Source organism: Nannobrachium achirus (assembly GCF_963921795.1).
Source record: "Nannobrachium achirus genome assembly, chromosome: 11".
NCBI lineage: Eukaryota > Metazoa > Chordata > Actinopteri > Myctophiformes > Myctophidae > Nannobrachium > Nannobrachium achirus.
In genome coordinates, this window is record NC_137820.1 from 51,647,423 (window position 1) to 51,791,601 (window position 144,179).

The 144,179-nt window shown below is 42.5% G+C and overlaps 5 protein-coding genes across 5 annotated transcripts in view; 2 read left to right on the top strand and 3 right to left on the bottom strand.

Annotated features, from left to right (window-relative positions):
• Window positions 1-13,875: 13,875 nt before the first annotated feature.
• Window positions 13,876-15,741, top strand: LOC308293491 (gamma-crystallin M2-like; the record flags this gene model as incomplete). Its single annotated transcript, XM_080736043.1, has 3 exons — window positions 13,876-13,908; window positions 14,733-14,975; window positions 15,460-15,741. 3 exons carry the CDS (start codon window positions 13,876-13,878, stop codon window positions 15,739-15,741), a joined length of 558 nt encoding a protein of 185 aa, XP_080592169.1.
• A 4,377-nt stretch (window positions 15,742-20,118) lies between these two features.
• LOC308294427 (cadherin EGF LAG seven-pass G-type receptor 1-like) lies at window positions 20,119-97,107 on the bottom strand (the record flags this gene model as incomplete). Its single annotated transcript, XM_080737160.1, has 36 exons — window positions 20,119-20,444; window positions 22,146-22,373; window positions 22,863-22,997; window positions 37,404-37,507; window positions 38,797-38,918; window positions 39,762-39,887; window positions 40,331-40,457; window positions 40,999-41,078; window positions 41,193-41,305; window positions 41,685-41,859; window positions 43,824-44,024; window positions 44,191-44,317; window positions 44,772-44,939; window positions 45,379-45,595; window positions 46,272-46,421; window positions 46,936-47,119; window positions 48,840-49,049; window positions 50,536-50,630; window positions 50,955-51,056; window positions 51,735-51,918; window positions 52,648-52,768; window positions 55,333-55,474; window positions 56,246-56,420; window positions 56,772-56,885; window positions 57,943-58,056; window positions 58,151-58,222; window positions 58,745-58,911; window positions 60,448-60,573; window positions 60,817-60,980; window positions 62,279-62,436; window positions 70,563-70,651; window positions 73,037-73,152; window positions 77,433-77,655; window positions 80,561-81,247; window positions 93,750-96,682; window positions 97,097-97,107. The coding sequence occupies 36 exons, from the start codon at window positions 97,105-97,107 to the stop codon at window positions 20,119-20,121; spliced, it is 8,586 nt and encodes a 2,861-aa protein (XP_080593286.1).
• A 1,642-nt stretch (window positions 97,108-98,749) lies between these two features.
• gtse1 (G-2 and S-phase expressed 1) lies at window positions 98,750-107,398 on the bottom strand (the record flags this gene model as incomplete). The annotated part of the gene is made up of 11 exons (XM_080737161.1): window positions 98,750-98,845; window positions 99,285-99,425; window positions 101,010-101,153; window positions 102,035-102,176; window positions 102,611-102,790; window positions 103,486-103,555; window positions 103,792-104,214; window positions 104,427-104,577; window positions 105,185-105,749; window positions 106,840-106,897; window positions 107,383-107,398. 11 exons carry the CDS (start codon window positions 107,396-107,398, stop codon window positions 98,750-98,752), a joined length of 1,986 nt encoding a protein of 661 aa, XP_080593287.1.
• A 3,078-nt stretch (window positions 107,399-110,476) lies between these two features.
• On the top strand, window positions 110,477-139,664 carry nup160 (nucleoporin 160; the record flags this gene model as incomplete). The annotated part of the gene is made up of 34 exons (XM_080736485.1): window positions 110,477-110,567; window positions 112,456-112,564; window positions 112,982-113,192; window positions 114,086-114,308; window positions 114,857-115,056; window positions 123,407-123,640; window positions 124,261-124,358; window positions 124,474-124,558; window positions 124,948-125,016; window positions 125,342-125,425; window positions 125,542-125,712; window positions 125,951-126,050; window positions 127,423-127,588; window positions 128,656-128,789; window positions 129,110-129,270; window positions 129,523-129,659; window positions 129,774-129,844; window positions 130,324-130,486; window positions 131,127-131,196; window positions 131,490-131,588; window positions 132,187-132,306; window positions 132,579-132,674; window positions 133,145-133,239; window positions 133,663-133,759; window positions 134,737-134,842; window positions 135,811-135,971; window positions 136,448-136,508; window positions 136,594-136,704; window positions 136,938-137,061; window positions 137,370-137,471; window positions 137,611-137,752; window positions 138,720-138,845; window positions 139,010-139,105; window positions 139,382-139,664. 34 exons carry the CDS (start codon window positions 110,477-110,479, stop codon window positions 139,463-139,465), a joined length of 4,197 nt encoding a protein of 1,398 aa, XP_080592611.1. The 3' UTR covers window positions 139,466-139,664.
• Window positions 139,665-141,977: 2,313 nt separating this feature from the next.
• The window catches only part of frs2a (fibroblast growth factor receptor substrate 2a), an 11,086-nt gene continuing 8,884 nt past the window's right edge, over window positions 141,978-144,179 (bottom strand). Inside the window, exon 7 of the mRNA XM_080737328.1 lies at window positions 141,978-144,095. Coding sequence (XP_080593454.1) covers window positions 142,917-144,095 — 1,179 coding nt within the window. The 3' untranslated portion in view covers window positions 141,978-142,916. The remainder of the gene's footprint in view (window positions 144,096-144,179) is intronic.

Below are 144,179 nucleotides of genomic sequence, written 5' to 3' on the forward strand. Positions count from 1 at the left end.
CCCACAGGCAACTACACAATCCATACATTTTACAAGTTAGCGTACAGTTCTCACCAACAAGGGGAGTATGAACATAACATTGGCAAATAACAACTTAGCATTAGCAAGCTGGGATCTTTTGGCAATGTGTGCCCTGGCAGAAAAAAGGTTGAGAAAAGGTTGACACTAGTAACTAGTGTTGTTGCTGCTCTTATACCACCATTATTATTATTATTATGAGAAATGCACTCCTTAAAGTTGAAACAGAATAAGTTAAGAACCAATTAACCAGTCTGCTTAAAGTATGCATCTGTAGCAGCTAGTTGACAGTGCAGAGAGACATAATTGCCTTCCTTTGATCCATTAACAAGGGGCCGTTACTACTTATTGGCATCAGCTGCCAGCTGGACACAGAGTCTGACACAATCACCTCCCCTCTGCAGGGCTGTGTCTGTCTCATTTCTCCAAAAGCCCTTGAATATGATTGAAAAGGATTAAGGATTACTGTGATTATGGTAAGCTTACGTTTCATATCGCACTCACCTTACCTGTAACTTTCACTACTCCCCGAAAATATTTTTTGGGATTTTTTTTTCCTTTTTTCGGCCCCCCAGCCCTCTGGCCTAGCGGCCCACCGGGCATATGCCCGATATGCCAGATGCCCAGTCCGCCCCTGAACACAACACAGATTCTCTGTGGGTTTCAGGTCAGGCCAGTTGGCTGGTCAGTTAAGGCCAGTAATACCATGGTCACTACACCACTTACTAGTAGTTTTGGCTAGTGGGCAAGTGCCATGAGCTCAAATCAACCTGATCAGCCAAGTTCATTGGCAGGTAACGCCCTTCAGTGTCAGCCCGGTGGGCGACTGGGCGTGGCTCCCTCTGGGTGTCTCTGCCTCCTCTCCGCCTCTCTCCTGTACAACACAACTTTAATAAAGAGCGGTTGGAGACCGAAACGCCACACAATATACCTGTATATACATATATATACATATATGTGTGTGTGTGTGTGTGTGTGTGTGTGTGTGTGTGTGTGTGTGTGTGTGTGTGTGTGTGTGTGTGTGTGTGTACACACGGTATATGTATGCATGTGTATGTTTATATGTATACATGAATTATGTGTATATGTATGTATGTATGTATTTGTGTGTGCTGGATAGATTTACTAATGAAACAATGTACCGGTATATAACTAAATACCAAAAAACCTAAAAGGCCAGTTTCTAGCACTTTCTCTTTTGCAAATTCAAGTGACCTGTCTTCTATTTTCTCTCCAGTTTTTGTTTTTGTAAACTCAAGTGTTTTGTTGTTTAATATTTAAAAAAATTAAATTTGTTTTTGTTTGTATCATTTTGTCTCGTTCTGTTGTCTGTTTTTGTTTAGTGTGTGTGTGTGTGCGTGTGTGTGTGTGTGCGTGTGTGTGTGTGTGTGTGTGTGTGTGTGTGTGTGTGTGTGTGTGTGTGTGTGTGTTTTTGTTTAGTGTGTGTGTGTGTGTGTGTGTGTGTGTGTGTGTGTGTGTGTGTGTGTGTGTGTGTGTGTGTGTGTGTGTGTATTTATTTGTGTTGTTAGTATGTTTGTTTTGTTTGTATTATACTTTCTATAGTGTGAAGTTTATTTACTAGGGGTGTAACGATACATTTTAATAGTGATTCGATACATCTCACGATACATGGTTGATGATACGATACATGGACGATATTGGTTCATTCATGGAGATACGATACGATTCGATTCCATGATTTAAAATCGATATAGTAACTATTTAGCAAAGAAATTAAATCTGTGTGAAAGGTGTGGATACTATCTGGATAGTGCTTATTTTATTTTTTTTATTTTTTTTTCATTAATATTTTTATTGGAAGTTTAGGCACATTCACATTTGTAAATATAAAACAAGCTTATACAGCAGTATGGAGAGCCAATCTATTCTGAATATAAGATACCATTCTTCTGGCCTACTTCCATATGATTTTTTTAACTTTTTTTTAAACAACAAATACACATATTTATATAAAGAAACAAAATACAAAGAGTAAAATGTAAAAACAAAAACAAAGCGAAAGATAGTGCTTATTTTTATATCTATCTATAAATGCGAGAAGTCTCTGCGTGTCTGTGTGTGTTTCTGTCTGTAATCCGCGTATCTCGAGAACCGTTCGTCCTACCGGCTTCAGATTCGGCACGCGTGTTCCCCGCTGCGGCACGGAGTGCAGTGCCGGGCCTCGACCCGACCCGACGCACGGTTTTCCCTAACCGGCGCGAAACGTTCGGAATCTCCTTATGCGGGGCTGATTGTTGACATCAGGCTGTTCCGGAGGAAATCGGCGCAAGCGCTGACTCATTGTGACATCACATCATAAAAGGCTCTGAGATCACGTACGCAACATGAGTCAACAAAAAATGCCATTACGTATTCTGATGTTCCTATGGGCATAAAAGGACACAGGCAAACATATGGTCAAAACGGCTCTTATGACAACAGGTATAATGGGGTTTGCATTAAAGGGTGGGGCATTCATTCCCTATTTCAAATTCGCCACGCGCGTTCCCCGCCGCAGCAGGTAGTGCAGTGCCCGGCCTCGACCTGATCCGATACACGATTTTCTGGAACCAGCACGACAGGTTCGGATTCTGATTCTTTTCCGGAACCGGCACTGTGTCTGCATAGATCTCCATTTATGGGCATAAAATGGATGCAGACAGACAGATACGGATATCTCCATATATGAGCATAAATGGACACAGGCAAACAGATGGTCAAAGATCTCCATATATGGGCATAAAATGGACGCAAAAAGATAGATACAGATATCTCCATATATGGGCATAAATGGACACAGGCAAACAGATGGTCAAAACGGGTCCTATGACAACAGGTATAATGGGGTTTGCATTAAAGAGGAGGCACAGACAGATACAGAGATCTCCATAATGGGCATAAAGGGACACAGACAAACAGATACAGAGATCTCCATATATGGGCATGAAATGGATGCAGACAGACAGATACAGATATCTCCATATATGAGCATAAATGGACACAGGCAAACAGATGGTCAATACAGGTCCTACAGAGATCTCCATACTGTATATGGGCATAAAATGGACGCAGACAGACAGATAACTCCATATATGGGCATAAATGGACACAGGCAAACATATGGTCAAAACGGGTCCTACAGAGATCTCCATACTGTATATGGACATAAAATGGACGTAGACAGACAGATATCCCCATATATGGGCATAAATGGACACATGCAAACAGATGGTCCAAACAGATCCTATGACAACAGGTATAATGGGGTTTGCATTAAAGGGCGGGCATTCATCCCCTATTTACATTGTTCCCGAGTTGGCCAATGCGCCGACTAGACGCTCGAAGCTTCTAGTGGATATAAATAAGTAAACACAGTGATTATCTGGCAAACACATGGACATTGTATATTGACAAACCTGCACCTTGACATGAGAGATTACACACATTTATCGATAGACCAGTGTAACTATATGGAATGGAAAAGTAATTAAACCCCTCCTTTTCATTATTTCTTCTTAAAAATGCTAAATACAATGCACAAGTAGGTAGTATCGATACAATACGATACTTGCTCTTTGGACTGTATACTACAGTACTCTTTTTCTTTTCCTTATTTCTCTGTAACTTGTAACCTTAACTGCTGTGCTGCCTCTGGGCAACTGAATTTCCCCTGTGGGATAAACTATCTATCTATCTATCTATCTATCTATCTATCTATCTATCTACAATCAATTCTTTGCACTGCCGATTCGATACGATACAAAATAAAACGATACGATTAGATTTTAGCTGTTTTCATTTCGATATACTTCGATTTTTTAAGTTAAAAACGATATTTCGATACAGTTACTATATTGTTACACCCCTATTATTTACACATTTAAAGGGTAGGCAGACTAGGCACAATAAGCTTAGGCTTCAGCCTTACTCCTTTTGGTCGGATTTTTTTTCTTCTTTTTTTCAATAACTATACTGTATTGTTTTAATTTACCACAAGACCAAATAAACTACTACTACTTCTACTACTACTACTACTACTACTACTACTACTACTACTACATGAAGATAGCTAATGTGTCTTATGACCCATGAGCATAGATCGATAAAGTATATTGTAATTCTCAAGTAGTGTCACTCAAAGACACATTTATTTTATTTGTATTTACTTTACTGAGATTTAGTACATAAAAGTCATTTTATTTATAGTGAAACAGTAAAACAACAACAAAACACTGCTCACTCACTGCCAGTGGGGTGGGGGGGCTTCAGCTTGACAGAAAAAGCAACATTCTTACTGCATCTTCAAGATAATAGAAACACTTAAATGCAGCATTCGGCACGGTCACGATTCCATCGACGTTGTCATACTTTGCGTTGCAGTTGCAACTGTTGAGGATTTTGAGAAATGTATCTATTGTGCACCCTTCTGTACCTTTATACAGAGTAAGAACAAAAGTATCATCAGCCAGATTGATTTTTTTTTTTAAATTGAAGATGACCTGGATTTCTTTCAGATACTGACATTGACGCAGTAAGTCCAGTGTCAATTGAGGTAACATCGCCATGCCTTTGGTAGAACGATATGCTGCATCCATCAATGTCTCATCAATCTCATTTTCTTCAGTGAGCAACTTCAATATGTTCCTGGTGTCTTGGCAGAGCTTAAGTACATCTAGTGCACATAGTGTATCTGATGGGTTTAAGCCTTTTCCTTTCTTAACCAGAACCTCATCCATGGTCCTGCTTACATTCCTGATCTTCACACTGTTCTGCATTATCTCCTGGAACAATTTCAACAGAACGATACGTTTATGCTTTGGAAATCTTTCCAAATGATTCCATATGTTCGAAAGTGCTTTCTGCTCTTCTTCCTGTTGGGTCAGAGATGCTGCTCTCGAGACAATTACGAGTTTAGTCTTATCTTCTGAGGGTTTTATTTCATGAAGCTTGTATGCAACAACAATGCCTTTAGGGATTACAATAGGTACACACTTTTCAGAAGTACCTTTCATGGTGCGTATCTCTTTCTCGAATAGGCCTACTGTCCCCTCGACAGTCCCCGTTGTTTTTTCAAGGATGTTGTTATTGTCTCCAGAAGTTACAATTCTACATACAACTACAGCCAGACATTCCTTATTTGTCATTTTCTGCAGTTTCAAAGTCATAGAATCAGTGAACACTAGATCACTGAGCGTTTCCAGATAGTTGTCTATATTGGTGATAGACTGAACTTCGAATGGGCAAAACTGTCCCTCAAATCCTCTAGAGATTCCCCCCGCCACTGAGACTGTGAAGATTTCGCCACTGGCACCGACTTTCACAGTGACGGATGCAGTATCAGTACACTTTAGCCTCCCCGTCTTGGTTTCTGTTCTTTCTGCCTGTTCTACCCCTCTGACAAACACATTTCTCTCGAGATTGTAATCAATCTCCTTGTACGTCGTACCACATTCAGTGAATGGGTGAGGACGTTTTATAATTACGAGTCGACCAATATTCAACCCTTCAGTAGCCGAGGACGCAGCGATCAGATTGGTAGCAGTGAACCCCTCAAGATAGTGCACAATTTCTCTGGTGCACTTGGAAAAGTACATGGAGGGCGGTTCTCGTCTTGGAGCAGCTTGTCTTGGAGCAGTTACTTCTGGAGAAGAGACGATATATTGCCTGAGTTTTTCTTCAGAGCAAAGCCATTTCAGATTACGCAACACTGATACAGCGTCGTCAAGCTGTGAGTACTTGTTCATTTTAGACTTATTCATAGTCAGTGTTCGACCATCACGTTTCGGCTCACACTCGCAAGTCATGACCATGTTGAAAATAGTGTCCACATCATTGTCAGCTAGGTCAGGTGGCAGTTCAAGACTAAAAGTTGGAGTTTCAGTACTAAAGTTTAAACATGATACTGAGAAAGTGTCCAGAAGGCGACATGCTGATCCAGACGTCCATTGGCTCAGTGTGTTCAGTGTTTCCTGAGGTAACGTCACCATGAGGTCAATAGAACTACACGCTGCTTCCACGAGCAATGAAACGTCAATTTCGCTTATGCCGGGTATGAGCATTTTCAACATTTCCTCTGCTTCTTGGCAACGAGATGGTTGTTGCTCACCATTTACCTTAAGGTAATAATACTCCTTTAAAAGATGGGCCAGATCCTCGGCCTCCGGAATGTTCATGATTATCTTAAGGAACAATTTCAACAGACTAGTACGATAATCTTCTGGAAGTTCTTTAAAATTAGACCACATTTCCGAAAGTTCTTTTTTCTGCTCTTCCTGCTTCTCAATTTCAGGATTCTGCTTTATAGCCGCAGCTGAGCAAGAAGAGCCAAGCTGTAGGACTAGTTTCTTATCCACAAGTTTTATTGCTGTTAAGTTGTAGGCAATGACTGTGCCTACAGGGATTCCATACGTGGCCTCCTGTGTGCTACCAACAGCAACCGTGGTTTGAAAAGGCAGTACTGCAAATGTTACTTCCCCTTTTCGATCTTTGAATGCAAAGACCTCATCATTTTCTCCGGTGGTGATAATTCTCATGCTAATGACAGCGAGAGTATCCCCGTGTTTCATTTTGTCCTGCAGATGCTTATGTGCTTGTTCACTCAACGGAAGATTGGCCATTTGATCGTTTAGATCAGATATGGTTTCAGCATTCAAGGTGGCAAGCTTTCCTACAACTCTTGAAGACATTGTCCCTCCCACTGTGATACTGTACATTCCATTAGATAATGTGACATCCATGTGGCAGTGTTTATGTTGCTTGGACGGCAGTAACTTCACTGCCACATTACCTATTTTTGCCACTGGTACAACGTGACAAAAGGAATTATTGTCTTCTGTGATGTTACAGTCAGTGACCGGAGAGAGTTGGGAACGTCTTGACATCACCACGACTTGACCAAGAGCAAGGTTGTGAGTGGCACTGGATGCAGGCAATAGGGGTTTAGAGCAGGCAGTGTCTGGAACATTAGAGGCTTTAATATTGCCGACAATTGCTTTCGTGAACTTTTCGTACAATGGCATGCTTTTCTTCTTTCTTCCAGTCGGCTCAAAGATGCTGGTTTCAAGAGTTGGTCACAAGTTTAGACTAACTTCTGAGGGTTTTATTTCATGAAGCTTTTAATCAACAGGCTTATCACACTGTCACACTCATGACACGCGCATATACCATGACTCGGCCATAACCATATAAGGAGTAACCATATAAGGCCAAAACCATATTAGCAGTAACCATATAAGGCCATAACCATATAGGGGTTCCCTTTTTGATGACATTTGATGACATGAGATATTCGTAGGAGTCACCTCTAGTTCAAGGTCTTCTTGGTCTACGCCGCAACCAGGAGTTGTTGACAACCGTTGCTCTGGCAACGGTTGGCAGGTCCAGTGTCCGTTGTCCGTCAGCCCATATATGGAGATTAAGGTGATGATCCAGTCATCTCTGCCAGACCCATTGATAGAGAGAGTTACGACACTTACGCCGACACCCATTGTAAGCGTGGAAAGCATAGCGGAAAGCTAGCTTAAAATAATAAAAGTTTAATCAAGACAATAAACACATTTACATTCAATCATATTCCTCGAATCCTCACAATACATTTTAACAGCTAGTCACCATCATTATTACCATGAATTCCCCAGAATATACCTTCAAAATGAATGCAATTTGTACTGCAGCATCCATGAACTCAATAAAGTACAATTCAGTCTGTAATTGTACTGTAGCATCACACAATATCATCATTAATGGAAAAGGCACATTATGTTTTCATACTTTACCATACTATGCATTTTTGAAAAGTCATGAACATTTGTGCAAGTCTTTGAATTTATTTTGACCTGATTCTATAAATGTCTTCTAAACCTTTCTAAGTTATTTTTAAACGCATGTTTCTACGTCAGTGGTTCTCAGAAATTTTCATGTGAAGGACCCCTAGAATTATGTATGTAGCCGCAGACCCCCATCTCAAAATATTATGTATGAGGGACCCCCCAGAAGCAAATATTTGAAATATTAAAAAAGATATATTCAAAGATTTGCAAAATGTTCATGATTTTAAAAAAATAGCAGATCTACTAGCTCACAGTGCCTGAGCTTGTTTATCTGCTATTCAATAGCTAAAGTATTATTCCAGGTCTTAATTAGTTAAATCAGTGACAAAATATTTTCAGAAGGGGATCCATACATTATTTTGGGTTTGCTTGACATGAAATAGTTTGAGAAACATTGGAGCACTCCCTCTTCCATCTGATGTGCGCACGGTTTGAGTCATTTGCGAGATAATAGTAATAGTGAATATAGTGCAGCAGCGGTCCAGACATGTACAGTAATAACAGTTAAGACAGCAACATCAACTTTAACGTTTAAAGGAACAGCTCAATGCCATCCAGGTAAAGCAACAAAAAGCTTTCTGAATAACAACTCAGACGTGCACTTCAGTTGGAGCGTTTCGCTGTTTCTACATATCTGTTCGACACCCAACTCTAACCCTTACCCTAACCTCCGTGGGGTGAGAGTCGCTAACCCTCCCGACGCTCCTTTGTCGAAATGACGGTCGTTCGAAAGAGCGAGATTTCCCACACTTCAGTGTCAGGTGTTCCCTTGGATTCTTAAAATGTAATTTCATTTGTGAAATTCCAGGCCTAAGAATGTCTGGAATTGAAAGTTAGCATTCAATTTGATCTGAATGAGTGAGCATGTCGCAGACAGACAATAGTGCGCGGGCCGAGTACACTCGTCTTTGGTATATTTAGCTGGCGGTATGCCTTCTGTGCCTGTGATCTGATTTTTAAGAGTATAGTTTCAGGGAAAAACACAAGAACACAATGCTGCAAGCAGTTTCTCACATTTAGCCAGACTGAAAATGTGTCCTTTGCTTTTTTCTGTCAATAGATACACTACCAGTCAAAAGTTTGGACACATCTTCCAGACCTGCAAACCCTGGGATTTTTTATTTATTATTATTATTATTATTTTTTTAGTACACATGTAAGCGCCCACAGGACCCGCAGCGTCTGCGTCCCACGTTGCAGATTTTGCGGTTTTCCTGCACGAAATGCGCACAGCGTATATTTTGGGGGGTCCCCACACACGTTTTTGGGTGGGACCTTTACAGTTACATTAAAGAAATTTCACACCAGAAATGTAGCACATCAGAGTTAGTTAATAATGGACTAGCAAAACAGTCTACCACCAATGACTTTTGCATGACTGATTTGCATGAAGTTGAAAGTATTCAACTCATGTACTGTAGGTTTCTATTCCATTCAGACTATAGTTCTGGGGAAACTTTATTATTATTCTCTGTTTCTAAATAAAAGTAAATAAAAGTTTGACGCCCTACTCCTCCCACAGTTTTCGCGCCACACACTCGTGCCATACTGTATGTCAAATCGACCGGCTCCATCAGGTGTGCTTGAATTTATTTTTCTGTAGATAAAGGTTGTATAGTTGAATTGATATTAATTCATTAGTACATTCATTTCCCCCACTGACTTTAATAAAAATTAAACTTTTCCCAATTATGGAGATGACTGTCATCATGAGACCAGAGCAGTATAATCAGAGAGTGGTGTCACCGCGGGGTCAGAAACAGCGCTGGTCACGTGGTTCATTGTCACTTTACACCTCATAGACTTCAATGCATTTTGTAAACTTCCGGTTCGCCGTTTTCACTATACGCCAATAGATGTGTGCGTAGAAGACCTGGCCCCATGAAGTGAACGGGAGTGACGCAACTCTCCATTCTAGGGCTCTGCATGAGACCATATATGTCCATATATGGGCATTCCCCCCGAAAACGTTAATATTAAGTCCATATATGTATATGGATATATTTTAATAAAGGATAAAATAAATAAAATGTCCATATACAGTATTGGCATTCCCAGATGATGCCCTGTTAGGACCTGTTTGGGTTTATAGATGCCCTGTTGGGGTACCCCCTTATACTCATATATGGGGATCCCCAGGCATCTGGATGAACTTTGTTCACTATAAAAGCAGGCTCTGGTCCCACATAGCTCAAATCAGCTCAGTAATGCATTTCAATGCACAAGATTCAACACCTACTGGTAAACAAACATAGCCTCCAAAATAATCATTTGAACCACACGGCAACCACACTTGCAATTTCACAAATTGCTAATTTTCAAGTTGATATAACTGCACTCTATCAAACTAAGTTAACATAGTCAAATATAAAGCAGTCTAACAGTGTTGTGTGACTTTGAAAGAATATACAATATCTGATCATATTATTCAACCCATAAATCTGTTATGAAGAAACCCACAACCATTATATTCAGAGTCATTATTTACTGAAATGTTGTACATTTTAATTTATTTACATCTAGCTACAGTGTACAAAACAACTCAACAATGTACATTCAGTGAAAACACGAGGGATGTTGTACATATTAATAAAATGAATGGAAAACAAATACACTGCAAATATTGTACATATTTATATTATAAATACATTGAATAGAAAACAAATACACTGCAAGCACAGGGAAGTACTTCTTGTAGTATGTACATATAAACAATAAAATACAAAAATAAAAAATAAATGCTGGTAAACATGGATTAACACTGCCTGCCAGAGTGCTCAGTGCTTAATTGACTTAGTCCATGAGGATAGCTGTGGAGGCACTGGCTCTGGACCGTTTTTCCTCATAGGTTGCAGACTTTGCCTTTCTGAGCAGCGCATCGGTGAACACCTCCAAGTGACAGACAGACCCCTTCGCAGCCAAGCTCAACTTCCTTGTTAACAAGGCACTCAACATGTCAGTACTCAGGCTGGCCCTTTATTGTTTTTGTTTTTTGTAAAAAGATTCTTTCACAGTCAACATGACCATGCATGGCTCTTGAAAGGTTGGAGAAGATATCCTTAGCTCCCCTCTTCAGCAGGCCTATGGCCCTCCAGGCCTCATCAGTACGCTTGGTCAGGATGCCCTCTTCAAAGCTTGTTGTCTGATACACCCTGAACTCGTCTTCCACTTGATTCATAGTGACCTCTCCAGGTAGAATTGAAGGAAAACGGCTGAGAAAATACTTGAGCGAGTGGAATTTTACAGAGTTTCGGCCACAACAGCATGCATAAGGAGCTCATCCCCAAATGGAAATTTTGAAACCATGTAATCAGCTGCAGATGTGAAATACTTGCGCACATCTCTGAAAAATGGCTTCAGCTCTAGAGTATCCTCTTTGGATGAAGGTCTGGGTGTCATGGCCTATTGAGAGTTCTTCATCAGGCAGCTGATTCTCCCTGCAATGGCACAGTGTTGGTTTGACTCCCATGCAAGATCTCACTATTTCCATAGATAATGCATTGGTAACTTCAGTTCCTACTATACATCAAAACATGTGTCTCGGCCGGGAATGGGGTGCTATTACTTTTTTTCCCGATCTGTGTTACCATGGCGACGTAATTCGCAAAAAACGACGCCCAAAAACCCCATAGACTTTGAATGGTGGAAATTTCGGCACGTAATAACTGCCACACGATTTATGCCACCTCCGCAATATATACATCAAAATGTTGCGGTTTGGCCCGGGAATGGTGAGCTATTACTTTTCTTTCCGATCCGTGTTACCATGGCGACAAAAAAAAAACGCCCAAAAACCCCATTGACTTTGAATGGGGGACTCCCAGAAACTTTGGCGCCACATAACTATGCCATACTTTTGCCTAGCAACGTGATTTAAACTTTAAAATGCACACACAACTTTGGTCTTCTTCCGGCCAATAGGGATGAGCTGTAATTGATTAAGCCCCCCGCCCCTATCTTCCTATTGGCTGAGTTTAAATAGCTATATCTCCAGTTTGCTGCATGGTACCGACTCGAAACTCGCTGTGTGTACTTACATGGCCAATAGGAATTATCTGTAATTGCTTATGCCCCGCCCCCTCTGCCTTCCTATTGGCTGGGCTTTAAACAGCCATGTCTCCACTTCCCAACACGTTACTGGTCTCAAAGTCGGTGGGTGGGTGGCTAATGTTAAAGCTAATGATAAAAATGCTAATGTTAGTTATTAATGTTAATAATGATGTTAATGTTAATGCAAAAATGCTAATGGTAACACCAACTGCTATGCAAGGTTTGCACACACTTAGTGAGCTGCAGGCACACTTAAAATTTTGTAGAAATCTTCTTTACTGGTACTTTGTCTTGTATCGCTGCACATACTGTACCGTATGTCCAAGAATATAGATGATGATTGCTGGCACCCTGAAAAGAACTATATCAATTAATACAAACATGAAGGGTGCATGGATTTAATTGACCTGTTTTTGGACAATTTATGTTTGTTATTAAATGTGTTTCTGTAAAGAACAATCTATTATGATCCCAGTGTCATTCATCTCTCAGAACAATCAATCAATGGCATTAGCCTATACCAAATTAACACAGAATCACACCCAAAAGGATAAGGAATTTAATACCTTAAAAATGGGAAAGAATGCTCATTTAGTCTTCTCAGCAAAAGTAATAATAAGACTAGGTATTTAGGAACAACATATACCGTACAGTATGAACCCAGATATTATCAAGAACACCATGGGAATTCAACAGGAAATGAAATGCACACTGTATTTTTATTTTAGACGTTCAAAATCTGATTTCTTTATCTCTACTCATAGAAGCAATACATAAACACACAATTGTTTTAGAATGAAGAAACTTGGATACTGAAATAAGTATTTTTTAGGGGAGAAAACTACATGAGACATATTCATTTTGATCAAGGTGGCCAAAGTTAACACAATATAAACTTTGACAACAGTCCATGATCAACATCACTGTCTCTGATCACAACCTGTGGATGGTGATGGTGACAATCGGCAGATTAATTAGAAGAAAATCTGCTGTCATGTAGATATGATCAGGGAACATGGTAACAAGAAAGACAGAATATTTACACAAGATATCAGAGGCCACTTCATCCCAACTAAACTGCCCTTTCAAGTTACCTATATACAGGCCTATTTCTCAATTAAAATAATAACTATAAGAAATTACATTACAGGATTAATGCTTTCATTTCTTTTTTCAGCAAAGTGGTTGTCTAAGTAAAATGGCTTATTATTCCTTATTGTGAAGCAGTGAGCATGCTCTTATGTTGGTCTGCTGTTATACAGTATTGCATTACAGAATGTATTGACTTTATGCAGTCAACAGCAAACCGAAGATTATGTGATGTCATGCGATATTTGAACTGCGTACATCGTGTACTATCATTGAGATCGTGTACTACATAAGATAATCCTATATGGGCGACCCTACTATATTCTCAGGGTGACCCCTGTCAACCTCAAGCAATTAGGATAGTACATTCTGTGTCAAATAAACGATGTCCAGATTTTTTATCACTGCCCGTGCCAAAACAATATACCTGTCATACTGTCATGAAATAAAAGAATTGTGACCTTGAAAATGGGATATGGTCCATTCTCTCTTAGTGGTCTGCATCAGAAGAGAAGGTTTGAGGCCCGATCTTGTGACAGACCAGAGTCTGTTTTTATGAAACCCTGAAAGAACTCCAAAACACAAGATGAACAAACTGTGTAGACCAAAGGCTTTTTGTTCTGTTATTTATATTATCAGAAGCACCCATTTGGAGTTCTTTAGAGGGACCCAGTCCCTGGAAATGTGAACAAACCCCAAACACACTGCTACTGTACTGTACTATGGGCTTTTATGACACGTTGCTGGCTCAGGTTGTTTGGACAATGGTCTTTTGGGAGGTCAGGTTCTATAAAGAGGGAAGCCCTCCACCAGGTAGAGTGTCAGTGTACTGTACCATCACCAGAAGCAGCAACAGAAGCACCTGCCTTACAAGCAGAACTCAGACAAAATGACCTCCAGTGGCATGAACATGATGAGCAAGGTAAGTCAAAGTTCACCTATGGATTGGAAAAATAACAGGGGTCTTCAACGTTTTCAGGCCAAGGACCCCTTAGTTGAGAGAGATAGATGAAGCAGGGACCCCTACAACCTGTACATAGATTCCATATAGTTTGATTGTTTGACAGCACAATCATCAGTGTATTTTGGATTCATGTTAATGTGTGTTTTCAGATATTTAACCACTTGAACCGTCAATACTTAATAAACTTGACCTTTCACTCTGTACTTAGTCTGCTCTTTTTCCCCCCTACACCAAAGCTCTTTGCCAAAAATAGCTGATCTACGCCTCACAGCACGAGGCGTTGTGAGCTTGTAGATCTGTTATTTTTGGCTAAAGTTCTCAGAATATGGACACTAGAGTTCAAGTGGTTAATATAAAAAGGAGAAAAAAATGTTCTACCACTCAAAGATTTGGAGGACCCCCTGTAGTAACTCTGAGGACCCCCTATAGGGTCCCGGACCCCCTGTTGAAGACCTCTGCTTTATAATATGGATAAATAGCAACCAGTTCATAAAAGGCCAATTATTTAACTTAATTGTGTTTATTATGAATTTCAAGAGTGTGACATTGAAGGCCTGTCCATACTTTGACCGAAACCGAACTTTTCGGTCAAAAGGTCCGGTTCGACCACAAAATTAAGTCACTCAAGACTTCTGAAAAGCATTACACCGAATGAGAGTCGGAAATTATCACTGAACATTTCGGAGATACTATGGACAGTCCTTAAGAGTAATTTAGTTAATACTGTACATTAAATAAGTTGGACAGTTCTTGAGGCTAAATCATTTTAATCTTGATTTCAGATTGTCTTCTACGAGGAGAAGAACTTCCAGGGTCGTTCCTATGAGTGCATGAGCGACTGCGCTGACATGTCCTCCTACCTGAGCAGGTGCCACTCCTGCAGGGTGGAGAGGGGTTGCTTCATGGTGTACGACCGCACCAACTACATGGGCAACCAGTACTTCATGAGGAGGGGAGAGTACGCCGACTACATGAGCATGATGGGCATGAGCGATCACATCAGGTCCTGCCGCATGATCCCCATGGTAAGATCAACAGTAAAACACTGCATTTCTGTCTATTATCAAATGCAGCAGTGATAACTAGTAAGACGCCTCAGGGCCACATGCGACCTCGCCCTAAAGGGCCATCTGGCCAGTGATGTATATCGGACCAGTTACCCATATATGGAGACCCCTGGTACCCATATATGGAGATCCATGTATGGAGATATGCTGTGAGAGCCCACAGCCGCACAGATATGGGCTGTCTTGGCCATATATCGATTCTGTTAGTGTGGTATGTGGTCGATGAGGCCTCCATATATGGGCATTCTCATATGAAGTCCTGTTAGATATGGGCTTAATATTGATGACATCAGTGAACTCCATATATGGGCATAAAAGTGATTCTGTTAGTGTGACATCACAGTGAAGCCAGAGCGTGATGTCAGAGCGAACCATAGAACCACAGACTATAATCTGTGACCTACGGTTGCAATAAATTAAACATCCAAATTTGAAATCACAGTACAGGGGCAACTACAGGATGAGGATCTACGAGAGGGAGAACTTCGGAGGCCAGATGTACGAGATGATGGATGACTGTGAGAACATCATGGACCGTTACCGCATGAACAACTGCATGTCCTGCAACGTGATGGACGGCCACTGGCTGATGTATGAGCAGCCCAACTACAGGGGCAGGATGATGTACATGAGGCCTGGAGAGTACAGGAACTTCATGAACATGGGCATGAGCAGTGGCATGAGGTTCATGAGCATGAGGCGCATCATGGATTCCTGCTATTAAATGATTTATACACTGATGGAAATGTATTTAAATTAAATGAATAAAGTATAATTTTTTGTATATACCGTATGGGGACATTTGTTATTTCTTATATTTATTGGATGCTATTTTATGCTATTACAGACTTAAAAAAATACATATTTTGTTTCTCATATACACTATGGGTAACTGCATATCCTACTACCACATCATACAACACAACACAACGCAAATAAACACAGTAATCATCATAGACACCACAACCTTGCAGTCTATTAAAAATATTATCTTTTTAGCTTATTATCAATATCCAAAGGGAGCTATATCCTGTTAGATATCCCTAATCTTTTCACTTCTCTTTAGCTCATTTGATTTGTTGCGACTGAAGGCCCACATCAAGATTGTATGAGCATTCTTGAACAACAGTATTCCCTTCATAACTAGTTTCGCTTTATTTCATTATTTTAACTCACTGGGGTAATTAATAAACATAAACATCAGAAAGCAGGTCTTATAATAAATATGTGGTTTATTTTCTGCATTTCTGTGTATTTTACTAGTGTCAATTATAATTGTTCCATTTGAGAGTTCTGTTTCAGCCTTTCTTCTATAATAAACGTTGACTTGACATACTGGAAAAAAAACAATGACAACTCCACTTTTCTTTACATAAATCCAAAAGTATTTTATTTTACAAATGCAAAGTCAGATTTCCAGTCTTTCCAGTGTCTTTTCACAAAAATAAATACAAATATTTTACATTAATAAATCCAGTGTCTAGGACACAAAAAACATATTTGCCATTTATAAACCCTGAAATACAGAATGGAGAGAATGATGAAGACGGTTCATGGCCAAAAACAACAATTTAATTATAAAACAAAAATTACATCATTTACATGTGAAATGTTTTATTGTTCACCTAAAGCATGGGTGAATAATGAATAGGAAGGTGGATTAATACTTGTAGGTACGGGGGTGTTGATATTTGAAAGGTATCTCAGTGAATACTGTATTTCTTCCCCCTGGCAATAATACTGAATTGTCTGGAGTTTCCTTGTTACAAATGCTAAATTGATCGAAGTATATAACATGAAGGTTTTAGACCTTGTGGATGGCATTGTCCAATGATTGATAACAATCAAAAGGAACACAATAGTTACCTTTCTTTGGGTACAATCAAGTAAAAGCAAACATAAAAAAGGATTAAGCCACATGACATTTGTGTTACATAATACACGTACACAAATGACACGTTTTGACAGATTACTAAAGTCAGCATTTGAAGCTCTAAATTTCAGTGCATTTTCTCAGCTGCCTTTTGATTTACACGTACAGCAGTGACAACTCCTTTCATTTTATCAAAGTAGAAGCAAAAATGGAGATAAAACACAACTCTGGATCTTCTACAATTAGCCTCATAATCGTATATGGCTTTGTCTGTTTGAATGGGCAGTAGGCCTGCATACTGTACCTACTGCACTTTGATTGTTTCAGACCTCGGAACAAATGACTTTTCACTACACTTAACCACTTTCACCCTGGAGTTCCTGTTCGGGGGGAAGGTGATTAAAGAACACATTTTAATCGCGCTTAGTTTTGCACCACAGAACCTTTCTCACTGGGTGAGTTTCAGGCATACTGATCATACCGGTGCACCACTGGGTGAGTTTCAGGCATACTGATCATACCAGTGCACCAACCAACAGACAACAAACCTCAGTGCACGCAATGCAAGAAGCCAATCAGAGCGCTTATTTGCTTGGCCCATTGGATGGGAAATTTTCAATTAGAAAACTCACTTGTATACCAAAATGCGTTTTAATTTAAATAGAATTGCTTCTCAGGTCAAATATTTATATGCGTTTAAAAATGTGTGTGTGTGTGTGTGTGTGTGTGTGTGTGTGTGTGTGTGTGAGTGTGTGTGTGTGTGTGTGTGTGTGTGTGTGTGTGTGTGTGTGTGATTTTGTTTTTAGTTTTTTCTCAAAACAGCTCACAACTCATCTCAATGTATTGTGAGTTTGTGCTGTAGGTCAGTTAATTTAACTATTCTTCATATGATATGACAATGTATATGCGCTGTAGGGCTAAAGTGGTTAATAATTACAATATTATTGAACCACGTATACTAAGACACTGGATAAGTCATAATCATGGGAGTACAGTGTCAGCCATTGTAAAAACCCATCTCAAGCATTTATCCCACATTTACAGTATCCTGCATTAATAACACATTAAGAAGGTAATAATAAAAAATGATATTAAAACATTATCCTGGGGGGCGCCCGCTGGCCTAGCGGTCCAGGCGCATACCACATAGGCTCTGATGCATGACGTCGTGTTGCAGGTTCGAGTCCTGATCCCGACGACCTTTGCTGCATGTCATTCCCCGTCTCTCAGCCGGTTTCCTGTCTACCTACTGTACTTTCTATAAAGGCAGAAAGGCCAAAAAGATATATATCGTCGTTGTCGGGTGAAAACCTTGTATGTCCAAAACTGTTCATTTTGCATTTTGCATTTTAAAAATAAATTAAACTAGTGAAAACAGCCGATCTACAAGCACACAATGTGTGCTTGTAGATCTGCTGTTTTCACTATACTTTTGGGCCTTGTCTGATGAAGCAGGGCTTTGCTTTGCGAAAGAACGTACGTACACATTTGAAACTTGGAGATACAAGCTTTACACCCAACAACGACGGTATATATATAAAAAAAAAATAACATTATCCTGTCAACAGTTACCTTATCATTCTTTGTAAATTCTGCCAAAAAGAGAAAACCTGATTTATCCAAATAACTTTAACTAAGCATTATACAGCAAACATGTGGTAAAAAAACAGAACTTCTACATTGGCTGAATCTGTAAGTCCAAAAGTGACCTCACTAACAGCAAGCAGAAAAAAACAACTGTACAGTCCTTTAAAATGTAAAACAAACTATAATTCAAATGACTTTGCTGACAATCTCCACCGCTTACTCCATACTACTTACAGTATAAAAATGATTTCTCTCCTATACACACACACGTAACCAACATACAACATTATCTACAGGCTCCTTGCTAAGGCAATTGTGTGTGAAAAGACATGTATAGCACGTGTTTTAGCCTATCAACAGCTTGGGTACTTGGTCACATTCAGTCATGGCACATTGTTTCATTAGAAAATAAAAGTCTTTATGACAAAATAGAAGTTCTGTATTTTGTACATGACAGGCCATCCCCGATCCCCACACGAGGAACCTTGCACGTGAAATTCATTGACCACTTGAACCCTGCCAACCTTGATCTGGGGGCTAACGTTTAGTGAAAATGCTCAATGTTCATCATTCTAATAAACCACCAATGTTGAGCAAATACAGTACAGTGGGTGGTCCATTATGTTGCTGTGTCTAATCTCTGACAGGGATTTGCTGAACTTTTATTCACCCTGTTGTTTATAGTCACATCTGTTCCCTTTTTAAGTTATTTCACAAAAATACACAATATACAATCCATTGGTAGTTGGTGAGCCAGAGGCATTTCAGAGTCAACCCATGTTTGAGCCACAGAGGCCATGCAGGTACATTTCCACAGGCACAGTAGCGCTTCTCTGCTTGATTGAGACGTTGTTGTAGCCGTCCTTCCCGGTCAGATAGATGTTTCATTGCTGCCACTTTTGTTTAAAGAAAAATGTTTTTGTAAGTACAATACATTCCTGAATGAAAGGAATGGTATATCATATAATATCATATCTTCCCAAAGCACGTGATTTTGCTACACACCTTTTCACCATGTTATAGAAAGAACACAACTAATATTATAAATGATCGCAAGTAGCAAATATGTAAATATGCAAGAAAATTCCATACATTTATCAAAACAATATATGTAGCAAAATGTACATACATTATGTTGTTGGAAAAGATAAATATGTAAATATTAAAATGTGTGTAATATATTTGAACATACATGCATAGATAGGTATATAGCATGGGTCTTCAACAGGGGGTCTGGGACCCCTAAGGGTCACTGCAGGGGGTCCTCCAAATCTATGTGTGATAGCATTTTTTTTTTTATATCAACCACTTGAACCCTAGCGTCCATATTCAGAGAACATTAGCCAAAAATAGCAGATCTACAAGCTCACAACGCCATAGATCGCCTATTTTTGGCAAAGAGGTTTGGTGTAGAAGGGAATAGAGCAGGAAGTATTGACGGTTCAAGTGGTTATTTATCAGATAACACAAATTGACATGAATCCAAAATACATTGATGATTGTGCTGTCAAACAATGAAACTATATGGAATCTATGAACAGGTTGTGGGGGTCCCTGCTTCATCTCTCTCTCTACTAAGGGGGCCATGGCCTGAAAACGTTGAAGACCCCTGGTATATACAGTAGTATATCGATAGCCCACTTACTCTGAATCTGATTGGTTGGCTTCCTCCGTGCCATTGACCATTGTTGTGGTGAGCATGGCAGTTACCATGGTAGAGACTCCATTGTGCTGATGTCGCGGTGACAGAGGTGGACGAGGGGTCACTGGAGAGCGAGGTGGGAGTTTGATAAGAACCCCGTTCCCCCCGGTGGCTGGATGCAGGCCTCGATTGGTGGGAGAGGACGGGACAGGTGTCCGCGGAGAAATGGTCGGGGAGTTGTAGTCACTAAGTTTCTCCCGAAGGCGATTCTTCATGTTTTTGTCGGCCAGAGGAGGGGGGTAGGTGATCTTGTTTTTCAGAATCCCTGACAAAGTATAGTACGGTTGTCACTTCTTAGTCAATTAATCTACTGATCAGTCAGTTTGGTCAGTTTGGTCCATGCACATCTCTTGTAAACTCATGTAACCCTTTAATTCTACCAGTCTCTGTAGTGGCGTTTCCATAAAGCCACTTTTTGCGCATTAACGGCTTATTCGCAAAATGTTTTTATGGAAACACTTCAAAATGCGAATAAACTTTTATTATCCGCAAAAAAAATTATCCGCTTGGAGGAGGTGGATTTTGAGCCTTTATCGAATAAACTAAATGCGCATTTGTGAATGGAAACGGGTCAGACAATACAAGCGAATAGATTATGACGTTCTGGGTCCATATCGTCCTCCAATTTAACACTTTCCCCTGCCTCTTAACGTTCATTAGCCCACAAAACAAACCGGTTGTTTGTTACACACGGAGTGACACGGACCGTGTGTAAATTCCTCCCGTTTTCACCTCCCGGAGTCAAAGCCATCCGTGGCTAACCCTTCCTCATCACACGCCAAAAGTGGCCGATCTACAAGCCCAATGCCCACAGCAGCTCGCATCCGCGTCTCCGCGCCGCAGATCGGCCACCTTGCAGAGAACACTGAAACTTTCAGGATGAGCACTGCAGCAACGCGACCGCGGTTTTCCCGGTGAACCTGAGTGCAACGGTGGGGGCGCGGGAATGTGGGGAACACACACCACTGACTATTACCAATGATGGAGAGGTTATATAGCTTTATGTATTGAGAGGAACTCTTGCCAATTTCGTAAAGTTATTTGGGGCCATGATGATTGATAACCCCTTCTTCCCACTACACAGTGCTCAGGTTCGGTCTGAAAAAATCAGCCCGATCAACTCATGCGACATCGCTAATTCGAATGACACCCGCAAATTGAAACATGCTAAATTCGCTTTGTCTTAATGCGTATTTGTGATAATTCGCTTCCCTAATTCGAATACGTTTTATGGAAACATGGCTTATGTCAGTAGCCAGTAGCCATTGTGAAATGAACATTAGAATCACATCAAAATCAACCTGAAAAGGCTGGCGCCGCGTCTGTATGACTATATGCCGTAAACACAGTCAGAGTTACACAGAGAAAGACTGACATTTTATCCAAACCTTCTTTGTATGTTGGTTCAAAACAATTAAATAAAACAATTCAAATCACTATCGCAAAGCACAGAAATACTCACTCACCAAGTTAAATGCTAACATTCAGCAACTATTAGGAACCAGATTAGAGTGCTGACATTGTGGTTGAGTCATGTGTTTAATTTGATGAGGGATGTTCCCCCAACATCTGATGTTCAGCTCAACAATAAAAGGTCTCCATGTGAAACACTGCTGAAAGTATTCTTACTAATTATTTTCTTTTGTACACAGGTTTTTAAGATCTTTTTGATGACAGTTGAAAAAATATGAGACTAAATTCAAATCCCACGGGGTCTACACTATAGTTTACAAGATTAACAAGGTTAACTTCATAGTACTAAATTAATGAAGCACATTTAAAGGAGACGTTCAGACCAAAACAAGACCCCACCTGAATGTTTATGTTTTCATAAATGTTCCTACCTGGTAGGAACATTTATGAAAACATGCAATTTGAGGGGGGTATATGTTTTGGTCTGGATGTCCCTAAGAAACAATTAAAACAATGTTAAATAAGACTGTATACACAGCATGTGCTCTCTCACCTCTTCTTGGTTGGTTGCTGTCAGGTGAGCTGGTGGGGGCGCTGTCTTTCCCTCCGCCCTCGTTCTCGGACGGAGACTCGGCCTTCAGTTTGTTGTCTGGGTGGAGCTCCACCTTGACCTTGGTCTCCACGCGTAGCATCCCCACCTCGCCAGGCTCCTCGTCGTTCTCGCTGGCTGTCGGAGGCTCCACCGGCCAGTAAGGCTTCACAGGGTTGGCTACTGTGTCCACTACAGTACGGGTTGCAGAGTAAGACCACAAGAATTACAAATGTATTAGTGGTAGTGCAAACGAATGGATTACTTGTCTGTTTTATTGAGGGTTAATAATAATAATAACAATAATAACTCCTTTGTGGTTCTGTACATTTGCACATGTGCATTTATCCATCCTAGATGTCGAGATACCAGTGTGTAATTGTAAAACAATCTACTATAGGACAGTGGTTTTCAGGGTTCCTTGAGGGGGTTCCAAATGGACCCTTACAGGTCTGTGACTCTGACAGTGTATAAATGGAACCAAATGGACCCAGACTGCCTCTCTATCATCTGCTCTCTACCCAAAACCCTCTCATTTAGGTTATTTTCTTTATATTAATGTGTAATGTGTTTTCTGTATACACAATATGGTGTGCATTTAACACCACACTGCTACAACCAAATTGACGATTTGGGATGAATAAAGTCTTAAAGTCATGTTTGTGTGTTTGGCTGTCTTACCAAGAGGAGTGCTATGCAGGGGCTGTGTTTCATTGTTCCACTTGTGTTTCCGTCTCCTTCTCTCATCTTCGCTGTCTGATGAACCATAGGAGCTGCTGTGCTCATCCAGCGACAGCTCACTGTCAGAGTCCGACTCTGTGGCAATAAAAAGTCAAGAGACATTAACTACTGTATATAAACCCTAGCATCTCTATTCTGGGGTGAAGACATTTAGTGTAGAGGGGAAAAAGGAATGAGGCTAGTAATATACCCCTTTGGGACTCTAGTCAAATGGGTTTAAGTCAGGGATGTCAAACATACGGCCTGCGGGCCGAATCCGGCCCGCGAGATGATTCAATCCGGCCCCAGGCTTGTAGAGCATACATTTCTGAGCAAAGTAAGTCTCTAGCCCATTCCTGTCAAGAGTTATGATTGTTTTAAGAATGAACCTAACTAACCAGCTGGCAGTGATTGAGTTGATTGATTGGAATGTTAAGTGACCAGCTCTCTCTCTCTCTGAAGATGACAGCATTGCTAGGAATGGGGTGGGGGGTCTGGCTATGAATAATACCTTAACATACCTACAATATTCGAACTGTACTCAAAGATTACACATATTAGACATGGAAATTAATGTGTATAATAATAATAAAATGTAAAAGTTTTATTATTCAGATATTGCCTGAATATGCCATTATTGTTCTTTACTTTTATTCTTTTTATTATAAAATACAATAAGAAATAATTATTGTCCTGCATCAATAATATATTTTTTTAGCCATTTACAAATTATAGCAGAGACTATCAGGAATTGAATTATTCTATTATCAAATGGTTTATTCTTATTGGCACTTCTTAAAGGAGTAGTTCACCCCCAAAATGCCATGGAGCCAATGGAGACTCATTCCTAAAACAGAAATTTGATTACAATAAATGCATGCCTATTGATTCCGGACCCAAATGCATTTGTGTCCCCATCTGGAATCAATGGGGGGAAGTGTACTATTATCACATTTTTGTCTTAGTAATGCGACAAATACAATAAAAATATATTATTGAACTCAAGTCTCCATGGTGTGAGTAATCAAAGAAAAAAAAAGTCATTTTGGGGATGAACTACTCCTTTAAACAAATAGTATCTCTCGTACCTAACTGCAACTGTAATACCAATAATGAAAGTAGCTATTTTACTTAATAATGAACACAATTTGTAAAATGATATACTGCTATACTGCTAGCTATAGCAGTGGCTGAGACGACAGGAAGAAAAACAGAGCGAACATGTGCGCGAATGTGCATGCCATCCGATCCGCGACTGTTTCGGCCCTCATCAAGTCGCCTTTCATCCAATGCGGCCCTCACCCCAAAATGAGTTCGACACCCCTGGTTTAAGTGGTTAAACATTTCTCTGTATTGGCTCTTAAAGCCAATGAATGAATACACCATGGGAGAAATCTATGAGAGTTGAATTACTGCAACCATTTCTGTATTTTATCTCAACAAACTGTGTTTACCTAATTGTGTGAGTATGATTCTGTTTTAACCAAAACACAAGGGCTGTATAACATCCAGGAGATGTTATACTCACTCTGCTCCAGGAGTGAGCAGAGTGAGTGAGCAGATGCACTGAGCAGTGGTTACAATCTAGCAAAAATCTTGTTAATCCTCAATATTTCTACACTCAATCTTTCACTTGTGGATTGTGAGTGTCTTCTAAAGACTTATAAAGTAAAACTTTTTACTAAAAGTGGAAATAGAGGAAGAAATCTGGGTTGAGACAGATCTTCAGGTAAAATCTGTGTCAGGCCTAGGCCTAGGCCCTGGCCAACAGGCTAGTAGAAGCCATCCACTACCAGGAACCAGGAGGCTAGCAGCAGGCAGCCACCTCCAGGCACCATCAGGCTAGCAGCAGCCCGGATCCATCAGGCCAGCAGGAGCCTGGAACCACCAGGCCAGCAGTAGCCCGGAATCACCAGGGATACAGTGGGGCTCGCCTTTAGCCCGTGATCTGTCTACACCAGGATCCACCAGGCCAGCAGAAGCCCAGAACCACCAGGCCAGCAGAAGCCCAGAACCACCAGGGAGACAGTGGGGCTTGTCTTTAGCCTGTGATCTGTCCACACCACCAGGGAGACAGTGGGGCTCGCCTTTAGCCCGTGATCTGTCTATACAAACATCATCCTGTGTTTGGTGAGTGTTATCTGTGTTGGTGTGAGGTAGCATAAAGTACTGTGTCTTTGTGTTAACAAAGCTGCTGTTGTGGAAACATGGCCATGAAACTTCTTCAGAAGGATATGGAGGAGTTAAAGGAGTCACTGAATATGATGTCTGCTGAGATGGCAACTTTGACGAAGCAAAATTCTATTATAACGGATATGCTGTCAGAAATCAAGCAGTTGAAACTGAAGAATATGGAACAAGAGAAGAATATCATTCAATTGGAAAACAGAGTGTCTGATCTGGAACAGTACTCAAGAATGAATGATGTCATAATCTCCGGTCTTGTTATTCGACCAAAGACCTATCTCAGTGCTGTGAAAGGTACAGCATCTGAGGAAGGTACGGATGAGGAGACCACGGAGAAGCAGGTTACTGCTTTTCTTAAGAGTAAGGACATTGCTCTTGATAATGACAATATTGAGGCTTGCCATACCCTGCCAGTCCGGGAGGGGAAAGGCAAGCCTATAACACCTGCCATTATCATTCGTTTTGTTAACTCATTGAATGCCCTTTTCAAGATGGCTGCCAAGTACCAGGATGCCACATTCCTAAATTTGTAGTGCACGGATCAATTTTTAGTGCACGGATCGTGCACCATATATGCACCATATGTGTAGTACTTTTTAACAGCTTTCAAACAAAAATATCCGCTTGGAAATCCGTTCAGGCATTCATGAGATAGAAGCCTTCAAAGTCAGACAAAACAAACACTGCCACCTTCCTAAATTTCTAGTGCACGGATACATTTTTAGTGCACGGATCGTGCACGCCCATGCCTAGATCATGCACCATATGTGTAGTACTTTTTAACAGCTTTCAAACAAAAAAATCCGCTTGGAAATCCGTTCAGGCATTCATGAGATACAAGCCTTCAAAGTCAGACAAAACAGCCATTTTTGACATTTTGAAAGATGTGTTTGTTATGGGGCTAAACATGCAATTTCGCAATTGCGATCATGCCTAATACATTTGAGGCATTTTTAGAAAATTTTTTATAAAAAAAAATTTTGAAAAAAAAAAAAAAAAAAAAAAAAATGATTCTTTTTTCAAAATGGCTTCCAACTCGGGAAAAAAAAAGGTTGCTTTCTAAACCAATTTGTCACATCTTTAATAGATGTATACTTAGTGGGATGTTTCCAGATCTATGGAAAGTATCTAAAAAAAATTGAAAAAAAAAAAAAAAAAAAAAAAAAAAAAAAAAAATTCAAAATGGCTTCCAACTCGGGAAACTCGGGCTCTGGCAGCCTGGGACTACTGTAATAACTCGTGAAACTCGTGCCTTGGCAGTCAATGAGTTAATAGAAAACACAAAATCAATCTTCTTAAACAAGGAAAGAAACTGAAAGGCTCTAATGTGTACATTAATGAGCACCTCACTAAGAAAAATGCTGACATCTCCTGGCAGGCGAGGCAACTCAAGAAACAGGGCAAAATCAAATCCACTTGGAATGTTAACTGCAAGGTTTTCATCAAACAAGTTGGTGCACCAGAGAACTCTAGGGGTCTGTGTATTAAGAGCATGGACCAACTAGACAAGTTTAAATAAAGCTGTATGTTTGTATTTCTGAAGGTTAGGGTGTTTTAGTATGTATCTTTTGTAATTTTTTATTTTTTCCAATGAACAAAACTACATCTGTGTCATTAAGTTTGCCTAAGAAGGGATTGATTTTAGCTCATTTAAATATATGCAGTCTCAAGTATAAAGTTCATGAGATCGCAAATATCTGTTCCTCTAATAATATTCATGTTTTAGCACTGTCAGAGACACACCTGGATACAGTTTTTGATGATTCTGACCTAGCTGTTCAAGGTTACAGGCTCTATAGAAGGGACAGGGACAAATATGGTGGTGGTGTTGCTTTTTATGTGCAGGAACATATTCCAGTTTTGGTAAGAAATGACATTACATGTAGTGACATTGAAGTTATTTGGCTAGAGATTCACCTTCCATACTGCAAGCCCATTTTAATCGGGTGTTGTTATAGGCCTCCCAGTTCTAATGTTAAATATTTGGAAAAAATATGTGAAAATCTTGATATAGTGTCAGATGAAAGTAAGGATATTTTTCTTCTTGGCGATCTGAATATTGACTGGTTTTCAATAAATTGTCCATTACGTAACAAGTTAATTTCTATGGCTGACGCCTGTAATCTTGTCCAGGTTGTGAATCAACCCACACGTATTTCTACATCCATTGGTGGTATGAATAGGTCAACATGTATTGATCATATTTTTACTAATATTCATGAGCTGTGTTCACAAGCAGTCTCAGTTGCAGTGGGATTTAGCGACCACAATTTGATTGCTTTAACAAGAAAAACTAAGATGCCGAAGTCTGGGGTCAGGATTGTTTACCGGAGGTCATATAAAAGATTTAATGCTGATTTGTTTGTTAAGGGAGTTCAAGATTTAAAGTGGTCTGATCTATGTCAGGAAAATGATCCAAACATTGCTTTGAATATCTTCATGGATAGATTTGTGAAGCTTGTTGATCAGCATGCTCCACTCAGAAAGAGGTCTGTGAAGGGGAGTAGTGCATCATGGATTGATGACGAGCTTAGAGCTTTAATGCAGCAGAGGGATAGAGCTAAGGTAGCTGCACATAATTCAGGGAGCCTTTTAGACCGACAGTTTTATTGTAAGCTGAGAAATAAAGTTACCAAATTAAATTATATTAAAAAGAAAGGATATTTTAAACAAAAAATCTGTAATTCTGTAAATGACAGTAAAAACATTATGGAAAACTTTGAATGAAATAATGTGTAAGAAGTCACACACTTCTCAAATGTATGTTGAATGTGCGGGTCAATTCATAACTAAGCCATATGAGGTAGCAAATTATTTTAACAACTTTTTTATTAATAAGGTTGAAGGTCTGAGATCTAATATGCAGTCAAATGATGTTGATTTAACATGCAATATAATTAACACTATAATGAGAGATAAAAAATGTTGTTTTACATTTGATAGAGTTGATCAAGACACTGTGGAGAAGATGTTACATTCTCTTGCAGATGACACATCCCCTGGTGTTGACAACTTAGATGCAAAAGTGTTTAAGATTGCAGCAAGGTTGCTTTCTAAACCAATTTGTCACATCTTTAATAGATGTATACTTAGTGGGATGTTTCCAGATCTATGGAAAGTATCTAAAATCATACCCTTACCTAAAGATAGCAAGACTGGTTTCACTGGATCCAACTGTAGACCTATTAGTATACTACCTGTGCTTAGTAAAATGCTTGAAAAAATTGTTTTTAAACAAATGTTTAGTTATTTTAATAGTAATGGATTACTTACAAATGCACAGCATGCATATAGACCAGGGCACTCTACCAGCACTGCATTAGTGCACATGACAGACAATGGTTAAAATCTATGGACGACAGCTTACTGGTTGGGGCTGTGCTCCTGGATTTTACTGCTGCGTTTGATGTCATTGATTACAGTATTCTCATTGCTAAGCTCAAATGTTATGGTTTTTCACCCTTATCACTAGAGTGGATTGAGAGCTACCTCTATGGCAGAACACAAAGAGTATTTTTTAATGGGAGTTTTTCTTCCAGTGGGAACATATCGTGTGGCGTTCTGCAGGGGAGTTGTTTAGGTCCACTGTTATTTTCAATTTTTATAAATGATTTACCTTATGTTGTTAAAAATGCAGATTTAATTATGTATGCTGATGACTCAACATTGTTTTGTGCATCACCAACTTCACTTGTGCTGAGAGAGAATCTGCAGGTTGAGTTGAATAACATTACCAAATGGGTTAAAATGAACAAACTAGTGTTAAATATTGCTAAAACTAAAACCATCGTATTTGGGAGTCGGTATGCTCTTGCTAATGCCACTGCACTTGATTTACTTGTAGATGGAATATCAGTTGAGCAGGTAATGATGTGGCAATAAATATAATTATAATTTCCTTTGTTAGGGAGACTTACATAGTGTAAACGTTCCCGCAACTTCTGTTGACCTTAGGCACACACACACACAAACACCCTGACCCTACCTGCTGTGAAACTGTCTTTCAGTTGCCCTGCTATCTGATTAGGCCATGACTTTGTGTATTATGATATAACCTTTGATCTCCAGTGCCCTTTGAGGTTACCTCTCCCCCTCCCTCTCCCCCTCATCCCCCCTCTCTGACACACACACACACACACACACACACACACACACACACACACACACACACACACACACACACACACACACACACACACACACACACACACACACACACACACACACACACACACACCACCTCCTCCCTACCCCCCATTCTCCCCCCCATCTCTCTTCTCTCTCTCCCTCTGTCTCTCTCCAAACTGTATCTATATCTATGTAAGGAATATACTCTATGCCTTATTATGAGTTCCATCATATACCATTCTGTAATGTATTGTTTCTATATGATGATTGACAAGGAATCAATATACTGTATGTATATACTGTCTGACAATTGCCAACTAATGTATGCCAAACCTGTCTGTATGTTCCCTCCCACTATCTGTCCTCCTGGAGGGAGGAGCTCACCTATGCATGCAATATATACGATGTGTTAACTGACATGCGGGGCCTTATCCTCTGCTAACAGTCATGGACTGTTGGCAGACAGTGAGCCCGGACACATATGCTTTCTCTCATTGACTTGGTCAATGAGACAGAGTATCTATTTGACTGTGTTCGTGATCAATAAATTACACCAGAAACCAGACCCAGTTGTTCTTATTCAAGCATCTCTCAGCACCGTGTTGGCCTCCGAAGCGTACAATATGTACGCTCTCCAAAACCAGCCCTATCAGATGGTGTCAGAAGAGTGGGATCCAGTGTATCGTCCTCCTGGGAGGAGGGGAACGCGCCACGCTTTAACCACGGACGTACTCTTCTCCCGGACCGAAACGCCTGGATTTCAACGAACTCAGGGCAACGCTAGAAACGGTGAGATGTTTTTATTTCCATACTCTAAATAGAAAAATCCTGACAATTAAGAGCAATTAAGACCGTGAAAGGAATTAATAGAAACGGAGTTAAAATAGACCATATTTAGCCAAGCTGTCTTTGTAGTTTTCGCCCATGTATTTCTGAGAGAGTCATTTGTGCATTTGCCTGTGTGGGGAGTTAGGAGAGAGGTCATTAGATTTGATTTGTCATTAGATTTGGAGAGATTTGTCATTAGATTTGGAGAGATTTGAGAGATTTGGAGATTTGTCATTAGATTTGGAGAGATTTGAGAGATTTGGAGATTTGTCATTAGATTTGGAGAGATTTGTCATTAGATTTGAGAGATTTGGAGAGATTTGTCATTAGATTTGGTTCATTAGATTTGTCATTAGATTTGGAGAGAGGAGTCACATTTTTAAGACGTTTTAAATGTGTCATTTGGAGTCATTTGGGTTACTGTACACCTAAGTACAGGTCAGGTCTGTAAGGAAAGATGGGCGAAAATAAAAGTCAGTGTAAGATACATATATAATTTGCTAAACTATTTAAAATAATAAGATATCACAAAAAAGATAGTTGTCCGATTCAGTTTAACTCAGGATTTGATCTCATATTTTCTAAATTGTCAGGACAGTTTGCAAGCCAGATAATAATTGTTTAGCTTAGGCTAACCAATAAGATGTTATGCACAAGCAAATTGTTTCTGATTAAGTTGTGAAAAACTATGATAAAGTTAAATGAATCAGTACAGCTCAAGCCAAGTAATAGTTTTAAAATAGTTTGGTTGTGAAAGTCAAGGGTTTCACCTGAGAATATCAGGTTAAACCAAATAGGAATCAAATTTAGGGAAAATTTAGGAATACGATATGAAGTAAAGTATGGAAATAAACTAGGGTTGACTTTCTGGTGTAAAATAAAAAGATAAATGTATTCTGTTTTCCAAATTCTGAAACAAGTTCCTGGAAATTACTAGGTTGATTATTTAAGGGGTAAAATAATAATAATAATATGATATTACGAAAAGTCCATATTTAGCCAGCCTGTCTTTTGAATTTCATTTACCATAAAGTGTGGGTTAAGGGTTTTTGCACACCAAAGTACAGGTCAGGTGGTTAGAGTTTTTTGTACACTCGAGTGCAGGTTTGGTATTTATACACCATAAAGTATAGGGGTTTTTGCACACCAAAGTACAGGTCAGGGGGTACAGGTCAGGTGGTTAGAGTTTTTGTACACTCGAGTGCAGGTCAGGTTTTCACACACCAGGAAAGATGGGAAATGGAAAAAGTTCACCTCTTGTCCTATTGGACAGAGATGATTGGAATCAGGTTATGACTGACATGGAGGCTAAATATGGACACAAATCTTTAAAACGGTTTTTCAGAGTGGTCGAAAATGGGTTTCCCTGAAAAAGGTTCATGACCTAAGGCCTAACCAAACAGGGCACAGGTCATTGTTCTGTACTGACTAAAGTTAAGAATGCCCATATTAAGAAAATGGAACAAATAGAATTAATGGTTGAGTTGGCTCAAATATTGAAGAATCAAATTAAGTACTTGAGTAATATACTTAGTTATTTTACTCAACTGTATAGACAATTCCCAAACCCTTTAGCCCAAACTAGTAGTAATGAAAGTAGCAGATCTACAAGCTCACAACAGAAGTTGACCAGTCAGATCAACAAATGGCATCTCTCCTCTAAGATTTCAAGTGTATTTACGTTTCACACTGTATTCAAATGTTGTTCTCTGTTTGAATGGCCACCTGCTGTGGTTGCCAGGCCAAAAGGGCCTGCTCAGGTTTTTGAAGCATGGGTAGGTGCCAACACTAATTATAATAGTCTTTGTTAACCCAGAGACAGCCTAGAGACGAGCATTGAGCCTATCTAGTCCTTACTTGCATGGTTATTTCTCAACTTACATAGGATCCAGGGTTTGTCTTATTTTAAACTGTAAGATGTACACACATATGTTTTTAAAGGTTTAGATTTATATGCTCGAGACACATTTACACTGTACACATGTATATGTCAAGAATATCCATTTGCATTGCCTTGTTTAGATTTGAAATACAACTTGGGTTTGGAATTAAGTCACAATTAAGGCCGGCCTTCTTTTCTCAGTAGAACTGGTTTGATCAGATTACCATTTTGACTGAAGTCTGAACTGATTGTCATTGGAGCAGCTTTAAGGTCTTTTCTTTGTTCACTTGTGTGTTCTGTTTTGTATAGCACTGCTGTAAAACAAGTTAAAAGAGAAAATGTATTTTTTCTCTAACATTTACATAGTATTATTGAATACACTGTTTGGGGATTGTGTTAAGCTTAAGCATATGCGCAATGCTTGCTTGCCATCGTCCTCAGACATGTAATTAACATAGTTTTGTTTTCATAAATATGCATAATTGTTGAATGCACTGTTTGAGGATTTGTGAGGGCCAATGTGCACAATTGGCGTATCATTATCCTCAAGCATGCATTCAAGCAATGTAGTTTTGTTTTATAGATAATGAATGTAAATGTATTTATAAAAAAAAAAAAAAAAAAAAAAGGGGGAGATTTATAGATAATGACTTATGAAAATATATGTCAATATGAAGAAATGATAAGAACATATGCAAGTAACCTGGTGTCTATTTTTATTAATTCCTCTGCAGGCGCCTGTACTGTGCGAGATTTCGGAGCCTCCTACACCCCTTGCATGCAAGACCACGCCCGGGATACCGCTCAACTCACAGAAATGCTTCAACACCCCCAAGTGCTTGTCCCAGCTGGCGACTACAACAGACAATAAGCCTTATCTGCATCTCAAGCTAAAGCAGCAGAAGCCCCGCTGTGCCTTGATTAAGGGCCCACCAAAAGCAGCCCTCCCCTCAACTACCTGCATGTGTTGCAGACAAAAAGGGGGGCTGGGAGCAGTGACAGAGGCCACACGGAACCGCAGAGACTTTGCTGGAGTGAGACAAACACTGACATTTTCAGCTCTATGAACATTGAAGAACACTGACATTTTCAGCTCTATGAACATTGAAGAGCACTGACAATGCAACTATATGAACATAGTTGGTACAGATGTCAATCAGTTGTCCCAAAACGATTGGCCAGTGTGGTTGCTTATGACTTGTTGGGAGAAGACTACAGGCCTACAGGGCGGCAACAGCGCTCACCCTGCAGACCATGGCGCGGTGTGACACGCATGGGGTGATGAGGAGAGTTCCGGGATCTGCACAGATGGCGTCCTCCAGACGAATTCAACAAGCAGGTTGTATAATGCATTCAAACACGCACTGTACCTCATGAGATATGACACATATGAAAAGAAAGAAAACTGCAAACTTGTTACATTTTGTTAACAACTCGGTCTAAGTTAATTTTGCATCATGGAGAACATTTCAGTTCAGTCCAACACAGCCAAGGATCATTATGCGTTATGAGTCAGCTTGTAGCTATTTAAACTATACTTTGAAACGTGAACACATAATTAGAGGCTGAACTCACTTAATATTAAGGCCCCCACCCTTGCAGTACTAACTTTTAGATTAAGGGCCCTCTCTAAAAACACATACTGTAGTGTAAACTAATGCACAAAGCAATCATTCACTGAAGTGAATCAAAGTATGATGATGCTATGTTTTGTGTGGAATTTAAAGCCATACTGTGTAAGTTGCCCAACTAGTGGTCATTAGCCCTATAGCAAACCGCGGTCGCGTCCGCGTCTTTCGTCCGTTTTTCGTACCTTCAGACCCCCGCGTCTGCCTCCACCTCGCTGAGATCTATCTTTTAAGGGGTCCCTTGTTCCTGTGCGTTCAGTAATTCCAGAGATACGGACTCCTTCACCCTGCCTGGTAGGCGAAATTACCTAGAGAAGGGATGGTACAAACGGGCGACAACAAATATGGCTGCCATAGCGACCCCACTTCAAGATGCGCTGTGATTGGCCGGCAGTTGTATAACCCTCGCTGTGATTGGCCGGTAGTGTGATGACGCAATTTTGGCGCGAGATCCGGTCCACGGCAAGGATCTCAGTTTACATATAGAGAAGGCTTTACAGGCTGAAATTCACGGCGCGGATCTTCTAAAACTTTTGTGATTTAATAGTTAGGAGAATTTTAAGATTTGTTTTATAAAAAAAGTTACATAGTACAACTTTAAGAAATTATTATGGTATATACATTATAAGCTAGAATTACATTTATTGTCGTGATTGTTTTAATTAAGCAATTTTAATTGTTTTAATTAACAAAAGGAAGGATTATGATGTGGCAATAAATATAATTATAATTTCCTTTGTTAGGGAGACTTACATAGTGTAAACGTTCCCGCAACTTCTGTTGACCTTAGGCACACACACACACAAACACCCTGACCCTACCTGCTGTGAAACTGTCTTTCAGTTGCCCTGCTATCTGATTAGGCCATGACTTTGTGTATTATGATATAACCTTTGATCTCCAGTGCCCTTTGAGGTTACCTCTCCCCCTCCCTCTCCCCCTCATCCCCCCTCTCTGACACACACACACACACACACACACACACACACACACACACACACACACACACACACACACACACACACACACACACACACACACACACACACACACCACCTCCTCCCTACCCCCCATTCTCCCCCCCATCTCTCTTCTCTCTCTCCCTCTGTCTCTCTCCAAACTGTATCTATATCTATGTAAGGAATATACTCTATGCCTTATTATGAGTTCCATCATATACCATTCTGTAATGTATTGTTTCTATATGATGATTGACAAGGAATCAATATACTGTATGTATATACTGTCTGACAATTGCCAACTAATGTATGCCAAACCTGTCTGTATGTTCCCTCCCACTATCTGTCCTCCTGGAGGGAGGAGCTCACCTATGCATGCAATATATACGATGTGTTAACTGACATGCGGGGCCTTATCCTCTGCTAACAGTCATGGACTGTTGGCAGACAGTGAGCCCGGACACATATGCTTTCTCTCATTGACTTGGTCAATGAGACAGAGTATCTATTTGACTGTGTTCGTGATCAATAAATTACACCAGAAACCAGACCCAGTTGTTCTTATTCAAGCATCTCTCAGCACCGTGTTGGCCTCCGAAGCGTACAATATGTACGCTCTCCAAAACCAGCCCTATCAGTAACTCGGGTCAAATTACTGGGTGTGAAATTAGATGATTTATTATCTTGGTCTGATCAGATTGATCATATTGTTGCAAAGATGGGTAGGGGCATTGCAGTTTCTAGAAAATGCTCAGCTTATGTTCCATCTTCTGTCATGAGTGAAGTTGTTCGGTCACTTGTTTTATCACACCTGGACTATTGCCCTGTTATTTGGTCTAATGCTGCTGAGAAACACATGAAGAAACTTCAAATCGCTCAGAATAGAGCAGCTCGATTGGTTCTAAATTGTTCTTTCCGTACCAATGTATGTGAGATGCATAAGCAATTATCATGGTTAACCGTAGAGGTGAAATTAAAATATAGCCTTTTGATGTTCATGCATAATGCTATGTGGAACAACACACCACACTTCTTTCATGAACAGATATTATTTTCAGGTTTCTGTCATGAACATTATACCCGTCAAGTGAGCTCAGGTCATCTGGTTGTGCCAAGTCACAACCAGAATAGTATGCTGAGAACTGTTCTTCACAGAGCTTTTTCAGCTTGGAATATGCTCCCTATAGATTTAAGACATACCAGAAGCAGATTTTCTTTTAAAAGGTTACTCAAACATAAATTGACGAGTCCTTCATAGATGTTTGTGTTCTCTACTTTTGTACCTTATTTTTATTTATGTATTTCGTGTAAACACTGTATTTGTGATTATTGGTTATTGTTCTCTGTTTTTTATGCAGAGAGATGTCACTGTTTTTGCTATTAACTCGATTTGTGTCTATTTTAGATAGCAACATTTTTACTATTGTCTGTTTTTACTGTATGAATTATTGTGTGGACCCCAGGAAGACTAGCGACCACTTGTGGAAGCTAATGGGGATCCTAATAAAGAATAAAGAATAAAGAATAAAGCCCACAGCGCCCACTTGTAAAATTAAGGAATACTAGCCCTTACCCGTTCAAAGATATGAGCTCCAAAATGATGTGCAGTGTGTGGGTTATGGGATGTGCACTGTGCATACAGTATATGAGGGATGGAAAGTAACTTTAACTGGTGCTTGCATGATAATATGTAGGAGCATCAATGTAAGAAATACCCGTTTCGTTTAATGGCTAATGGTGATGCAATTTCAGATCAATTGCTCCAGCCACTGAGGATAAACGCTGTTTCAGACAGACACTCACTCAGACATTCGCAAAATTATAGTATAGATAATGTTTTTTGGTGGTTGTTAATTTAAAGTAGCCTGAATTGGCCACTAGGTGTCACTGTTGTGCTGTCTATTTCTCTGAGAATTCAGCAATGATGCTGTTGCAATGATGCCCTTACAGGACAGTGTAGTTACTGTGTGTGTGTGTGTGTGTGTGTGTGTGTGTGTGTGTGTGTGTGTGTGTGTGTGTGTGTGTGTGTGTGTGTGTGTGTGTGTGTGTGCGTGCGTGCGTGCGTGCGTGCGTGCGTGCGTGCGTGCGTGCGTGCGTGCGTGCGTGCGTGCGTGCGTGCGTGCGTGCGTGCGTGCGTGCGTGCGTGCGTGCGTGCGTGCGTGCGCGCGCGCGCGCGCGCGCGTGTGCCAGTGCCAAATGTGTCATTAACACTGTCAGTAGGCTAAGGTAAACACTCCACCCTAAATTGCTCATACCAGGCGCTACACCAGGCTGCTTTACACGTTTTGACCAACCAGTAAGACTCCCTAAATCGGGAGTTAAGCGACCGTCAGGTTTAGAAGGCAATGGTAGCCAATCAGGGACAGATCCATGTTAATGACATGACTTTAGAGATACTTTGTATCGCTTTGCGTGATTTTAGAGCAAAATCTGTAGAAGCAGGGTCCAAAAATGTGTTTTGCAAAAATCGGCCTGATGAGGGCGCTAGATGGGACAGATGCATGTTGATGACATGAGTCTAGACATACTGTGTACCGATTTGCGTGATTTTAGGGCAAGATTTGTAGGAGCAGTGTCCAAAAATGTGTTTTGCAACAATCGGCCATATGGTGGCGCTACAAGAGGGCCATGTGAGGAATGGGGGGTGGAGGTAGTGGATTGGCAGCCAAGGAGTGTGTGTGCAAATTTTGGCATGGATCGGGGCAAAGGTGGCTAGAGATATGAGATATGAGAAGGGCAAAAGTGTGACGTGTGACTGACAGCCGGAGGAGGTTTTGATAGTAACTGCGACTCGCAATAACTCTTAAAACAGTATGTTGTACAATTACAATTACGGTTAGGGTTAGGGTTAGGGTTGATCACAAATGACAATTTGCATATCTTTCCTCACCTTCTCGCTTGGAACGCTTGCGCATAAAGGAAGAATGGCCTTCTCCATGGTAACTCTTTTTCAGCGAGCCAGAGGAGGTGGTGCGCTTCTGTCCAGAGTCCTCACTTTGAACAGGATAAGTCACAGGTTACAGCACTGCATGTTCTGGTCAGGAATACTCAGTGGGTAGTAGGGAGGAAAATTACATGTTATGATTATTGTGGCAAAATTAATAGTGATTAACGATATTATCGCCATAATCAAAATATGCTTAAAACTTAAAATGGCACTTTTTGAACCCCCAGCATCCCTATTCTGGAGGGAATGTTTGCCAAAAATAGCCGATCTACAAGCTCACAATGCATAGCAACACGTTGATGAGCTTGTAGATCTTCTATTTTTGGCAAATCTATTTGTGTAGAGTGAAATAGGAGCAAAATATTAAGCCCATATTTGGCAATGCCCATATATGGACGCTCCATATGGCCAAGACAGAATTCATTTGCAAATCAAGACTGCTGACTATCATCACCTGGATCTCCATATATGAAGATCACAACACTGACCTCATCAAACCCTGGATATCCATACATAGAAACGACTGGATCATCACCAATATCTCCATTTATGGAGCTGGTCAATACCTTTACATCTGACCTCACAGACTCCATATATGGATATAGCTGACCTGTTCTGACATCACAGTGATAACTCGACGAGCTCAGCAGAAGGGTATACTGTACATGCCAAAGCAGCCATGTGCACGCGCCCATGTGCATGAACCCATGTGCACAATGTCGCTTCTCGCCCTTAGGGCGTCTTACAGGTTATTATTATTGTTGTTGTTGTTGCTGCTGTTGTTATTTTGTGAAAACATATTTAAGTCACACAGAATTTATCCAGGCATCATCGCTTTCCTACAGAAGAAAAGGTGAATCTTAATGGAATACGGTAAATGATTCAGTGCCTCACAAGGATACCATGTGTTGTTTTATTTGTTAAGGGCCTGTGTATTTTTGACTCAAACAAGGGTAACCTAAGCAACACAGCATGACTTTAATATAACTGAATACTGTGGAATTACAGATCAAACACTTTGACAGAATGTAGTAGGTAGGGGCTTGTTTCTGCCCTTATTTACTTTGTGTTTACTTGGAATTGTAGGCATTACATTTAGTTTGACTTGGTTCCACAGATTAAAACAATTAAAATAGCCGAACTACAACGCCTCGACTGTGAGGCGTTGTGAGCTTGTAGATCGGCTATTTTCACATTTCCCGCCCCCATTTTGGGAACCACTGCCCTAGACGGTCGCTGTTCATCAGCATGTAATAGTCAACGTTCTTGGGTAAATACTAATGACACAAGAAATGTATCAAAATTAAGTACAAATTCCAATTGGCGTTAACATTACCGTGCTTGGCTACTGCTCCTGCCTGATCTTGTAGTGGTGTCTAGTGAGGCTGTCGACTCTCCTATGGTAGTGCGATACAGACCGTCATCTTCAGTGAATGAGTGCTTGCCATTCAATGAACGCTGGGGAGAAAAGGAAGAGCACATTTATCCATATACAGCAGCTTTCAGAAAAACGTTTAGGTTAAAAATACAAATAAAAAAGTACAGATCCGTCCGTGTGTCTGTGAACAGCTAATACCTGCATGGCACCATTGGACCGATTGGACTTTGCACACACACTCCCATATGGTCAACATCCACATTTAAATCACGTATTGAGGGGCATCTCCACAATGCAAAGACAAAAATGACTTCACTTAAGGGCTTTGCACACAGGTCTGTACATTTTTTCCGTTTGCTGCATGGTTAAAATGCATTGGATTTGGTGTGCAATGTAGTGCGGAATCCTCACTGTGTATCCGAAAAGGAGTCATAAAAGGAGTCATTAGTTTTTACGCACAAATCAAACTGGGTTCGATCTGGAAAAAAACGCAATGCCGCAGCCACTTGTCACTTAGACATTTGTCACACAAATGCGACAAATGTCAATTTGAACGAGCTAAATTTAGGAAAACAAATGTTTACATATATAAGCCGCACCTGACTATAAGCCGCAGGTGTCCCTCCTGCTTCCCGCTAGAGCGCCCCTGGTGGCCGTTAGCTGTATAAATCTATATATAAATCCTTGTTAAAGACCATTGTCAAACAAACTAACAGGCCGTTAGCTGTGAAAATCTTCATATAAGCCGCACCGTTGTATAAACCGCAGGGTTCAAAACATGGGAAAAAAGCCACGGCTTATAGTCCGGCAATTACGGTACACATGATCTCAGGAGTCATGACAATGAGTGTCAATGAGTGTGAAACATTGTCCAATAAGATTACGTTTGCATTACAGTGGTCCTCATCATCTCTCCAACTCACAGTTAACAAAGTAGCACGGGTGGTGGTGGATTCTTCTGCTATGGTTTTCTTCCCTGTGAATACGTCCTTCAGGTTGGTCCTTACCTCTGTATTGAAAATACAGTGGAAGAGGAAAATGCAAACACCCTGGAGGTAAGGAAAGAGATGGTAAGGTTGTGCCTGTTAATATTAGGACGTCAGGAATGTTTATGTCTAATTCTATTGTAATTCTAAATGAAGACAGCTGTCAACACTGCTCAAATATAAAACAGCTGAAATTTTTAGTTTATTAGGTAATGACGGCTTAAGTGCTTAAATATGTGAAAACACAAATTGACATGAATCCAAAATACACTGATGATTGTGCTGTCAAACGATGAAACTACATGGAATCAATTAACAGGTTGTGGGGGTCCCTGCTTCATCTCTCTCTCAACTAAGGGGTCCGTGGCCTGAAAAAGTTGAAGACCCCTGATTTATATTGTATATGTGTCAAAGAAAAAGTAATTATAAAATTAATTATAATAATAAGACGTTACTGCGAAGAAAACGTCTAAAAAGCTCTCGGAGTTTTCCGGTTTATTGAGCACCTGTAGGCAGCTGAAGATGGCAAAGAGGTAGTGGAAGGAGATGACGTCGCTGTTGACCGCCATGATCCCCAGCAGCCAGGTGGCGCTAAGGAGCAGCAGGAGCAAGAAGGCCAATCGCAGAGCCGAGCTGAAGGAGGAGACGAGAGGAGAGACCAGGGTCACGGGGGAACCATGAATGAAATAAGGAGAGGAGACAAGAGGAGAAGAGCAGACGGGTGTAGAGATGATAAAAAATTTAAGAAAGAGAAGATGGAACAGAGCTTCAAGTTATCATCTATGACTCACCGTTGTCCAAACAGACCAACATATCGTCGCTGTCGGGTGGAAACCTTGTATGTCCAAAACCTTCCTTTTTTGTTATTATTTAAAAAATGATTTAAAATAGTCAAAATAGCCGATCTACAAGCACACAACGCCTCGCATCGCGAGGCGTTGTGTGCTTGTAGATCTGCTGTTTTTACTAGTTTTGTGCGACAGTCTTGTATGATGAAGCAGGGCTTTTTACTTTACGAAAAAACATACGCATTTGAAACTTGGAGATACAAGGTTTCAGCCCGACAGTGACGATATGAAACTTTTCACCGATTGGGACAAAGTTTAAATTAAATGAAAGTAATAATTAATAAGCTGCTATTATGTAGGAGCAAGTAATTTCTCGAGCAACTCACACAGCTCCTGTCTTTTCAAATGTCCAGTGCCTTTGTCTGCAGGAGGCCTTTGCTGCCAGGACGAATATGGCAATGTTGACCTGAAACGACAAGGGAAGAAGAGTGTGGTGAATCTACTGCTGTAGAAATCACCTTCCTTTACAACTAAATAATGACATACATGCACAAGCACGTGCACACACACCCATACATACCATCACCACTATGACTATGGGCCCTGCAATACTCCAGATGAGTGTATCATGGACAGAAAGCCAGCAGAAATCTGGGTTCCCATAACCCTGAGGGTCCAAGCCCACTGCGAGACCTGGAGAGGGAGGGAGAGAGAGAAACAACATTGATTCTTTGAAATAACTCACAATATTTGCGGCAGGTTTTATTTTTATATTTTTACAATAACCGTGCCACATAAATGTGTTTTTTTTTTTGCTGTACCCCATCGAACACTATTTTCATTTCATTAGTATTTCTCACACACACACACACACACACACACACACACACACACACACACACACACACACACACACACACACACACACACACACACACACACACGTAAAGGCTTTTCTTTTGCATTTACAGTACAATTCCTATGTGCGTGTGTGCGTGCCTGCTCGGGTGCTTTGTAAACGTTTGTTGTTTTTACACGTGCATTGTGCGAGAGAGAGTACTGTAGGTCTCACCAGTGATAATGGCAGGAATGCCCCAGCCAATGGCGTAGTAGAACCTCATATGGCCGTGGTTGATATTGCGGACCTCTGTCAGCATACGGTAAATGTGGAGCCCCTCAACAAACATCCAGGCAAAGGTGCACATGTAGGAGTAGTGTAGCAGGATAGCCACCACAGTACATATGAACTAACAGAGAGAGAGAGAGAGAGAGAGAGAGAGAGAGAGACGTACAGTAGATAGATAAAGACAAAAAATATCTTTCTCAATTGAAGTGGATGGTAGTGTCCACACTGGACGCTACCATCCTCTCTTCTTTATCTTGCCCAGTGGGAATCAAGTCCCAGCATGAAATAGACATACAGTGTACAGTACCTTTTCGTGGAACAGGACAGGAGATAAATGAGATAATATGGGGTAAGTGTTTAAATTTGAAAAACAGAATCTGTGTGAACTAACACAGAGATATGATAGAGTAAGTAGTGCTATATTTAACACAGTTACAATATGTACCAAATGAGCTTATCGCAACTCTCAAATTGTACCTAACAATCTTGATTCTTCACTTTGTATACAAAGATCCAAATCTTAAAAATATGCTGAGGAATCTTTAGTTTAGTTTAGCTCTGTCGTTCACTTTAATACTAGTGTCATACTATTGTAATATTGAAGTGTATTAATCGTTTGCCATTGTCTCTAAAAACAGTGTAATGTTGTTAAGAAAAATGCTACATTAATAAGGTTGTTGTTGTTGTTGTTATTCTAAATGAAAGGGGGGTAAAGTAACCTTTCTCATGTTCTGGCATTCTGTGGTGGATATGCCTACTTATTTATTTAGGTATGGATTACATATTGGGCCTTTCAATACAGGGTGATCATTACCAAGAGCAATGTCTGTTATATTATTGTTTGGATAAGCTTTCTATCTGTGCTCCACTCCACACCAGGATAATTAGGCAGCAATCTTTCCATTGAAATGAAACCCAATGAGATTGGTGAAACTCCATCCTAAATGCAGTCCAATGGTTTGGATGAAACCTAAATCACAGCTTTAGTTTAAGGTACAGTATGCTTGTGGCACTCAAGAGGAAAATAATGTTACGCTGTCTCTGTCATAGCCAAAACATCCCCTCACGTTCTACACCAGTAAAATCCTTGTATGACCTGTATTCTTCTTTAAAAACATAAAATACGCCTGGGCTATGAGTGTAATAATAGGGTATGTTTGATAATGCAATTGTTATTCATTGGATGAAACCCAGAGACAGCACTGTGTTTAATGAAAGACTGTCATGCTCTGCACAAGAAGCAGAAGACAAACCCCCGGAGGCAGCTCAGAAGCTCTTCCCCATAGTTTGCTAATCTCTAAATTAGACTGTTAACAGATTGTCTCAGAGCAAAGACAGGCCCAGTATATAAGTTACTTTTCCACAAATACACCTACCCTGCGGGAAAATCCATAATAAAGAAACAAATAACAAAGCGGCAGGGAATACACTCATTGCTTCCAAATACAATTATCTAATTTTGTTAGCTTGTCATGCACTTTATTGCAATCGTCAGGTCACAAGTTACTATGAAAACCTCCACCAGCTAACCGTCTGTCCATCACATCATGTCACATCACGTCACGTCACACTTTTGCCCCTACTCTTCTTATCTTTGCCACCGTGCAAATCACAACCTCCGCCACTGATTTCCCACATGGCCCTCTTCTAGCGCCACCATCAGGCCGATTTTAGCAAAACACATTTTTGGACACTGCTCCTACAGATTATGGCCTAAAATCACGCAAAGCAGTACACAGTATCTCTAAAGTCATGTCATCAACATGGATCTGTCCCATTTCCCATATTCCCTACTGATTGGCTACCATTGCCTTCTAAACTTTGTGTATGCGACATGACGGTCGCTTATCTCCCGATTAGGGAGTCTTACTGGTGTTAAACATGTTTATATGTATTTTTTATATCTATTAACTCAAACTGTTGCTGCACTGTGCTTTGTCCTCTTCAGCAGTCCAACACAATCAATAAAGAAAGCAAATAGCAAGCAGAAAGTTGTTCACTGCTCTTTCATTTTAAAATGACATTTAATTTACTGTACGGGTCCTATGTTGGAGAACATAACAGGGATGCACTTTCTCGCCTTACCGCATTCTCCGTCTGGTTGATTCCAAAGAGGAAGACAAGCTCGGAGAGGAAGATGGCCGCCACCAGGTTCCTGTGGATGTTGTGGAGGTTGGAGCGCAGTTTACGGAGGATGGCCAGTAGGAGGAAGGTGATGAGGAGGGCCACCAGCGAGGCAGAAACTGTTGTATAGGTAATGATCTTCAGAGGGAGGACCTCGCCATGCTGGAGAAACACAAAAACACATTCTGAGCAATAGTCAGGGAACAATGGAAAATATAACTGTCACCTTTTACAACATGCCCAGAATAGGGACACTAGGGTTCATGGGATTAAGAAGGACAACGAACCAGTAAGTGTTTGTGGAAATACAACCGTTAAATCATCAAACCTCTCTTTTGGAGATGTCCATCAGCACAGCGGTGCTGGAGGCGTGTGTACACTGACAGCTGATGTGGGTGTAGTTTCTGGCCACCAGCTCACACCCCTTGGCAGACCAACCCCCTTCTCCCTTAACCCTGGACCAAGAGAACAATTGGTGTCAATTATCTGAAATAAAATATTTTAACACTTCAAAGATTTACTTTACTTTACTTTTAGTACTTTTCACTTTATTGACTTAAAGGGGAATACCACTCATTTTCAACATTGAACTATGTCATTAATACCTTAGAGTTGTTGTGTGGAAATAAGAAAAAAGTCCCCCCCCCCCCCCCCCCCCTTCTGTGTGCCCACAACATGGACACGATCATGGCTTCCGGGGCTCTTCAAAATAAAGCGCAAGTGAATAGCGGCACTCTATAGCCAAAACATTACCAAAATAATGGCACCCCAAGTTTTAATGACATAGTTCAAAGAAGTTGTTCAAAGTTGAAAATGAGTGGTATTCCCCTTTAAGATACAGCAGTGATTACATGCTGCCCCATTTTGTACAAAGACAAATGTATGCATAACACAGAAGAGCGGTCTTACGCAAGTGAGTGATTCCAGAAGACGCACACTGGTTTGGTTCTTTCCTGAGTTTCCAGCAGTCTGTATTCTAGAGTGATAGGCTGTTCCAGAGGGCCGTTGATGGGAGCGCCCTCATTGTACAACACCGTACTCACAATGGGGGTGTTTATAATGGGCCGGTTGGGTAGCCTTAGCACAGCCACACACAAATAATGAAGTCAGTAGACTGTGTAGTATGAGTTAATAAAACACAACCATATTCATTTCACATCATAAACACTGACACATTTCTACTGTATAGTTACAAACACAAACAAACAATGCAAAAGCACACAGCTTCCCTCTATTTTTATTATTTCGCCGTTGTCGGGTGGAAACCTTGTATGTCCAAAACCATTTTAAATAGTCAAAACATTTTAAATAGTGAAAATAGCTGATCTAGAAAGCACACAACGCCTCACAGTGCGAGGCGTTGTGTGCTTGTAGATCTGCTATTTTCACTAGTTTTGTGAAACAGTCTTAACCTATATGATAAGACAAGGCTTTAATTTACAAAAAAAAAGAAGAAAAAAAAAAACATGCAAATTTTAATTACCAGACAGTAAATGACGGATAAAAGTGCACCTACCTCAGACTTCTCCGATCATGGTCATAATTCTCAGGCAGAAAATCTCCCAGAGTTCTATAGATGATCACAACAGCAACTGGGAGAGGGCCAGCGATCTCTACATGACGTTTTTTCTTAACAGATATCGTGGGAGACGCCGCGGAAGTTGACTCAGCAGGACCAATGGTGGAGACGGGCGTGTGTGCAGTGGGGGTGTCAGTAGCCGCCTCCGTGGAAACTGACAATACAAAGGGTTTCAAGTATTACTATAGAGTAACGAAGTTTGACGTCATTTACACATCCTACCTGGTTCCTGTTTTTTCCCCCCAATTCTATGAATTCCCATATACTTTTTTTCATATTGTGTCATATAAGAACTGTGTTTCAAACATAAACAAATGATCTCAGCGGTTTGACTCATGGATATGAAGAAACAACTGATGGTGAGAAAACGCTGAGATGTTACTGTCACCGAATTACAGAAGTTAAATTTTCACCAGAAACAGACTGTATCAAATATTAGTGACTGACTATCATAAAGCATACAGAGCCACCTCCCCGACAATATTGAGGAGACCGTTTGTTTATTTTTGGACCACAATGCTTATATGACAGCATTTTAAGATGACTCAATGTTATTCTCCTGTAGAGAAATTACTTCCGCGAACCGGGGGATGAGCGAGTGACGTCATGACTTTGTTACTCTATACTAAACATTCCTTGGATTATGGTTCATGATGTTCGTGTTTTGACTTGAAAAGAAGGTGTACAAGACCCTTTAGGATTAGGTCTTAAGTACTGTAAAGTGTCATGATTCTAGGACCATTACATCCAATCAGAAGCACATTGTTGATATACTGTAAGAGTAAAGGCTGCTCTCTTTTAGTGTTCTGCGCTGGCACTTAATACTTTACCTGCTATACTTTTGATGTTCTCTGTTTGTGAGGAGAACTCTGGAAAGCGCACATAGGACTGGAGGTCATTAGGGAGGACAGGCTGGATTTCATCAAAATGAGGCATCTTCCTTTGGGAATTGGCAGGGTCCAGGTAATCCACAGAGAAAACTGTGTACAGTGAAACAGGGTTGTTTCAGTTAAAGTAGTGAAAAAAAAATATTTTATGCATTACAATACGTTTGAAGTTACCAAGTGCGAGTAATGGATGGTAAACAGTGAAACAAAGTGCTCAGTGTTCTTTTTTTCACACTTATGAAACATGTATAAATAAAGATTAAATGTCGGGGATAGTATGTACATATTTGTGTCTGTCCTTTACCCCATGTCTTTTCCAATAATGACAGCCTCACTGTATATTATCTCGCTTATTACATGGCTACTACTTATTTGACATGAAACATTGATTCAAAAAATGTTTTAGTCTGCTTCCATAGTGCCATAAACAAAGGCAAAGTAGTGGTTTAATAGATGTTTTTGTTTACAAAAAAAGAAAATTGCGTTGATTCGACGCTCTTCTCTATTCAGCGCGTTTCTCCATTATTCGATTAATCGAAAACGAAATCGATAGCTAAGAAGATGGCCAATAGTTGCAGCTTGACTTGAAAGAGAAGAAAATGCTCACTCATGTTGTCTGTGATGATGGTGAAGGGCTTCAGGTAGGTTTTCCTCATGTTCTGGGCCATGTTCTGGGCGTACGCCTCAAAACTCTGCAGAAGAAGGGTGGTCCCGCTCTCTGAACGTTGGATCAGATCCCAGTGCATGGCGTTGGCTGGATCCAAGATGGCACTGCCTGCCCGGACAATATTCTACAACATTGATATAGGCCATATTATATTAATACAACTCCATAATGGTGTGCATTTTTCATATAATGCAGTATGTGTAAAAAATCAAGCTTAATCCATTAAGATCAGAGGCCGCTTCTACAAACGCCTTCTAAATCAGTGGTTCTCACACATTCAAGACTTAAAAAATAGCAGATGTACCTGTACTACGAAGCAACGTGCTGTGATCGTATATCTGCTATTTTTGAATATTCAGCGCTAAAGCCTGAAATGGTTTTAATGGGATATTATAGTGTAACTTTAAAAATGCAAAACCTACACTACAGTATATTCAATGTTGACAATCAAATAGTGAAAACAGCAGATCTACAAGCTTGTAGATCTGCTGTTGCAAATGTCTGCCTATTTTCACAGACAGCTGTTCACCCCAGTTTTAGCTGAAAATTCACCTATTATGGCCAGAATATAGGGACAGTTAAGTGGTCAATCAAAACAACAGACGACACAACAGGGTCATGTAGTATTGACAGTATATATTTTTGTGTTAACTTGCACAAAGTACTGATAGTTCTGACCGTATTTTTTTATCCGACATTTAAATACTTTTCTCTGATGATTTCAAGTATCTGGCATATTGTGTTACCGCAAACTATAAATTATAGCAATTTCTTAATACTTTTCCGGTGAGTAGTTACACCTTACACACAGAAAGAAAGAAAAGAAAGCTGAGCCAGTAAAGAATGGGTGAGGGATTACTTTGTGTATTTAATCCCAAACTAACACCTGTGTGCTTTGGCCCAGGGCCCAGCAACACTCCTACCAGTGCTTCCCATTGGCTCGACCAGACAAAAAGAAAAAACCTGTCTCCATAGGTCCTTGACCTGATACACTTTCCAGCTGCGCTTTCCGTCATAAACAATACACCAGTGAGCTGAGCCAATGCCAGGGGTATACAGTTAGCTGTTAGCCTAGCCACCAGCTTTGTGTTTTGGTCACGACCTTAATGAAAGTCATAGAGTGCTTGCTAATCGCTTCACTGTATTCATTACACTTAATCCCCTGCCCAGCTCAACTCCATCTCAGCAACAGCATAGAGAATATCACCTTCCCAAAAGGAGGAGAATAAATACCCGATGGGGAAAACAGGCTCTTAGCAAACCTGTACCAGCTTTTAAGGGGGATTTGGCAACTTAGCAACTTAAGAACTTGCAGGGCTCTTAAGCACTTTAGTCAAACAATGAGGTAATTTTTTTTCTAACTTAATGCCTTAAAGCTGAGTGGGAGACCTCAGGCAACAGCAAAAGCTCACAATCAGTTGTCTTGTCACAGTGTCCTTATCAAATGAAATCCCAGCAATTACATTTTAACTTAAAAAGGACAAGAGGTTATTGTTGTTTTATATTAGTCTTATATTAGGCATGTTATGCTTCATTTTAGACTGGAGAGTTGGGACAGGAAACCGAGAGAGATGGTAGACGTGCAAAGCATGAGAGATTAGACCTCAGTCCTCACGACCATAACACCATTTTCTTATTTATGATGACAGTAGATGATTGGTTGTGTGTGTGTGTGTGTGTGTGTGTGTGTGTGTGTGTGTGTGTGTGCGTGCGTGCGTGCGTGCGTGCGTGCGTGCGTGCGTGCGTGCGTGCGTGCGTGCGTGCGTGCGTGTGTGCATGTGTGTGTATTACATGTCTTTTGAACTCATTGAAACAAAACTTTTAAAAAAGTCAGTGAATTGTACCTCATGGAACTGAACATCCCTCATCGCAGACATATTAAAGCCTTGCTGCTGGCTTTCGAACTGCAGCAGGTTGGTCAACAGGCTGTATGCCGTCTTTACGTCGTTGCCATGAAGAGCCACCGTCCGATTGGTGGCGGTCCGCAGCATGCTTGCCACACGCCTCGACCTCTCGCCGTCTATCCGCGACCCATTGCAATGCAGCTCCTCGTCCTAGGGGGAGGCAGAGATGAGACACAGGGTCCAAGATGAGAGAGGGAACTGGAATATCAGTGCAGACAGTGCAGTTGCAATACGAAAATAGCTTCTTGTAAAGGCTACTAAATATACTGTATTTTGTGGGGTGGGGTCCTTGAGGATTGCTCGGAATATGCTTGTGAACCAGAGCTCAAAAAAAGGTTGAGAACGCCAGACCAACAGTATGGTACAAAGTGATGAACTCAGTTCACCCCTGACGATTAGACATTCCACAGACTGAATACTGCTTGAACTGTCCTGACCTGTCTCAGACATCTGTTCAATGCACATGGGAATTTACGCACATTTACAGCGTCATACATTACATATTTGGGGAAATGAACGACAGACGCAGTAATCAAATAATTGCCAAAGTGAAAGAATTTCAAAGTAATATATTGGTAAACATTATTAAGGAATGTTATGGAGGATCCTCATCTATCTTTCAACCATGGCCTTGTAAAAGAATCACATTTTAGACAGTTTAATCATCAGAAATATTGTGGTGTGTGTGTTCACAGATAGCATGGTGGTTCACATTTAGAAGCATTTATTGTACACTGTAAAATCAAGGTTACATTTTACTCTCAGGATTTGCCAGCCTCTCTGGCCTGTTCAAATCCTGCCAACACACTGTCTTTTGTCTCCCCTGCAGCATCTCTTTATCAGTTTTCATACTGTACTTTCTTCAGAAAAAGTCTTAAAGGGAGTAGACAATCTACTCCCCTTTTTAAAAGAAAAATATTGAGCTATGAACATGAGGGAGCAATTTTTGTCTCTGCCAGGCCATACATTATGCCTGTGGTCACATGATCAAGATGTAACTGTCAAGCTTTTTCAGATTAGCTTTGATTGTCTTTCAAAGTTTGTGGGAGGGGGCCAAGGAAGAACCTCAATTGATGTCTTTAATGTACCTGATGGTGGCGCTATTGCTATACGAGCTTGCTCCAGGTTTTTCAATCCTCCTTGGATCATCATGCATATAGATACAGACTAGATTTTCCTCCATAGTTTTCTTCAAAACACACTTTTTGCTAAACACGTTTGGACACACGTCGTTACACATTATCTCTGGAGTTATGTGATCAAGCTGTATCAGTGTGATTTTTCAGATTCCATTCCAATTGGATATGACTGCCTTACAAAGTTTGCAAGCAAGTTCACAAATGGAAAATGTGTTTGCCTTCTGTAACTTGTGAGTAACTAGGATCAAAACACTAATATCAACCTTGGGCACATATCTAAACTGTATGCAGGTAAAATTAGATGCCAAGTTTGGAGACTATAAAGTTTCTCTCCAATTCTGTATATAAGAACAGTTCTTATATTAGCAGTAAATCAACTCAATATGATATGACAAAGACACACACACACACACACACACACACACACACACACACACACACACACACACACACACACACACACACACACACACACACACACACACACACACACACACCTGATTTTTCAACTGGGAGAAAGTCTCAGAGGTGCAGTTGAAGAGGTCAGGAGGCAACCAGCTGTGCTCGTCACTGCAGTGGCGGATAGCAGTTCCTGGACAGGGGTAGACAGTGATTTGTAGGTGCAGTTCGACAGTTCACTTAATGAAAACAATCTGGAGGAACTCTGCAATACCAAGACATGTATGGGATTCATTAATGCAAACTGTAGAATCATTTAATTCCCCATGTTTAAAGTTTCTGGAATGCAGAGGTCACAACGCAAAGTATTTCCTGTTTATTGCTTCCTCTGCTAGGAGGTTGTGTTCATGATTCCATTTAGTAAAAAATAAAAGGAGACACTTCTCACATTGACAAAAAAAAAGCAAACGTGAGGTAATGCTACGTTTAGTGATAACTTTACTTTGTGTTCACTTACCAGTGGACCTTTTGGGACACTTCATGGCTGCAGGTTGGCCAAACTGGGTTCTTGGCCACCAGATCCCTGCATCAAAAGCCTTAGGACAGCCCTCGTACACGACTGGAAGGGACAGAAAGCAAACGTAATATTTTACAGTTCTGTGAGCTAACAAGATGTGGAGAAGGAAGAAGTGAGTGAGCAAGTAGAGGAAGGAAGGAACGAACAAACAAACAAAGTTGGAAAGGAAGGGAAAGTAAGGATCCACGAATGAGAGGAAGGATAGAAAGAATCTGTGAAGGAGACATAGTGCGGGGCCTTAAGGGGAGACAATGCTCATTTCGGGCAAATCTGTCTAAAAGCGCCAGATTTTGCACAGATGTAGCCCAGAGCTTGCTCTAATGATTTAGTTAGGGTGCCCAAGCCGACGACCTTCGGGGTCGCCACAGCGGCCAAATCAAGTTTGGCCCCCATCGACTTTCTATACAGGAGGAAAATACCCAGAAAACAATCTGCTTTAAGTAGGATGTGAGGGGTCTAACTAGGGGTTTGTCATGATGCTGAATCCATTGCAAGCATTTGTTTTGCACAAAAAAACATTCCTTGGGCTATAAATGGCCCCAGAAAACACCCAGAAAACTGTGAAAAGTGATGACTCATAACTTTTCATCACTAAACCATCACTTTTCATCACTAAACCATCGTTTTCTGAGTGAGTGCAGTAAGTGAGCAAGTGGGCGAGAAAATGAATTGACTAAAAAGGACGGATTGTTTTATTCTGTAGTAGGGTATATAGCTTACCAATGCAGCCATTGGAGGTGACCTCAGCATAAGGGTTGTCACACCGATTGCACTGACGCCCGATGACCCCTGTCCTACACTGGCACTGACCTGTGTGGGGGTCACACGTACGAGACAGAGCACCCAGTTGGAAACACTCACAAGGGTGGCAGGTGTCGCTCCCTTCAGGACGAAAATAGTTATCCTGCAAAACAGAGCACAGGAATTTATTGGCAGATAAAATGAGGCCCTGTAAGACATTAGAGTAGAATCAGAATCATTTTATTGCCAGGTAAGGAATTTGCCTCTGTGAGGTTGGTGCAATATCCTGAAAGCAACAGTATATAAACATTTCCTATTCTCTATCCTCCCTTTTTCCCCATCTACATCAAATCTTTTCACCAAAAATAGCCAATCTATAAGCTTGTAGATCTAATATTTTCGAATTGATAAGGATAAGTATAAAGAAGTTAGATACTGTACATATTTAATAAAGTTGAAGTTGTCTACTGCAGTGGTTCTCAAAGTGGAACAGAAAAATTAGGAACCGTTTAACAACTCTAGAATACTATGTTATTTTTAAAGCATTTTGAGAAATCTATTAAATTATTCTAAATTTGGAATGAAATTTGGAATTTAGAATTCTTCTACCAACACATCCATGGCACAAAATATTATAGGATTGGGGTCCTTGTTTGAGAACCACTGGTCTGGAATTTGACAATGTAGATTGGGTTCCAGAGATAAAAAAAAAAAAAAAGAATGGTATCAAATGAGGGACAGAGCCATGTCCATTTGGGGGTAAAAAAAAAAAAAAGAAGTTGTTCATGTGATAATGTACAGAAGTATTGTCCACTCCAAATATTATGCGTATCCACCACTAGTGCAGAAAATGATGTGATGTCAGTTAACAGTCTACTGTACAGTACTGTACCTTACAACGACACTCCCCCGTGGTTTTGTTGCAATCCCGATAGAAGCCTTTGGAAACATCACAGTTACACGGGCCACAGATAGGGTTCCCCCACCACCCGCGAGCACAGGGGAGGTTAGCTCTGGAAGCAATAACACCATGAATTAGCCCCACATTGGCACACAGACAGCAGAATGATCATGTACTTAGGGGCTGTCTCATAAATTGGCATAAATAGGTTACAGTAGGTTGTGTGTCCGTCAATTGTCCTAGTGGTGTGTCTGTGAGCAAGGCTTGAAAAGTTACAATCTAGACATTTAAATGAGAATATTCCTAAAAAAAGGGATTATCTATATTATCAGGGGAGTAGTGGAGGGGGAACACAGGGGAACAGCATCCCTTCACTTCTAAAACTAGGATTTGGGTTTTGGTCATTTGATTTAGTTTGTTTTCATATTACATTGACACAAAGCTGTCACTGTAACCTGCAGCGGACGAGGTCAGACAGATCCCGTCCACCGTTTGGCTGTGATATCGCCCGGACAACCAACAACACTCTGCTGACTGTCCCTTCGGGTTATAGGATCTAGCTATAAAACTTGAGTCAGGCTGTTTACCTCTATACTGTGCGCACTACAAACTACAACAAGTTGTAAGACAGGGTTCCCCAATTAGTTTTCCCCAAGGGCCGAATTATGTCTAGGGTACCAAGCCGAGGGCCACAACATTGCAGGGGGCGACGGTGGCGTTCCCGCTACTCCAGCGACAGTTTTTGTCGTTGTCGGGTGAAAATCTTGTATGTCCAAAACAGTTCGCTGTTTTCACTACTTTTGTGCGACGGCCTTGTATGATTTGCGAAAGAACGTACAAATTTGGAGATTTTCACCTGACAACGACGATAATACTAGTGTTGTTGCTGCTCTTATAACACCATTATTACTGGGGTTGGTGTGGGCCAGACAGTAGCCCCCCGCAGGCCGCAAATGGCCCGCGGGCCGCCTATTGGGGAACCCTGTTGTAAGAGGAATCCTCTCATTTGACTACCTGACAATTTTGTCAGCATCATAGCCTAGAGTAAGTAAATGATATTTGCCCTTGTCAAACCCTGTTTAGCAATTACCGGTAATTCATTCTCCAGCAGTTTACCGTTGGTTAGTAGAGTTGCTACTTTCCAAACATTAATTGCATTTATTAGATACATAGTAACACAACCACAGAAAATGTTTTCATATCGTCTGCCTGATTTTATAGTGTGTGCCACTGTGTGCGCACGTGGATGCGCATGCATGTGCACATCCACGAAAACGAAATTTTCCACTACACCAACACAATCCTCAGGTTTACATCTGCACAACAACAAAAAAAAACTAAAAGAACAGAATAAAGAACATCTGGAAATGGTCTCTACAGAGTTGTAAAACATGAATAAAAAATGCACCAGGTCAACTTTAAAACAAGCAAAGCTGTTCAACACAGTCAGGTATCAAAGTGGAAAGATTACCCGAGAGAAGATTAACACCAGGGCAGTGGTGTTAAGTAACTAAGTACATGTACTGTACTTAAGTACAATTTTGAGGTATTTTTACTTTACTTGAGTATTTCCAATTTCCAATACTTTTACTTCTACTCCACTACATCTCAGATCCAAATATTGTACATTTATTCCACTACAATTATTTAAAAACTTTACTTTGCATATATAAATGATTATATTATAAAACATACATTAATGCACTTTAGCCCTATGTTATACGTAGGCTATTTGAAAATAGCCGATCTACAAGCTCACAACGTGTTGCATCGGTATTTTGAAACCAATACCTTGTACTCAAGTACATTTTGAATTCCGGACTTATACTTACAACAGAGTATTTCTACACTGCAGTATTGATACTTTTACTTAAGTAAGAAATGTGAGTACTTTTTCCACCACTGCACCAGGGTGATGCTTTCCACGGGAATGCCACCTGCTAGAAAGCAGTTCAATGCATGTGTAAAGTGTAAACACAATAGGTAGAGCTGAAACCCAGGCGCTGTTCAGTAGCTCGACTGCCCACTGTCCTAAACAGTGGATGGGAGGATGGAGAGAATTCTGCATATTTGTAAATTTACTTGAGAATAAAATGCGATAAATGCACAAACTGCTAACATAGTTTTTAATATATCCGTTTACGCGTCCACCTTGTTTCCACCACTCGTCCCATAGACCAACACTATAAAGCACCTTTCAGACAGGACGCGGCTGACACGCCCTAGTAATTCGTTTTCGATGAGAGGCGGGCGATTATTTGGGACGCGCAGAAAAGTTGAGGAGCGGAGAGGCGGGCGGCTGGGCGCGGTTCTGTGAAATTCTCGCGCATGTGCTCGTTTGTGCACGCGCTTGCGGGCGGCAAGAGCTGGATTGTGGTCATCTTTGTGAAATACGGCACCCTGTCTGTAAGGCGCTTAAGGCTTTTTCCTTTTTTTCCCAAAACAAAAGTGAAACCTGTTTTTGTTCCAATCATCAACGTGTCAGGTGACCTTCTGGTTATCCCGGCAATAATTGGTGATCCATAAGCTAGCGAACAGTGCCATCCAGTGTCGGGGTAAACTCGGGGTAATGAAGTGAAAGATGTTGGCTGCCATGCTATTTGTGTCCAAAGTGGCCACTCATACCCCAAAATAAATAGTGCTGCTTTAATACTTAAAAAATTAAATTTAACTGACTTTTGCTGGCAGTATTCTCCATAGTAGCTGGCACCACATTGGCAGCTGTAACCTTGAGGAGAGCTGGGCTGGCGGACACAGGAGGACACATGCTGACAGGGGTTGAGGAGACATGCATCCACGCAGTCCCTGCCAAAGTGCCCTGGGAAAATGGAGGAGAACGTTACATGCATACACATGCCTATCAGATGCTTAGCACAAGTGTGTAGGTTCATTGTTTATGAGGTATTCTAGTATCTTTGAGGCACTACAGTATACATTGTTCACTCTGCACTATTACAGTATATGTGCCTATTTACCTTGTTGTTTGCATACTCTGCTTATTCCGATCTCACACTTGTAAGTCGCTCTGGATAAGAGCATCTGCTCAATGGCTAAATTCTAAATAAGGCTTACTGCTCAAACAGCAAGATATAGTGAATACATGTTTGGCAATACAGTTTAGTATACTGTGGTCTTTGCAGTCTCATTTAATATAATCTTTTGGGGGAATTTGAGATAATACCTAAATGGCGGCTTGGAGGTGTCCTTCACAACATACAAATCAACTTACTGTGTGCGCACAAAGCAAGTCAAATGCATTGTAAAAGGATAAAACTGTCAATTGTTCAATGGATTAGCCCTCTGTTGTTCTTTACAAAACTTGCCATAGAGCACCACTCTGCTGAAATTCCAACATTTGTGGAATCACATCACAGTAGTATATGGAGCAGGTGTGCCTCGTCTGATTGCCTCTTTGGCTCTTTGGTTGCTCAGCTACAGTCAGTGCTAAAAACCACCAAAGAAAATAGAAATAGCAGCACTCCTAAAGGTGAAAAAACTTTCAAAGTGTTATTGTTTTAAGTGCCGCTATTTTCACTTTCTTTGGGATAATTTTACACCTCAAAGTAACATAAGTAGTCCAAAGACTCACCAGGGTCACAAACACAAGAATGAGAGCCCCAGTTGTCAGAGCAGCGGCTGTGCAGGGGACACACACTGGAGCTGCAGGTGTTGGGAACCTCACAGCCTTCTTCTACTCTGATCTTCTGTCCCTGGTTCATGTTGACATTGGCCAGCTTCGTGGAAGTCTCGCCCATTCGCACTCCCTAAACGCAGGATGGAAACGAATAGAAGGAACAATATAAAATGTTCAGCCTCATGCGGACAATACATTAATGACACAGAGTCATGCATCAGAGTTTATGCTGTATGTGCCTGGACCGTTAAGCCAGGGAAGCTTTTTAGATTATCTCAGAGAATCTTGAACGATTATCCTGTAGTTTGTGATGCTACCAGATTTCAAAGCCTCGGTTATCTTGTAATGTACCAATTATATTATAGTTTTTTTGTACAACGGTGGCTGTTTTTAAAAATCGTAAATGAGGCAAAAGTTTGAAGAAATCATGATATTGATTTGAATTCATACAGTATGGCCCAGCCCTAGTTGTGAGCCTCACCTGCATACAGCCCTTCAGACCGTTGATCACAGAGCCATCCTTCTTCATCAGACCTCCTACGAAGAGACTCCTCAGCCTCAGCCCGGGCAGCTCATTCCCTATCTCCACTGACCTCTGGAGAACACACAGACAACACACAGTGTTTTAATCCAGGACGTGATGTACAATGATACTTGTATTTTCATATACATTATACAGTACTGGCCCTAGCGCTTTTAGTGCTTTTGGGGGAATACTGCTGGGAATTGGGCTCACGCTCCAAACTACAACCCAGGAGTACCAAACTCCTATTCCGAAGCCGACGTTCTGTCAGCGACAGCAGAGGTACAACAGCTCGACGAAGGGTCAACAGCAATATACTGTAGCCATATGCAACCGAACCGGCAGCAACAGATCAACAACATGCATCAGCAAGCAGGCTACCATGCTGGAGTTCAATCCCAACAGCCTGCAGGAGCCTGGGCCTTCCAGCTTGGGTCCAGCTTGGGTCCAGCGCTTCCACCCAGCAGTATCTGCAGGCGGTGAAGAAGCATGGCCCGCTGAATGGCCTCTGGTATGACTGGAGTTAGTCCACTTGTGGCCTTCAACTACATGATTTTATATGAATCAGTGTTGATTCCGCCAACTAAAACTATGACGAAAACGTAACTCATAGGAGGTCCACGACGTGCTAACGCGTTGTACAGTAAACTATATTAATCTGTAGCTACTGTACAAGGCTAACGCGGTGAAGAAAAACACTCCATTTCCCGAAATGCAACAGGTTTCACATGACCGGGAAGTCCTGTCTCCCTCATCCACAGCAGTGTTACGCTGCTGCACAAAAGTGCATTTGTTCTTCTAATCAAATTTTTAAACCTTCATGTTTTAAACGAGGCCTTCTCTACCGGCCGTTACAAAAGCAATGAGGCCGGATTGTTAGATTTCTGCCCTGAGTGAAAGAAAATACTATCCTGGGCACCCGGTGTGTTAATATAAACAAAATAAAAAAAACGACACTATGATGACTAAAACTACGAATGAATATATTGCCAATTTCGCCAACAAATTAAAACTAGACTAAAATGTTAAGGAGGGACTGGTGGAGAAGAGATCCGGTAGAACTAAAAGACAAAGTCAATTCATGTTCAGAATGCGCTCTGAAAATAGCAACATAGCCAACAAACAGTACCTGGAACATGCCATAGTCCAGCGACACCCGTGCCACATATTTGATGTCCTTTCCATCTTTGATGCTCTTGAGCTCCACCAGCACATGGTGCCATTCTCCATCGTTGACACGCACCTACGGGAGTACGTTTGATTATTCGATTCATTAAAAAATATATCAATAGAATAATCGCTGAGAAGATAATTGATAGTTGCAGCCCTATGCACACCTGGGTGAAGTCCAGCAGGGCCACACGCTTCACCCCAAGGAAGACCTGGAAACGCAGGTGTCTGCTGCTCAGCTGGATAAACAACAACATGGAAGTAAGTCATTGTCAGGGGAGGAAATGAGATTAGTGGTAGAAAAAGATGAGAGGGAAAGAGGGAAAGGATGTATAGAGGGAGGCAGACAGCAACAGATAGAAATGGAGAGAGAACGTGACAGAGAAAAAGAGAGATGTTTTCATATTTCCCCAGTGCATTGTCTTTTGCAAGGACTACTAAAGCCAATGAGCTGCTAAAGCACGTCTGGTATTTCTTAATGTTTTCCAGCTGTTTAATCTTCCTATACCACGAAACTAACGGTGGGAAATAGGAAGAAAAACGCTGTCAGCAGAAGGTCTTCATTAGCTTAGCATATACTCCTGACATACTGTAGCTATAACACAGACGTAATATGTTGCCTTTTGTTCTATTCTCTTGATACTTTTAACATTCCATTATTAGACATTTTCCAGATGGAAAGATTTCAAGGCAATGAAAGAGTGGGACAGCTTGAACACTGTCCAAGCCTCCGCTGTACTGACAGTAAGTACAATGCTCACCAGCAGGTGTATCCTGGAGAAGTCACCAGCATTAGCCTGCAGGAGAGTCCCGGACGTCTGCCGGGTTCTGAACATCAGACCCAGGTACCAGGGGATGGCTATGGTGACGTCCGGCTCCTGCCACCACACCAGAGCATGGCCATCGAAGTGCTGGGGGGAAGGCATGACTGTGCAGGAGGGAAGGGTTGAGACACAAGAGAGCATGTATGACCCTTTCAGACCTGGTGCAGCTCTGTGAGCTTGTAGATACATTTGTGCAAATCTTTGAATATGTTTTACCCGATTCTATAAATGTCTTCTATAAGTCCTTCTAAGGTTTTTGAAAAACGCATGTTTCTTTGTCAGTGGTGCCCAAACCTTTTCATTTCAAGGACCCCCAAAATGAAATGTATTTGACCACGGAACCCCATCTCAAAATATTTAATTCCAGGGACCCCCAGAAGCAGAATTTTAGTATCGATACAGAATTTGAGCACTAAATAAAATGTCATATGTTTCCTCCTGTACGGTATAGCCTATGAATCATAAAAAAGTTAAAAAGTTATGAATGACTGGTAAGGCTCTACATTGCTTCACATAAGAATATAATACCAAAGAGATGTGCATACATGTAGTAAAGTTCACATCAATAGCTCGGCATCTGTTAAAAACCCATACTGATCATGGGTTGTGGCTGAAACGTAGCAGATGATTTGGCCTTCATCAATAACATGGAGTTAAGCTAAACTAAGCTCTTGGAAAATGTAGAGCTACTTCTAATCTGATTTTGTTCTCTCTGATAGATTTAACCACAACAGAGTGGTGGAAATGTTGTGGAGCATACAGTAATTGACTTGGGAGGCCAGTTTCAAGGGTAGCGATCAGCGACAATATGTAGAGGAATGACATCAACAATATTTTTTACAGTGCAGCATTGTCTAGTATAGTGCAGTGGTTCTCAACCTGTGGGTCAAGGGTCAACAAATTATTTTGGGGGGGTCCCCAGATGATTAACTTAACGTGCAACATTAACATTTCTCTCTCAACAGTTAACAAACCAACATAATGTTTAAGTGTATAGAGGGTATCTGCACATTAAGGCCTTTTTAATACCTCTAAAATGACAAATTAAACATTGGCCAAATTGTCAAATATTGGAGACAGAAATTGTGAAAAAAGCCGATCTACAAACATGCTCACAACGGCTCTCAACGCGAGGCGTTGTGAGCATGTATACTGTATCTGCTATTTTCACAATAGAACTGTGTTAAACAAAATGTAATGCCTCAACTCAGTTAAAATATGATTATGTTGGGGGTGGCGGCCTGAAAAGGTTGAGGACCACTGTAGTAGTGGACAACCTGTGGACTCCTGGTTAAGGTCAGTGCATTATTGTGGAATGTAGGAATGTGAGGGTTTCATTGGCAGGAAACTTGACCCCATCAGCGTTTACTGTCTGTTTCCTTAAAGCTTGGCTTCATGGGGAATTACTGGAATTCTGTATTTGTCTGACAAACGCACATGGTGAAATACAATGACATGCACACACGTGCACGAACACGTGATGCACATTATACCTAAAACTATTTTGGCAGGCAGGCAGGCTCGCACACAAAAGCACTCACCCGCACACACGCAAGTGCGTAAGCAGGCAGGCAGGCAGGCAGGCACTCACGCGCACACAGACACACACGCACACACACGCACATACACATTTATTTTACCTTGTTCACAGTTCTTGCCCCCGAAGCCCAGTGGACAATCACAAGCGTGGGTACCCCATTTATTGACACACATTCCTCCATTTTGACACACGACATTAGAGCAGTAGTCCTTCTTTGCTGTACAACCTAAGTGCAATGGAAATGGAAAACAATCAGTCAACTGCCTCCCAACCATGAATATAAACTACTTCGGTTTTTTATAGTGTTACAGTTTTTAAAAGAACCACTTCATCCCTATATAGTACATTGTCATACAACAAATTGCTTGTCTCTGTGAATTTTTGCTATTTGAAGGGGAATAAAGAAGAAAAAAAAAACATTTCTAGTATACCAGTGTTAATGTGGTTCAGACAATGATGTGTATCATACCTGCAGCGGTGCCATTGTTAGCAATGAAGCTAGCCATGTCCACAGGCTGGCTGTCAATGGTCAGGTCCTTCATGCAGCCCACAAAGTCTCGGTTGGTAACTGGGAAATCCTCTGGTAGGTTGGGAACACCACCAAGCAGCAGCGGCCCAGTCAGGTCTAATGACCTGAGGGACGGGAAGACAAACCTCTAATTCAATCTAAGCGTTAAGGACATTATTTATGTTCATAACATCTCACAATCTAGCATAGCTTTAACTTTTTTCAGATACTGTACAAATAGCATCATTTACAGCACGATATATTTATGTAGATGGCTTTGTAAGAGAGAGAGAGATAGTGCAATCTCTGTGCTCTCTCTTACCAAATTGCCTACACATACATTTAAATATTGTGCTGTACATTTTAAAGGACTGCTTATTTGCATACGCTTTAGTCCCACATGTCTGCTATGGCACTTGTGCACACTTGTGCGTGTGCACAAGTGTGCACAAGTGTGCGTGAGCTGGCCCATGTTAGCTGCCAAGAGTAGACGACCCTGATGAAAACCAGAGCAGGGTTTAAAAACACTTTTAAGTAACCACCCGATGCTGGCCCTCGGCAAAAACAGCGGGTCTAAAGCTCACAATGCATTGCAACACAATGCATTGTGAGCTTGTAGATTGGCTATTTTCTGCAAAGAGGTTTGGTGTGGAGGAAGTACAGAACCGACCCCAGTCAACTAAGTATTAGTTCACTAATTATAGGGGTGCCCAGTACTTTTCTACCTACAGTAGGGTGTTTTAGATGTATTGAAGGGTATACTCTCATTTGAGAAGAAAGTTTATGCTAGCAATCAGTATTTCTTTGTGTCTGATCACAAAACTCCCTGTTTGAATGGCCACTGCTGACATACCAGTATTCATAATACATTTAAATAATGTCCTCTTTTGTACAGTATTTTTGTTAGAACAAAACAGAGCGGAGCATTTGAATGTGAATAAGAAATTAGGTCATATACTGTATGGGAGATTTGCATAAGAATAGAGACTCATGGATTTAAGGAGGGTATTATGAACAACACTTATCAAGAGGAATATAAAGAGACAGAGTGAAAGGAGAGAGAGAGTTTGTGTGTGTGTGTGTGTGTGTGTGTGTGTGTGTGTGTGTGTGTGTGTGTGTGTGTGTGTGTGTGTGTGTGTGTGTGTGTGTGTGTGTGTGTGAGAGTGTGTGTGTGTGTGTGCGTGTCTGCGTGCGTGCTTGCGTGCGTGTGTGTGTGTGTATGAGAGAGAGAGAGAGAGACAGACAGAGGTAGAGAGATAGATAAAGCGAGATAAAGAGATAGAGGGAGAGGGGAACCAAAAAGACAAAAGCGGGAGAGAGGACAGTGGATTGATTCATATATATATATACTGTACATACATTTTCTGGACCAGCACACTCGCACGCACACACACACGCACACGCACACGTAAAGACAACTCACTTCTTCAGTCCAGTCTGTGTACCCTGGGCCGCACAAGAGTAATTCCCAATCTGGCTACCAAAGCGAATCGCCATGGCAATGTCACAGTCGTCAACGGCGACAACCGCCACCTTGTCTCCCGAGGGCCCGTGGGGGGTGCCGAGGCGACCGATGTTGGGCTGGAAAGAAGAAGGCCAATGTGCGTTAGGAGGATGTGCGTTAGGAGGAGGACCATAACAGTGTTCAGGGAGAGAAAATGAAGTAGATGTTTACATCCCAAGAGTTTTAATGAGCTCCATTACTGAGACATGGACTGAGAGGCACAGCAGCCTTGTGCTTAGAGAGCCAGTCCCACAGAAAAAAGAATGCAAGTTCAAGTTCCTCTTTTATTGTCATTCGTTTTTTGAACCTGACAGGCGATCCTTACAGTGCAGCTCTCATTACCCACATCTCTTGAGCAAGGCATTTAACCACTTGAGTCCCAGCGACCCTGAATGAACATTCTGAGAGAAGATAATGAACTCCCAGCGCTTCGATGTGTCGTGATCTTGCAGATCTATATTCTGTGAAGAGATTTGGGGCCCTATTTTCGTCTGTGCCTTACCATATCCCTAAACTTCTTGTTCTTTGCCTTTTTTTTACTATTTTGAAAAACATTTTAAAATACTTCAAATATCCGATCTGCATCGACATGTTGTGAGCTTGTAGAATTTCTGTTTTAAGTATTTTAAAATGTTTTTCAAAAGATTAAGAAAAGGTAAAGTAGTTAAGGGATAAGAGTTAAGGCAGCGACGAAAATAGGGCCCTCTGTGTGTAGAGTGAAAAAGGAGTGAGACAAGGATCCTTGTATAAGTATACTAAGTAGATCTAAGTGGTTAACTTTCCATGTCATCTCACCCAAAATAAAGAATAGCCGGCAGACATGATTTCAACATGTTCAATCTCTGCTTCACAACAGCAAGGACAAGAAAGATGAAAGACAGTGGCGTTGACATGAACCCAAAGTTCATGATCTGCTCTTCAATCCATGATGACTCAAGTTAAGCATAAATTATACTCTGTAGTACAATGGCATCCCACTGACCTGCCATGACATCCCAAACAGGTTCCCTTTTAACCACTTAATCCCTAAATACATTCTCATGTGACAAATAGCAAAAGCAGCCGATCTACAAGCTCCCAACGTGTCACAATATGACGTGCTGTGATCTTGAATAATATTCCTTTCGTTTTTAAGACAATGTTTGACTCTCTTAGTATTTTATTTTTATTTAACATTTTCACCTATAATGACATGCCAAAAATAGGGACGCCAGGTTGAAAGTGATTTCAAAACACTAAAAGGCTTCTGGAGCAATCAAAGTCCAGGTTGCGCCGACCGGTTTATTACGGCGCTGGGACACAGCTGCATAATAATATAAAGCAGCATAAGGCGACGTTTGTTTGGGCGCAGATAGCAGAGTGGCAGTGTGAAGAGCCTATTAATCGCTCTCTGTGAATCGGAGATCCTTTCACATTGATGTCTAATTGGATTAAGAGAAGCGAGACTGTGGTGGGCAGACAGATAGTAAACACTGGAGCTCCATGTTATGTCTTTTCCATTTTAAGGTTTTATGTGACACTCCCTTCTCCAGGGCAACAATAAGGAGGCAGGTGGAGGTTCAGTTCGGTGTCTGTCTTCTATAAGGACGTCATGACAGCACCCATGGCTGCTGGCGGCACACATGATATCATCTGTTGTGAGGATCAAACTAGTGATGGTGTCTCCAACCACTAAAGAAGCAGGGTTTCCAAACTTTTTCAGCTCGAAACCCAAAACAGAAATGTGGGGTCTCCCTGGGACAATGTACAAATTGAGCACTGAATCACAATTTCAAAAATAGTGAAACGTTTTTCGTAATTTGTGGGGGAAAGCGGGATGTTTACTCACAACAACTCACTTCTGTAATGCTCCAAACTTTATTAGATACTTTTGAACTACACGGATCTTCTTCTGGTTAAGGGTCAAAACGTTGCATCTAAGATCTACAGCAGGGAGTTGTGAGCCCTCCTTTCTAATGATTTCACTGTTCTTGCAGTTTGGCTCAGCACCAAGACAGTGGGATGTGTGTTGAACTGTCCCTGAAACACTGCACTAGAGCCACGAATCTGCTCGGAGAGTGCTCCACTTGATGCTTTATTATGTTATCAGCAACTTCCATTCCATAAATATAAAGTACATGAGACTTTTATTATCTTCGATCATAATCTTTACTGTCAACTATCAGTGAACAAGAAAGATAACACAATATAACATCAAATATATGGGGTGGTGTGGTCAACATAATGTATGTACTGTATGTATATATGTATGTATGTATGTGCTGCTGGCTGCATCAGTAAGCATTCAGTCAAATGATGTAAGGACAATTGTGAAGATTGCGAGAAAGAGCAGAACAATTTAAATGCTACAAAACAGAACTAGGCTGCATTCTCCTCAATGGACAAGTGAGACAAAGGAAACAGCTGTTCTCTACTAATCACTTTACTGTACAACCGTCTATGTCATTTGGGTTCACAATGGATTATGAGTTATGACATAAAGCACAGTAATCCAGAGACGTTGTTTACCCCTGAACTTCTGAAGTGGAAAATTGGTATTCTGGGTGAAAAATATGACCAGTGTCTTTATCGTGTCTGTGTCAACATAGCCAGAAATATGAATATGATCAAAACCATCAGAACAAACTACAATTACAATTTAGGCATTTAGCAGATGCTCTTAATCCAGAGCCATAATAATAATAATTGTCCTGAAATAAGAGGTTACAAGAATTGTATATTATGATAATCTATAATAGTGGTGTATAAAATATAGCATATTAGGTACTTTAATAGTAATAATAATTGTATCTATTCTATTCAGTTGAAGAGGTGACGAGATGACAAGTTGAAGAAGTCGTTGCAATATTTAGTGTACGATTACTATAGGATTCCTACTACTGCGGTATGTTTCTGTATGGAACATGGAACAACAGCTTCTATCACTCCAGTGCACCAGTATTGAATCACTGCTACAGAGACCCTTTCCTTTCATTGACATGTGCCGTACCTCCAGGTCTGTAATGCAGTATCCTTGCATGACTAGTGCCTTGTGTTAACTCCAGTGGCGTCCTGTCACATCTCCACAGATCTGTGTAAACCTAGCAGTCTCTATACACCTAACATCAACAAGCATCTTTGCTACCATATCCTCAGGACATAATCTTACATGCTAGCCTATTGTCCAGAACAGAGTGACAGAACAGGAGAGGTGTCTCAAAGCTATACATTACGGTCATGACTATGGCCAAGTGAAAGTCCTTCAGTCAGGGTATGTAACTTTGTTCTCGATGGCTGAGAGACGAATTATAGCCTACAGTACTCTCTCTACGTTTATTCTGTGGTGTAGATTTTCAAACAATGATGGACAAATGACGATGAACATGATGGAGAATAATTGGTGGTCGTAACATGAGTAGTCCTCTAAGATATTTGAGCAAAGATTAGCCTAACTCATATACAAAGACGCACGCACGCACGCACGCACGCACGCACGCACGCACGCACGCACGCACGCACGCACGCACGCACGCACGCACGCACGCACGCACGCACGCACGCACGCACGCACGCACGCACGCACGCACGCACGCACGCACGCACGCACGCACGCACGCACGCACGCACGCACGCACGCACGCACGCACGCACGCACGCACGCACGCACGCACGCACGCACACACACACACACACACACACACACACACACACACACACACACACACACACACACACACACACACACACACACACACACACACACACACACACACACACACACACACACACACACACGTTTGTTTGTATTACTCTACTTGTGGGGACATAAAAGGTTTAAGGTGGAAATGTTCTCAATTAAATGTTTACTCTTTCTGTGCCATATTTAACCCTATCCCTAAAGCTTGAGTTAAACGTATAAGAATGCTGGTGTCGCACACAGAAAATAGCCGATCACAAGCTCACAACACGTAGCAGCTTGCAGATTGTGTTGGAGCCAGTTTTAGTTTTTTGGTTTTGTCCACTTTGTTTCTAGTTTTCGTTTTCATAAATAGAAAATCTTATTTTGGAAAAGAGTTATACTTAATTTTGTATTTAGTAGAAAAGCTGCTATTTTACCGAGTATAGTAATACAAATAACTCTCTCTCTCAATAAACCCTCCAAGCCCCCACAAAACAGAAGAAACAGGCCCCTCTTCATATGTACGGTATGAGTTGTAATCAAGATCTTGCTTTGACAGTAGGATTGTATTTAGGTTTGATTAAACTGTCATGTCTTTGCATAAAATAATTGCTGTACATTCCTTTCAATTAAAAAGAACTAACATACGTAGGTATAGAATTGAATAGTCTTATTCCAAAAAAAGGGTTTTGAAAAGGATTGCTGGCACAAAAGCCATCATGACATGGAATAATACTGAATTAAGTCTTTAGGTTAGGAACATTGAGGATAAAGTCTGTAGTAATTTTGAAATCTTTCAAGAAGCATATACACCATTCAAATATTTAATAGCTTTTCTTGCAAGCCTACACCATAGAATTCAAGTTCAGCAGTCCTCTATCTTGTAGGCCCATAGTGCCTGTCAGTTAGCTGTATTGATTACAATGGCTGCTACAACGATCATTGTCAGTGGTATAGCCAATGCTGAGAGGACAGCCACTGACATGAGGTCATGTTGCTTGAGGAGACTAAACAACGCAACACCCGCTGCCCTTTGAAATGAGTGAGATGAGACCTTTCAACTCCCTGCTGACTACAGTACATAGCATTCAGGACAGCCAACCCTGGCTAGGCTTGGAGGGCAAAACAACATTCCTGGGAGAGATTACTCTTCTGTTGTTCCGACGGTCAGTCTGACTTGGGGGCTGCAAATGTGTCATCGGGGAAAATTGACACAATAGCCGACAAGCTCATTCTGCAGATGCCATCCCGACTAGATTAATTGGATGAAACTTGACCAGGGCAATGAGCAAGCTGTCACCATTTCACTGGTGACAGCTGGAATGCTATTATTTGGCAACATTCATGTTAATACAATATAACTAGCATGTCTGCATTGATTGGAGGTGGTCCCTACTCTTCTTTTGAGAAGAATGTAGACCCTCGTGTCTGCTAGCCTGGGACACCTACAGGTTGACAATGTAAATAAAGTGATCTGAAGTAGACGGTGCAGCAGGTTGGACCGTCTTTATTGTAGTTTGGATATCACTGAAATTGCCTCTCTAATGGGAGAGAGAATGGACACGAATGAAGTTATGGTTAAGTATGATTTAAAGTCATTTCAATATAATTACTATACAATATACATGTTGTCTATAAAGACTAGTATGTAAATATCTGAAGTTTTCCTTTGTCTATTGTCCTACCTTTAAAAACTATTGGTTGTACATATCAGTGTCAGTGTCATGTGAGAAGAATGAAGGAAACAACAGGTCACAGCCTAGAATGCAGTGATGAAAGGAGATGAGTCCTTCCTACATTCCAAACAAACAGCTTCATAAATCAAATTGTTTTCCATCTTCCTGCGTCTGAGTGCTACAGTAAAAAGGTCCAGTCGATTGAAACAATGCCCAAATGAATGTGAAAAAGGAAAAATCGGCAACATTGTAAAAATCGAACCTCTGTTCGAAGTGGAGCTGTGTGTGTGTGTGTGTGTGTGTGTGTGTGTGTGTGTGTGTGTGTGTGCAACAGCGCCCCTCCCTTAACATGTGTGGTCAGAAAAGGTTACTGCAGGCTACAGACAGACAGACAGACAGACAGACACGGAGACAGACAGACAGACAGACAGACAGACCCACACACACGGCCACGTATAGGGAGCTTGTGTTCCACACAGCTCCAAAAAGAAAAAGAAAGAAAACGGTAAATGACATTAAGCAGCTCCGGAAATTCTTCCGCCTTGAATACCATAACTCGGAACACTATGATGAAAGATGTTTCTGAATTCTCTCTATGAAGAAGAAAATGAAATCTCAACAAGTGCACTCTACACAACTGTGATATTTAAATGAACACGAGGATTGCACTGTATATCGTCACTGTCAGGCAGAAACCTTGTATCTCCAAGATTCAAATATGTATGTTTTTTCAAAAAGTAAAGCCCTGCTTCATCATACAAGACTGTCGCACAAAAGTAGTGAAAATAGCAGATGTACAAGCACACAACGCCTTGTCATGCGAGGCGTTGTGTGCTTGTAGATCGGCTGTTTTCACAATTTTAAATCGTTTTTAAAACAATAACAAAAAAGGAAGGTTTTGGACATACAAGGTTTCCACCCGACAACGACGGCATGCTGAACTTAAGAGGGTGACGTCAATGTGTGAGTGCTGCAGTGGAGGCTGCAGGACCCCAAGCTACTCATTGTCCCCCCAGATAATGAAGCAGCATGGGGGACGGTCCGACAGCTTTTTTTTTTTCTGTCTCCCTGTGGTGGGGGGAGGGGGAGACAGTGCTCACTACCCCTTCAGGAAACAAAAAAAAAGCACACACAAAGGGTGATCAAAGTTCATTTTCAACAGGATAAGTGGATGCATAAAAAAAAGGGTCACCGTGACAAACGATCAAGAATAGTCTGAATATCGTCATGTCCAAATCTGTTCCTTTACAGGAAATGGAGAAAAGAACCCTTGTTCCACTGAATCCAATGTGTTTGATTATTTAGTCAGAAGTTCTTCAAAAGATTAGATATTATATCACGATTTATGAAAGATTTATGAAAAATAAAAAGATGAAATATGGAGATTGCAGTTGCACTAACGATAAGGTGTTGCAAGAACACTGCTATACAGTACAATTGTGCTGTTTACTTTTTTCTTTCACTAATAAAGTATTCAATAAATCACAGACTCATGTATGACTAATTAAACAAAACAACATTAGCTTAAAAGTAAACATTAGCTTAAATGTTTTAAGCCTCTGGCTTAAAACAAACAATTCAACACTTCTCACGGTACAATAATTGAAGGCATCCATCATAAACTCCTGCCATAAAACTTAACATCAAAAGCTATAAGAGGGAACTCAGTGAACTAAATATACCTCTTTCCTGTTTATTCATGCACCCACTTACCAGTGGTGTAAAGTAACTAAGTACATTTACTTAAGTACTGTACTTATGAAATGAGAGTGCAGCACTCAATTAGAACAGCAATCTCAGAAATGCTCTCTCTCTCTTCTGCTCATCAAAATGACAGCAACAATCCCACTATAGCAGCATCAACAAGTCACCAAAACAAGCACTGGCGTGTCTGTTCCCATAGCAACAGTAAATACCCTGGCAAACCCTTGAACTTGAAGTCAGTCAAAGAGGAGGTGGAGGGGGTTAGGCTGGTGGAGCTGTCCCACTTTGGTGACCTTTGGCCCTAATGAATGGTGGAGTGGACCAGGACTCATCTCTTTGTTCAGGACATCCTAATCTTACCATTGTCCGAATTATGACAGATCAATGGTCTGTCTGTGTGTGTGTGTGTGTGTGTGTGTGTGTGTGTGTGTGTGTGTGTGTGTGTGTGTGTGTGTGTGTGTGTGTGTGTGTGTGTGTGTGTGTGTGTGTGTGTGTGTGTGTGTGTGTGTGTGTGTGTTTGATGGGGGGCTGGGTGTCAACTGGTCGCTTATATGCCCATATGTGCATACTCTGCAACTGAACTTATTAGATCAACGGCCCAGCAATGAAAGCAATGAAACTATTGGCTGAGCTGCACTCTCCATCTTTACTCACTGTACGTACATACAGTATGCACATGCTCGCTCACACACACGCACGAGCACGCACGCGCATGCACACACACACACACACACACACACACACACACACACACACACACACACACACACACACACACACACACACACACACACTCTTAAGTAAAAGTATCAATACTGCAATGTAGAAATACTCCTTACAAGTAAAAGTCCGGATATCAAAATGTTCTAAAGTTAAAAAAAATAAACTACTCATTATGCATGAGTGTGTCATTTCAAGTTTTCAAATGTGTGCAAATATTTTGAAAATAATGCCAAAATGTATATAGGGCTGAAGTTGTTAAATCTACAAAGTAACTAATAACTAAACTTTTCAAATAAATGTAATGGAGTTAGTAAAAGTAATTGGAAATACTCAAGTAAAGTAAAAAATTCCTCAAAATTGTACATGTACTTAATAGTCACTTTACACCACTGCTCTTCAGTGATGCCAACACCAACAGATCCCATCCAGGAAGTGTTTTTACCTTGTTGTAGTAGCGGAGCTGCACTGTGTGCCAGCGGCCATCACTGACTCCACCCAGGACAAAGGGTGAGACTGTGGTTTTGGTCTCTCCTGAAAAGAGGGAAGAGGAAAAGGGAAATAGTTTTTATCGACTGTGTCCGCGTTAGCTGGTTCCTCCCTTGGAGGTGCAGTCCAGTAATGTATCTGTCTACATTTTGGATATATTCTATTCAAATGTGTTTAGGTGGTAGATTGGAGTAACCGTTATGAAATGTAAACGTAGATACTATAAACTAAGAAATTACCAATACCATTTAAAACATATTGTTAATCCATTAAATCACAGTAAACAAAGTCACAGTGTTTCAGTTAGAGCACCATACCATATAAATTACAGTTGGTTTCTTTAACTTCACTCTTCCCAGATTTAGACAGTGTAAAGTTGTTTGGTGATGCACACCAGGCCTCTACACACTCTACACACCAGTGGTTCTCAACCTTTTCAGGCTGTGACCCCCAAAATAATCATATTTTAACTGGGGACCCCCTTCACCCTGATGAGCACTAAGAGTTACATTTTGTATAACACGGTTCTATTGTGAAAATAGCAGATCTTCATGCTCACAACGCCGTTGCGAGTCGTTGTGAGCATGTAGATCGGCTATTTTCACAATTTCTGCTTCTAATATTTGACAATTTGGCCAATGTTTAATTTGTCATTTTAGAGGTATTAAAAAGTCCTTAAATTGTCTCTTTAGAAATCTATACACCTAAACTTTATGTTGGTTTGCATGCTGAGTGATAAAACTGTGTTTCACATTAAGTTAATCATCTGGGGACCCCCCAAAATAATTTGGCGACCCCCCTGGGGGTCCCTGACCCACAGGTTGAGAACCACTGCTCTACACAACATGTTTCTGTTTTTGCAAAACCTTGAATGTTCACCCAGGCTAAACCCCCCAGGGGCTCTTTAATATCAAAGTTACTCATCCATTGAACACAACGGTTATTGAGTGCTTGCTGGTCAGTTAATGGTTATTTACAATACCCTCCCAGACCCAACAGACTGTAAAATACTGCCGTGGTTCAGTGTTTTTCCTCCATTTTTCTCAGGTATCGGAGGCCGTGCTGCACGACCTCTGACCCCTGGTGTAGACCATAATTTAACTCCCTAACGAGATTCCACATTCCACAGACAAGGAGTTTGTCTGTGTTCAGAAGAAAACACTGTGGACAATGGCATGCTAATGAAACTTGTCCATCTATATTTAAAGGTCGGGTAAGTGATATCATTTTGATCAAAATAAGTTTTAAATAGCCCTTTATTCTGAGTAATGAGTAATGATTGCTATATCCAGCTCTTTAGCACAGTGGTTCTCAACCATTTCAGGCCGCGACCCCAAAATAATCCTATTTTAACTGGGGACCCCCCACCCTGACGAGCACTAAGAGTTGAGGCATTACATTTTGTATACAGTTCACTTGTGTACAGTTCACTTGTGAAAATAATAGATTTCACACACGCCTCGCGCTCCAAGGTGTTGTGAGCATGTAGATCAGCTATTTTCACAATTGCCTGTAATATTTGACAATTTGGCCAATGTTTAATTTGTCATTTTAGAGTTATTAAAAAGTCCTTCAAGGAGTAGTTCACCCCCAAAATGACTTTTTTTCTATTGATTACTCATGCCATGGAGAGTAGAGTTCAATAATATTTTTTGGTTTTTGTCACATTCCTAAGACAAAAATTTGATTCGAGTAAATTTACTCTCATTCATTCCGGATGGGGACCCGTTTCGAAACGGGTCCCCATCCGGAACGAATGGGGGTCAATTTATTGTTATCACATTTTTGTCTTAGGAATGCGACAAAAAACTAAAAATATTATTGAACTCTACTCTCCATGGCATGAGTAATCAATAGAAAAAAAGTCATTTTGGGGGTGAACTACTCCTTTAAATTGTCACTTTATAAACGTGCATAAACCATCTATACACTTAAACTTTATGTTGGTTTGTTTACTGTTGAGTGAGAAAACAATGTTGCACATTAAGTTAATCATCTGGGGACCCCCCCCAAAATAATTTGGGGACCCTCCTGGGGGTCCTGACCCACAGGTTGAGAACCACAGCTTTAGAGAGAACTTAGGATACAGGATGAACTAGTGACAATGGAGGTGATGACACAAATAAATGAGCAGACAAAATTGTAACTGTAATTAACACTTATAAAATCAAAGCTGATAAATGGGTACTCTCTCCTGATTGTCTGACATGTTGCAACCCACCTGAAAATGTATTTTAAGTTCATTAAATAGCTGGAGAGACAGGGAGACCCCTGTTACTGAACAAACACTCTATATAGCAATGATTACTATCATAATATAGTGCTTTAACCTTTTAACAAAAAGTGTGGCTTGATGAACTCATCCACGCTAATTCAAAATCATTCAAAAGTTAAAAAATTTAAAGGAATTAAAGAAAATGATTCCCTCACCTGCTGAGAAGGTGAGCTGAACCTGTTCCTCAATGATCTCTATGGCTATGAAGTCGTGTTTCTCGTTGAACCTCCCGTTGTACAACAGTAGGGCGTTCCTCTCTCTGGTAGCAAACCTGGAGATGGCAGAGGACAACTTACTATTATGAATCACTGGAGATGCTTTGTACAGTTAGTAGTACAACACCACTTAAGCTCAAACCTCACTACCAGTAAGACGCCTCAGGGCGGCAAGCAACCTCGCCCTAAAGGCGACCTCGCCCTAAAGGGCACTTACTATTCCGATAGCGAGTGCAGTGAGAGAGATAGGAAAGGTGGACAGAGATCAGGGGAATGACACACAGCAAATGGTTAGAAAGGTAATGGGTCGCACACAGAGTGGCAAGAGTGAATTTCCTCTTTCCACAAATGGTCCCATGTGTGATGCACCTTAACTATTAAGCTATCGGGTCGCCCCTGTCTCTAAAATATTTGAAAGAGCAAATTAGTGATGTAAAATCAACAGATAATGGACATTACAAGTATAGAGTGTAGAGAGTAGCACTGTTTGTGTAGTGCAACAGCTTAAATCTTATAAAATTGATTTTATATTATTAATTATGTTTTAGTAAAGCCTAAGTCTTGAATCCATTTTATACTATAACTAGGTTAAGATTTAACATAATGTGACATGTGAGGGGGTGCAACAGACCCTGTCGCCAAATCAACTCGAATGGAAAATTAGTAAATTACATGTTTCTTTAAACACTTGCCCTATCGACGGCAAGCATCTCTTGCCGACAAGCTCCCGATGGCTCGGTAGCAGACGCTTTGTGGCCAAATCTGTGCGGTTAAAAACTTCCTTTAGATTTGTTAGTTTCTTACTATGTCAATGTAGTTGCCATTGTGAATCACTGGAGGTGCTTTTTACAGTGGTAGTACACCATTTTAATGACAGGAAATGAGAGCAAAATGGAAAATGGGATAAAGGAAAACAATGGAAATCAGAAGAAAAAGGAATCTGGAAAATGAGAGACAGAGGCTGGTGGAGGGGACAGAATTAGAACCTGGGGGACTGCGCTTTGGGACTTGAACCCACGTCAATTAGCAGTGCATGGCATTGAGTGATACTGGCCGGTACAGGCAAGAGTTCAGATGGCATATGGCATGGGGGCAGCTCCACAGGAAACCACCACCATCCATGCAAAACACCTAGGGCGCATCATTTCCTGTTTTCCTTTTTTTTCCAGGGAATGTGAGATCGACGTTAAGCAGACAGACTGACCTGCTACGCTGTTAAAAACCTTCGAGATTTATATTTCCACAGGTAGTCCATCTGCGTATCTAGCAACACAATGCAGTAATAAAGATACTTCTTTTTTAATTTGGTTTTGTTTTATGCCTTTATTGATAGATCAGTAGACTGACAGGAGATTGGGGAGAGATGGGGAGTGACAGGCAGCAAAGGTCGTCGGAAACGGAATTCAAACGCATGACACACTGTCAGGCTGGCATTCCACCACGCCGGCGGCCTGGGCCGATAAACATACTTTTGAGCCATTTTATTTATAAAAGGGGTCCCCCTCAGGGACCCCTGGGGATCCACAGCACCCACTTTGAGAACCAGCGGTCTTTGGTGGGGTTCCAGGGGGTCCCCAGCAACATCATTTTAACCACTTTAGCCCTATATACATCGCCAATAGAAGCTCACAACGCGCCACATAGCATCACGCTGTGAGCTTGCAAATCGGCTATTTTAAACATTATAACAACAAAAATGTTGTATGGGGGTCCGTGTGGCACGAATCATGTTCAGATGGGAGACCGCGGCCAAATAGAATTTGACCTGAAAAGGTTTCAGAAGTGGTCTACAGCAGTGTTTCTCAACCACTGTGCCTGGGGACCTTTGGTGTGCCCCTGAGAAGGGTCAAGTGTGCCCCTTGAAACTGCTTGAAAGCCATTATTGTATTTATCATTTTAAAAATGTTTTAAACTAGTGAAAACAGCCGATCTACAAGCACACAACGCCTCGCGGTGCGAGGCGTTGTGTGCTTGTAGATCTGCTGTTTTCACTACTGATGTGCGACAGCCTTGTATGATGAAGCAGGGCTTTACTTTGCGAAGAAACGTACAAATGTGAAACTTGGAGATACAAGGTTTCTTCCCGACAGTAACGATATTTACACCCCTGTATTATGTTGGTGTGCCCATGGATTCTTGGGACATGAAAAGTGTGCCCATGCAGAAAAAAGGATGAGAAACACTGGTCGTACACAATAGAGAAGTGGGTAAAGTGAAATGACTCCACATGAGAAGATAAAACCCAAAGGGGAAATTGTTGTGGCTGCTTCTGCCCCCCAGCAGGGGGTTGATAGGAGTATCCTGTGGGTGGTCAGGTGCCTGAGAGGACCAGTTTCCTTCCTGAGTCAGCAGTTGTTTGATGAACGAAGGGTTTACTCTCACTCACACAAACATACACGCACGCATGTACACACATAGGGTGTCACAAGGGGGGGGGGGGAGTGGGACTGAGTTACTAGGGCCCAAGGTGGAGGGAGGGGCCTTAATTATTTTATACTTTAGCTGTTGAAAAATAGCAGATATACAAGCTCATTTACCCGTTGCGAGCTTGTAGAACTGCTATTTTTGAAAAGTCGTGAAAATGTTTGGAAATCTTTGAATATTGTCGCTTCTGGGGGTTCCCTGGAACAAAATATTTTGAGATGGGAGTCTGTGGCCAAATACATATCATTTTGGGGTTCCTTCACATGAAAATGTTTGAACACCACTGACATAGACATTTTCAAAAACCTTAGAAGGATTTGAAATTTTCACCATTAAAAAAAATATATCAGATCTACAAGCTCGCTGTAATAATGCGTTCCCAGTCTAAATGGGTCAAACCCCCTCCCCCTATGAAGAACATTCATGGGGGGCCCGGCCTGCAGTGAATCCTTGAACCCAGGGCCCAGAATTGGGTGTGACACCCCTGCACACGCATGTACACACATGCACGGCGCGCGCACACACACACACACACACACACACACACACACAGTGGCAGTCGATCTGCCTCGACACGTCTGGCTCACCAGACAAAGGCGCAATTACTGCGTAGCGGCTGTTTATCGGTGTTGCGATGGAAACCGCATTCCTGTTTATAACAAAAGCTATCAGTGACTGTATCAGCCACATTACATTGTGATGTTTCAGATGTGATGGCTATCATTTGGGCGTGAATACAGTAGATGTCTCTCAATCGTTTACCCGTTCCAGGTGTACCGCGTACAATAATACCAAAAGGAAAATGCCTTATATTCTCACATAGCACTTTAATTGAACAGCAGTCCACCTGCAATGTCGTCAGGCACATAATTCCTCAGGAGGACTCAAATTAAAGAGCAATTTAACGCTACACCCTTCCATAATGTGAACACGAGGCCTAGTGTCTACAATCCGAAACTTAGATTCTATTAAAGTTTTGTCATTTAACTCATAAGCAAAACTAATTAAAAATAAACACAAATAACTTTTTGGACAGATTAAAAAATGTATACTCATGAACTGATATTATTTTATTTAACCACCTTTTCCAATATATTCAAAAATAGCCAAGCTCAAAATGCTCAGCGTTAAAGGAGTTGTGAGATTGTTTTTTGGAATTTTATACGTTTTTTATAACTTTTTACCTATAATGACATGCCTCAAAATGGGGATGCCGTAAAAGCAGCCTTGGTTGTGAACAGAATGAGAATTCACCCCATATGTACATTTGACATTGTTGACGTCATTACCGGGAAGTCATATGGACTTTTTTGTTTGACAGGATTTATGTTGGTTGAAATCAGGTGATATTCTAGGCCAGAAAATATCATAACTAGTTAGAGATGTCCCAGAATATAACCTTATATGCTCATATTTCAACTAACATTACAAACAATAACAACAATCATGTCAACCAAAAAAGTCCATATGACGTCCTGGTAATGACGTCAAGGTCATCCCCATATGGGCTGTGATCTGGCCCCAATCGAGACGTCACTGATTGGTCCAGGTCCTGACGTGCTTGCTGGGTTAACCTGTGCTTTACAATAACAAATTGTTGAAAATGGTTAAAAACAGGAAAAAAACGGCTGAATAATTGCAGATGCTGAGGTCAAATACCGGTCTGGCTCTAACTGAACACTGCATAGCATAGCACGAAAAAACTTGAACCTTTAAGGCCTCAGATACACATGAAAAGCACGTTACCTATGCTTTACCTGGGGGAAGGCAGGGGAGGGGGTAAAGCAGCGTCCAATTAATTCCCTATGGAAGTCACATGGTTTTGAAGAAGCGACTTGCTTTAAGGCTGCCCTTCCCCCATGAAGCAGCCGTAACACGTATGGTACTATTATGCTCTGCATTTAGTCTTTACCTGAAGGAAACGGTGAAGTGAAACCTTTGCCGGAGCCCTCTGAAGGTGACAAAGGACTGCCCCGGGAAGCTGCGGGTGGTCATCTCACAGTAGGGTTTCTGGTATTCTCCTGGGGGACACTGGCACATGAACCCCCCCACCAGCAGGTCCACACACCTGGCACCGTTTTTACACACGCCAGGGATGCAGCGTCCAGAGCGGGAGTTCACCTCGCAGTGCTCTCCTAGACATGAGAGAACACAAGGTCTAAAGCTGGTTGCACACTGCTGCGTTTTTCGTTGCGAAATGCGTTTTTCAGGGCAAGGAGAGAGAGAGAGATAGAGAGAGCAAGGGACTGAGTGGTGCGCGAAACGGGCAGCAGTGTGCAAACGTGACTGACATAAAGTGAGGTTGATTTTTTTATTTGCGTGTTCCGAAATTCACTCCGATATTCGGCCCGAAAAACGCAGCAGTGTGCAACCACCTTAAGTCACGGGTCTTCAACGTTTTCAGGCCAAGAGAGAGATGAAGCAGGGATCCCCCACAACCCAAAGATACCACATAGTTTCATCGTTTGACGGCACAATCATCAATTTTATTTTGGATTCATGTCAATTTGTGTTTAACTTGAATCGTCAATACTTAATAAACTTGACCTTTCACTCTGTACTTAGTCTGCTCTTTTTCCCCTCAACACAAACTTCTTTGCCGAAAATAGCCGATCTACAAGCTCACAACGCCATGGAAAAAAAAGAAGCTTCTATCACACAAGGACCCCCTGTAGTAACTCTGAGGACCACCTAGGGGTCCCGGACCCCATGTTGAAGACCCTTGGTGTAAGTGATTGTGGTTGTCTTTTTCTTATCGATCTAATAAACGTAGCCGTGTTGATAGTAACATTCCAAACAGGTCTTTTACTGAAGTAATAATCATCGTGTTATTCATCATTATCACTCCTCTTTAATCCACATCCATACCACAAAAATGTGCTTTCCCTGGCAGTGCTCCAAACGTGCTTAAACGTTGCTTTATCAGTCATCTTTTTGAAGCGTCAAACTTCCTCTGAGACTGATGGATTGCTCCGCCCACCTCCGGGAAAGACGATGACAGACATTTTTTCTCGCTTCTCACAAGTTCAATCCCATTACTACATGCCCCGCAAGCTTGTCTGAATCAGCTAAGGAGGAGGAACAGAGGGTGGGGGGTCTGTATCCCTATCCCCCCACCCACCCCAACCAGTATGTCAAAACAGGGATGGTTGTGGTGGGTTTTATTGTTCGTTGACCCGAACCGATCGTTGTTCAAAGTTTGGAACGGAGCAGCTTGTTTCATACTGACAGAAGCACAATGACGTCTCCTCTGCCCGTCCATGGTGGTCTTTAGAACAGCTCTTGTCCCACTGGAGACCCTGCGACTCATTGTCAGGCCTGAACATGGTCGCAGGATGGATTTTGCAGTGATGATGTCACTACTACTGACTGATTCACCCCCCCCCTCCATTCAACAGGAAAGCAGAGGCAGAGAGGTGGGACTGCATGCATGCATCACATGTTCAAACAGACCAGTAATTACATGGTAAGTGCACTGGTCAACTACCAGGGTGTCCCCACTGCCCTACTTCTGACTCACTTGGTGGTTCCCACAACAGCTTTGGGTTCTAACAAGAGAACTTGAACTCACAAAATCTGGCCTATAGTATTATGCAATTGAATATACAACAATCCACCTTTGATTGATTGATTGATTGAAGACTTTATTAGAAGTTTGCATAGGAAAAGGTACAGTTTCAATCTGTTAATTTCTCTTAAGATTAGGTTATGCGGCCAATTGACCATACAGCAACGTATGGTAAATCCATCATGGCCATAGGCCTATGAGTGAAATTATTTAGCCTAATTAAACAAGAATTATGGTGTTAATTTGGCCAGCAGAAACAATTATCATACAATGTAATTTTGCTTTTTACATCCTATAGTACTTTATAGCTCTTACATTCCCGTAAACAATCGTTCCTGTATACAGTATACTGTATATCTAGTTGCACAAATTACGCAAACAATTTCTGGATAAAGAGATTAGCCATGATTTCCACAGCCCAGAATTCCAAACTCTGGTGCCTGATAAGGACCTAAATGACTGTGAGATGGATCATCTCCGGTTCAGGATCTTTCTTTTTGAGAAACCTGAGAACATGACTGTCAGTCCAACCTTCAGCACCTTCTATTATGACTTGGGTATCCTGGAGCAAGGCAAGTGTTCAAAGGCCAGAAGGCCAGGGTTTGATTAGCAGCTAATGGCCCTGTCAGTGGGAATATACCTTTGGCTCAAGGCCTAGCCTTTAATATGGCTGGAAACAGAAACACTGAGTAGCAGATAGAAACGATGCATGAAATGAGTATGTGACAGCTCTGAGTGTTCACGGACAGTAGTTGTTCAGAACTACATCAAAACGAATGAAGTTCTAACAGATTTAAACTTTAAAGACTCCTTCCTTAGGCAATAGCTTGGGAGAATACAGAGTTAGGTGCAAGATAGGAGTGAACATAACTATCTACTCCATGTGCCTGCTGGTTTATCTGTCGTTGATTCTTTCTTTGTTGGTAACGTTTGTCTTTCCCTTTGTTTTTGACGATTAATGCATGTGAAACACTAGGGCATTAACGAAAAAGTCGACAAGTCGACTCAGTCGACTTCATTACCCAAGTCGACTCTCACCAGAGAAAGTCGAAAGTCGAAGTTGAAAAAAAAAACGTTCTATTGTGAAAATAGCAATCCACATTTAGATCGTCTATTTTCACAATTTCTGCCTCTATATATTTGACAATTTGGAAAATGTTTAATTTGTCATTTTAGAGGAATTAAAAAGTCCTTAAATTGGCACTTTAGAAATGTGAAGATACCCTCTATACACTTAAACTTTATGTTGGTTTGTTTACAGTTGAGTGAGAAAACAATGTTTCACATTAAGTTAATCATCTGGGGACCCCCCAAAATAATTGGGGGGTCGTGTGTGATGTGATGACGTCATCAAACGATAAAGTCGACTTCAACTCAACTTTTTACCGAGTCGAGTCGACTTGCAAAAATCACAAGTTCCAGAGTGTGAGCAGATAAGATGAGGATGTCAAACAAAAACTGCACCCACTCACCGGTGAAGTTCTCCAGACATTCGCAGGTGTAGCCTCCCTCACTGCTGCGACACTTCCCCTGGTTCTTACAGGGCGAGGAGTAGCACAGGTCGATCTCTGTCTCGCAGTAATCTCCAGTGAAGCCTGCCGGGCAGCGACATCTCAACCCAGCCACCGGATGAATGGGCCTGAACAGCATGGTGTCGGACGCCACAAACGGCGCCGTGCTGTCAAACCTCAGCACCGACACACACTTCATATAATTCTCACAAGGCTCTCTGAGGCAGATGTTATCGTCGAAAGGCAGCACGCTCTGGGTGGACAAATGTGCGAGCAGCGTGCGATTCAGATATATCTGCTCTTGGAGGGCTTCGGAGGGGAAGAAATGGTCAGGGTAGCTGCCGACTCCGAACCCCTGCCCTCGCAGCTCGTTGGGGGGCGTCGTCCGAGGCGGCTGCAGGGCAGAGAAGGTGACGTTGAGGATGCTTCCCTCGACGTGCGTGTCATTCTGGACATTGAAGACAAACACGCCGTTGCGTCCGATGGAGAGGACAGCAGCCACCCCGTCCATGAAGAGGGACAGCAGAGGGGACAGGAAACGTTCCTGGGACATATTTTCCAGACGGACCGTTATGCTGTTCGTGAGCATGTCGTCGGTGATGATGGCAACACGCAGGGTGCACAGGGCCATGACATGGTGAATGCCGTCTGTAAGGGAGGTGACAGAAAAGAGAAAGGCCATTACAGCTTTTGGAGCATTGCAGTTTTAGAAAATGTATCGAGTTGTACGCATACTGTACAACTCGACATTATATCACATTGCTTGTTGTTGATACATTTTATAGGATTCCAGAGGCAAAATTAGTGAGGTGCACACCTGATTTGATGAGGTGCCGGATGACTAAAAACTGGATAGAAAATATATAAGTTTAGTTTTTGAGGTGAGAATTTTTATCAGAATTTATACAACAGCCAAATAAATTAGCAAATTGTAGTGTAAGCCTTTCTCAGTAAAGAAGAATATCTGCAACAGAGCAGAAAGCCCGGAACACTCCAAGTTATATGAAGGCTTTTTGGTGCACGGCTCAAAATAGCATAAGGCAAAGAAGTAGTTGCCAGCAGTCAAGGAATCTCCTTTTCAGACAACGCTGACGAATACCGAAGGGTCGAAACGCGTCCGTTGCTTCTGTCCATCTGAGGTAAATAAAATCATGTGAAAAGGTGATTCCTTGAGTGCTGGCGACTACTTCTTTGTCTTAAGCCTTTCTCAGGTCATCAACTCTACCAGCAACATACACTGACTAAGGAGTGCATGGTTCAAAGCCTCAGTACATGGTGAAAGACTCATGGCTATCTATCCCTGTTATAAGTAAGGTTATTATAACAAAAGCCATTCTTAACAGGTTGCTGAGAGCTTGATGGAGCCTGATGCTGTCTCTTTCTCTCTCTCTCTCCCTGTTTCAATTTGTCTCCCACTTTCTCTCACTGCCCCCATCTCTCTCTGTCTCTTTACAGTGGACCCCCCCTCAATCTGTGAGTTTTAATTGATAGACAATGTGGACACAATTTCCACTCTGTTTCACTGTCCTCTCTCATGCTGTCAACTGGGTAGACACACTGCATTAAACACAATCAAACAAATACAAAACCTTATGATGCAGCAGCACAAATATATGTACACCCAAGAGCATGCCATGATTATACGTATCGTATACTGTATGCACAGAAATGCAGTAAATATAGACAAGCACGGTTGTGAAACACAAGGACATTATGTGCATGAGGGCACACAGGCATCGCAGTAGCAAATCCCTATCCCACCCAAGCTACCCAAGTCACCCACCCACACCCACAACCCACACCCACACACCCACCCACCCACACACCCACACACACACACACACACACACACACACACACACACACTCACACACACAAGGAGTGCACAAGATCTCAAGCAGCAGCTGCTTGTACAAAGGCAACAGAATGCCAAGACACACAAAAAGGATTTGGAACAAAAGACAGATTTTCTACGTTCATGTCGTTGATAAACACCATAATTACATCAACCTTGAACTTTGTCAGAGTATTTCATTACTCGGTGCGCTAAGGGCTCAAATATGAGAAAAGCACTCCACCCCATGCCACTCTGCATGTATGGAGGCCTAACTTAAATGTGGGTAATTCATTCAACAAATCAAACCCAGCTCCAGAACGAGACCAACTGATGCGATATTTGTAGATCCGATCCTGATTTTGGAGAATTTCATATGTATATCTATATATTAAATGTATATATTTAACTTCAGTTAAAACTTAGTGAAAAGAACATTCAATCTTAATTATACAATGAACAATCAAATAAAAATATAAAATAAACATGTGAGCAGGTATTTTATTTAAACACTTATAAGCCCTATTAAACATTTAAAAAATCTAAATCATAACGTTTTTAAAATGTAAACTTATGTCACATCGGTGGCATAATTGCCAGAGCTAATGTCGTAAAAAACAAAAGTCTAATAATGGCCAATATATTTGCAAAATATTATATATCGGCCAGACTCTAATCTCTTTATTTACGCTCAGCTTATTGACCAAAGCAGCCCACTTGTCACTGAAAAGCACCCAAGCTACCTGTGGTTTAATGTGTGGTGCATTTGCATGCTTCAAGTATCCATACTACAATTTGATAGTCAACACCTATCTAAAGAGGTTTGAAAATCATTCCTATTACTAAGCTGCTGCTTACAACCTCTAGAAAGCCTCATCCAGTCAGATTCAGTATCTGAGCACATGGTATTTAAGGAATTGAATTTAAGTCATCAGGGAATTAATGATATAATCCTGCACTTGAACCCTTGCATTTCTATTCTAGGGCTAGTGGCTCAGGAGGTAGAGTGGCTGCTTGGGACTCTGAAGGTTCGATCCCCAGATCACCATCGGTTTGTGTCAAAGTGTCCTTGAGCAAGTCACCTCTGCCATCAGTTTGAATGTATTGCACATTGTAAAGCGCTTTGGATAAAAGCACAGATGCACCATTTACCATTTCAAAGATAATTCAGGAAGACAAAAGTTTAAACAATATCTTCAATACATAAAAATCCAACATTTAAAGGCAATCCACTCCCATTATATTCTGACAAAAACATTTAGACCAAAGCAGCAAATGAGCATCTCTTAGATATAAATGGATGCCAGTGTTAACAGCTGGAATATCAGTGGCAGACAGAAACACAGTGGGGTGTCATTTGCTTTGGCACGAGAACATCCGCACAATATCTGCCCGATCGCAAGCAGCTATTGTCTCATGAAATGCTGACATGAGACTATTTTGAGTAAATATTATTAGTAAATATTATTTGATTATAATATTATTATTAATATAAAGCGATTTGAAACCACACCATTAGTGTGAGTGCCCCCAGAGTCAAGTCAAGGGTTTGTTCAATTAAAGGGATTAAAGAAAACAAACAGCACCTTGGCCAAGGCAAACACACCAAGTGCCATGACATCACTGGCTGAGGCTACTGAGGAGAGACTGTAAAGAACTGTTAGGAAGTGTTGAGCAGGGGAGTCACAAGGGGGGGAAAGTGGGACTGAGTTACTAGGGCCCAAGGTGGAGGGGCCTTAATTATTGCATACTTTAGCTGTTGAAAATACAAGCTCACAGCGTGGCACTGAGTGCCGCGCTGCGAGCTTGTAGATCTGCTATTTGTGAAAAAGTCGTGAAAATGTGTGCAAATCTTTGAATACAGCCTATGTATTTTTTAACCGAACATTTGTAACTCAAATTTTGCCTCTGGGGGGGGGTCCCTGGAAATACATATTTTGAGATGGGGGTCCGTAACCAAATACATATCATTTTGGGGGTCCTTCACATGAAAAGGTTTGAGCACCACTGACATAGAAACTTTTTTTTCTTCTTTTTTTTCTTAAAAAAAAAAGAAATTTTGAACACACATTTTCACGATTTTTCCAAAATAACAGATCTACAAGCTCGCAGCTCGGTACCGCACTGCGTGCTTGTATACGGTATCTGCTATTTTTCGATAGTTAAAGCACAAAATAATTGAAGTGAATCCTTGTACCCAGGGCCCAGAATTTGGTGCAACACCCCTGGTGTTGAGTCCTTATCTCCCTCTTATCAGCATCCGTCTTCTTCATAAATGGTGTGTGTGAACCACTCTACCACGAACTTCAAAGAAAATGTCAGGAAGTCCATGGAAACAGTGAGTGTTTGGGCCGGATGGGTAGAATGATGATAGTCAGCAAAGGTTAGGGGTTAAATGTCAAAGTTGGTTTTAAATATCTCTTTGTTCCCCAGGTAGTATCTCTCTCCCTCCTAAATGAGGCAGCAAGTCCAACCTTCCAAAAGAAACGCAGGTATGCAAATAGGCCATCCACAGTTCCACACAAAGTACATAAACTAGCTATAACTATTAAATGTTGTTTTAAAAATCGATCTAGCTCAAGAGATGGCAGACTCCACACCACAACTATAACAACAACATCAGTGTGGAATGTGGATACTCGCATAGAGTAATTATAGTTATTATAGTTATGAAGTTAGTTATAATATCATGCTTGGTGTGGATGGTGTAAATACCAATTTATTCTTTATTTCCTACATATATCAAAAAGGATTCCTAAGTCAAAAGAATTCCATTTAAAAAAATCTGTTAATTAGAAGGGGAAATCTTGAACTAAAAAGTTTGGGAAACTGGTATAGGACATAACAGCCACTAGAGATGTAGATGTCTTGTAAGTTTGTAGATGCAGTAGGCTATTTTCACTATTAGTCATACCCCGAAATATATATTGTTGGAATATCAGTCTGGTATGGTAAGACTCTAGACCTCTAATGGGTTTGTGTTCTTCACATGACGAGAATAGCAATACTTTTTAATGTCTTTGTTTATTGAACAAGTTCAAATTTCAGTTCAAAAGTTCACCGACGCCTTATTGGCAAAGTTAAAAACAAACCTCACACCGACAAACACCACAAATCAAAAATTAAATCTGTTCTGGAGTAATTGGTCTAAATGTTAATGTCTGTCAACATTCAATGGTCTCTTTCATTCACAAAGTCTCATTAGGTGAATTCACTTCACAGCTGCCTACCCACTGGACCCTATAGAGCAAATAAATTGGACGTAATCAAATTACACTCCTTTGCTTCCCACAACGGAAACGGGCACAGGTTCAGCAAGCCAGGTGCTTCAGTTCATACCTGCAGCATGTTCCCTTTGGTGGGGGATAAAAGATTGTCAGAAACAACTCCTAAACTGATATTTGACTTTGACATAAGTAACCGCCTCCCATGACGGTGACAAGCTAACTAATGGCCCTGGCAAGTTCGTAGCTGGTGCTGGTTGTTGACCCAAATAATCACTTGGACAGTGGCCAGCGTCCTGCCATTGCACAAAGAGTTCTGGGAAGGAGAACAGTTATTATGCCAATCTTCCTTTCCAAAGTGCACACTTCACTGGGCACGAAGCAGAGCACTAACGTGTGCCTTTTTCCCAGCCCGTCAGAGACAACTGTCAACATTTTTCCAGAACAATAAATCTTAAGAATTCTCTTCTGTTGCACTTCTGCAACAGTAGTCAGCTCACAGCGGAGAGCAATCCGAGAGATTCTAAAAGAAGAGAGAGGGAGAGGGTTTGAGGGTGGACGGACAAAGGTTTTCGATTCACATGCACGTGGTTAGATGAGCAGCATTTTGCGCAAGAAAATCCAGGGTGAAATTAAGATATAAAAGGGCCTTTTATTACCTTTAATTTAGAGGTATAAATGTTAACAGAGGGCGCAGCATGGGCTAGCTCATTATTAACTGTGGTATTTTAGTTTATAAACATTTACACTGAAACATCACAAGGAAAAAGACAAAAACTGAGTTTAAACATCAGTGGAAATTGCTTACACTGTGCCCGCTATAAAAACTAAACTGAGGAAACAAAACTATGCAATAATGAGGATAATGTTCCCTTGTTGAATACGAAACGAATTGATTCTATTTGCTGTTCTGACAACTGTTTTATTTCAGTGACAGCTGGTGTAGATGGGGGCTTTCTGGAAGATGGCACAGACAGAGTGCTGCAGAATCTAGACATACTTTTACAACAAATGACTGGGTTCTTGTTTAATTTGACAGTTTGGGTAGGCACTGGAGTACATAAATCATAATAAGTATGATTGTAGAAAGAAATACCAGTGACAAATGGCTCATATATTCAGCGAATTGAACAATCTGCTTGGGAATTTCCAAGAGTAAAAAGAATTTGTACAACAATTAAAGGGGGCGGGGGTGGGCTACTGTCAGCATAATTCTTCAGCTATCTATCGAACTTCTGTTAAAATAACTATAATCATTACTGGGACTTGAAAGGTAGAGAATGGACCAGATTTCCAGATTTGTCAGTTATGCAACATAATATTTATGCCTTGATTTCCTTGGTATTTAACAGTCAAATCTAGCAATTAATAAGAAAACATTTTAAAATCCCAGAGAGAGAGAAAATCCATTCAGATGCCTTGGAATGGAAAGAACCATTCTTTCTCACACAATGTATTCGATTTGAGGAATTTGAGGGTTAGAAGCTTACATTCTAGTGGCGGGATATGCCCTATTGGCCCCTGTGTATTTGTGTAATCTCAGAGAAAAGACCTCAAAGTGACTCATGCTTTCTGCCTCAGATTTCAACCATTCTTTTCGTATCCCGCGGCAACCTTTATGTCATTTGAAAATAAGACTCTCTCCGGTGAGCGGGTAGCAAGACCCTGAGCTTATGACCAATGTTGAAAGGGAACAATAGCCGAAACACAATAGAGAGGGACATCCTATATCTATTCCCCGATAAGGCAAATCTGCTGTCTGACTGAGGATGAAAAACTTCAGTTTCAGGAAACACTTTGAAAATCCTTGTGGAAGGAATTCATCTGCGTGACAAATATACAGTATATAAAAATGTATATATGGAGCTGAAAACCACCAGCTCAATCATGTTAACAAATTAAGCATCTTACAGGATAAAGAGATGCTGAGATCAAAACCTGCCAGGCCTATTATGTTTGTACATGTTCTATAAAATGTGTGTACTATGATGAATCCCTGTTTTGACATAACCCTGCTCTAACCCGGGGGAACATGAAGAAGAAACAGCAAACCCCTTTTCTCTGCAGCGTCTTCGCTGGGTCTGTGACACACAAACAGCATTGTTTGAGTGTGACAGAAATCTGCATGGGGACAAAGGCCCTCCCAACCTCCCCTGATGCCCTGATTCTAAAGGGTTCTACCCCCCACCCCTCCAAACCACCACCAGTCCCCCCAGCATACCCCAACTTTTCTCCTCTCAGTATCAAACATAGGACTCTCACTCTCGGTCCTTCCTCCTAAGAATGCCCCATAGTGGTGGACTGGTCTGTGTTGCCATAGTGACACCCCGGCAATTGCCAAACCCTCTCAGCTTCTGTTTTTTTTTTCACCCTCACCCCCAAAACGTAGCCCCGCCCCCCTCTTTACTTTGGCCCATTCCTTCTCCGAGACACTTTGGGATAAGAAGACAGCCTCCCTCTACACATTCTTCTACAGACACGGGAATACCCCAAAAAAATCCAGTTAACGGTTGTGTCAAAGGGGGTCAGGCAAGGGAAACGAATTACAGCCGAGCAGGATGTAGACCAGCACCACAGCCATCTCTTTAGAGCTGCTGTTTTCACTAGTGTGGGTCCCGGGCAAACTTATCTCTCTTTTGGGTCACCAGATAAAAAGTTTGTGAACCACTGAGCTAACATAACAGAAAATAAATAAATAATAATATAATAATAAAATAAATAAATAAAAGCCACATTTATTCTGAGAATGTCCCTGTTCTCAAACCTATTCTAACGCTTTCCTATTCTCTGAAGCTGTCAAATAGTTGGCAATTTGTGACCTTGCCTTTGGCCCGCAACAAAACGGTTTTGGATGTCTTAAAAACCGCAATTATGGAATCAAGTAGCTTAAAAGTGGCTGACACGCCACATGTCAAGAGTTGACGAGGAGCACAAACTGATCCTCTGCAATAACTTGGTACATGTGCTGTAGCCTCGTAAACCAGAATCAGAAGGCAGGAGGAGTCTAGTTTACTAGGCTACAAGTGCAGCTGTGTTCAATGTCACCAGTTCGAGGGCACGTCCCTCAAAAAACAGTCAGACAACTTAGCATGCCCGTTGGAACTTGAAACTGTTGAGGTCATTATGAGGCGCGAAGCTTGGCGGGTTGCCCTCATCACACAGGTGGTTGTGCGCAAGTTTACAGTAAAAACAGTCTTATGTAGTTGGCTACAATGTGGTGGTGTTAAGGATATAGGCTGTGGGCTACAAAGCATCATCCAAGGATATACCCACAACAACAACCGTAAAATTCAGCAAGCCCAAAATTAATAGTCAAATGTCCACAAACTGCTGTTATGTAGTGAAAGTGATCAAACAGTACAGGTAATAGTCCGGAACTGAATCACTATCATCTATGACATCATTTCACTGCAATAAAAAGTTACTGTACAGCTTGGGTGAAATTGCAGCATGGTTTGAAATTCATAGTCACAACGTGTGTGTGTGTGTGTGGGGGTGTGTGTGTGTGTGTGTGTGTGTGTGTGTGTGTGTGTGTGTATATATTAGGGCTGGGACTTTAACTGATTAATTTTGATTAATTAATTACAGACAATTAACGCATTTTAATCACCCTTAGTTACTGACCATAGAACATTTCTCACTGGACAAGTTTCAGGCGTATCAATCATACAACAGTCAACAAACCCCAGCGCATGCAATGTGAGAAGCCGCCGGCCCAGTTGACGAGAAATTTTCATTAAAAAAACTCATATGCCAAAATGCATTTTAATTGAAATAAAATTACTTCTCAGGTCAAATATTTATATGCGATTAAACATGCGATTCATTTAGATTAATTCATTACAAAGCCTCTAATTAATGAATTGAGGCTTATTGTCAATAAATGCAAAGGACCTGTAAATCTCTACCAGGATCAAATTATTTAACTGGGTCACTAGATTATTCTGTGACACTTTGAGCGTGGTAAAAACAAGGAATCCTATACTACAATCAGAAAAGGGTGGATTTTGAGTGAATATGGAGCAGGTGGGCTTCCTCACTTGGATGTCCTTTTTATGGTCCTTTCAGTTTTCTCAGAAATTGTACAATTTACATAAATCTTAGATTTTTGCTGCATATTTTGGCCAAAAGGGTACCCAGAGCCTTTGAGATAAAAGAGCTGCACCATCCCTGTGCAATCCATTGCCCCACAAATGTAGCCCTCACTGACAACTATACATCGCCGTTTTTTCTCCAAAGTGTTTTGACAATTGCCAGACAGTGGACAAAGTGTGGTTGTGTTTGTTGTAGCTAAGTATTCATGTATAATGACAGACCACAGACTACCTTTCTTCAAAACAGTAAGCCTACATGGTATGTTGCTGACAGATTGCGGAAATAAAACAATATCACGGTTGGGAGGAGGCCTGGTAGTGTCAGGGGGCTTTCACATAGGAAAGGGGCAATTTTTTTCTAGTTGTCTAGTTGTAGCTGGTTGTTGTCATCCGAGTCCCAATCGGCAAGAACAATCATCATTAGACAAGACAGCATATACTGTATATTTAATAAAATAATGTTTTACTTTATAACGCATATTATACAGAATAAAACAATTATTATATTATTATTACATAAACAAGTAACTACATTTGAATGCCTCCAATCCAAACAAAGTGAAACTCCCAGAAGTTTCCCTCACCTCAGGCACTCATATCCACTCCCTCTTCTCCAAAACCACATCACAAGACAAAACATGACTGGCTTTATTGGTTTGTATTGAAATCATTTAGATCAAAACAAGCAAATGAAATCCTAACAGTTATCTGCAATAGTAACCTGCGATTGGACATGCTAGGCTTCCACTGATGCACAAAGAGGCACTCCCAAGTTCTTGAAGCCAACTTCAGACAAACAGATTTTGATTTCTGGATGGTAATCAGATTGCTAATGTTTCCCCTCAGTGCAAAACACAAAATAAACATGCTATGCTTGAGGTCTACTGTATGCCACTAGAACAACATGAACGATTGGCCTTCGAACTCTTTCCAAACCTACACAAGATGAAAGCATGTGTTTGTGTTAGACGGCTATATTCTGTGCAGCAGACCATGAGGCTGGTAATTCCCACAAATTAAATAAAGAGTGGCAATGGGTCTAATAGAGCACCACTGTAGCCAAACACTGAGACCTGCCAACTATTCTGAGCCAAGCATGTACACCTAATTTAATTAAAGTGGAAAGAATGGGAGAGGTTAGGCTATGCTCTGCAGACATGTCGGAAAGGAGACATGTCATCGTATACTGTCATGTGAACTCTTCTGCACTGGACTTCATCAGTTTACTGTCGTGTCTGCTTGCCTCCAGTTAAAAAGACTTCTGCCAGCACTCATCTAGATTTGCTTGAGGTTTGTAGCGAGTGCATCTCTCCACTCCGACATGTCTCCTTTCCGTCATGTCTCCATTCCGACACTAACCCTATCTCTAACCCTAAACCTAAACCTTAGGCCTATGGGAGTGTCGCCACTCCGACAATAAGAAGTCAATTTCGGAGTGGCGACATGTCGGAATGGAGAGAGCCTCCCGAGAGAGGGATAGATAGGACTACCTATGTAAATACTGTATTTGCTGATAATGAAAAAGACATATTCTGAAACTCTTCCCAGACACAGAAATTAGCACAAGCGTTAGCAAGCTGATGCATGTTGCAAATTTCACGTTAGTGTGATAAAGCAACAAGACGGTTTGATTTACGGGGAATTTCTCCCTGACATATAGGCTAATCAATCATTCTTTCATAACGAAGATATAAGACCTTGCCTGAGGCAACTTTTTTGTAAGGAGCGTGCTTACTATGTAGGCGTCAAATTGAACATCTGGTTAACTCAAATGACTCTATTTCCTAGCTGCTAGGTTTATAGGTGTCCGTTTTGATAGGTAAATTCATCACTTGGCCAATCCTGAAGTGTTTTGACTGCTGAACTTGTGAAAACATAAAGTCTAATTTACAGCACTCCGTTCAGCCTAGTATTGTGTGTAATGTGTAAAGGCCAAGCCTCCAAATCCAGAAAATCATTAGTGTTGTTCAAGTGGTGAGTAACTAAATACAGGGCAAAATGTTCACATACATTTTGCAAAATGTTTAATAGATAAACATAGCAAAATAGATGTATTCCTTAATTTGCTATATCTAAGGAATACATAAGTGTCATAACAAATGTAAATACATCAGGGGCACCCGCTGGCCTACTGGCCCAGGCGCAAACCACTTAGGCATGGATGCCTTGCGGTGTCGCCGGTTCGATTCCCGATCCGGACGATCTTTGCTGTGTGTCTCTCCCCATCTCTCCCCCAATTTCCTGTCAGTCTACTGTCCTAACAAAAAAGGCATAAAAGCCCCAAAACAAATGTAAATACATCAAATACAGAAGATTTGATGTATACCATGAATCCACGACTCATAAGGCTCATATTAAACTTAAAGAGTGTACAGCTAAATCAATCTTCAGTTCTGATACTCTGAGTTATATATTGTTGAGTTCAACACTGAGGATTTCACTGTGTGGAGGGAGTTTAGCCCCTCATGCTGTGCCAGCTTTTTGGAGCTGTGTGAAGCACAGGCTCCCTATACGTGGCCGTGTGGGTCTGTCTGTCTGTCTGTGTGTGTGTATGTAGCCTGAACTTCCTAAACTTCGGCACGCCACTAGTCCCACAGTTTTGCCACCACACACTCGCGCCATATGTCAAATCGACCGGCTTACTCGGGAATCGTGGGCTATTACTTTTCTAAGAGAAAGGTTCTATAGTTTAATTGATATTAATTTATTAGTGAATTAATTTTCCCCATTGACTTATAATGGGAATTGCAAAAACTCACATTCAATTATTTGTCTCTCGCATAGGGGCTAGAGTTTCAAGACTTGGAGAGGAGGTTCATAATGATTTCAAGGATTAAATAAAAAATAATTGTGTCATTTGGCCGCATGGTGGCGCCATAACACCCCACTTTACGTTTTGGCCTGTAACTCTTGAACCGTAGGTCGGAAAATTAAAAATATTTTTTCCCTGGATTCCTTGGGTCATGACGCATCTCCCCATATAGGCCACGCCCATTTGCGCCATGATAGATTTTCCGCCATCTTGAATTTTCTCCAAAACACACTTTTTGCTCCTTTTCCTACATATTTTCTTCAAATGTCACAAAAATCGGTACACATGATCCACACACACACACACACACACACACACACACACACACACACACACACACACACACACACACACACACACACACACAGCTCCACTTCACACGGGTGTGATTTTTTTTTGTGTTACAGTACATGCCATGGGCCACAAAAAGAAGAGTCCACTGAGATTTCTGTCAATTCAGAGGAAGTGAATGAAAAATGTGTTGTCATGGTCAGGATTGGAATTACTGAAGGGGGGAGAATACATGTCATGGCTTTTGATACCACCTTCTCTGGTACTTTTCGTGGTTGATGGGGATTTGTTTTATCCCTGATTCTGGTCCTTTGGGGAACGTAGACTGTCTGATATTTACTTTGATAATACAGGTATATAAAACAATTCAATAACAAATAGTGTTAATAAGCACAATTAATCCTGGCACCGCAATTTTCTGCAAATGTGTCAAAATTGTCAAAAACAAAAGCTGAGATCTGCTTTTTTTGCTCTTATACTGTAGTTAAAAGTGCCCCCTCCCCCCCTTCTCTTCTCCTTTTTTCTTTTTTGAACAAATCCGGTCACGGTAACTATGATAATGGACAGGAACAATAGATCTAAATGGTTACCTAGCAAGCATCAGTGGGCAATGTGGTGGTGATTTGCTCCTAGTCACCAATCGCCATGGTATTTAAAGGCCTGCTCTTTACAAGATCGGCTGAATGCAACTGACTTTTTTCAAAGTCAGACAAGAGCAAGCCATAAATATGTTTTAAAGCCAAACAATTACTTTGAGGACCATGAGTGAAGTGCTGCAGCAAATGAGCCACAGTGACCTATTCACATGAATTATGACCTACTTATAAGGAGGTATACAAAATCACACAAATAAATGTCAAAGGAAGTACTCCACTGAATTTAGTGAGGAACTTACCAGTGACTTTTATCTTCATGGTCGCCTCAAGAGGCCTGTTGTTGTCAAGGTCTCTGCTGAGTTTGAGCTCGCCAGTGTCTTGGTTGAGAAGCAGAAGACTGAGCTCGTTGCCCTCCACAAAACTGTAGTGCAGCCTATCGGACACATCTGGATCCTGAGCCGGTACCTTTCCGATCACACCTGCAGGGAAACTGTTAGACCTGTTGGTGACATAATTGTTGAAGATGATCTCAAAGTCCTGTAGGACCGGGTCGTTGTCGTTTACGTCCAACAGGCGGATGTGCACGACCGCCCGGCTCACTAAAGGAGCCGAGGTTGCTTGAACAATGATGGTGTATTCCATCTTGGCCTCATAATCTAAGTCTGTGAGAGCTACGAGATCCCCGTTGAACATGTCCAGCTGAAAGACTTCCGGAACGTTTCCCTCCACAATTTGGAAAAGGATTTGTGCGTTGGTCCCCTCATCAGGATCTGTGGCAGTGATACGAGCCACGATGGAACCCACAGGGCTGTTCTCCGCCACATACACATACATCTCGTCCTTTTCAAACACAGGAGCATTGTCATTGATGTCCACGACAGACACCTGGATATCCACTGTTGCTTTGAGCGGGGGGACGCCCTTGTCCACAGCAAAGGCCTTGAGGTTGTACAAAGGCACATTTTCCCTGTCTATTTTCCTGGCTGTTCTGATTATACCAGAGTACGGCTCAATGAAAAAATCCCCGTCTCCATCATCCCCACCTTGAAAGGTAAAGCTGATTCTACCATTAGAACCAGAGTCCCGGTCAGAAGCGGTAATCTGGAGGACACTTGTGTAGACTGGAGCATCTTCAAAAACAGTCCCCTGGTAAAGGTCACGGAGAAATTGCGGTGCATTATCATTGGCATCCAGAACAATGATCTCTACATATGTGGTGTCGGATTTCTGAGGGATGCCATTGTCACGGGCAATGATGGCGAGTGTGTAGGATGCCTGGTCCTCGTAATCGATCTCTATCTGTGTGGTTATGGCACCTGTGTCAGGGTTTATCTTGAACTGCGGCACGTTGTCCTCCATTACATAAGTGATGCGCGCATTCTCTCCTGTGTCTTCGTCCGTGGCACTGATCAGAACCACGGTGGAGCCCACAGGCCGGTCCTCGCTAAACATCACATGGTAGCTGGCACTCTGGAAGACAGGCCGATGTGTGTTGGCATCGGTGACATTGATGTGCACCTGTGCCGTGTCCTGACGTGTGCCATCGGAAGCAGTCACCGTCAGGACGTATTGACGCTCCTGCTTGTAGTCCAGTGGCAGTGCCAATGTGATAAGCCCCCCCGCACTCTGGCTTGTGATGGAGAACCTGTTCCTTGTGTTGCCACTGGAGATTTGATAGGTCACAACACTGTTGGCATCTCGGTCGATGGCAGTGAGCGTCAGCACACTGGTTCCAGCAGCAGCGTCCTCGTTGATCTTTAAGTTATACATTTTCTGGGTGAAAGTGGGAACGTTGTCATTCACATCGAGAACTGTCACACTCACGCTGGCGGAGGATGACATGGCGGGAATCCCATGATCCACTGCTTCCACACCAAATGTGTAAAACTCAGTTGTCTCCCTGTCCAGCTCCACACAGACTGTAATCCACCCTGTGTTGTTGTTAATGGTGAAAGGGAGGCCTGGGCCCGTGCCAGTAAGTCTGTACTCCAGATGGGAGTTGTCCCCAGAATCAGCATCAATAGCCTGAATGTGGATGACGGAGTAACCAACTGCCACGCTCTCCAACACAGAGGATTGGAAGGGTGTGCTGACGAACATGGGGGCATTATCATTGACATCCACAACTTGAACCACCACCATCCCTGTGCCATTTATTAGTGGAGGCCTACCCCCATCCTGCGCTTTTATACGCAAATTATACTCACGGTTAGTTTCATAATCAAGAGGGTTGGTGACATCGATGACTCCTGTAGGGGAGTGGATATAGAACTGGCCTTTTACATTGCCACTGATTATGCTGTAGTGGACCTTTGCATTGTTACCCGCATCCCTGTCTGTGGCTTTCACCTGGGCCACTTTGGTGTTCACCGCTATGCTCTCCAGCACCTGGACCACATACCTTTTCTCACAGAACTGAGGGTAGTTGTCATTTTCATCCTCCACGGCAATGTACACTGTAGCTGTGGCACTGCGAGGGCCCGGGTCTCTGCCCTGGTCATTGGCCTCAACAATCAGCTGATACTCAGACATGGACTCTCTGTCTGGCCTCACTTTGATTTTGACCAGCCCATTCCTGGGGTCAATTTCAAATCCAGCATTGTCCCCCTCCTCGTTGACAATCTTGTATATCATGTTAGCATTGGAAGGAGCGTCCCCATCTGTGGCCCTGATGGTAAGCACTTCAAAGCCTACCTCCACATTTTCCCTAATACTAACCCTGTATTCGGTCTGCTCAAACACAGGTGAATGGTCGTTGGTGTCACTGATGGTGATGGTGAGATAGGCAGTGGCTGACCTCTTGGGTTTGCCATTGTCTGTGGCAATAACTTTGAAGACGTGCGTGTCCTTGATTTCCCGGTCTAACGGTTGCAAGGTCGTAACGGTTCCCGTCTCCAAGCTAATTTGAAAGTAGTCATTTGACCTGTGGTCGAACAAAGCCTCCATGTCGTATTCAACTCTGCCAGCATCCCCGTCGTCTGCATCGAGCGCTTTGAGCGTAATGACGCGCGTCCCCGCGGGCTCGTTCTCTGGGACAGACACCTGGTAGTTGGGAAGCTGGAACTGAGGACCAGTATTCGCTGCCCTCCTGTCACGTTTCGCCCAGTAATCCAAGCCCCCCGAGTCAGTACCCGCAAGGCTTCCATGACTGACATGAGGAGGACGCAATTTCAGGCGCACGGTCGAGGGGTTCAGTGAATTTTGCACCTTGCAGACCACATCCAACTCTCCCCTGAGATCAGAACCAAGACAGTTTGGATTAAAATGGCCCTTGTCAAAACTTATTTTATGCCCCCCTGACTCACACGATGAATGGAAATCGTTTGTATGAGTGAAATGTGGCAAATGTTTATAAATGCTGATAACCAAAATCCCAGTGGAGAGACAGGGGGATGGCACCAGTTTTGAGCGGATATTCATGTATATATCATGTTCACGTTTAATGCGCTTTCTTTTATATTTGATGAAGCAGTTCTGTCCATGCAGAAAAGTTTTGAAATGTATCAAAATGAAGTTATCCGAAGTTATCGATCGGAGCTGCACAAATAGCGGGACGGGGTTCCTGGGTAAACGCGCACAGTCCACTTTTCCTGAGAGAAACACAACTCCTTCTTTCCTTTTAATGTCTATGAATTGGCGCACATACCGTGGGGTCATCGCCCTCTCTATGTTATAAATCCAACCGGGTCCGACGGATGCATTTGCCAATATGAATCCAGGCTGCAACGTGTCCGAAACGTGTAGATCAAAGCCTCCAAATAACGGAACGTGCATGAACAAAACGCAAATCCAAATCCAAAGCATTTGTACATCCATGGTTGAAACTCATGATATCCAGGCTATCCTCAAGAACGCCTATGAAGTCTGCTCAGCAACTTTCCCTCTGTTCCTCGACGCATTGGTCATCTCCTCCATGGCTAGTGTTGAAATGATGCGACGATCTTTCTTCTGTTGCACTGCTTGCTTGGAGTAGCAGCAGCTGCCCCCTTACCCCACCCCCAACTAGCACCTCAACTTTATGGGACGTGTAGATGAGTGCCTCTCTGCTGCCCCCTATCGTAGAACCATTCTCAAAGCATCCATAGCATAAGAGAGATTCACAAAGAATTGAAGATTTCATAATTATTTTCCATTTACAGTAAAGGATTAGCCGAGATAAATCAGCTAGATTTGAATATTGTATGCATCCATATATCCATTGAATGCATGTAGCCTTCTCATTTTGCAGGCTTCTAATGGTCTCATCAGTGGTCAACAAAGTATGGAACCCCAATACTTGAGTGAAAGTATAGCCTCCTGGTTTAATATTGTTCTTCAAATGTACAAACTACAAGTACATTTTCTTTATAATATCAATGCATTTCTGTATTGAAATTATGACATTTCCCCCCCAAATTCTAAGATTTTCCAGAAAATATGAATAGTGAAAATAACAGATCTTCAAGCTCACAACACATTGCATCACAATACATTGTGATCCGCTATTTTCACTATATTTGAAATAAGTGGTTCATTCACAATGTACTTTTCCTGGACTCATGAAGCCACGCCATTACAGTCCTTCCTTATATTGTACATCAGGAGTTAACGTTTTCAGGCCAACGGCCCCTTAGTTGAGAGAGATGAAGCAGGGACCCCCACAACCTGTTCATAGATTCCATAGTTTCATCGCTTGACAGCACAATCATCAGTGTATTTTGGATTCATGTCAATTTGTTTTCAGATATTCAACCACTTGAGCCGTCATTACCTAATAAACTTCACCTTTTAATCTGTACTTAGTCTGCTCTTTTTTCCCTCTACACCACACCTTTGCCGAAAATAGCCGATCTACAAGCTCACAACGCTTCGCAGCGCGAGGCGTTGTGCTTGTAGATCTGCTATTTTTGGATATACCTGTAGTTCTCAAAATATGGACACTAGGGTTCAAGTTGTTAATATAAAAAGGATTGGGAGATTTGGAGGAAGTAACTCTGAGGACCCCTTATATCATCTAATGTATATCTGTCTGCATTTATCCAAACAAAATGGCACCGTCATACATCTAATATTCAGGAGGAAAAAAATACTTTATTTCCTTGATTTTCTTTTAGATCATGCATTAACTCAAAATATTTACATTAGATTTTATGAAATCAAAACACAAAAGCAGCAAAAGTGATTTAAATTATTCCAGAAAAACAAAATAGACAATTGCAGTAACTTAAAACGGTTTCTTCACTAGAAGTACAGTTGTACCAACTTGTACACAGGATGACTCGACTGTTGTAGTAGTAGGCTACTGATGGACCGGGTTTGATCAAAAAGAAAGGTTTATAAGTGGAGCTTCTTTCACAGCATTTTCCTTCTGGTCTTCTGGACTCCACTTGATCAGGGGGGAGCTCAGATCAATTAACTGTACAGAGAAGTAAAACAAACAGTCACATCAATGTGAAACACATGACACCATCATATGCTTTTCCAGTTAAAATCTCATGCCAAGCCAATCAAACAAAGCTATAGGAAAATGAACCAGAACAGGAAATGTGTACTGTGTGTATAACATCTTCTGGAAAACCGGGACTAGTTATACACAGAGATTATTTGCTGTGCAATGTCTTGCTCCACAGATAATTTCTACTCACGCTTTAAAATGTAACTCTAGAGAGCCAAAATGTCAACTTGCACACATAATCTAAAAAACAAATGGTGCAACCTTATGCGAAAGTTTTCAATTGCTGAAAAGATATAACAAAATGTAAACAGGAACCAGGTAGGATGTGTAAATGATGTCAAACTTCGTTACTCTATGTTAACAAGTGACAGTTCTCTTCAGGCTCGTCCATTTTTCTCACCTCTTTCTCACCAACAAGTTTGAGTGGGACCGGCCGCAGTGGCCGGATCAGGTCTGGGGTATTGAACAAGTCAATGAGGGTTTTATCCTCCTCAGGTTTAGAACCCTCAGGTTTAGAAGCCGGGAGATCCACCAGCAACATCTGCAAGACATGGATATATTAGGAATACAATGCGTTTCTTAAAGCAGCACTAATGTATAATTTTAAATGTGTCCAATCTGTATGGGTAAGGAGTATGGTTATACAATATAACTTGGCGGTGGTTGTATTTTGTCTCCTTGCTCTTTTATTGAGATATTTACCAGTAGATTGTGTCAAATCTAGAGATATGCCGATTGATTGAGTGATCGCGATCGGCCGATAATGCCTCTATCTGCTTTGATCGGTATCTACTTTGCCTCTATCGGCTTTGCCAATCTACAGCTATTTTCACAATATTTATCTGTGGGACTGCATGTAACCTCAGGTTTAACTCCAACAAGTTGAAGTGGTACTAAAGGACCTCAGCCTGCAATCTCCTAATATTTATACTTAATATACAATGTCAATGTTTTGCAAGAACAGGAAAGCGGATTAAAATCCAGGGTAGAAGAGGAAAGTTACATAGTACAGCTTTAACTTAGCATGCATGTCATGAGAATCTCTCTTAGAACCCATAGTGGCTGAGTAAAGGGTCATTCCCACGGGGAAATCTTGCTCTTTCGAACGACCATCATTTCGACAACGGAGCGTCGGGAGGGTTAGCGACTCACCCCACGGAGGTTAGGTTTAGGGTAAGGGTTAGGTTTGGGTGTCGAAAAGATGACATAGAAACAGCGAAACGCTCCCCATTCCCACAGGGCAAGATAAAGATAAAAAATATCTTTCTCAATTGGAGCGCATGGTAGCATCCAGTGTGGACACTACCATCACTTCAATTGAGAATTATATATTTTTTTATCTTATCTTGCCCGGTGGGAATGACCCTTAACAGCAGTTCCATGTCTCACTGTTATTGGCAGACAGCTTTAATATGTGATGCTAAAACATGTCAAAAATGCACCACACAAATATTACGGCTTCTCTACATTGCTATGCTGAAAGTCTCCATGTATACAGTATATTATGTCATTGTTATTTATGTACTTTTCCCCAGTTCATGATGCCTTGAATAGCCTGGTTTTCTATCAGAACTGTATATTAATACAATTTGGTACCATATTATTAGGGCTGTCACGATTATGACATTTTACATGACGATTAATTGTCAATCAAATAATTAAGGTTAACGATTTAATTGTGTTTTTGTCATTGACAATTACATTTCTGTTTGGCTTTTAGGCTTTGAAGTTGCACATGGTAGATATGACACATAACCTAAATATACAAAGAAATTACTGATTATATTTGACAACTTTACACTAAAAAAGAACATTGATAGTGGAAATAGACGATCTACAAGCTCACGACACGTCTCGATGCGATGCGTTGTGAGCTTGTAGATCTGCTGACGATTATGCAAAATAATTGCGATTACCTAAAATAATTGCGATTAGACGATTATGTAATAATTGGGACAGCCCTACATATTATGGATGAACTAGTGTCCTTTAATTTTTTTGTTATACTTGTTTGTTTACAATACCGTATGTAGTCTAGTAAAACATGCATTTAAATTGGAATTCTGAGCGAGATGCCAACATTCTACAACATGACTCAAACATGATGGAATGAGGTTTCAGATACCTCAACGCTCTCCTGTGCTTTGGCTCGATGGTCTTCAGAGATCACTTCCTCAGTGGAGTGAAGTTTCATCAGGTTTCCATTTGCCTCAGGCTCCTGGTGCTCATCAGGGTGCTCTACAACCTTCTGCTCAAAAACCTCTGGGCCCTGCTGACAGGATTTGTACCAGTTTTCAATGGTCAACCTGAAGCACTTTCATGTTTCATGTCAGCTTTTCCAGCAGTGAAATATCTTTAGATTTAAAAGCTAAATTTGAAGATTTAACCAGGAAAATGAAATATGATCATATCACACCAACACTCATAGCACTTCACCGGCTACCAATACAGGCCAGAATCGACTTCAAGGTCCTGCTCCTGACCTTCAAAGCCCTAAACGGACTCTCCCCATCCTATATGTCGGACCTAATACAACCATACATCCCAGGAAGACCACTGCGGTCCCAGGGTGCCGGTCAGCTCAGTCACAACACCCAATAAAGTAACCGTCGGGGGCAGAGCCTTTACCCACCGTGCCCCCCATCTCTGGAATGCTCTCCCTCAAGCTGTCAGGGATGCCGACTCTGGAGTTGCCATAGTCCATGAACATTGTCATGACCAAATCCTACTGCCCCATGGTCTCTAACATTGGATTTTAACATTTAACATTGTGTTGCTTTATTTATATATGATCTTTTTGTCTTGTTTTTTCTTTTTGTTGTTTTTCACATTTCACTGTTTATTTTCTTTGAAATTGTGTTTGTGTTGTGAAGTGCACAGAGACCCCTCTGGGTGATTTTGTACTATAAATAAAAATAAACTGAAAACTGACTGAAACTCAAAAAATTACCGAGCTACAAATAATAAAGCTATGTTTTGTTTTCTGAGGACATGTCACAATAAATACATCCATCTAACCTGGCCTGATTATATGGGTAATAATAAAATGATCCTGTATGTGTTGTTAAAAAAGAAAAAAAAAGAAAAGAATAATACAGTTTACAGTATGTGAGCACATTCCGAGATTTTCAGAACCCTGCCTTGACTTACCTGTACAGTCACACAAGTCGGTGCTTCATTTTGTGTTTCCAGCTGGAGACCTGGTGGATCAGCATCTTCCAGACAGAATGGTGGGATCTTTGTTGAGATGACCAGCTCCACCTCCGACACTGTAGACTCAACCTGAGTAGGGCTGCAGAGAGGGAGAAATCATGCAAGAGGTTCAAGAACCATGGAAACAATGTGATCCAAATCCAAAAGTTGTCATCATTTTAATGAATTTATTTTCTACTTTAAAACAATTTGTAACTGTTAGAAAACTGCTCTAGAAATAAAGTATAAAAGTGAAGAAGACCATTTCAGGTCATCACAGTTATGAATACATTATTCTGCATCATGGCTATGAGTGTGCAACCTTTTCTTCACTTTTAGACTTCTGCACCCAGGTCAGCAGCGCCTCAGCAATGGTGTGCAACATTCTCCTGTTAGTTCTACAAATAAAGTATACCACTAATAATTATTCATAATTCTTAACTCAGTGAAATCCACTGGTGGTCAGGTATTTTATTCTGGCAAGTTTGCATGCAAAACTGACACCCATGCATGAGACCCAGGTTATCATCTCACCTCCGGTTACTGGTCCTCCTAGCTGAGATGCACATACTGGGGGATGGCCTGCAAAACCCAGCTAAACTCTTAGGGGTCATAGTTGGGATACCAGAGATTCTCCGATTGACAGGAGTCGGTAAGGCCGATGGACGCCTTATTTTAGACATGGAGGGCGTGTTGAACAACTCCGGAGTTGGACTTTAGGAAGAAATTAAGTCAGTGGAGAGGATCATTTCAATGGTACTTACTGTAAACATGGTACTTAAACATCTAGACGAGATATAAAGGGGTTAAAATATATATATATATATATATATATATATATATATATATATATATATATATATATATATAAAAATACATACAATTCAGCAAACACAAAGTGGTGGCAATTCTCAAACAGAATGTTTAGCTCCATTCTCTCACAACACCTCTCACAAACATAGCCACCACGTCAAACAAGCGTGAACATTTTGCACTGTCCACATTTTAAACATGCCACTCTTTGAACCGCATTTATTTCAATTTAACAAAGTTTCGCCTTTCGCCTCACGCAGAGCAGCCAGTCCTGACAGTGCTCATAAACTGGTCACCAGAGTATCAAGTTACAGAGGAGGGGGGAGGGGAGCTGAGCAGAGGAGAGAGAGAGAGAGAGAGAGAGAGAGAGAGAGAGAGAGAGAGAAAAAAAGACGGGGAAGGGCCCGGGGAGCTGAGCGTCCGTATACACCACGTCATCGCATCACCAATACCTTTCACAAAACCTTTAAAAAAAAAATGTTTTTTCAAAAAACTTTTTTTTTCCATTTTTTTTTTTTTTTCAAAAAACTTTTTTTTTTCAAAAACTGAACTCTAGACTTTTGCGGCAAACTTCTAGTATATATATAAACACATACCTGTCCATGCTGCCAGAACTCATCAGTCTCTTTGGTTTCATGATCTTCACTGAGTCTGGGGATTGAACCACTACAATGAAGAAAATGCTCAATTGAATCCATCACAAGGACAAGTTCAGATAAGTAAGGGTAAATTAATTCCATCAAAATATTATCAAATATCTATTTCTATGTGCTGGGTGAAACAAACAAAATTGAATCCATCACAAGGACAAGTTCAGATAAGTGCGGGTAAATTAATTCCATAAAAATATTATCAAATATCTGTTTCTATAGGGTGTGCTGGGTGAAACAAACAAAACTCACCATCAGATCGCTTGGGTCCTTTCAGCCGACTAGTGGGAGTAGGGGCGATGAGGGCCACGGGTTTGGCCCTCGGGCCAAATTGTGGCAAGGAGGAAACACTAGTAGACACCAAGGCTCGTTTGGCTGGGCTCTGTTGGAATGGGGTGGGGGTACTTGGTACAGCTCTCTTCACAGGTGTGGACCTGGCAAGTTTGGTCGGGTCAGTCTCAGACGTCTTCCGGGACTGGACTGAGATGGACCGCCGTGCACCTTTGACAGTGGTGGCTGTAGCAGAGGGTTTAGACTCCGCAGTTCTGCTAGTGAGGGTGGAACGGCGAGTTTGGCCAGTTTTGGCAGCACTCGTGTTGGCCAGTCTGCTCATGTTAGTTGGTGCACGGCTGCTGGAACCATTTTTGCTTCTGTTCAGAGAAGTGTTGAGATTTCCTGTAATGAGAGATGTTCAAAGCCAAGTTATGTATATTGTGATGCTGAACAGCAGATGGCACCAAAGATAATGTGATTTACATACATTCACTTACAACACCACCACCCTATAACCAAAATTAAAATTTCAGCTGATAAATGGACATTGGGATAAAGCTAGTACTTGAGATTCTTTCAATCATATAGGCCTATGTACCATGGAGAGACCTTACCGTTCCCAGTGGGAGAAACAGACATACTGCAGTTGAAGCTAGACACAGAGGAGTTGAGGCTAGACACGGAGGAAGAAGAAGAGGAGGTATTTCTTCTCCCGTCTACCACTCCCCTTGTCTGAAGATGTGGTGCTTTGGACCTCAAACCAGCCTATAAAACAACATGATGTGGGGTATTACAAATGTGAATTCAGGAAAGCCTTGACCAAGTCTCCTACAATTAATTAAGCAAGGGAGGGGTGGGGTTGAGTCCTCCACCTGCCCCTGTAGTGATTCTTGCATCCACTGTTTTCAAACCATGAAACAACTGTCTGCTGTTTGAAATCCAATGCATACATTTTCATTTAATTGCAGTAATTATGTCATTTAATTTTAAAATAAAAGTCAACGCAGGAAATTTCCTTTGGAACTGCTGATCCAGAATCATTCCTTGAAAACAGGTGAAATGACAAAAAACATCATTGTACAAATCTAAGGGTAATTAATTATTGTTTTACCCCTCTTTACCAAGCGAGGTGGCATTTGAGCACATGATAGGGGGAAAAAAAGATGAGAGTAAGATCAAGAATAAGATGAGAAAACAACATACTCCTTTACTCGTTGGTAGCAAGAAAGTCAGACATCACATGTAGCCTTACTTTGCTTGGTGGAGCCATCCTGGAAGGTTTTTCTGCAGGCACTGCAACAGTATTTGCAGTCTTCAGTGAAGTGGCAGAGGTTGTGGCTGGAACTACAAGCTTGCTGGGGAGAATCCCAACGGTGCCCATGCCTGCCTTGCTTCGCAGTGCCATCTTGGGCTGTGTCTTAGTATTTGCCCCCGAAGCAGGACTGGAGGTGCTAAGACGTGCCCGAGTGGAGTTGACACCGACCCCTGAGCCAATGCCGCTACTGCGGCCTTTCAGCAAGCGTTTCTGAATAGCGGGTGGAAGCTGTTTCACGGGACTGTCCTGTACACAGAATGTCTCTCTTTTAATGGGGCTGAGAACCCGGTTAAATGGCTTGCTGAACATATCCAGTTTAGACCCAGTGTCCTGCACAAAGACGTCTGTCAGATTGCCTTGCCTCTCAGCAGGCACAGTACTGTCTTTCTGTCCAGTGTGTGGCTGGTCATCCTTTAACTGAGTGGCTAGTTGCAGGGCTTCACTGCACATTCTGTCAAAGTTATCTCCGGTGAGAGGACTCCACGTCTGCTCCTCACCCACAGAAGGCCCACTGCTGACACTGTCCTTGGCCAGATATTCCACCGCAGTGCAAATACCCTTCTCCTTGTCTGTGACTGGACCCACAAATACATCATCCTCACCTTCTTCATCTCCCCTGGAACTGTAAACAGGGGATATATATATTGTTACAACAGTTATTTAGTATACCTGGGTGATTGGCAGGGAACCGGCATGCACTGTCATGTGATAAAATAACTAAAGACAAGGGGGCTGCCTACCACTCATTTAGCCCTGGTCCATAGAAGGAACACTATGGACCAGAGTAGCCGCAAATTGCAACACTAGATTTTTTTTATAATCGGATGAATCTAGGGTTGCAATACCTCCCATAGGCAGCCAATGCATCAAAACATTGTTTTGCTATCTGATTGTATTAAACGACCTCAAACTCACCAATATTGCGGCTCTATGGAAAGCTTGGAATTTACTCTTGCTATCTGCAAAGTGTTTGTTTCTGAAAAATCCACCGTATAATTGTTATGATTTATTTTCTGTCAAGAAATCCGAGCAGACATGGTTTATTTTCTAAGTGTTGAACTTTGGAAGCGCTTGTCTTCCATAACGCCATGTCCCGCTGCCTCCTGCATAATGTGACATTTAGAACCAGGTGGTCACAGGACCGTTGAGGGATTTTCCACGAGCGCTTCAAAACTCCAGGACTTAGAAAAAAATATCACCCGAACCAAATTACTTGGATAGAAAGTAACTCAACATGTCTACTGTGGATTCTTCTGAAACAAACACTTTGCAGATAGCAAGAGTAAATTCCAAGCTTTCCGTAGAGCCGCAATATTGGTGAGTTTGAAGTCGTTTAATACAATCAGATAGCAAAAAACTGTTTTGATGCATTGGATCCCTATGGGAGGTATTGCAACCCTAGATTCATCCGATTATAAAAAAATCTAGTGTTGCAATTTGCGGCTAGGACCAGAGTTAGCACCCATTGTAAATGGGTCCAAAGTTTAGTTCCTGTTGCGGTCGTATTATGGGAATAAAAGCTCAAAAATAAATATACTTGACTCGACTGATATAGTATGTAGCCTATTGAAACACATTGTAGGATGAGGTTGTGTCATCGTTTGCTTATATGATAAGATATTTTCACATAAACACATTTAATGTTTACATAAAAGACTCAGAGACTAAAATGCAGTAGGTCTACTATATGTGAAAGGTTCAATGACACCAACCTCGCAGGTGACAGTGAAACATCAAAATCAAACTTCTCCTCTGCCAATGGGTAGAAATCTAAAAAGAAAAATAAATATCAAGTTATTAGACTGGTAAAGAAATTAGTTGTCGATTCTACAATTTCACACAATCAGATTGGAACATACCGGCGTTAGAAAAGGGATCCATCCTCGGCTAGCGCAATTTAAAGTTCTGATTCAGAAGAAAAAGAAAATACAAGTATTTATGTCCACACAAACCACAAGTGTTAACATGGCTAACCGTAGACGCAGCCCACCTCTGTTTACTCTGTTTTAACGATAGCAGCTGGGCTAATGCTATGCTAAAGACGCTAAAGAATATTGACACACAAACACACACTAATCGAATCTAAATCAACCAAGACACGTTATTCTAACCCGAGGACAAATCTAATCAACTCGCGCTTGTTTCTTAATCTTAATGCAGCCTACCGTAATTGAATGAAAAATACTGTAACTTCCCAAAACAGCGAACACCCGAACTGAAACGGTTCAAATTTTGTGCATTCAGGTAAACTCTACCATTGGCTGGAATCATCTTAGCGGAAGTCTCTGTAGATTTATGGGGAATGTAGTTCTTTAACTGAAAGGTTAAACCCGGTCAAGCCAGCAGCTGATACAAGAAGAGTGGGCAGTAGTGGGCAGTGGGCACCTCGATGTAAAATTTAATAATTTGTCCAAAATGTTACAAAAAGAAGGTCTAAAAGTAATGTAAAGTATACATGTTATTGTGAACATGCACAGTATCATTATCAGACTTAAATACCCTTCAACTTCTTGTTTATGCCCAAAATGATTGGATATAGGCCTACAGGTTGTGTAGCAATTTGGAGCAATTGTAGAAATATTAGGCCTTAATTTTCAAATGTTCAATCATGTTCTAATCGTGTATACTTTACAATGATAATAGAGGTTGCAAGGGTGTTGCTATGGTAAAACAGGCTAGAGTAGGCCTACAGACATGATATCCAAAGAAAGTGCTCCTATCCAAAGTGCTCCTCCTCTCATGAAAACGCTATGGACATGGCCACAAGTAGCCTACTATGCAGAAGATATCATCAGAAAAACAACCGTGAGCTCAATGCAAACATACAATGGTATTTACAATAGAAAGGTCAGGGGGAGGTATAAGGATAGATAATACATATATACTGTATGTATTTGGCAACAGACCCCATCTGAAAATATTTTTGCCATGTGTTGTTAAAATGATTAACGATTACAACTATTAAAAAATAGCTGATGTAGGCCTACATTCTCCCAACACTTCACATCATGAAGTGTTGTGAGCTTGTAGATCTGCTATTTTCAAATAGCCATGGGGGTCATCAAATTATGTCCGTACACTGACACATGTGTCTGTGGCAAGACTTGTCCTTGTCTGTGCAAATGTTTTATTTCCTTTTTACATAGTCTAATGTAGGCCTATTTGATCATAAGACCCAATTACTGAATGTCAGTCCCCAGGTTTATGACACTGATTTACCTGACACAATGTATGGCACATTAGAAGTCCGTACAGTGGTTCTCAAACTTTTTATTTTCAAGGACCCCCATTAACTCTTGAGTATGTACAAATGGAACCAAATGGACCCTTAGGGTCTGTAACTCTAATGGTCCATTTGGACCACCTTCAAACAACCCTGAAGGTCCCTCAAGGCCTCATCCTTCTTTTGAGGACTATAAGGTCACCGATACCCATGCGCCTGAAATGAGTTTTCTCAGAAGGGTGGCTGTTATCTCGAGAGTAAGAAGTTCAGTCACCCGAGAGACTTGGAGTAGAATCGCTGCTCCTACATTTGGAAAGGAGTCAGCTTAGGTGGTTCAGGTATCTAGTACGGATGCCTCCCGACTTGTCCCGACTCCCGAGCGCCGAAGGTCCTCGATGCACATCCCACTGGGAGGAGACCCCGTGGCAGACCAAAAGACTGGATGGAAGGATTACATCTCCACACTGGCCTGGGAACGCCTCGGTATACTCCCGGAGCGGAGGGAGTGGAGGAAGTTGCTCAGGATAGGGAACTCTGGGATTCTCAGTTGGAACTGTTACCCCCGCGACCGATTCCGGATAAGCGGTTGTCGGTTGAAGATGGATGGATGGAAGTAAACTAGTAGTATATATGTTACAGGGTAAATGGGTAACTCAGGGAGACCTCGGTAAGAGCGCTCGTTTTGTAGTTCACCACACACTAATCACCACCAGATGGCGACGTCAGCCACTGGATAAGAGAGTTACGTCACGCTTTGAACTCGCCGCAGACCGGAAGTGTTTACTCTTTATTTACTAGCCTAGCCTAGCCTAGCCTAGCCTAGCCTAGCCTAGCCATTAGCTCCATTGTAGTCACTTGGACAGGGCGTTTAACGTGGGCTTGCCCAGGCCTTACGGCCTGGGCATAAATATAACGATTGCATTCACCACGGCTTCGTAACTCGCGCGGCGCTCCGCCGGCCGCGCGGCCCTGGCCCGCGGCCCTGGCCCAAGGTCCGCTGGCCTTCGCGCCGCTTGGGGCTTCGTGGACCCAGGGGGGCCTCGTAACTCGTTTGGGCTTCGTGGATACAGGGGGGCTTCGGTAGCCGCTCGCAGTGTCGTGGACAATAGAGCGGCGCACCGCCTGGAGTACGTTGTATTGGCGACCGCTTGCTCCGCCCCGTGCCGCACCACGAGTGCTCCGCGTCTCGAATGCCCTGGTTCTCTTTAAAACCGTGACATATACATTTATAGTCCAGTCATTATATGAAAAAACCTAAAACAAATTGCAATAGTAGCAAACTCAACTGATTCTGTATCCTCATTATGTCCTTATAGGGAAAAAAAGTCCCAAGGAATCCCACCGGAGCAAAGTTTTGCAAACGACCAACCTACCTTCACTTACTATACACACTGTAACGGAAAAATGACTCCCAAAAAAATCTGCTTTAAGTGGGATGTGAGGGGTCAAACTAGGGGTTTTTAATGAAAAACATTCCTTGGGCTAAAAACGGACCTCAAAAGACTGTGAAAATTGATGATTCATCACTAAACCATCATTTTGAGAGGCCATTTCTTGCCCAAGGAATGTTTTTCATGCAAAACAAATGCTTGCAATGGATTCAGAATAAGTAAAAACCCCTAGTTTGACCCCTCACATCCCACTTAAAGCAGTGAAGGTAGGTAGGTCGTTTTCAAAACTTTGCCGCGGTGGGATTCCTTGGGACTTTTTTTCCCTCACTAAGGACATAATGATCGAGGATACAGAATCAGTTGAGTTTGCTACTATTGCAATTTGTTTTAGGTTTAGCCTAATTTTGGCCTAAAATTACTGGACTATTAGGCCTAGGCTCAGACAGCTCTGTTCTTGGTAACATGTCCATGACAAGAATATGCCTAGAATTTTGACAAAAATGCAAGTCCATCACAATCCTGCATAGCAAAGAACCCTGCAAATAGCCAATAAGCAATAAGGTGGTTATTAAAGAAAAGTGGTTAAACTGATTTTGTATTTTGATTTACAAACAGTTAGAAAAGCACTGAGGAGAGAGAGTGGGGAAAGCGTCCTGCCTCTTTAAGTGTTTGAAAGGCCCACGCGCGGCTGCTCTCTCCTCACTCATGTCAATCCCGAAAGTCAATGCGGCAAAGATGGCGGCGGCGTTGGAGCGGAGCTTCATAGAAATATGTGGATTTGAGAGGGAAACTCCGCACAGGTTCCGAGAAATAACAGTAAACCTAGGTAAAGTATTTCTGAATGTTACCTGGACCGGCCTTGTCTCCGTGATCGGCTTTGCGGAGTTTTGTGGTGGTCGAGGCGGGCGGGGGGATGCAGTGAGGTCGTGACACATGCGAGCTGAATGGGGCTAACATGCTAGCGCAGAGCAGATACGGCGCCTTCCTAATATCCCTGTCAGGCTGTCAGGTGTCCCACATCTTAGTTACTGGGACATTTGTTAGCTGGCGACTGGCGTTATGTTGTGTGTTATTTATTATTATTGGTGTGTATCTGATTCTAGCAACGGGGTTGCGTTTCAGATAGAAGGCAGCCGGGCATGATGCCCAGCTAGGTGGCAGACTGGCAGTGATTGTTGTGTCTGAATACTTTTTAGTTTTTACTAGCTCTGGTCCATAGCGTTAGTGGAGTTAACGCTATGGACCAGAGCTAAGTTTTTACCTGCTTGTCACTCAGCGACAGAATCAAAGGGGAGATCAGAGAAGGAGAAAAAAAAAAAAAATTGAGAAGATGCTACATCAATAGGCATGTTCTACTTACATTCAATAACTACTATTATAATTACTAGTTTAGGAAGTTAACAACTGATTGCCTTATTTATCCTTATGAGTAATTATTTGTTTCATCACCAGAAGTATTCACTAATTATACTAAATAGTAATTATAACTGTCATTTTGACTATGCATGCACCTCATGGTACTTGAGCACCTCAAAGGCACTAAAGACTAAAATCAAAATGATAAACCTCTCAAAACAAACTAATCCGACTACTACTAGACCTCACTCACCTAACCCCTGCTCATTATACTAGTGTGGGATGGCTCAGGGTAGAGGACAGAGTCCAGCAACTTACAATGGGCCTGGTTTTCAAGATACTCAAGGGACTAGTGCCCATGTACCTGTCAAACTACTTTTAAAAAGTGAAAAACAGGCACAACACAGGGAGCTCCATTGATCTCATCCCCCCCCCCACAATAGAAACGCGAATGTGGGTCGCGAAGCTTTGCCTACAACTTTGCACAAAGCACACAAAGTTTGTTCTACGGCCAGGGTCAAATTGGCCAGCTTCGCGGGACGCTAAATGAACTAAATTAAATCAATCGTGCTCATAATATGCCTGACCCAAATGATATGATGCTATATTTTAGACAAAGCTGGTGCAATTTACTCAAACTTAGATACAATGTATCAATGAAGGAGTACATGTTATGAACAAAAAGATAAATATATACAAAATGTTAAAACCTTTAGTCATGAAAAAAGTTTACAGATGAAGTACAAAACAACAAAATAATCAGCATGACATGATTAGGTGTTAGGCCTAATGATAGGGATTTAAGGTGAGTGTCCCTGGTCAGATTTGAACCGGGGACCTTCTGCACAGGGGGAAACGGTAGGCTGATCTCTAGACCACTAACTGACTTTTGAGAATCAGCCTAGAAGTACCAATGAGGGAATAAGGGGAAATTACAAATATAAACTAGAGGAAAGGCTTAACATCAAATTCCTCATTTAAACCTTTTGGAGACATTTTATTGAGGAAACGAATCCAATATGTCTCACCTCACGTTGCAATTTAGTTTACTATCATTATTTTCCTAGTAATGGATGTGTACAGGGTATTTGATCAAGTACCTCACACTAGGGTATTGTTAATGGATACTGGTAATGGTTAACAATGTATATTGTTGTTATGGTCACAAGTCACGGGTGTAATTTGCTAAAAACAATGTTACACTCCCTATCGTAACCTGGATTCACCTTGTGCAATGTTTGTATCTTGCATTTATCCTTGCTGTGTCTAACACACAATTTGCACCCATTGAACAATAACTGTTTTTGCTTTGTTATGCACTTGTTTTGACTTTTATGTTATTTTTTTATTTTCCATAGGTCTCGATGCACTTCCCGGAGGGGTCAAGTTCCCAGACAGTGCTGGTGGTTTTCACTATGAAGAGAGTGGTAAACTGCTGTCCATCACCAGCAACAGATTCGTACATTGGTGAGTTTTCATTATGGCTGTCGATAGCTCCAGTACTGTTTCTGTGCAGGGTATCCAGACTAACGTTTCCACTGGTAACACTGGTGCTACCAGCCCTATAATGCCTGATATGTCATGTTGTGGAGAACTTAATTCTTGGATGGCAATTTATGGCGCTCTCTGTGTCACCCAATAATGAATTGCTGTGACTTGGGATCAGTCACCTTTCCATGAGATTTACGCAGGCAACAATCACTGTATGTACAGTATGTGAAAGGACGGCATTCACAGCAGCATTAAGCAATGCAAATGTCCTTCAATGAGCTCATATGTAATGCACCTGTCAATAATTACTATGTCCGCTGTCTAACATATGCACATACACAAACAAGCAGCGAGTGAAGCAGTTTGATCCTGGTTCTGTGCTATCCACATCAGGTCCACATCAGGAGACACGGTGTGGCTGGTGGAGCAGTCTCTGGATACAAACCTGCTGAATAATGCTGTGAAGGTCAAGTTCAGCCAGTGCACCGTGCTGCCCGGTGGTGTGTCCATCCAGGAGACCGCCAACAATGTCATCATCTTCATCACCACCAACCAGACTGTCCACCGTCTGGTGCTGCCTCATCCCACACGCATGTATCGTAACGTGAGTCCCTCTCTGATTAGAATTTGTTAGGTGGTTTTCAAACCTTTTCATATCATATCCCATTATTTAATCCGTATTTGAGCCACGGACCACCATTTGATGAGATTTAGCCTCTCGGTCCCTAAACGTAGAATATTTTGTTATCGTTGGATTAGGATAAGATTTTGTCCACACTTCTATGCTGTGTTGATGTGGTGCCATAGGAGAGATGACTGGCAAACGTTGACCAAAATAAATGTGTGTAAACTTCCTGTAAACTAAGTAATGCAGATGTTTAACAATAATTTAACTCTTGAGAGCGTAAAAAGAAACCAAATGGACCGACCTGTACAAGTCCATTTGGTTTCATGTTATGCTCTCAAGAGATAATATCTATAAGGATCCATTTGGTTACCAACTCCATCATTTAGCTGGGGACCACCTGGAACCCCCTCAAGGAACACTGGTGGTCCCCAGACCACTGGTTGAAAACCACTGATTTAGATAACAGGGTGTAGAGAGATCCCAAGATGAGGGAATACTGGCCAAAAACATCCTAAAATCCTAAAATAAAGTGTCTAATAATGGTGTGGCATAGCTGTGCAGTGACGACAGCAAGTTGATAACTAGAATCCTAGACCATATCTAGTCTCGTATCACAATATAATAATTGTACTTATTTTAATTGGGGAGTCCTCTCCTGGTCAGGGTGGAATCGTGTTTTTCAGGAGAGACAGAAAATGTCTTCTAATAACACGTTTTAATCAAACCTTTGTAGTTTTGTGAGCAATAGTTGTGGCACTGGGGCCTGCCTTTGTCTGCGGCCGCCACCACCACAGCCTGCCTACCATCCTGTGGGGAACTCTGGAAGGCTAACATTCAAACCTCTTCTCTCCTCCACCATATCCCTCCAGGAGCTGGTGACGGAGAGCCACATGCAGTCCATCTTCACAGACGTGGGCAAGCTGAGCCTGCAGGACCCAGCACACAGTTTTGTCATCCCCACCCAGGCCGGCCAGACGGGGAGTCCCAGCGCCTCCACGGCTTGGCTCAGTCACCAGGGAGAGGCCCAGTACGCTCTCGCCTCACCAGCTGGGGGCATCCTGGTCATCACCCTGCCGCCCCACGACTTGCAGGGTAAGATTGTACCCCCGGTGTTCAGGAACTCACAGTGGCAGCTGAAGCTAGGCTGTGACATGTATTGAGTGTCATGCACGTGTTTCCTTTTGGTTTAAAGCACGTGGTTCTCAACCTGTGGGTCGGGACCCCAGATGATTAACTTAATGTGCAACTTTGTTTTCTCACTTAAAAACAAACCAGCATAAAGTTGAAGTGTACACTCACGTCACTATACTATAGAGGGTATCTGCACATTTCTAAAGTGACAATTTGAGGACTTTTTAATACCTCTAAAATGACAAATTAAATATTGGTCAAATTGTCAAATATTAGAGGCAGAAATTGTGAAAATAGCTGATCTGCATGTAGATCTGCTATTTTCACAATTGAGCAGTGTTCAACACAAAATGTAATCCTCAACTCTTAGTGCATGTCAGGGTGGGGGGGTCCCCAGTTAAAATATTTTGGGGGTCGCGGCCTGAGGTTGAGAACCACTGGTTTGAAGCAAGTGCCTGTGGTTACACTGTGACAATATTATGTGTACAATGGTGTTTGTTGTATTGCAGGGAGCAGCGTGTCAGTAGTGGAGCTGAAGAGGAGCACAGTGATGCAGAGGATTGCTGGCTGGATGCCCACAGCCATGCGTGGCGAGCAGAGCCCTGGGGACCTGGCACTCAGCCTGGCCGCCCGCGAGCTGAAGGACATAGACGACACCTTCATCTTCGCCCTCTGCCAGGATCACAAACTACGCATGTGGTCCTACAAGGTATAGTCGATGCACACCAATAGAGTAACCAAGTCATGACGTGACTCGCTCATCCCCCGGTTCCACAGAAGTAATTTCTCTATGGAGAATAACATTGGGTCATCTTAAAATCGTCTCATATAAGCATTGTGGTCCAAAAAATAAACAAACGGTCTCCGCGATATTGTCGAGGAGGTGGCTCTATGTGGTTTATGATAGTCAGTCACTCATATTTGACACGGTCTGTTTCTAGCGAAAATGTAACTAATTCGACGACAGTAACAGCGTAGCGTTTTCTCACCATCAGTTGATTCTTCATATCTATATGAGTCAAACCGCTGAAATCATTTGTTTGAAATCACATTGCTTGGCAAAAGTATGCCAGAGTAAGTGGGACAGCAAAGTGTGACAGGACCTGCACGTTGAGGGAGCGGGGCTTCAACAATTACAGTTCGTCCCTATTGGCCAGAAAAGCCCAAGTCGTGTGAGCGTTGTAAAGTTGAAATCACGTTGCTAGGCAAGTGGGACAGTCTAAGTGGGACACACTGACCAAGGAGTCTTAACGTGTGTGCGAGTCAGAGGGTACTCAGAAACCCTGTGGTGCAATGTAATGAAAGTTGAAGGGCGGCGCCCGCCGCCTCAGGTGGGGCCCCGGCGTCGGGCGTACTACCGGCCAGCCTGTCCCGCAGCTTCAGGGAGGTGGAGCGGACAGCAAAATGTGACAGGACCCGCACGTTGTTTATAGTTACTGCTCTGTGACGGTCGCGTTTACTTGTGTTTATTAACCCATTTAGGCCTGAACACATTATGACACAATATTTTATGATTTAAATATAAAAAAATAGCAGATATACAAGCTCATATACAAGCTGCGAGCTTGTAGATCTGCTATTTTTAAAAAATCGTGAAAATTAGAATTTTTACCCAATTGAATAAGTGTCTTTTGAATCCTTCTAAGATTTTTGGAAAAAACGGTAGGTTCCGTACGGAACCATTGTTTACTTAGATATGGAAGGATGACCTCCCACTTGGGTAATGACGCCCCCTGGCGATCATTCAGAGAAACTACTTCAGCTCCCGTACTAACGTAGGTAGGAAGGGCCTGTCACTCAAACCGGAGTGACCCGCCTCCAGGCTATATAAGCCCCCGGAGGCGGAAGTAACATCCTCTTAATACCACTCTCTGCCACATTCAGTGAAACAGAGGGGCATTACGTGGGAGGTCATCCTTCCATATCTAAGTAAACAATGGTTCCGTACGGAACCTACCGTTTACTGTCAATATTCCAGGATGACCTCCCACTTGGGATTCTTAAACTCCCCTCTAAGCCACAACCTACTCTCATACCCCCACACACCCCTCATACGGGTGAGCACAGCCCAAACGGGCGTGACCCATCACCCAGAAGGTCCCAGGCCCACCGGACCTGGGTGTGAAGGCATGAGAAAATAAGGAGAGACCCTGACAGACCGAAGTCCGCCTCATTCAACTAAATGAAAAGGACAAGTCCGCCTTATAAGTAAGACACACCATATAAGGAAAACACAGGGTCCCCCCCAAAATACCCCAGGTGGCTACATGCCCACCTGTGGGAGGGGAAGATCCGACTCCTCTATGACGTAGAGGAGGCAACTGCACCCAGAACCGAATGCGCTAGCGAAGAGGATTCGATATCCAGGTGATAGTAGGCTGCAAAGGTAGAAGGCGAAGACCAATTCGCCGAAACACAAATCTCCTGAACGGAGACTCCCTTTGCCAGTGCCCACGAAGTAGCCACACCTCTAGTGCTATGGGCTTTAAGTGCCGCCGGCACTTCCACACCCGCACTAGAGTAAGCCAGCCTAATAGCATCCACAATCCACCTCGAAAGAGTGGGTCTAGACACCGGCTTTCTGACAAGAACATTGCCCATTTCCACGAAGAGCTGAGAAGAAGCTCTAGAACCAGCAGTCCTGTCACAGTAGGCCTTCAATGCCCTGACAGGACAAAGGCAATTCAGCCGTTCATCCTCCACCGAGACAAACGGAGGAGGATGAAAAGCCAGAAGAACAACAGGCTCCTTAGGAACCACCATGTTCTTAGGAACAAACTTAAGATGAGGCTTGAGCAACACCTTGAGATCATTGTTCATAAACTGCATGCACTCCGCAGACACCGAGAGAGCTTGCAGGTCACCAACTCTTTTAGCCGTGGCCAAAGCCAGCAAAAGAGCCGTCTTGAAACTCAAAAGTTTCAAAGGCATCCCTACAAGCGGCTCAAAGGGAGCCCGACAAAGGCCCCCTAGAACCACCTGCAGATCCCAAACTGGGAACAAAGACCTAGTCACCGGCCTCAAACGTTCAACTCCTTGCATGAACTTGATGACCTCCGGGACTTTAGAAGGTGCCTTGCCCGCCACCCCCAGGTGACAGGCATTAATAGCCGCCAAATACCCCCTAAGGGTAGAAAATGCAAGACCACTTCTCAAGCGGTCCTGCATAAATTCCAGAATTTCCTGGGCTGACGCCACATGGGCCACCACCGGTGGAACACGCGACTCACACCAGTCCTCAAAGGCATTCCACCTTCCATCATAAGACGCCCTCGTAGAAGGCGCCTTAGCACTCTGAATGGTAGCAACCACTTCAGAAGAAAAACCAGCCGCCAGCAGGTTTAACCTTTCACGTGCCAAACCCATAGGTCTAGGACCTGCAGGTCTTGGTGGAAGATCTCCCCCCTGGCCTGACTCAACAGATCCCTGCACTGAGGCAGCTGCCAACCCGGTTCGCAAAGGAGAGGGGCGATCGCCGACCTCCACGAGCCCTTGTAGGGAGCCACCAGGAGCATCTCCAGACCGAACCTCCTGACTCTCTCCAGAGTGGGTCGGATTAAGTCGAAGGGGGGAAACGCGTACAGTAGACCTCTCGGCCACGTGTGCGCTAAGGCGTCCAACCCCAAGGGAGGACTGCCCTTCACCGCGAAGAACAACGGACACTTCGTATTCTCCGCTGACGCAAACAGGTCCGCCACTGGCTGACCGAACTTGCGAAAAATCTGGCTCGCCACCCTGGGGTGGAGAGACCAATCCTCGTAGCGAGAACCTCCCCTGGACAGGAGATCTGCTCCGCTGTTGAGGAGACCTGGGACGTGTAAGGCCCTGATCGACTTGAGGCGCGACAAGCACCAAACCGTCAATTCTCGAGCCAGACGGTCCAGTGGCAACGACGACAGGCCCCCCTGTTTGTTGACATAAAACATGGCCGTCGTATTGTCTGTCCTGACCAGGACGTGACAATGCAAAATCCAAGGCTCGAAATGCTTGAGCGCCAGGAGTATAGCCATCAACTCCAAATAGTTGATGTGACGACCCCTCATCTCCAGAGGCCAAAGCCCCTGCGCTGTGCGCCCCTCGAAAGTGGCTCCCCATCCACTGAGACTGGCGTCTGTCGTGATCGACTTGCGGGAAACCACCTCGCCAATCGAGACTCCGCTGGTGAGGAACCCCTCCACCAGCCACGGAGACAGGGCGATCGCGCAGGAAGGGGAAACCGTAACCTTCTTGTACTTCAAGGAGGGCGGGATCCCGAGGGATAACATCCATCTTTGAAAAGGTCTCATATGAAACCTGCCCAAACGCAACAGATGTACTGCGGAAGCCATCATTCCCGTCAGTACCATGCAACTCCTGTAAGTGACCTCCTGGCCCACTTGAAAGGAGTCGAGACATTCCCGAAACCTGTCCACCCTCTCCTCTGAGAGACGGGCCGACATGTCGGATGAGTCCAGAAGGACCCCAATGAATGTAAGACGACTTGCTGGAGTCAGCATGCTCTTGCCGTGGTTGACTATGAAACCTAAGGCCTTCAGGTGAGCCAAAACCACTTGTGTGTGACACGCCACTTCGTGGGCGGAGCTCGCTGAAATCATCCAATCGTCGATGTACGTCGCCAACCTGACGCCCTGCTGTCTCAGCGGGGCGATGGCTGCTTCGGTCACTTTCACGAAAACCCTCGGGCTCAGTGACAGACCGAAAGGGAGTACTGTATACTCGTACAGGCGACCCTCGAAGGCGAACCGTAGGAATTTCCTGTGTGGGGGATAAATCTGGACGTGCTGATAAGCATCCTTCAGATCCACTGAACAGTGGAAATCCCCTTGCCTGACCGACCGTAACATGGTGGGTACAGTTAGCATCCTGAAAACGTATTTCTTCAGGTACACGTTTAGTGCCTTTAGGTCCAGGATGGGACGTAGCCCCCCCCCCTTTTTGGGCACCAGGAAATAACGGCTCCAAAATCCCATGCGGGATTGGGTCCTGTCCAGCTCCACTATAGCACCCTTGCTTAGCAAGGAGCTGATCTCTTCTCTCAAAAGATTTGCTTTTAAACCACGCGCCCTGGTATGAATAACCCTGCTCGAAAGCGGGGGTATGTCTGCGAACTGTAACCTGTAACCCCTGGTTATCGTTCGAAATACCCAATGGCTCGGGTTGCATAACTTCCACTGGCGCGCGCAGCGTGCTAGCGTGTTTTGAGCGAGAGAAACCCCACCACTGTGCTTCCGTGACGGCGGAGCTTTTTGGCGGCCGGACCGGAAGTGGGGAACCTGCGTATCCGTATCCGGAACACCCGGATGCGGAGCGCAGGGGTTCAATAGGCCGCAAGGCGGGAACACCTTCTGATTGTACCGCTTGACTAGCGGAGCTTTTTTGCGGCCGGACCGGAAGCTGGGAGCTAGCGAATCCGTATCCGGTGAAACCGGAAGCGTTCGGTTTTCGCTCGATAGAGCAACAGGAAGAGCAAAGCGATTCGACTGATAAACAGACTCGCCCACAACTAAAGCATTCTCCCCTGACAGGAGAGGAACTTTTACGTTTAATACCTGCTCTAAGGCCTTTATGCTTGTCCCTTGACCCGGGCTCATAGTAGGCCGACAGAATTTCTGACTCAAGGTTAAATTCATAGCATCGCTCACGCGAGGGAAAATCCACTCGCGCGCATGAGGAACCACATAATTGTTTGACGTTAACATTACTGGTTGCTGATAAAACCTGTGACTGATTAAAGAGTCCTGACGGGACTTCATCATTCTTACAGGAGGCATGCATAAAGGAGTCATATTGTCGACGCGAGGGATATCCCACTCGCGCGCTTGAGGAACCACATAATTGTTTGACAATAACATTACTGGTTGCTGATAAAACCTGTGATTGATTATCGAGTCCTGACAGGACTTCATCATTACTACAGGAGGCATGCACGATGGGGTCGTCTGTGCTAGTGCGAGAGAGTTGGACAGAGACAGACTTTGCTCTTTCAACATATTTATTGCCGACACAGGAGGCATCAAATTCAACATTTTCATTTCCCCGACACGGGGTACAGAAAAACGCCCTCGTTTGGGGGGAGGGGGACCGAGAGACACCTCGGACCCCCGCCCCAGCACAATCCCCCTCTTCCGAGTGTCATTTGCGCTGTCCCCTACCGCGGCCACCGCGGTAGGAAGACTGCTGCCTGCCATCCTTGGACGGGCGGCGCGGCTGAGCGCGCTCGGGAACCACAACCTTGCTGCGGGGCCTGTCAGGCGCCCTGGCTGCAGAGGCTCCCCTGGAGGAAGACGAGTGCTTCTTAAAAGAAGCAGAGCGGCCCCTTTCCTTGACGCGGGAGGAGCGGGACGCCCTCCTAGCTTGCTGCGGTTCTTCCTGTGGCACTGTGGTGGACTCGACAATGTCCTTAGCAGCCTTAAAGAACGTGACTCTGCCCTGCAGCAGCTCCAAACCGCCGCCCATGAGGGTGGTGGGACTGTTCTCCATGTTGATGAGGGATTTATACATCTCCCCGCGAGGACCCAGAGGCTTCTCGCCCACGTCCCTCTTAGGCTCGAGGTCGACATAGTCGAGCCAGCGGGCTCTCTCAGCTTGGAGGTTATAATCCATGGACCTGCCCATCCACTTGACCGCATGCCAATTGACCTTCAGCATGATGTCGAATAGGGTGTTTAGCTCCGCAGTGTGCTCCCCCGTGGGCAGACCTTTGACCAGGTCTTTGGTGGAAGCTAGCAAGAGCTGGATAAGATTAAGGTCCTTAGCAGCCAGAGCAGCGGACCGGTAGGCGTTACGAGCCCTGTCCGACTGCAGCTTGTCCTCCAGGACAGTGAACCCCGGCGGGTTGGTGCCGACGGGGCCGACAAACGGCCCGTTTTTAGCCGTGCCCACATCCTTGTACTGGGGTCTGACGGAACCCAGAAAGGATTGTGCCAACAGGTGGTCCAGGTTAGGGCAGGTGGACATGCCTGCCTCCGCACCGCCAACCAAATCCAACACAGAAAAAGGCAGCTTCCTGGGGTCTTTGTGTGTCTTCCATGAGGAATGGAGGGCCTTGGTGAATCCTTTCACCAGCGGCAGCCTGGAGAGGACATACGGGGCGGGAACCGAAGGCTCCTGCCCGGGCATTTCGTCGTCATCCTCGGCCTCTTCAGAGGGGAGAGGAGGTGGCAACTCCTCTCCAACTCTGGCAAGAGCTCTCATGTAGACCGTGAGATGATCCAGCATTTCTGCTGCAGAATCGACGTCCTCTGCTCCCGCTTCACCCGCTTGACTGGCGGGTGGAGGGGCAGTGGTGCCTGAGGAGGACTGGGAGCTCCCTGCGGCGTCCAGTTGACGTGCTGGAGCCGCAGGGGCATTACCTTTCACTGTGACCGTGAGTCGAGAACCATCGTCCTCGACGGAGTCCTCCTCCTCCTCGGCCGTGTAACCAGAGTATTCAGAACCAGAACCCTCGCTCTGACAGGAGCTCAGGTCCGACTCTCGCCTGAAAGTCTGGACTGTTTTGGTGATGCTCACGTTGAGGGGAACGTCCCCGACGGTCACATCCGAGCGTTTCTTTTTGGGCACCGCGCCCGAAGGGGAAAAGGCTACCGGAGGGATGTTAGCCTTCTTGGTCGCCTTCTTAGCGGCGACTTCACCAGACCCGCCAGCTCCAGTGACAGTGGAGCTAGCTGCGGTCGGTTGCGCGGCAGGCGGTGTCTCATGTAGCACGGCGCCATCTTGACTTGGAATGGCGCGCTGTTTGCCAAACGGATCTCCGGAAGGCAGCGCCGCACCTTGACCAACGGTGCGGGCCGTCTGGGGAAGGAAAGACTGGGCTGTGGGGTTGAGAGCAGTGGACCCACCTGGTGGAGCGCAGGCCCCGAGGCCTGCCCTGGCTAGGTAGAACCGGTGTACCAGTACATCGTGGTCGTAGGCCACGCAGAAGTCACAGAAGGGTCCTGCTCTCCCCTGAGGACTCAGTGCAGAGAAGGCGTGTGCAACGCCCATGCAGCCGACACAGAGAGGGTGAAGATCCTGTCCGTCGATGAGTCCTGGACAGCCTGGACATTGCCTCGGCAGGAAGGCCAGAGGATCCATGGCGAAGCACTGTAGCTAGAGTTAACAAGAAGCAGACGAGCTAACAAGCTAACGGCTAAAGCTAGGCCACGCTTGATTCGGGCAGGGCCTGAACAAGCGGTAAGCAGTGTAGCTAACGTTAACAAAGAGCAGACGAGCTAACAAGCTAACGGCTAATGCTATGCCACGCTTGCTTCGGCGGAGGCCTGAACAAGCAGTAATAATCCTTTGTTATAGAAGGAAATAACCGTCGTTTTAGGACGGGACAAGAATAAGTATTCTTAAGTACGGGTTAATTCAACACTCGCCGGTGGGCGACTCCAATGCCACCGCTTTAGGCTAATGCGCGAAGAATAATAATACAAAGGCTGAGTTTCAACTTATCTGAATGTGATATCGCAGAGAGTGAAAAGAGGATGTTACTTCCGCCTCCGGGGGCTTATATAGCCTGGAGGCGGGTCACTCCGGTTTGAGTGACAGGCCCTTCCTACCTACGTTAGTACGGGAGCTGAAGTAGTTTCTCTGAATGATCGCCAGGGGGCGTCATTACCCAAGTGGGAGGTCATCCTGGAATATTGACAGTAAACCTATGTTTCTATGTCAGCAATCTGGCCAGCCATCGTCAAAGAAAAGGTCCTTTTCACTTAACTGGAGCTCAGTTAGTCTGTTCTTGACAGTGGTTCTCAAACCTTTTCATGTGAAGGACCCCCAAAATGATATTTATTTGGCCACGGACCCCCATTTCAAAATATCTAGTTCCAGGGACCACCCAGAAGCAAAATTTGAGTTACAAACGTTCGCTTTGAAAATACATATATTCAAAGATTTGCACACATTTTCACGACCTTTTTCAAAAATAGCAGATCTACAAGCTCGCAGCGCGGCACGCTGTGAGCTTGTATATCTGCTATTTTTCACTGGTTAAAGCATTCGATAATTCTAGGCCTAAATGGGTTAAAATCATGTAGTAATATCAGCACGTCATCCCTCTCTCCTCCTGCCCCCAGTTCCAGGCGTGTCTGGTGGAGGTGGACATGTTGGAGTACATGCCTGCCTGTAAGGGGGTGAAGCAGGTCGCAGGCCAGGGCCACAAGCTGCGCCTGTCCTTCTCAGACACCACAGGCTGGTGTCTGGCCGTCTACCTGGCCGTCCCCCAGAGAGGACAGTTCACCGTGCTGCAGCTGGTCGCTGCAGACAACCGCTACAGCCTGGATCACATCTCCTCGCTGTTCACCACGCAGGTAAGGCCGGGACGGGTATAGGGATGGGCACACCAAATTCTGGGCCCTGGGTACAAGGATTCACTGTGGGCCCCCCATGAATGTTAACTATTGAAAAATAGCAGATATACAAGCTCACAGCGCGGCACCGAGTGCCGCGCTGCGAGCTTGTAGATCTGCTATTTTTGAAAGAAATGTGTGCAAGAAACCTATGTTTCCATGTCAGTGATGCTCAAACTTTTTCATGTCAAGGACCCCCAAAATGATATGAATTTGGCCACGGACCCCCATCTCAAAATATTTATTTCCAGGGACCATCCCCCAGAAGCAAAATTTGAGTTACAAATGTTCGCTTAAAAAATACATATTCAAAGATTTGCACACATTTTCACGACTTTTCAAAAATAGCAGATCTACAAGCTCGCAGCGCGCGCTGTGAGCTTGTAGGATCTGCTATTTTTCAATAGCTAAAGTTACTAGTGCCCCTCCACCTTGGGCCCTAGTAACTCAGTCCCACTTTCCTACCCCTTGTGACGCCCCTGGGGATGGGACAATATGAAAATTTCATATCACGATTATCGTGCCCGCAATTTACGATATTATATTTTATTTACGATTTATTATATTATCTTTATGAACAGGAGACATTGGTGGACTTTGCTTTGACCTCCACTGACATCTGGGCTCTGTGGGTGGACGACGCAAACACCACCGTAGTCAAATACATCAACTACGAACAGTAAGTTTGAAGTTTTGTACCAGGCATTTTGAGTTTTTCAGGTTTTAATGTTACAGTGGATGTTTCTGAGACATAACGATGGTAAAGTATAACAAGCGTTTGTCTGTGTGTTCAGTAATACAGCAGGACAGTGGAACCAGGTCTTTGTTCAGCCCCCACCAGAAGACGAAGTCCATATTGGAGTTGACCAAGATCCCAGGGTAAGCTTTCCCTGGTACCACCACCTCATATAACCACTGATGAGTTATCAGCTATTATCTCCTATTATAAACTGAGTATTATTAACACTGAATGAACTAGACCAGGGGTCTTTGACAGGCTGTCAAATGATGAAAATATATGGAATCTATGAAAAGGTTGTGGGGGGTCCCTGCTTCATCTCTCTCTCAACTAAGGGGTCCGTGGCCTGAAAACGTTGAAGACCCCTGGACTAGACCCTAATCCCACCTATGCTTTGCCCCCTCAGCCTTTTCCCTTAAATATAGAAAATGCCAAATGTATGCACAGATGTTGTGAGGTACATTATTAGATCATTTAAAGCAGTCATCAGGTCTGTGCAAATCTTTTAGTATTTTATTTATTTTTTCAGGAGACTTATCTGGAGGTGCTCTTCTCCCCTCTGCGCTTCACGGCCTCTGCCATCGTTAAAGCACTACAGGTAAAGAGTACCTGCTGTCACTCTGACCGTGGTGCCAGGTATAAGAGATATTGTTGTATTGTATTGTTAAAAGATAGATTTTCTCTTCAGACTTGTAGGATGAATGGTGCTAGTTCAAGAACAGAATGTTTTAGACTGTTTGTTTTAAGTTGTACTCAACCACAAAAGAACACATCACATGACCAATCAATTAACAGTCAATTGTTTGTTTCTCCCACAATAAACCTCTGCATTTTGGTGTCTGAATCACCCTTACATGTCCATATTCCGTCCAAAGAAGTGTTTTATTTGTGTCTGACTAATGTGCTATTCCCGGTGTTTCCAGATCTTCAGACGAGGCTCGGAGAGAATCATCGACGTGTCCTGGGAAAGGCTGAAGAGAGACGTCACCGTAGCTGTGGAGAATGAGGTACCATCAGTTTTCTGTATCCTGTTCTGTTATATTCATTATGTTATTATGATATTTATAATAAGAAAATGTATACAACAATTACCTAAACTTCTGTGTGTCTCTGTGTCTTCTAGCTGCAGAGCAGCGTGACAGAGTTTGAGTTCTCCCAGGAGGAGTACCGTCAACTACAGGTGGAGTTCTGGTCCCGCTTCTACGCCTGCTGTCTGCAGTACCAAGAGGCGCTGTCCATGCCCCTGGGCCTCACTGTCAGCCCCCAGACTGCTATGGTCTGCCTGCTTAAGAAGGTAAAGAGGTGGTCCTATAGTCAAAATGTCAATGTTTCAGTCAGACACCTCACCTGCTCTTTTAATCACTGTAAACTGCACTGAATTGGAGCATAAACAAGGGGCTGACTGGATAGCACGTTATTTGCCATTTTACATGTTTCCTCTAATATCCCATCTAAATAAGAGGTGTGATAAATACCATCTACTGTATCAGAAATGTGTCAATTATAATCTGAGGAACTGGTGTTTGTTGCAGGGTTTTGTGTCCTTCCTCTTGCCATGTTTTGCGGTGGACCACCTGTACCTCTCCAATGAGAAGTACCTCTTCACAGAGGACGAGACTCCAATATCTGATGGTAACTCTAATGGCTTCTATGTGTTTAAATGGATTGTAAAAAGTGACCTGAAAGATTACCACTTAGTTTTGTTTTTAATACTTTTTAATTCTGTTCAAACAATAAATCCTACAACCTCTAAAGTAGCTTCAGCAAATGACACACTGTGAGAAACTGATTGTACTTCTGTGGCCTACTGGCAGTGTGCCCAAGAAATTCTGTGCTTATCTGTCACACTGTTTGCGCGATTAGCCCCGGACACACAGAGCCACGCCATAAAGACTTTAAAGGCATTAAATGTTCAAACCAGAGGTTGCGTTAGACCGGTAATTTTATTTTATTTATTTATTTATTTTTATGGCCATGACCGGAAAATAAAATTCCCTCTGGACATCCTGACCGATTGAAAAACCAACGGTAATTTATTATTATCACTGTCTGCAAATCAGACACATTTCAAATCCTCTGCTCTGTGCAGCAGGGTGCATCTCTCTCTCTCTCTCGTACTCTCTCTCTCTCATGCACGCACACACTTAAACAGCAGATCTGCTATGTTTCAAAGGAGTAGCCTGTACTGTAGAACTGTCTTGGAAGATTTTATGAATACTCAAAGTTGTCTGACCACAAATGAATCAGAAACAACAGCAGTCCATTTCAGCATCAGGTTGCCACGTGCGCACAAGCAGGTTAAGCCATGGGAATTATGGAATGCACGCACGGTCAACTACCAATCCATATAAACAAACATTATACACTTGATTGAAGTTCTTTTGAGGAGATGGAGTAGAGACTACAAGATCACCACCAAAGCCTTTTCAACTTTCCAAAAGTTGTACAGATGTATGGACGCACATGGTTCACAACTCAACCATAGCAGTGAGTAACCTATATTTGATTCATTGCTGGCCAGATGAATCTATCAACCTTATGAAACATTTGCACAGGCTGACTTTTATTTCTCATTATTCTGAAGTCATGGCATGAAACATGATGCAACAGAAACGCCTTGTTGTGAAACCATTATGCGCACAGCCACAGATCACACGCAGCCTTGCGCGATTATAGTCCAATATAATGAATTCCCTTATGCAAGATAAAGCTGTACGTTGTTGTATAGCCTACTACTCCTTTACATTCAATTCGTTTTCACTCCAACTATACAGTAGTCCTATAGCTTTAACTGTTGTTATTGTGTATGACAAGCACCTGCTTGTCATACATGCATTAAAATGATTATGTCCGTTATTTTTATCAGATGTCCGTTAAACTTTAATCATGCCGGTCACGGTGACTGGCAGTTTAAAATCCTACCGCGACCTCTGGTTCAGACACCATTACAGTATAGTTTGGATCCTATTCCTCACACCCTGCATCTCCTGTCCTGACCCTCTAGATCCAGAGGTGGGCCATGATGTGCTGCAGCTGGTACAGTGTCTACGTCTGCTGAGTGACGCTGTGACAGGGGACATGGCCTATGAGATGGAAAAAGCCCTGGAACATCTACATTCACCTGAGAGGGCTGCAGAGCAGGTCTTGGACAACCTGTTGGCCAGTGACGAGTGAGTATTTTAGGGATGGACACACCCCTTAACCAATAGGGTTGGGATGGGGAGACTGTGACTACAGCAATTTAAAAAAACAATGCGAAGTTATAATCTATAGCATTTAACTCATACAGTGCCCCGGGCCACAAGTGGCCGCTAGAGTGCCAGAAATCTCTCTATAGACCTTCGCTCTAGCTTCCGTCGACACTGTCCCAAGTGCCTTGGGATTTCACTCCAGCCAATGCTATGTGGGACGAGAGGAGGAAGCTAGCTGACACGTAGCCAAAATGCTAACCCCTTTAGAAGCCCCATCTAAAGCTATTTCAGTCGCAAAAAACTTTCTCTTTGGGTCTGGGAACACAATCCGGAGAAAATCCTGTCTAAAGATGTGATTTATTATTGGAGTGGGCGGCACGATGCGGCCGTTAGCGCGACTACGGCCCGTGTATGGCCGAGTGTTGGCCCGGACCATGGATGGACGTTTAGACCGGGGCTTCGTTGAGGCCTCCGATTAAATAATTCATTTTATTAAATATCCCGGACTACTTCGGGATAGGCACCCCGGAATACGTCGCGCCGCCGACAGTATAGATTGAGGTTTTTTTGGGGGGCTCTAAACTTTATTTTAAACCATTTTCAATGGAATAAATCGTCGGACCATCTAGCGTCTCTCGTTGGCTAGCGCTGGACGAGCAAGGACCACCCACGTTGCTCCAAGCAGCTCGGGGTAAGTAAAATAGCAAATAAAATATTGTATTGGATTGAAATAAAGTCGAACTTGTTCGGGATAGGCACAAAAAGGGTTAAGCTGATCATGTAGATTTCTTAGAAATTAAACTCAATCGCACATACTGTATCAAAACGTTTGATAATCTGTTTTGAGGTGCGTTTACCCGGAGGATTATGAAAGTCCGACCTCTCATTTCCCCGACTAAGTGGCTACGCGTGCGGTTGGGGTTATAGTTGGTAATGGGGAGAGCCGGACGAACGCAATTTTGGAGTAATAAGACGCACTCTGGTTTACCTTTCTAGCCTGTCTGCTAATATGTTAACAAACCCATGTCACCGATGTGTCTCCATAGTGACAACGTGATAAGTGACATCCAGGACAAACTGCAGAATGTTCGGAACCCAGTGTCGGCCATGTTTGCCCTAGTGGGCCATATGGACCTAGAGACGGACACAGAGGGCGGTGGGGATGGGCCCCTTCCACCAGGTACGTCATCTGTCATTAAAGCTTTTTGTTTTTGTTTTGTTCTGAGCCCATTTCTTTAGGATTTCTGCATTTCTGAACAGTGGGAAATATTTCCAAATAGGTCAGAGAACATAAAGTACTGCTAAAACCTTCCTCAGGAAGCATGCTGAGAGGTACTGCTGTCTGGTGCTGCCTAAGAAAGTACCTACTGCTAAATAGTACTTGTTTTGTTATTACTGCTCATTGATTGCAAATAGCTTGTCTTGATTTTACGCCCTCGATTGTATGAATCTGCTAAATGTACCTGGATTTCTGAATGTATGTGTCTTGTCTGCTTGCAGGTCACAGTCAGGATGTGAGGATCAGTCTGTCCCAGCTCTATGGCAGCAGCACCGCTGTGACCGTCATGTGTCAGGCTGTGTGTCACATGGCTATGACCAGAGCTCTGTTCTGTAGAGACCTACTCATCCTTCAGAAACTATACCTCCACTTGGGAGACAACGTGAGTAGACTGTGACGATGCACTCTAACAATTATTTGTACAAACAAACACAAGTAAACCTTTCTAGTCCACCAGCCACAGTGGCCGGTAGATCTCAAAACTTCAGTTACTTTCTATACAATTGTTCTAGGCTATTCAAATGGTGTTAGTTTTCTACTATGTTTTTCTGTTGAGTAGTAGTAATGCTGACGAATTCTCACAATTAAATCCAATGTTATTTATCCTGTGTGCGTGTGTGCATGTGTATTCCAGATGATTCCGGGAGGAGGTGCACAACTGCTACAGCTCCAACAGGACCTGATCCCTCGCATTTCTCAGCTCCTCTCCTCCTACTATCTGCTCAAAAACATCAGCCAGAGCCTGGCCTCCTCCATCCCCATGGACACCATGTAGGAACACAAGCGATTTTTACATTGAATATTTGGAATAAATAGCCAATTTGACATTGAGTTGCCCACAATTCCTGCATCCGGTTTAAGTGAAAATGTGTTGTGTTCCTTCAGAGATGCCAACCTGCAGCACCTGTCCGTCCTGGAGCTGTCAGACTCTCCGGCCTTGTCCACCTCAGGCTCAGGTAGGCAATGTCACACCCAGACAACACTCACTGGATTCATGTGTGATATTTTGGCTAAGTTTTTGGTTCATTGGAGTGTTGGTTCAGTAACAGGAGTCCAGAGTCCCGATTCGCTTCTGTTTTAGTGAATGGAAAATACATTTTCAAGTATGTCACCAATATTTATCCAATCAGGAGGGGGATCCCATTTATCATCAATTGTGTTTCGTTTCCAATTTTGGAAGTTTCTAAATGTTTTGGTTTTGTCACTGCTAATTTCACTTGTGTATCCTGTATGAGTTCTCTCTCCTAATTGAAGCAAATTGATGTCCTGGCCTGAAAATATATGTTCTGTTACTAAAGGGCCATCCCTTACTTTAACAAAATAAATATCGCTTACATGGATGTATTTATTAGTCACTGGGATAAAAACATAATCCCAAAGTTTTAATTCTGGTTTCAATACATACATGAACCTTTACCCCTCTCTCCCTTCTCAGTGCTGAGTCCTCAGACGGTGGTGGAGCTGTTCTACCAGACTGTGGCCAGGAAGGCCATCATATCCCAGATCTACAGCCAGCAGCAGAGCCCCACGCTGAGCAATGCCCTGCTCCACTGGCCGCACATAGTGTCCAACATTGTCAATCTGCTAGCACAGTTCCTGTATCCTTCATACCAACCGTTCAGCTGTGTAAAGTGGACTGGGACACATCACCTCAAGCGATCACGTCCCATGACTTTAAATGTCAAAACAATGGAAGTGTTCACTTTTCAAAATATGAAACATGGTTTAATTCACATTCTCAAGCTCTCGATGGTGCATGTATGTGTATTTTTCACTTCAGGTGAAAATCTGTGAAATGTATAACTTAAAAGTTGCAATGCATAATTTTCATGTCCTAACCGGGCTATTCGAACCCCGGTTCCCCGTGCAAGCACCAACATTTCTACTGTTGAGATATAGGGGATAGCTAGGTTGAGAAGGTGAGACATTTCATTCATCTTATCAACCAGTAGTTGTCCTACCCGACCGCAGGATAGGTGGACCAACTAAACTTTGAGGACACCCTTGAAAACATGTTGCAACTCAATGGGATTATCCTCGAGTGAAATTTAAAATAAATAAAACCACCGCACTTGTTGGTTACGTATATTGTATGCATACTCTACCATACAGATTGGTAGAAATAACAGAAAAAGGTTATGGATAGCTGCTTTCAAGCATTCCATACACACTCATTATGTTAATTGATATAGGTTGTGTTCTGCGTCAACAATAAACCTTAACCAGTATCTTTCCCAGCTGGCCCAGTAACCCAGGCTTCCAGTTCCCTGAATGTCTGATGGCCAACTGCCAATACGCACAACTACAGGTAGGTCTCCTTTCATAGCCTGGTCTTACTGGAGCAACCAGAGAAGTCATTCATCTCCTAAGATGACATGTGTATTATGGTGGTGTTGCTACATTGTCTGTGTGATGAAGTTTAAAGTGTCGCTCCCTCCCAATAACTGATGTTATATGCTTAGTAAAAAGACATATATATATATATATATATAGCAGCTATATATATATATATGTCTTTTTACTAGACCAAATTGACCATTTAACTCACCCCAGCACAAATACATAAAATGAAATGAAATAAGCATTTTGACCCATGTTTAGGAGTATGTGAGACTGATCCAGCCCTGGTGTCAGGTGAATGTGGGCTCCTGTCGCTTCATGCTGGGACAGTGCTACCTGGCCAACGGAGAGGGCCACAAGGTTAGTACAGCTTGTTCTGATAAAATGGGTGTCGCACCCCTGCTGTATGATATTGGCTGTCCTGGTGCCGTTCCAGTGTGACAGTCTTTTTTTTTCTCTCATTATGTTTTTGGGTCTTTACTGCCTTATTTTTGGATGGTACAGTGAAGATAGGACAGGAAACATCCCACTTACCCCCCCTGGTGTTACTTCTAATAGTCAGCTCAAGAAATGTATTCAACCACTACCAACATGTTTAGAAGAAATGGTTGTTGTCCTTTAAAAGACAAATTACTGTGGCAATTTTACTGGTTTCATCTACTAATTTAAAGATAATTTTTGAGTAGACCGATTTGTGAAAAATGGTTATCTCCAACCCAATTATACCAATCTGTTTGGGTCAAGATCTTTCACCATTTCTTTTTTTTTATCTTAGCTTTGTTTTCTCAAAGTATAACATTGTCCCGGCATACATCAGCTCATAGGTCCAATTGGAAAATCGTAATTATAACATTTTCCCATCCACAATGGGACGTGTTATACGTATTAAATGGCAAAAATATTTGGCGTCTACAGGAACCTGACTAGCTATTATTCTGAATGTATGTTCTCTGCAAAGGCTCTGCAGTGCTTCCAGGAAGCATCAACAGAGGTGGAGAAGGAAGACTTCCTCATAAAACTGTCCGGAACGGAGGATGAGGAGGCTGCTTCCACTCCCAGGTTACAATACTACAACAAGGTACATAGACAACAGCATGACCGTTTGAAGCATCTTAAACATCGTTGCCTAAAATGATAATGACATGCCCAAAATAGGGATACCAGATTGAGCTTTAACTGAAAAACACATTGGGAAGATTATATGTTGAGGAACATATAATCCCTGAGGAAGACTGTCACAGTTGCTTCTATTTAATAAATGTTTGCATCGAGAGTGAGCTGTGTGGCCTCATTCTTGTCAAACGAGGAAAGTAAGTGAACCAAATTGAAAGCCTATTGGTGTCTGTCCAGGTGCTGCGGTTGCTGGAGGACATGGGTCTACCAGAGCTCATCATCCAGTTGGCCACCATGGCCATAACAGAGGCTGCTAATGATGTCAGGAGCCAGGTAGGCAGATCCTTACAAGGTGTTCTATGGCACTTTTTCTTACCGTCGGGGGCCAAACGACGGCCATGATTTTTTATATTTGGGACCCTAATCTACACTGTAAAGTTCTGAGTGTTTATTTAACTCTGAGAATCCACTTGGACCCCCTGGTGGTACCCAAACCCGACATTGAGAAGTTTGAGAACCACACCGAATGATGAGTAAAACCACTCTCAAGGTCTGAAAGCGGCAGCGCTGGCTCACATTTAGAAATCGCTATCACAGTTACATTCTGTTCCTATAACAACATCTCAGACAGTATTAGGAGGACAAAGTGCTGGATAATTTCTGAGTTCAAGTTAAGGTGGAGATTTTTTGTTCTATCCTGCATCTGTCATATTCTTGGATGTGGAGATGCATCAGTCCATGGCCAATTGATGTTTGATTTTGATGCCAGGTAAATGATGCTTGTGGTGCATCTCTCTCTGCAGGCTGCTCTCTGGACCCGTATCTTCAAACACCACCTAGACCTGGGACACAACCACCAGGCTTATGAAGCCCTCACCCAGAACCCTGATGCCAGCAGGTAATGACAGACACACACACACTGTATGGATAAACATGCAAACACACACACGGATGGTAACTGATGGAGGTGTCTGTCCACCATTATGAGTGCTAGAATCACTTGCACACACTTGCATCTACCGTACAGTACAGTTTACACATACAGGTTGAGCTGTGCAAGAATAAATGATGCCTAAATGAATTCCACTTAATGGCCACTAGAGGTCACTGCTTCATTCAGAGGAGCTGCCTGAAGTCATGCTAAAACATGTACTGCTTATATTCATTCACTGAAATTAACATCATTTAGTGCTTGATGCAGAATAGTATTGTCCAAAAAATACAGCATTTCATCTCCAGTGCAGGAGTTGTTGTCAAACCCTGTTTATTCTCCTTTCTGTATATATTGTCTTTAACCCATTGCCTCCTTGCTGTCCACCAGGCAATTGGACTGTCTGCGCCAGCTGGTGGTGGTTCTGTGTGAGCGCTCCCAGCTTCATGACCTGGTCCAGTTCTCCTACGTCAACCTCCATGATGAGGTACCTCCTCCTAAAGCTTTACTCCAGTGCTTAAGATGTACAGTAGATAAATGAGAGTAATGCCAGGCTTGATGGTTATTCAATTCCAGATTCCATGACAGGATGGTTAGAAAATAGTTATTCCAAGGTACTTATTACCAGATGAAATTGCCTCTCATTAATCAGACTAAATAAGTTTAACTTGACATTTTCTTTTGACAGCAGCTGTCAATTATGAAAATGTGACCACATTTGTCGTCGCATACACATAAACACAGTTTAACATCTAAATGGGACAAGTTTCTAGAGAAGAGGTTTTCCCAAGTGAGGCACCAGAGCATTACAGAGAGGTCAGGATCAACCAACAGGACTGTAGTTAGGCACAAACCTTCATATAATGGTTTACCCTCTTTGGTATTACCATTGATGTTTGCCTAAATGTTGCCTACAAACAATGAAATAAGTAGCACTTCTTACTTTCGGTTTCTTTTCTTTATTCCCGGCTGTGCAGCGTCATATCATGTGTGCATGTGTAGACTTCAACTTGGCAGCGGTACCGTACAGCTCATGGCAGCGTAGCAAACTTAAACTGAATCATCAGTACACTGACATGTTGTTCAAGTTGGAAGAAGACTCGACTCAGTGGACCTGATCTCGCTCACTCTTGCTACCCGTGTTTCATTGTGACAATTACCAATATTTTATAGACTGATGCTGAACATTAACTTCATACATTTCAGTTTTTTAATTGTATTACACTTTGTCATGTAGCATTTTTAGGGAACGTATTTAAATACAAACATAAAAGCATTAACTAATTGGGAGGCCAACTGTCTCAGACTTTGTTTGAAACTCCCACATAGTAATTGTGTGTGTGTGTGTGTGTGTGTGTGTGTGTGTGTGTGTGTGTGTGTGTGTGTGTGTGTGTGTGTGTGTGTGTGTGTGTGTGTGTGTGTGTGTGTGTGTGTGTGTGTGTGTGTGTGTGTGGTTGACAACAGGTGGTCAGTATCATTGAGTCCAGAGCCAGGGCAGTGGATCTCATGTCCCACAACTATTATGAGCTGCTGTACGCCTTCCATATCAACAGACACAACTACAGGAAAGGTATTACATTACAGCAGAGCCTGTTGTCACAACTGCACCTCTGTCCCTCTCACATAGTCTTACACCCACACACACATACATTACAGCTAATTTCACACATGATTCATCTCATGTTGTGTAACCGACTGGTCTGGAAAAAGATACGCCCCATTTCCTAGCAGCATGTAATCGCCATGGAACTCAAACAGTGTTTTGAGTTCCTCTGGTATTTTGTTTTGTTTTAACCTTTTAACCATCACGACATCTATACGTTTATAACATTATGTAACTTATTATAAATCAATACATTTATTGGCGAGGCATGGATGTGTACTGTTATTTGTTGTACAATGTAATTCCTGCAAAACACCCTGTCCAAATTGTACGGTTGTGCTCAAAATTATTCAACCACCTCTGCAAATCTGGTTTATTGGCTAAATTCACAACCTGACAACTGAATGAAATAAATAAATCATACAAGAACAATGTTAATATCTCAACAATTTGTTGTGTTTTTTCTTCTTCTCCAAATTCAATGCTAAATGCCACTTTCAACACCACTTTCACTTTCAATTATTCAACTCTTAATTACACCTGAAAACAAACTGCAATCGGCTAATCAAGGGCTTTAATAGTTGCATCAGATGTGCAATCTGGCCTGACTAGTAGTTTGTTGAGTTGCTGACTGTGATTAGAGCAGTTAGAAACATGTCTAAGGAATGGTCAGAAAAGTTCAGAGAAAAGATTATTGCTTTGTACAAAAAAAAGGAAACGCATATAAAACAATTGCAAAGACACAGAATGTTCCAAAAAGTACAGTTTTGAGCATAGTTCTCAAGTTCAAAGGAACAGTGGCTACACTAATGAACACATTTGTCAGAGGGGGTTGAATAATTTCGAGCACAACTGTGTATATTTCCTCAAGCAGATCAGCGGTCTGTCGTTGACAAGCATTTACTATCTGAGCACACTCTTGTTGTTTGTTGTAGCGGGCACGGTGATGTTTGAGTACGGCATGCGTCTGGGCAGGGAGGTGAGGACGCAGAGAGGCCTCCAGAAGCAGGTCAACTGTTACTTGGCCTCCCTCAACTGTCTGCGCCTCATCAGATCTGAATATGCATGGATCGTCCAGCCTGCCTCTGGAGCCGTGGTATGGACTCGCACACAATGCACATACACACACATGCGTGCATTTGCTTACAAACACACGCGCGTTCAGGCACTCTGATAGACAAATACGTGTTCTGCTTTATTTAGATAGGAGAGTGTGGGGAGACAGGAAACCAGAAAGGTAGAGAGAGAGGAGACACATGAGACTTGATACCAGGAGTCGGATTCAAACCTGCATGCACCAACTAAGCTATCAGTCGGCCCACAAATATACACTCATATATCATTCACATTCACTTATTGGAGCTGGAGCTGATAAATACTTGACTACTGCATGTCATGTCCTGTGAATGAGTGCCCTTAACCGAAAAGAAAAATAGTCCAAATGTTTGTGGGTGTTTTTGTCCAGTGTTAAAGGGTCCTTTTATGCATGCGTGCGTGCTCTGTACTGTACATGCACTGCTACAGTGTATATGAATGTAACGACCCTATGTATTATTATTTCAATGAACGCAGTATGAACGACCAGGAGCATCGCCAAAGAGGAACTGCGATGGAGAGTTTGCAAATGATCCAGGTGGGTCGTCAGACTTTTCCAACACCATAAACCAAACAAATATCAGAGCCGTATGTTAATCGAGGTGTGTTTTTACCACCCTCAGTGAGGCGTCAGATAGACATCTTGGAACTAAAAGACCTGGAGAAGGAGTACATCCTGGCCCGCAGTCGACTCACTCTGGCCCAGCACCACCCACCCTCCGCTGCCATTGCAGGTAGCCAAGCTGTGTGCTTTGTCTGTGTCTATGTATGTCCCCTTCAAAAGTAGACCAATCACCTCTCATAACGCTACATGCCCAATTGTATACTATACACAATTCATACTATGGGATGTCTTATCCTCAGTGGGCATTTCTGTAGGCACTCGGGTGGCACAGGCTAATGTGTAAAAAAAAAAAAACATCTCATTCACGTACAGTTGACCAACACTGTACCTAAACATTTACAGGCAGTGCCTCTGCTGTGGAGATGGTGTCCCTTTTGGTCCAGACAGGGCTGTTTGACTGTGCCCTTTCTCTCTGCAAGACCTTCAATCTTACCCTCACGCCTGTCTTTGAGGGACTGGCCTTTAAGTAAGTCTCTTGTTCCATTTACCTATGTACCAAGCGTCTTATTTTGTGTTGAGCCAGTCAGTTGTCGCACATGCCTGGAACTCTTGTACCTAAGTTACACTGCATTAACCTGGGTAGCAGCATTTGAAAAACGAACGCACCTACACTTGGAAATAGCACAGTATTATTGCGTACTTTTTTTTTTTTTTTTTGTATACATGAATGGGCAGGTTAACAGTCTGGAATAATGTGGTTGTGAAGTGAAGTGTTCACTGAGTTGCCCTCCTCAGCTTGTGGTTTTCTTTCTGTTCCCTTGCCATGTGCTCCAGATGTATCAAGCTTCAGTACGGAGGAGAAGAGTGTCAGAATGAAACCTGGAACTGGCTGGCTGCCAACCAGCTGTCAACAATCATCACCACCAAAGAATCAAGGTTTGTTTGTGTCAAAATTGGTTTCAGTAGACTACCTTTACCATACCTCTACTCCCTTTTTATTTGGAGTTATTGCAAATGGTAATACTCTTTCTCGAGTTTTTCTTGCATTTAGTTCTTTGTCTCTGCCTCTGTCTAGTGCCACAGATGAGGCGTGGAGGTTGCTGGAGTCCTACCTGGAGAGATACTCGTCTCCCAATGCCCAGCACCACCGTTGTGTCATCAACAAACTCCTCTCTCACGGTGTCCCCTTGCCTGATTGGCTGGTCAATGCATACAAGGTGAATGGGATTAGCCAATACAAAATAATGGAAAGGTTATGGTGAGACACCACCATGGCAGTTCTGACTAAATGTTATGTAGGGATGTGATCAAGAGCATACATATAAATGTCAAACGTGTACGTACTGTAGTCTGCGATGGACTTACTCGGACATCATGGTTTATTTATACTTAGATATGATTTTGTGTACTGTACACAATTGAGTTTTCCCAAGAAATGCACCAAAAAGGCTCATAGACTTAAGTCACATATTTAACGCCTGTATTGAAGCCTAGGAATGTATGTACATATACCTGCATGCTGCACTACACACCATGGTGTCGGATTGTTCTCTCATATTCTACTTGGGTCTTAATATGCTTGTTTCACTGATGAGTAATCTTACATTTCACAAAAATAGTTTCTAATTCTAACTTGCTGAAACGTGTAACGATCAAGCCCAACACCCACACAGTGCAGGTGTCTTGTTGCGACCATTAGTTCGCAGTTACTATCAAAACCTCCACCGGCTGTCAGTCAGTCTGTCACGTCACACTTTATTGCCCTACTCATATGTCTGCCACCATTGCCCCTATCCATGCCAAACTTTGCACACACTCCTTGGCTGCCAAACCACAACCTCCACCCCTCATTTCACTGCTCCTACAGATTTGGCCCTAAACTCACGCGAAGCAGTACACGGTATCTCTAAAGTCATGTCATCAACATGGATCTGTCCTAGCCTAGTAAACTGACTCCTCCCATCTTCTGTTCGAATCTGCAATCGCATTCGAATGAAGGCAGGAAGAGACTGGTTTACGAGGCTAGATCTGTCCCATTTCCCATATTCCCTCCTGATTGACTACCATTGCCTTCTAAAGTTTGTGTATGCGATGTGGCGGTCGCTTATCTGCCGATTAGGGAGTCTTACTGGTTCTGCTGTTGTCTGACCTGTTTAATGACTATGTATTGTATGTATCTTCCAGAGAGTGGATGCAGCTGCTCTGCTGCGACTCTACCTGAACTACGACCTCTTGGTGGAGGCCGCGGAGCTGGTACTGGAGCTGGTGGACGCCATTCTGGGGAAGGGCCACCAGTACTTTGGAATAGAGGTACAGCTGATTTGCTCCATACTGTTTGCAAGTTAAGAACCACAAAACTGACATTGTACTGACAACAGTATAATCTGGTTTGTCATCTGCACATAAAACAGTGTGACGTGGTTTTTACTTTGTTGCCTTGACGTTGTGCAATAACTGGGTGTTTGTCTATACAGAAGCCCCTCTCAGCCACAGCTCCAGCAGTGTGGCTGCCGTACACGGCGATAGACCAGCTCCTCCATGCACTGAACGAGACGCAGACCAACGCCAGCGTATGTCTGACCTACTTTCTGTACATAAAAACAATTGTTCAATTCTGCAAATAAAGTCTAGAGGAAATAAGACTATCAAACATCTACATCTAGTACATAATAGATGGGTAAATGCAACATTGCAACTGAAGGTAATGCAATTAATTCTGGGTTCTGGTTCATTTGGGTGTTTACTGTCTGCAAGCAAGGACACGTTCTCTATAGTTGAATCAGTTCATGCTGGTATATAGAACTTTGTCTATTTTTTTTAAATGTATCATTGAATTCTCCTCCCAGCTCTACAACAAACTGAGGGACAAACTGGACGGATATCACAAGCTGGTGGAACAGACGACGAGACGGAAAATCCTGGCTCTATAGATCCCCCAACACTGCCCTACCTGGCCCTGTACAGTGGCTTATGAAGATGCTCTTTAGTGACATGGAAAATGAAAATAAATATTTTTGTAGCAGTATATTTAAAAGGAGTGACATTTCAATTTTTCCACTTCATGGGTGGAAGCTGTTGACCTCATTTCATCTAAGAGGACTGCAATTGAAATTGACAGCCTTATCTTGTTTGTGCATTCATATGGTTACCTAATACCTATTGTAAATATTGTCTATGTTCACATGGTGAAGAAGTCATAGGGTGTTTTTCACTCTATAATTATGTATTCTTTTTTATAGAAGTACATTGTTCTTTTTTTGTACTCTTACGTGACCTTTTACAAACAGGTTTTGTTGTAAATTGTGCAAATGCAATTAAAAGATTTCCTTCCATGTCTGCGTTCATTGAAATGAATACATTAAAATAGATGTGATGGTTAGATCAATTTTCTGGTTGATTCAAGACTCGCTGTAGAGGTGATGTCTTGCAGATGAACTGGGAAAAAGTTCTCAATCTCCCAATGAATCGCATGAGATGTTTCAGTACTGTGTTCCCTGTCAGTGTTGTAAGTACATGTACTCGAGTACTGTACTTAAAGGGATATTCCACTTTCAACAGGGAAATGGCTTATGGGCTTCTCTCCACATACACATCCATTGTAACTTCAAACTATCTTAAACACCCATTATATTTTCTAGTGACTCACTACCCTCCTATGTAAGCAGGCCGTGTTTTTTCCATAACTTTTTTCATTTATTTCTAATAATAATTTGGGAAAATGGAAAAAATGAAATACAAAAAAATATTATTAAAAATAAATGAAAGACGTTATCGATAACACAGCCTGCTCACGTATTAGGGGGGTAGTATGAGTCACCAGAAAAGATAATGGGTGTTTTTAATGAATCTATCATGGTTAAAATGAAGTTTGAAGTTACAATGGGTGTGTGTGGGGAGAGGCCCTGGGCCTGGAGGGCCTGGTAACATTTACATCAAATATCTAAATATTGAATCAAGCAAATTAAACTGTCCAGGGTGTTCATAAAAGCCTGATTAGACAATAAAATTAAAATGGAATATCCCTTTAAAGTTTTGAGATAGTCTTACTTTACTGTATTTCCAATTTTCAAATAGATCTACAAGCTCTTAACACCTGCTATTTCAGCAGACGTATAGAGGGTATGCGCATGTATGAAGTGAATGGCAAATCGAGTGGCAAAGTGAGTTTAATGTTGTTTAATGCAATCGGATAAGACTTTTCTGTTAGTATGTAAGGGCTGTCAAGGCCAAAAGTAGTTTTTTTGCCACTCAGTAGGCGTTCCCGCTTAACTTCCGGGTATAATGATGTCAAGCGCATACCCTCTATACTTGCAACTATTTCTACATTGCCGTTTACAAGTAAAACATTTGAGTACTTTTTCCACCACTGCCCAGCGTCTAAAGAGACAGTTGCTGTGCTACTCAGAGATCGCTTATCCGTGACCGTGCTTGCCCCTTTTATACTGTGCCTAGCAGGATGTCATCCTGCTCATGTCACGATGACTCAGCCATATAAGTATATCAGAGCTTATGATCGTGTAGGGGAGGTTTTGTACGCATCCCACCCTTAAGAGGAAATGGGTGCCTTTGTTTGCTGAGCTAGAATAAATATGAAAGGACGGACAATTTTACATGATAGAAAACCCAGCTACCAACTTTTATATAAAATGTCAAACCAACTGGCTTAGTAAGCGGTTATTGCCAATTTTAAATGGAACGCACGTGTAACTTTAAAGGGGACTACTACAGAAATGTCATACCATAGTATTTAGTATGCCAAATGACTTTGTCCGAAGGCCTAGTAGCTCCTAAATGTTGTGTGAAATGTATACTAAATTACTATGTAGTATGTCCGAATGACTCTGAAGTAAAGCACACCGTTTAGTGGATAGTATCTCGTAGGCTTCATGTCATAGCTAACAACCTTGGCCTCCTTTGCATTAAATGTTAGCTTTGTTCAATTCAAAAACCTCCACTGGCAGAGGGGATAGTTTGGGGTCATCTTTTGGTTGACAACTCAAAAAGCCATACATTTTTCAGATTTCTCTGACTTAACCAATAATGAAATATGTAACTTTCAATAAACTAAAGGAGATTGGGAATTTGGGACAAAATGGTACCATCAAATTTGACGTTAAAGCTACAATCCGGTACTTGTTTTAAAATAACATTTTAACCAAAGCGCATGGTAGAGTAAGTATGCCAATAAGTAACAACTAGTACATCTGCAATGGTTGGAGGTGGTCTCCCAACTATTTCATTGATACATTTAGACCCTGGTTTAAGATAGGACAAGTGGTTAAATGTCAACCTTTGAAGTGGACCCTAGACGCTCCGGCAACTTTATTGTGGTTTTGGACATATTTGAAATTACCTACCGCTGTCGGGAGGGAGAAAAACGTCTATAAAACTTCTGGATTGTAGCTTTAAGGTTGGACTCAGCAGTGTGAACTGAGAAACATTTGTGCAAGCTAAAATGAATGAGGCCAATTTATTAGCATATTCTTTGAAAGTGCAGTAAATCTTGCTTGTGTCACCAAATTGCAATCGGTTTTCATATGATTCATACATCCCACTCCTGAGTCCATCAACAACAACATGAAAAAACATACAGGAGCACTGACATCTTTATGGTAAAATAAACTGACCTCTAAATCTCGCAACTCTGAAATCCTCCCAATTACTTAGCCTAGGTCCCATCACTACAACCCCAAGGCAGCCTGCTGCGTGACACAATATAAGTAACCGGGGCAATCCGACTAGATAATGAGATCGAACTAAAAAACAAAAAGACAGGGCTCTTATCGGCTAAAGTACAAATAAAAACAGAACAGACATTTATTGTGCCAGAATCTACTGTACATAGTCAGAAACATAATGTAGTGTACCATGTCATCCTTAGATACTGAAATTACAGCAGCATGTAGTGAATCATATAAAAAAAAAGGCTAAATGGAATGCTTTGTTCAGTAATACTGATTTGTACCATATAAGGAGAGGGAATGGGTGAGGAGGAGGAGGAATGCAGTCCAGTCTTATTAACATAATAAACAAACCCAAATGCACTGTAGAATGAGTGAAGGAAAAGAGGTATGATATTACCATAGGAATAAATTGGTATATGGCAAGTACCTAGGGTTTACATGTTTTTTTTTTTTTTTGTTTTTTTTTTTATCTTTCTTTTGGTCTACCTGAACTTTCCTTTACAGGTAACCACACGCACAAAAAAAACGAAGTCTGTTAACTAATTTAAGACTTTTTCCTCCTCACGGAGTCTCTCAATATTCAGCATCTCCAAAGTCTCTCCATTATAAGAATATAAAGACGGCATCCCGTTGTGCCAATCATGTGTGTATCGTATTTAGAGACAAAAAAGAATGTTAATTTTGGGGGGTGCGTAGGTCAAACAGTGCTTTTGGTGGGCAGCTCTGTGCTGTTGTGCCGCGTCTTACGCGACGTGCCGTCGTCCCGCGGCCGAGCCTTTTGTAAGTTAGACATGGCGGCCGTGCGCTCAATGTCAATGAGTGCGTACAGCTCTGTGCGTCGCGTGGGCGTGGTGGGGTGCAGAGGGGAGGTTGGCGTGCGTGGCGTGTGGGGGTTGCTGCCATCCGAGGCTCCCTTGTTGCTTCCCCCTCCCCCGCTGGCCCCAGCGCCACTGTCCATCTCCACCTCAATGTAGTTGAGAGTCTTGGCCGGCTCCGCCAGGCCGCTGAACGGCAGCGGCCGGCGGAAGTCAAAATTGAAGATGGTGGGTCCCTCTGTGCGGCGCCGGGCCGTGTCGGGCCGATGGGCGCTGAGCGGAGCAGTCACATTCTCCGTGTTCACGTAGTTGTGGGAGGAATCCAGGGAGGCTGACAGCGGGTGGCTGTAGGAGTGGTGGAGCAGGCTGTGGTGGTGATGGTGGTGGTGGTTGTAGCCGTTTTGCGAGGGCGTCTTTAGGCCACTGCCCCCGCGGCTGTTCTCCTCCTCCTCCGAGCTGGGCTTCCGGGTCTCCCAGACAGGCGGCAGCGGGGGGAGGTTCTCGTAGTCCAGCAGGGCTGTCCGTCGCTGGGCAGAGTTGTTGACATTCTGAACGTCGGGGGTGAGGGGGGGCGGGCGGTGGCGGCGTGGGGCCGTGGCTGGGTTGGGGGTGGGGGTGATGGAGGTGGGGGAGGCTCTGGAGGCAGAGGCAGAGCCGTTGGAGTGTGTGTGGGCCGGCTCGGCCTCAGCGGCCTCCTTGGCACTTTGCTGAGCGTCCGTGTGGCCGTTAGTCTCTCCAGGTTCCCCGCTCTCATGGCCTTCAGCCTCCCCAGCCGCCTCGCCCTCCTCTGGCGGCTGGAGCTGCTTCTCCTTCTCCTTGGCCATCAGCTGCCTCTGTACGGGGGTGGGTCCCAACACAAAGCGCACCCCCTGGGGCTCCATCAGTACCTGGGGCTCCGGCTGTGAGGGCAGGGCCATGGGCTCAGTGCGGACCCGGGGAGGAGGTGGGGGAGTTGGGGGACACTGGGACTGGGGAGAGCCGGGACTCTCCAGAGGGGTGGTAGCCGTCAGCGGGCTGGGCTGGTCCTCCAGCAAGCCTGTGGTGTTGACGTAGGTGTGTACCTGTGGTCGCCAAATGATTACAAAATATAGATATAAATTACGGTATTTTGCAACTTCGTTATTTGCATGCTCTTTGACTAACAA